The sequence below is a fragment of the Oncorhynchus clarkii genome, chromosome 2 (genome assembly GCF_045791955.1).
Source record: "Oncorhynchus clarkii lewisi isolate Uvic-CL-2024 chromosome 2, UVic_Ocla_1.0, whole genome shotgun sequence".
NCBI lineage: Eukaryota > Metazoa > Chordata > Actinopteri > Salmoniformes > Salmonidae > Oncorhynchus > Oncorhynchus clarkii.
Genome location: NC_092148.1, coordinates 20,617,283 through 20,761,152, shown reverse-complemented (window position 1 = coordinate 20,761,152; position 143,870 = coordinate 20,617,283). Strand labels below are relative to the sequence as shown.

Here is a 143,870-nt window from a genome sequence, read left to right as displayed (position 1 = left end):
GCTAGGAAGATGCTAGTTCACATGTATGTGTACATTTATTTTGCAACGCTCGCGCATGCAACATGGCCGTTGTGGTTTGGCTGAACTTCTGTTTTTATATTTGAGCTTCTGTATTTCTCTGTATTTCTGTATTCTTCTGTTTCTTCTGTGTTTGTAGCATTTGAAAATGATTCGGTTGGTGTCATATGTGACTGTCACTGACACAATATTCCTGCTTTATTCATTTTCCAATGTGTCTGTTGACTTGTGTGTCTGATGCTCACGTTAATACCTGCTTGCATTGCTTATGACTGTGTGTGTGGGTGCGTGTGCACATGGTGTGGCGTGTGTTTTTCTGTCTTTCCGTCTAGGCCCAAGACTGTCCTCCTGTCTGGGGAGAAGTTGTTTATCTTACAAGTTTAGAACAGCAGACAATGACATTCCTCCATGTTGTTTTGAATTGTTTCCTTCTTCTGTCCTATGAAGTCACCTGACTGAGCCAGTCTCATGACAGCACCATGATCCACCATTATACAACTCAGAGTCACTGTCAGCAGCACACACACACACACACACACACACACACACACACACTGTCTGTTCTGTTCTCCTGCCTCTCCCACGAGCCCCCTCTCCCACAAACTAGGAGTTCTTGACATCCCTGTCATCGTTAGTTGGTAGGCAGAACCCCACAGGACTTGTGAGTTATTTACCAGCTCAGACACATATCTCTGTAGTGCAGTTATATAGCTACCAGAAGAATCTGGCTAATGCACTTTAAAGGACACAGCTGGCTACAGGAAGTAGATCGAATAGTTGCCAGTCTGCCTCAATGTCAACCCACACAGGCTGTTATATCTGTGACACTCGGTCTGCATCCTCTAAAAGACATTGAAATAGCACACATACAGTACTGTACAAGCTGTAGGCCTATAGTATAATGTATGTAAATTACGTCCTGTGTCCCCCTTTACTAAGTGTGTTTATCCACTGGGCCAAATATACTAAGATGTCAATCAAACTGGATGATGATTGAATGTGAGCGTCAGGAGTTTGCCTGGTGGGTTGGTATCATGCGAGTAAGGTCAAATGGTAAAACAAGGCTCATATTGACATTCATGTAAACATATGCTCTTCCTTACCTCCAGTTAGTGTAGTCAGTGGTGCTATTTAATGAACATCCACCATCTCCAGTCCAGTACACTACTACACTACACCAAGCCAGTCTGAATAGACTACTGAACTACACCAAGCCAGTCTGAATACACTACTACACACAAAGTCCATGTTCATCTCTGAGAGAAGATAATACAGCAGAGTTTCTCTCCTTCTCCTGTGGGACTCAGTCTAACCCAGGAGGACCAGCCAGCACAGTACAATAGTTTTGATATTCTGTGCTTCTCTTCTGTTTTGTGGTCCTCCAGGTGGAGACGCGGGACACACTGAACAACATAGCGCTCAAGTTTGACACCACACCCAACGAGCTGGTTCAGCTCAACAAGCTGTTCTCCAGAGCCATCTGTCCTGGCCAGGTGTGAACACAATCTACTGTACACCCATCACTGGTTCCCAGTCCCTTCCTTTCAGAGATCCCCTGGGCAGCACCTTTTTGTTCCAGCCTCACACTAGCACGCCTTATTCAAATAGTCAACTACGGTAGTCACAAACCCCTTGATTAGGTTGAACCAGGTGTGCTAATACTGGGCTGTAACACAAAAGTACAGTCCTGGAGGAGTTCCCTGAGGAATGGATTGGGAAACACCAATCTACTACACTCATGCTTGGTGTGTCTCTCTCACTGCATCTATCCTCCATGCCACAACCACTAACACTCACCCACTCCTCATCCCTGCTCTCTCTTCCCACTGATTCTGTCAATGGCATATAATGGTGTCACTACTAACCACTCACAAGAGTTAAAACAATCTGTGTGTTTATTCCACTAAGACATCTGTGTCAAGGGAAACAGAGTGTTGAAATCCCTCCAGTCCTCAGGCAATACCATTCAAAAGGTACAACTTCATGGGTCCTGTTCATTAGGATTAAAACGTTTGATAAAAGAAAGAAAAAAACAAGCATGTCTTATTGGACAAAGATCAGATAGTACCTCCCACTTTTACTTAGTTTTGGATTGTTTCGTTCTGTAGCTACAGAGCAGAACCCTGATAAAGCTATTTCGCTGGGCTCAATGTCTCCTCTTTTGGTTGTGTCCTATTGAACTGTCTGAGGCTCCAAGTAGCACCCCAAAACATGACAAACAGCCAAAATTGGTATTTTCCTGGCATCAGAACCAGAGCCACTCGAATCTACTTAAATGGAGAGTCAAGCCAGGGAGTCTGCAATCACATTGACAGTCAGAGTCAGTAGCAGCACTCAGCAACATGATGCACAATGCAGGGTTGTTGATGTTGTTTCCAACCAGCCAGCCAGCTCTGGAGGGCTCTCAACATCTCTCTACTGGGTTCCATGACCAAACACTGCCCTAGCTCCACCAGTATTATCATACACACACACACTGGAACTAGAAAAACTACACTCCAGTTTTGTCCCTGGCCACACTTGTTAGCATTAGCCTGCCATGGCGTCATACTGGGCCTATTCAGTCAGAACACACTCACCACCACTTAACTGTCTGGCCCTGCTTGCATGGGGACAAGGAGACTTAAGTAGAGCCTCTCAAGATCCTTAACGCCAACAACACATGCTAATCTAGTGCTTGAACAACAGACACACTCACAGGACAATAACTATATTCAACCTAACCTATGATGACTTAGTCATATCATTATGAACTCTTTAAAACATCAGACACAGTGTGAGATATATTATATCGGATGGTTTTAGGACACGAAATGTGTGCTTTCACTTTTTGTTGTTGTCCATCTTGGGATGTCATAAATCATGCTGAAAACATATTTTCATAGTCTCTTCTGTCTTTGCATGTACAGTTGAAGTCAGAAGTTTACATACACTTAGGTTGGAGTCAATAAAACTCGTTTTTCAACCACGCCAAATAGTAGTTTTGGCAAGTCGGTTAGGACATCTACTTTGTGCATGACACAAGTCATTTTTCCAACAATTGTTTACAGACAGATTATTTAATTTATTAATCACTGTATCATAATCCCAGTGGGTCAGAAGTTTACATACACTAAGTTGACTGTGCCTTTAAACAGCTTGGGAAATTCCAGAAATTTATGTAATGGCTCTAGAAGCTTCTGATAGGCTAGTTGACATCATTTGAGTCAATTTGAGGTGTACCTGTGGATGTATTTCAAGGCCTACCTTCAAACTCAGTGCCTCTTTGCTTGACATCATGGGAAAATCTAAAGAAATCAGCCAAGACCTCAGAAAAACAATTGTAGATCTCCACAAGTCATCCTTGGGAGCAATTTCCAAACACCTGAAGGTAACACGTTAATCTGTACAAACAATAGTACGCAAGTATAAACACCATGGGACCATGCAGCTGTCATACCGCTCAGGAAGGAGACTCGTTCTGTCTCCTAGAGATGAACGCACCTTATTTCTCTTTGAATTTTACCCCCTATTCTCCCCAATTCCGTGGTATCCAATTGTTAGTAGTTACTATCTTGTCTCATCGCTACAACTCCCGTACGAAGGTCGAAAGCCATGCGTCCTCCGAAATACAACCCAACCAAGCCGCACTGCTTCTTAACACAGCGTGCATCCAACCCGGGAGCCAGCCGCACCAATGTGTCGGAGGAAACACCGTGCACCTGGCGACCTGGTTAGCGTGCACTGCACCCGGCCCGCCACAGGAGTCACTAGTGCGCGATGAGACAAGGATATCCCTACCGGCCAAGCCCTCCCTAACCCGGACGACGCTAGGCCAATTGTGCGACGCCCCATGGACCTCCCGGAGTCTCTGGTGGCACAGATAGCACTGTGATGCATTGCCTTAGACCATTGCACCACCCGGGAGGTCACTTTGGTGTAAAAAGTGCAAATCAATCCCAGAACAACAGCAAAGGGCCTTGTGAAGATGCTGTAGGAAACAGGTACAAAAGTTTCTATATCCACAGTAAAACGAGTCCTATATCGACATAACCTGAAAGGCCGCTCAGCAAGGAAGAAGCCACTGCTCCAAAACTGCCATAAAAAAAGCCAGACTACGGTTGGCAACTGCACATGGGGACAAAGATCATACTTTGTTTTGAGAAATGTCTGATGAAACAAAAATAGAACTGTTTGGCCATATGTTTGGAGGAAAAAGGGGGAGGCTTGCAGGGGGAGGCTTGCAAGCCGAAAAACACCATCCGTGAAGCACGGGGGTGGCAGTATGATGTTGTGGGGGTGCTTTGCTGCAGGAGGGACCGGTGCACTTCACAAAATAGATGACATCATGAGAAAGGAAAATTATGTGGATATATTGAAGCAACATCTCAAGACATCAGTCAGGAAGTTAAAGCTTGGTCGCAAATGGGTCTTTCAAATGGACAATGACCCCAAGCATACTTCCAAAGTTGTGGCAAAATGGCTTAAGGACAACCAAGTCATGGTATTGGAGTGGCCATCACAAAGCCCTGACCTTAATCCTATAGAAAATTTGTGGGCAGAACTGAAAAAACGTCTGCCAGCAAAGAAGCCTACAAACCTGACTCCGATACACCAGCTCTGTCAGGAGGAATGGACCAAAATTCACCCAATTTATTGTGGGAAGCTTGTGGAAGGCTACCTGAAACCTTTGACCCAAGTTAAACAATTTAAAGGCAATGCTACCAAATACTAATTGAGTGTATGTAAACTTCTGACCCACTGGGAATGTGATGAAAGAAGTAAAAGCTGAAATAAATAATTCTCTCTACTATTATTCTGACATTTCACATTCTTAAAATAACGTGGTGATCCTAGCTGACCTAAGACAGGGAATCTTTACTAGGATTAAATGTCAGGAATTGTGAAAAACTGAGTTTAAATGTACTTGGCTAAGGTGTATGTAAACTTCCGACTTCAACTGTATGTTCATTTCTCTGTGTGTCAGCCTGTTTAAATCCAGACATGGATTGTGTTTGCAGGTTCTGTACGTTCCTGATCCTGAACACATATCCAGTGTGGGGAGCTCCCCTTCCCTAAGTCCCATCAGCCCTCTGTCTCCCACTTCCTCAGACGCTGACTTAGAGAAGGTGACGGTATGTCGGCATTCAGACACGCACTCGCAATGAACGCGTTGGCATTATCCCTTCACCATGCGTCTGCTCACAAGAACACACACACATACAGCGAAAGTATTCGGCCCCCTTGAACTTTGCGACCTTTTGCCACATTTCAGGCTTCAAACATAAAGATATAAAACTGTATTTTTTTGTGAAGAATCAACAACAAGTGGGACAGAATCATGAAGTGGAACGACATTTATTGGATATTTCAAACTTTTTTAACAATTCAAAAACTGAAAAATTGGGCGTGCAAAATTATTCAGCCCCCTTAAGTTAATACTTTGTAGCGCCACCTTTTGCTGCGATTACAGCTGTAAGTCGCTTGGGGTATGTCTCTATCAGTTTTGCACATCGAGAGACTGACATTTTTTCCCATTCCTCCTTGCAAAACAGCTCAAGCTCAGTGAGGTTGGATGGAGAGCATTTGTGAACAGCAGTTTTCAGTTCTTTCCACAGATTCTCAATTGGATTCAGGTCTGGACTTTGACTTGGCCATTCTAACACCTGGATATGTTTATTTTTGAACCATTCCATTGTAGATTTTGCTTTATGTTTTGGATCATTGTCTTGTTGGAAGACAAATCTCCGTCCCAGTCTCAGGTCTTTTGCAGACTCCATCAGGTTTTGTTCCAGAATGGTCCTGTATTTGGCTCCATCCATCTTCCCATCAATTTTAACCATCTTCCCTGTCCCTGCTGAAGAAAAGCAGGCCCAAACCATGATGCTGCCACCACCATGTTTGACAGTGGGGATGGTGTGTTCAGAGTGATGAGCTGTGTTGCTTTTACGCCAAACATAACATTTTGCATTGTTGCCAAAAAGTTCAATTTTGGTTTCATCTGATCAGAGCACCTTCTTCCACATGTTTGGTGTGTCTCCCAGGTGGCTTGTGGCAAACTTTAAACGACACTTTTTATGGATATCTTTAAGAAATGGCTTTCTTGCCACTCTTCCATAAAGGCCAGATTTGTGCAATATACGACTGATTGTTGTCCTATGGACAGAGTCTCCCACCTCAGCTGTAGATCTCTGCAGTTCATCCAGAGTGATCATGGGCCTCTTGGCTGCATCTCTGATCAGTCTTCTCCTTGTATGAGCTGAAAGTTTAGAGGGACGGCCAGGTCTTGGTAGATTTGCAGTGGTCTGATACTCCTTCCATTTCAATATTATCGCTTGCACAGTGCTCCTTGGGATGTTTAAAGCTTGGGAAATCTTTTTGTATCCAAATCCGGCTTTAAACTTCTTCACAACAGTATCTCGGACCTGCCTGGTGTGTTCCTTGTTCTTCATGATGCTCTCTGCGCTTTTAACGGACCTCTGAGACTATCACAGTGCAAGTGCATTTATACGGAGACTTGATTACACACAGGTGGATTGTATTTATCATCATTAGTCATTTAGGTCAACATTGGATCATTCAGAGATCCTCACTGAACTTCTGGAGAGAGTTTGCTGCACTGAAAGTAAAGGGGCTGAATAATTTTGCACGCCCAATTTTTCAGTTTTTGATTTGTTAAAAAAGTTTGAAATATCCAATAAATGTCGTTCCACTTCATGATTGTGTCCCACTTGTTGTTGATCCTTCACAAAAAAATACAGTTTTATATGTTTATGTTTGAAGCCTGAAATGTGGCAAAAGGTCGCAAAGTTCAAGGGGGCCGAATACTTTCGCAAGGCACTATACGTACAACACCTATCATAGAGTGAGGTAGAAGGCTTTATCAGAAATCCTGCATAAATATCTATCACAAATCCGATTTAAAATGTGAAGGGCCAACTCTCATACTGTCCAGACAATCCGGGACAGGCCAGACAATAAGTGATGCATTATGTTTTATGAGCAGAATAAGTCTGTAATGTACTAATTCTCCATTGTTTGCTGACCTACAGTATACAGACTTGATGTATGGCTCTGGCTCCAGGTAATAGAATGGCTCTTTGTTCTGCCCATTAAGCAATAGTTACATTGATGTTAGGTTAACTTCCCTCACACAATTCTGCTCTGGTGCGATGATAGCTGAAATGCCACTGCTTTTACTGTACCATTTAGTCTCCATTTATAGAAGCATGCAGCCAATAAAGACACAGTTAGTTTGTTGTTTACTGAACGGTCGTGTTGACAACCTCAGTATATAAGAGGGAATAATGTGTTAGTTGAGTGCTGACCAGGGGAGGGACAGGGGATCAAATATCTGCAGGTTTTCACTGTTCCAGCAACTATGGTGGATCTGTAACCATGTCAGTGCAGTATAGCTTGGGAAAATGCCCTTAAGTGTGGTTGGTTCTAGCAGGTCTGGAATCAGGCCTATCTAGTCCTCTGTAATGGAATACTGGAAGCTGACATGTTCCATTGTTCTCAGATCAGGTCAGGAGTGTCACCCTTCTGCTCCATAGATTGCCCTTTCCACGGGGCACCAAACGAGCCAATCATTAAACACACAGGAACCTTCTGACCCCCAAAGAAATATGACTGTTTGTCCCAGGTGGTCTCCATGGCGACAAGGCACTGTTTTGTCAGAATGTTATCAGAAAATGGGTTCCTCTGCTACTGCTGCCTTTCCAAACTAGCTGCATAAATTCAACACTACTCAGGCTGGAAGAAGGATCCCGTCGTTAGTTTATTTAGTGCTTATCTATTTAGGTCATGCCTGTAAGAACAGGAGCCTATTTCTTGGCTCTCAGCGGAGGACGAGGATCTGAGGGAGAAGGGCTGTGTGTGTCTGTGGAGAAATTAAGCTTTTTAGTGTGATGCTCTGTCTGATATTTAGAGAAACTAATGAACGGAGCTTGTTCTCTCAGATGACCAGCGAGATAGCCTGCATGTCCCAAATGGCACCATTATGCTTTTGACCAGAGCTCTATGGGCCCTGGTCAAAAGTAGTGCACTACATAGGGAACAGGGTCCCATTTGGAATGAATACAGCAGTTATTCCAGAGAGAGGAAGCATGATGTGTTTCTAAGACAGACAGGGGAGGGTAAATCACCTCAACAGGACGTGGAGTAAAGATCCAGCATGGTTTACAAGGTAGAGGAGGAAGGACCTTAATAACCTGCACAATGCTTTTTCTAAACCTCAATGATCTTTTAATTATAAAACCCTTTTTGTGGCCACACACACAGGAGGTCGGTGGCACCTTAATTGGGAAGAACGGGCTCGTGGTAATGGCTGGAGTGGAATGGTATCAAAGACACGGTTTGATGTCAATCCATTCGCGACGTTGCAGACATTACTATGAGCCGTCCTCCCCTTAGCATGCTCCACTGGCCGCACAGAACAGGCTGTAATGTCTGGCAGACATGAGATGTCATGGCTGGCTAGCCATTGTGCTGGCATTCGATTCTCATGCTGTGACCGTAGCCAGCCTAGCTCACTGTCCTCCTGACCTCTCTCCCTCTCCCTGTCCTATCCTGTTCTGTTGTGTCCTGGCACCCTCACTTCCTTCCTTCTGTTGCACAGAACAGAAGAGGCCACTATTTTTAGGGCCAGGGAATGTAGGACTAGTGTAAATTACCTGCCTAGCCCGCTGCAGGATGGCTGGTGCCAAACTACAGCTGCTCAGGTAACCCAGCCCGGACCTCGGGGTTTCACCCCTACTCTGCCACCTTGCCAACATCCTCCTATCTCTATAGGAGAATCAGGATAAAAGATTCAAAAGATGCATCCCATGAATTTACAGTATATGTTTGTTCTGCTCATGGTTGCAGAACATGTACATGTCCACATGGGGGAGCTGTGGTTAAATTTTCCACAGTATTCCACTTCTAGCCTTCTACTCTCTCTGTTTAGTCGACATTGCAGCCTGTCTGCAAGGCCATACAGTACAGGACGGAAGCTCAGGCAGGCAGGTGGTTTGTCCTGAAGGAGGCTGAGAAGGAATTCATTCCTTGTCTTAGTCACTAGTCATTCTATTCTGTTATGTTTTATTGTAGTATAAATAGCACTGGATGTTGTGGAGTGTTAATATATGGGGTCAAACATTTGGCTAAAAGAGTCCCTCGGTCTTCCTAAAAATCTTCATGAATCATTATAGCAGGGTTCCCCAACTAGCAGGTAGTTTTGTCCCGCAGGGGGGGGGGGGGGGGGGTATACAGTCCCAGTCTAAATTTTGGACACACCTACTTTAGAAGGGTTTTTCTTTATTTTTTTTACTATTTTCTACATTGTAAAATAATAGTGAAGACATCAAAACTTTGAAATAACACATATGGAATCATGTAGTAACCAAAAAAGTGTTAAACAAATCAATGTTTGTGCTTAGTGGGACTATCATTTGTTTTTCAACAGGACAATGACCCAAAACACACCTCCAGGCTGTGTAAGGGCTATTTGACCAAGAAGGAAAATGATGGAGTGCTGCATCAGATGACCTGGCCTCCACAATCACCCAACCTCCACCAAATTGAGATAGTTTGGGCACCCAACCCCAACCAAATTGAGATAGTTTGGGAAGAGTTGAATCGCAGAGTGAAGGAAAAGCAGCCAACAAGTGCTCAGCATATGTGGGAACTCCTTCAAGACTGTTGGAAAAGCATTCCAGGTGAAGCTGGTTGAGAGAATGCCAAGAGTGTGCAAAGCTGTCATCAAGGCAAAGGGTGGATACTTTGAAGAATCTCACTTTTTTTGTTACTACATGATTTCATATGTGTTATTTCATAGTTTTAATGTCTTCACTATTATTCTACAATGTAGAAAGTATCTGGTGTGAGCACCATTTGCCTCATGCAGTGTGACACATCTCCTTCTAAAAGAGTTGACCAGGCTGTTGATAGTGGCCTGTGGAATGTTGTCCCACTCCTCTTTCATGCGAAGTTGCTGGATATTGGCGGGAACTGGAACACGCTGTCATACATGTAAATCCAGAGCATCCCAAACATGCTCAACTGATGACATGTCTGGTGAGTATGCAGGCCAATGAAGAACTGGGACATTTACAGCTTCCATTAATTGCATTATCATGCTGAAACATGAGGTGATGGAGGTGGATGAATGGCACGACAATGGGCCTCAGGATCTCATCACAGTATCTCTGTGCATTCAAAGTCCAGGTTGGGAATTTAGCCATGACACCGGGTGAACACCCCATCTCTTGCAATAAGTTCCATGCGATTTTGAATGACCACAGAGAGTCAGGATACCTGTTTTAACTTGCTATTCGAAAGACGGCACCCTATGTAGGGCAATGTCCCCAAATCTAATCAAGGTTTGAAATTATTATGTTTTTGTCAAAAGTCAATTTGAAATCTAAAAATACTAGTTTTATTATGTTCCTGCTCCCCGACCATCCGATCAATACATTTTTTTGATGATCCCTGCAATATAGGTTTACTGAAAGAAAAAAGCCATCAAATATATATATATTATTAGAGGGATTGTGCTACTATGGGCACGTCCCAAGTGGCACCCTATTCCTGTTATAGTGCACTAATTTTGACTAAGGCCCTGGTCAAAAGTAGTGCACTTTAAATGGAATAGGGTGCCATTTGCGATGCAACCTTGGCAAAGCAAACAGCAGCAACTCAATGGATGGATGCAATATCCATAGCATTATATCAGGGTCAGCTTTCTTCCTTCCACCTGGCAAGCAGGTCTAGACTGGATTGATTTCCCATAGCCTCTGGGATCAAAGCACCATGTGATAACACCATCCCATCCCTCCCTCTCTCCATTCCTCCATCTTTAGCCTCTCTCCCACTCTCCGGTCGGCCAGTGTACACCTCCTCTCACAGAGACACACACACGTTGATATCTTTGACAGACTCTGATGTGTTATGGGGTGCCCATTCCCCCAACCCCTAGCCCTGAATTAGAACCCTGATCAGGCTAACACATGAAACATACAATCCTCAGTGCATATGACCGCTGTCCAAGTACCTGAGGGAAACAGTATATTATGCATACTTGGCCTAGTGCTGGTTTATGGTATGAATAACACCATGATGACAGATAGACACTGGAACACTGTTAAAGAGTATCTCTCATACGAATGATAGGGCAGAGTGGGAGGGTTAGCTCACAGTGTTGCGTTAGACCACCACACACACTCACACACCACCCCTTCCTTCCTGTGATCTGCCTCCTCTCCTGTGATGATAGGGGGATGGAGGAAGTTGTCTAAGAGGAAGGAGGACATGTTAGGACTGTTTATTTTAAACCAGGCCAGTGTTCGGATTTCTGTTGTCAGCTATGTGCTGCTGGGGAAGGGGACAGTTGGATTGTGTCCCAAATGGCACCCTAATTCCCTACATTGTGTACTACTTTTAATCAGAGCCCTATGAGCCCTGGTCGAAACTAGCGTACCATATAGGGAATATGGTACCATTTGGGATTCGACCTAGAGCTGTGTGTTATTGGAGGCTGTGAATACCTCTTGTCATGTTGCTGTAGTATTACTGCAGCAGAACAGAAAGGACTGGCGCATGAGTCACTAGGAAGTGAATGTGCCAGTGAAGAGAGGAGGGGTGAAGCACTGTAGAAATCCACCTGAAGTGGATGACAGTGACCGACCAAGGAGAGCACCACTCAAGTGTCATGTTCTCTTTCCTACTGATGTGTAATGTTCCTGTAACGGTGGTGGTTCAGTGAAGGCCTAGGTTTTAGCTCAAAGGGCTAACACAGTCTTGTTGTGTGCCAGAGTGCCCAGGTTGGAATCCCAGCCAGTAGTTTTTTTGTCTAGCATGTTGAGCTGCCCCCTCAGCCACATGAGCTCCCAGTGTGTGTGTGCGTGTGTGTTGCTAGTAGTGTGCCGGTGGGTCAGTAGTCGTGGGCTGGTGCTCCCAGGGAGACAGAGACAGGAGAGGTGTGGGAGGGTGTCAAGAGGCCAGCAGACAGCTGTGGGTTTGGTGTCTCACACACAGCAGACCTGCACGCCTACTCTTCATCTCTCTGTCTGCGCCATGTTCCCACACCCTCCCTGTCCCTCCATCCTTCATTCTTCCAACCTTCTATCCCACCATATTCTTGTTCCCACACCCTCACTATCCCTCCATCCATCCCTCCGCCTGGCTCCTGTTCCCACACCCTCCCTATCCCTCCATCTCTCCTTCCCTCCGTCTGGCTCTGCAGCCAGTCACACAGCCTGGCACGGTAGCAGGCCATGTGGCCTCGCTCACAAAGACCAGCCCCACCATGTATGGTGTTTGCAGGCAGCAGATGCCCCATCTGTGGATAAATCATTATCATTGTTTACAACGGAGGAGCTGGAGTACATCTGACAGACAGTGCCTAGAAATTACTGTAGTAGGGTTGGCACAAACGTTTATGGATAAACACCATCATAAATAAAATGACCTGCATTTTTTCCCCTCCTTTTTTTTGAACAGCTGACTGAAGCTGACTGCCGATGGCCAGGCGTTCATGCGGTTGAATTCAGTTTCTGTGATAACATGGGCTCTTAACAATGTGATGGAACTTTGTTGCCCACTGCTGAAACAAGCAAGGTGTTGTAGCAAACGATGAATAGAATGGGCTTGGAACCTCTAACCCTGGCAATTTGACTGGTAAACTCATGGGTACACTCGCAATGGCTGCCTGGTAATGGCTGCCTGGTATTATCATTTTTGTGGTAATGTAGAATGTTCATTCAAATAATGTTAACTGATGTGGCTCATGCATTGGAATGTATTTTTTGCAATGTACGTTGAGTTGAATCAACAAATCATAGCACATATTGATGGGTACACTTCCTGCTTTTACTTCCTGCTTTACTCCTATGGGGTACACTCAAAATGGGCACCAGTTCACCCATTATGCCATCATTGACTTGAATGGGGAATCCCGTTCTATTCATTCTATTTCTATGGCAGCACATGCAGTCAGGAGCGGAAGAAAGGAGAAACAGTGTGTCTGAAAAGCAAAACAAATATTTCCATGACCGTCACAGCCCAGAGTCCTCCACGTGAGATGCAGCAGATACTACTGTAGAAACTGGATCTGTACATAATAACACATCGTAAAACTTAAATCTCTACCTCTACTTGTCATAAGAACAGTAACACTGTCTGTTTGTTGAGTGAACAGGGTTAAATAGGGTCTTTGCTGTTGTGGTCAGGGATTGGTTGGGTCAGGAGCATGGGTTTACCCTGAGTCTATTACTGGGTTACATGAAGCTGATATGATCAATAACACAGACAGACTGCTGACACACACACACACATCTGTAGTTAGGTAATGTCTGCCTGATATTTCAGTTTCATGTTCCATGAGACTGAGTGAGAGTTAATTTCTCAGTGTACATCGGCAGTGCTGGAGTTCAGTTAACATTTCAGTACAGGAAGAATAGTCAGTCTACTGATCTACACACACTTGCATGACGAAGTGTATGATGTATGTAGATGGAGGAATAACTGAGCTGTATTTAAATAGTCTTCATGTGCACTTCTCATTCTGTTTCTATTAAACTAATCAAGCATCAACTAGCAAGCCACCATAAAGGTGAATGCTTCAGCCTCATATAGATACAGTATGTTTTTCTATCTAATTGCCATTATGAACTTCAGACTACAGGAAGTGCATTCGTTTACTAATGTATCTGATTAGACATACATGTCTCTCTCTGTCTCTGTGTGTTTGTTGACCTGATTGGCTAGCAGTGCAGAAATATTGCTACATTGCTACAAATGAACACTCACTAGCTATACTGCATATTTAGATAGTCTGGCTGATTGGTTTGATGTAGGGAGACATACACTATATATACAAAAGTATGTGGACACTCCTTCAAATTAGTGGATTCGGCTATTTCAGCCACAACCGTTGCTGACAGCTGTAAAAAAAAATCTCAATCAATTTCCGTAGACAAACATTGACAGTAGAATGGCCTTACTGAAGAGCTCAGTGACTTTCAACGTGGCACTGTCACTGTCCAACAAGTCCGTTTGTAAAATTTCTGCCCTGCTATAGCTGCCCTGGTCAACTGTAAGTGCTGTTATTGTGAAGTGGAAACATCTAGGAGCAACAACGACTCAGCCGCACACAAGCCTAGATCACCATTCGCAATGCCAAGCATCGGCTGTAGTGGTGTAAAGCTCTGGAGTGATGAATCACACTTCACCATCTGGCAGTCCAACAGATTTATCTGGGTTTGGAACGCTACCTGCCCCAATACATAGTGCAAACTGTAAAGTTTGGTGGAGGAGGAATAATGGTCTGGGGCTGTTTTTCATGGTTTGGGCTAGGCCCCTTAGTTCCGGTGAAAGGAAATCTTAACGCTACAGAATACAATTACATTCTAGATGATTCTGGGCTTTCAACTTTGTGGCAACAGTTTGGGGAAGCTCCTTTCCTGTTTCAGCACAACAATGCCCCTGTGCACAAAGCGAGGTCCATACAGAAATTGTTTGTCGAGATCGATTTGGAAGAACTTGACTGGCCTGCACCTCAACCCCATCTAACACCTTTGGGATGAATAGGAACACCGACTGCGAGCCAGGCCTAATCGCTCAACATCACTGCAAATCCCCGTAGCAATGTTCCAACGTCTAGTGGGAAGTCTTCTCAGAAGAGTGGAGGCTGTTATAGCAGCAACGGGTGGACCAACTCCATATTAATGCCCATGATTTTGGAATGAGATGTTCGACGAGCAGGTGTACACATACTTTGGTCATGTAGTGTACATGTGTTTCTCTGTCTCTGTCTGTTTGTTAAGCTGATTGGCTAGCAGTGCAGAAAACATTGCTACATGTAGACTAACTATACTCCACTGTATATTTAGATACCCTGGCTGATTGGTTTGATGTAGGGAGACAAACTTAGTTCTGATTTTGCCAACTCCTTCTTCATTATTATCACTTGTTATATAATCAGGTTACATGCAATGTAACATGTCGCTTGAGTATGTGACATAGAAATAGAATGAATAGAACGGCTTGAAAGCTCTAACCCTGGACATTTGACTGGTAAACTCATGGGTACGTACATTCACAATGGCTGCCAGATATTGTGAAGCAATAATCTTCATGGTATTTTAAAATTTTCTATAAACAGATGCTAGATTGCCACAGTAATGTAGAATGTTCATTCAAATGATGCTAACTGCAATGGAATGTATTTTTTGTAATGTCAGTTGAGTTGAAATCACAGCACATATTGAAGGGTATACTTCCTGCCATGGGTACACTCAAAATGGCTCCCACTCAAAATGGCTGCCACTCAAAATGGCTGCCAGTCCACCCATTATGCCATCATTGACTTGAATGAGATTACCTTTCTATTCATTCTATTTCTATGGTATGTGATGTGTGCAAGAAGTTTGTTAATGAAATCTAAGATTGCTTATATTGATTACATTCAACTCAATGTTGTTTGAGTGTTGAGTGTTGTTGAATTGATACGCTGCTGTTGATGCTGTTCTATTGACTTGATCTATTCTATATGATTTGGAGGATAATCTAAAGCTATAACTAACTGTTTTTTAACATATCACTAAATGATAAATGTGTTCATTCTTGTCCACCCTTTACTTCTCCCTCCTCTCCTGTTATTAAAAATGGCCACCCCGGTAGGAATCCGATGGCACTCCCAGGCCAGAGGCTCACCATCATCACCATGCTCCGGTGTTCTCAGCACTCCGCCAGGCTCGTGTAGTGTCGTCCACCTCCGAGGAGGAAGAGGCCCTGACAGAGAAGTTCCTCAAAATCAACTGCAAGTACATCACAGACGGCAAGGTACATATCACGTATATTCATATATATATTACAGTACTATACAATATATATAGTATTTTCTATATATAAAATATGTACAGTATTATAAGGTAAGCTCATGGAGAAATTCAGAGGACTTTCAGGAATGCTGGCCCTCCGCCAGCCAACATCCACCTCTAGTAGCTCAGATCCATGCTATTGAAGAAAATGAAACCAATATTGATCCATTCAGTCTAAATCAAAGCTTTGCAGCTTTCACCCCCACAGGGAGGTCAGTATTGGAGCTTCCTGTTCATAGTCAATATCCTTCAGTTTCTTTTGGATACCTGCAGTACAGTACAGCCATTTTGTTTATTTATGCTGGCAAGGTAATATATCTCCTCCAGTAAATGGCTGACACATTTCTTTCACTGCCAGCTTTTTTCATGTTCTAGCTATATTACTCCGTCTAACCCTTTCGTTCTTTCTTTCTTTCTTTCTTTCTTTCTTTCTTTCTCTCTCTTTCTCTCGCTCTTCTCGTGCTCTCTCTCTCTCTCTCTCTCTCTCTCTCTCTCTCTGTCTGTCTCTCTCTCCCCTCAGGGTGCGGTGAGCGGGGTGTTGCTGGTGACGCCCAACAACATCATGTTTGACCCCCACAGGATGGACCCTCTGGTGCAGGAGCATGGCTGTGAGGAGTACGGCTACATGTGTCCCCTGGAGGAGGTCATGTCTGCAGCCATCTACAAGGAGATCACTGACAGCAAGATCCGAGAGGCCGTGCCTGCGTAAGAGCCCTGTCGTCTGTCTGTCGGTCTGTCTGTCTGACAGTCACACACAGGGGTCCCGTTCATTAGAGCACACCGCAGCATCCGTTTTGTGCCTACTGAACCACAGTAACAGGAATGTAGTGGAGAGGAGTAGCGTTTCCGCACCTATTACACAAAATTAATGTTGTTTGCGTTTGCGTTTACGTTACACATCACTCGTTTACCCACTTATTTTTCTACCACTCCATCCCTGGTTACACATCACAGCCCCTACGTAATCACTTCATCAGCCCGGCACTGCAGGCGCACACTGATTACATCAGAAACCATCCAACAGATTCATTATATCCCCCATGCCAAAAAGGAAAAGGAAATGGCAATTATAGCAAGGTTAATGAACTATGCATGCACCCACCTACGTCTGGATTGCTCACCCATTTGCTTGATGTAATAATATATCCACTTCAGCAGCCAGCTTAGTTTATCTCCATGGCATGCCACCCACATACAGATCTCCTACCGTCTCTGTTTTTATTAATAATAAACGTGGATTGTTTGATCAGGTCAAGATAATTGTGTTATATTAATACTATGATGAAATCTTACCAAAGCATTAGCTATTTGTAGCTGTGTTCCCCTGTGGCTCGGTTTTTAAGAACGCGGCGGCAGCGATGCCAAGGTCGTGGGTTCACGTCCCGCTCAGATCACATACACATGCTAATTATGTATGCACTTACTGAACTGTAAGTTGGACGAAAGTGTCTGCTAGGAAACATTTATTATTATTGTAACTATAGAGCTATGCTTAGCCCTTCCACTCTAGTGCCCATCCAGTATGTCTGTGAAAATGTTCAGTGGTGGATTTGGGCTGTGTTAGGTGTTCAGATCTCATGGAGCATCTTTTGTGACGTCTAATGGTTATTGGCTGCAGTCCAAACACGGTATTTATACCCCCTCACCCCTTGCCCTAGCCACTTTCCCTCAGGGCAATCCCCATCGAAACCGGATGCAGTTTGATTGCCATCTTAAGTGGAAGTCCAATTCACTAACGTTACCCCCTCTGCCCTCGATTTAGCCCAAAGGAGCGAGTAAACCACTTTGGTCACTTGCGGGGTTGATACGACCCACAATTCAATGCAAACTGTAGTCACATCATGTCAAACTCTGGTGGCCGCGAAGTGTCAAATTTTATCAACAAGGCTGCATTTCCGGCATGTCAGAAAAAAGTATTGAAGCTAGCTTGCTAGAAAATACAGTGCCTTGCGAAAGTATTCGGCCCCCTTGAACTTTGCGACCTTTTGCCACATTTCAGGCTTCAAACATAAAGATATAAAACTGTATTTTTTTGTGAAGAATCAACAACAAGTGGGACACAATCATGAAGTGGAACGACATTTATTGGATATTTCAAACTTTTTTAACAAATCAAAAACTGAACAATTGGGCGTGCAAAATTATTCAGCCCCTTTACTTTCAGTGCAGCAAACTCTCTCCAGAAGTTCAGTGAGGATCTCTGAATGATCCAATGTTGACCTAAATGACTAATGATGATAAATACAATCCACCTGTGTGTAATCAAGTCTCCGTATAAATGCACCTGCACTGTGATAGTCTCAGAGGTCCGTTAAAAGCGCAGAGAGCATCATGAAGAACAAGGAACACACCAGGCAGGTCCGAGATACTGTTGTGAAGAAGTTTAAAGCCGGATTTGGATACAAAAATATTTCCCAAGCTTTAAACATCCCAAGGAGCACTGTGCAAGCGATAATATTGACATGGAAGGAGTATCAGACCACTGCAAATCTACCAAGACCTGGCCGTCCCTCTAAACTCTCAGCTCATACAAGGAGAAGACTGATCAGAGATGCAGCCAAGAGGCCCATGATCACTCTGGATGAACTGCAGAGATCTACAGCTGAGGTGGGAGACTCTGTCCATAGGACAACAATCAGTCGTATATTGCACAAATCTGGCCTTTATGGAAGAGTGGCTAGAAGAAAGCCATTTCTTAAAGATATCCATAAAAAGTGTCGTTTAAAGTTTGCCACAAGCTACCTGGGAGACACACCAAACATGTGGAAGAAGGTGCTCTGGTCAGATGAAACCAAAATTGAACTTTTTGGCAACAATGCAAAACGTTATGTTTGGCGTAAAAGCAACACAGCTCATCCCCCTGAACACACCATCCCCACTGTCAAACATGGTGGTGGCAGCATCATGGTTTGGGCCTGCTTTTCTTCAGCAGGGACAGGGAAGATGGTTAAAATTGATGGGAAGATGGATGGAGCCAAATACAGGACCATTCTGGAAGAAAACCTGATGGAGTCTGCACAAGACCTGAGACTGGGACGGAGATTTGTCTTCCAACAAGACAATGATCCAAAACATAAAGCAAAATCTACAATGGATTGGTTCAAAAATAAACATATCCAGGTGTTAGAATGGCCAAGTCAAAGTCCAGACCTGAATCCAATCGAGAATCTGTGGAAAGAACTGAAAACTGCTGTTCACAAATGCTCTCCATCCAACCTCACTGAGCTCGAGCTGTTTTGCAAGGAGGAATGGGAAAAAATGTCAGTCTCTCGATGTGCAAAACTGATAGAGACATACCCCAAGCGACTTACAGCTGTAATCGCAGCAAAAGGTGGCGCTACAAAGTATTCACTGAAGGGGGCTGAATAATTTTGCACGCCCAATTTTTCAGTTTTTGATTTGTTAAAAAAGTTTGAAATATCCAATAAATGTCGTTCCACTTCATGATTGTGTCCCACTTGTTGTTGATTCTTCACAAAAAAAAACTGTTTTATATCTTTATGTTTGAAGCCTGAAATGTGGCAAAAGGTCGCAAAGTTCAAGGGGGCCGAATACTTTCGCAAGGCACTGTATATATAGACAATGATTTTAGCGTTGGCAAATTAGCTTAGTCTCGTAGTGAGGAGCCTATAAAATGGAGCTAGATTCATAAACATATTTTGGGGAATTCTGAAATGTATAAGAATAAATGACCAAACAATAAAACTAGCTAGCCAGCTACGGGTAACTGTAGCCAGCTACCTGACAGGAGTGCTAGCTAGATATGTTAGCTTACTAGGTACATTAATAGCTTTAGCTAGATACGTTAGCTTACTAGGTACATTAATAGCTTTAGGTTGATTGTTTTTAAGCTCAACTTCCAGATTTCCACCAAGGACGTTGCCTCTCCGATCATCACTCTCCCTTGCTTGGGCAAGGGACATTTAAGGTACACACTGTCTCTGTGTGTGAGGACAGCTGTTTTCTCAAATATGATGCAAGCAGACTCTGTCTCTCTCTGTCTCAAAGAGCACACAATAACAAATGCCAGTGTTTTATCATAGACACCGGTGGACCTAGGAACAAACTATTTTAGTCCCACAAGGTCTTTGGAGAACATGTGGAGTCTAGTGCGCTGTTACAGTATGTAGAGGAATCCTGTTAGTTGGCTGGCTGGCTGCACAGTGTTTTTGTTACACTGTGTCCCTGTTAATTTACTGTACAAAACCTCTTCAGATTATTATGCAGAGCCGTTCACTTATGCGCCAAACAAACATGATTCATATTAATTCCATATTGAGAGGATGACATGTTTCACCTGGTCTCTCCACATTATACTGTAATAAGCAAAATAAAATGGTTCCATTCTGCTGCATTCAAATTCAGACCTCTCTAACTTGTATTTTCTTCTTTACTGTTTTCTTCCCTATCTAGACATCTGGAGCCTTTGACGTCAGAGCGCGGGCCCTCCACCTCCTCTCAGCCGGACCCGGAGCAACGTCTGAGAGTCCCGGGCAACGGCAGCGGCAGCGCGGCCCCCCGCAGCACGGAGGGCTCCTTCTCCGAGGACGTCTTTACAGAGTCAGAGCTTTCCCCAATTCGGGAGGAGGCCACTTCCTCCGAAGACCCCCGGCTGGACATGTCCTCCTCAGCCACAGCCTCCACAGAGTCCATCCAAACTGTTGCCCAGGTGGAGGCCTTCATCCCCCCAGGAGAAGCCCCAGGGGCCGCAAGCTGCGCCTACAACTCAGTCAGCCAGCCGCCAGTGGAGGGCCAGGGGAAACAACCCACCACAGCAGTAGACAATCCAGACAGCCACACGGCCCGGAGCCAGTCTCCCATGGGCTCCAAGCAGCACAGTGTGGATGTGGAGAAGGCAGCACCAAGCACACTCACCACCAGCCAGGGACTAGGCCAGGGACCATCCTCACGCCCTGCCTCACAGAGCTCTACCACCGGGCCTGGGGAGCCCTCCGGCCAGGAGGGGAGTCCAGGGGACAGGCCAAAACTGAGCAGAGAAGGGTCCCGGGACTCCGAGACGGACGTGGAGGAACTGAGGAAGATGTGGAAGAGTCACACTATGCAACAAGCCACAGAGCAAATGGAGAATGTAACAAAAAAGGTGGAGGGACAAGACTCTGCAGAAGGTAGTGAGATAACGTGTCTCTGTTGTAATATGAAAATATGAAATACATAGCCTTACAATATGCACTTACATTGTTTTTCAGTAGGTGCGAAAATATGTTCAGCTTCCACCCTACTTGAGTTCTCAACATGAAGGCAAATCTATAGACAGTTATTGCAGATTATTACACATCCTCACTGCCAGGTATGCTGCTGCCATTTGCCATCTCTGCAATTATCATCATCATGTTTATTCTAATGAAGCTCCCAGTGCTATCACAGGAAGGTTGGCTTCGGCTGCTTCCGTACACCTCGGCTGCAGGGTGCTCCTGATAACCTCCTGTCACACCTTTGTGCCTCCCCAGTTGTAACTGGACTAAAAAAGGGAGAGAGAACTGTGGGAATGTGTGGTGTGCTGTTATCACTTACAGGAATGAGCAGGAATGAGGCATTATACTCCGCTTTGATCTAACTCTGCTGTTAGCCGGTCTGCTGCCACGTGCACTCAACTCCAAGATAGGCTAAAACGTGAAAAATCAAACACAGAGAGACAACACAAACACCCACACCTAACATCTGAGGGGAAACACAGTAGTGTTTAGACGGCCTGCATTTAAAACTCTCAGAGACACGAGCAGCATTTAAAGTGACTTAACTATTTACATTTTATAGCTGCCTTCTCTTTTTGGTTTGATGTCTTTTTCAGTAAACATGGAATATTTCTTACCTTAGAATATAGACTACCACAGTAGTGTGCAGGCTCAAACCACTACTGTGTTCTGTGTCATGCCTGCTATAGGTGCTATGTATGTTATTCTTCCACTGTTCTACAGTTCTATGTGAGCTCTAGTGCCTCACTTAGTTGTGTTCAGACCTGGGTTCTAATAGTATTTGTTTTCTTTTGAACACTTTTGCTGCACCTCATTGAGTTTGCCTGGTGCATTGGAACCAATGGAATAGTCCCAAAAGTGCAAACTACGCCCATCTGCCACTCCAGACAGGCTCAATCAAACTCTCAAAGTATTTTTTGAAAGGAAACTAATACTGGTTGAACCCAGGTCTGGTTGTGTTCAAATAATTTATATCACCATAATTCTCACCCCACAGAGAGTTCCTAGAATGTTTGCTCTTATTGGCTGGGATCACAGCAGGATTCTGCTTTACTCCACACCACATTACCATGGCAGACGCTAGCCGAGGCCCCACTTCAAAACAAGCCCAATTACTGCGTTTTCAAATATCATTTTTCCCACTGAGCTGTGTTTTCTAAGTAGATGAACCATTTCTCTGGCTCTGTTTGTGACTATGGGTCCCAGTCTGTGTTATGTCACAAAGTGTCTCTTTTCTTTGTAGAATTCCCACTGATTTGACCTTCTAATGGGTCGTTAATATAAGCAGGTATATGTTTTGGTGTCACGATCCGTTATGATCTATGTTTATTGGGATCATCTTCCTATTATTCTGGCACAGAATTACTGTCTGTTGAGATACCTGGTAAACAGAGGAGGAGATCTAGGTCACATGGCCAGGTCGCAGTTGTAAATGAGAACTTGGCCTACCTGGTTAAATAAAGGTGAAATAAAAAAAATCTAAATAAAGACCCTGTTATGAAATAGATCTGAAATGTTTTCTTAATTACAGATGGATTAGGTCCAGTGGTGTGGTGAGGGACTACTAGATAATAAGAGGATATGTTTTAAACCAGGAGTAGGCCTACATTTGGTCACTAAATTGAAACATATTCTGAAAGATTGAAATCGGATTGGTATCTGCTTTGGCCATGTAACTGTTAAGATGGATAAGATAGCAATTCATTATCATGTGATCATTTCCTGTTTGTCATGTGGGTCTACAGTGTCCATGGAGCGGCGGAGGTACCGGTCCCACAAGTTCCTGTGTCTGCGGGTGGGCCAGCCCATGAAGAAGACGTTTGTGTCCAACGCCAGCGCCTCCATGCAGCAGTACGCCCAGAGGGACAGGAAACATGAGTACTGGTTCGCTGTGCCGCAGGAGAGGTGAGTGTGTGTGTGCGTGTGTGTGTGTGTGTGTGCACCACACTGCAGCGCCAAGGTTTGCAGAATCACTGTAGTGCAGCCCCATTGTCTGCCCAGTGCCAAGCCCATCTCACTATGCTGCCACTATTTATTTATTCACCCACTCTGCAGACACACACTGTCACACACACAGACATACACAAATATCTATAGAATAGAATACATGTATTTTTCACAGAGGGAACACAACTAACCACTTTTTCCCCTGTGTGAAAAGTGGACCAGGCTGTGAAAAGCAATTCAGTTACATACATTTTGTGCAGTATCTCAGTGTGCTTTGGATGACATTTCTGTCCACAACAGCACAAATTAACTGTTTTTGCTATTTTATGTAAATAGGTATTGATCGTAAGGAGATCTGTCAATTTTGACTCCGCTGGGATGTTGCACAGCAATGTCAGCAGTATTCATAATGAATGTATCGTTTAGGCCTTTCAAAGAACACCCAGTACAAGGAAATATGTATCTTCATCAAAAGCTGTAAAATATGTTTTTCTAGTGAATTATTCCAAATTGCTTCAACAGCTTAATTCAATTAGTTAATGCTGAAAAGTCACTTTGTTGCAATGAATTTGCCACAACCTCATTATCAATGTTGGGTCCAAGCACAGTGCTGCCTTTGTCTCCAGTCCTGGAGAGCGAGAGGGCAGAAAGTTATGAATCTGATAAGATGTTTGACCAGCCATTCTTTGGCTTTGGAAACTCTGCCCTTCAGCTGTTTTCATTCCCAGTAGCCAGTAGGCGTGTGTTGACCAGCACAGCACACTCCTCTCAGTCTCACATGTTAATCTCATTTGAAGCAGGCAGACAGGCCACCAATCTTGTCTCTGGTCACAGACACAGTCACACCACCATCACCATGGCCATGTGCCATTGTAGGGTGGTTGGAATGTGTTTATCTGAGAATGTCTCCTGTAATGCTGCCCTGTTACATTGCTGGCTCTGTTCCCATGGATAGCACTGTGCCTTTATACACACACACACACATCCGTGCACAAATGCGCACATTTACACATACTCACGTACACAAACACTTTCGTACACACAAACACACGTGCATGCACACACACACACTGGCAGACTGACTATGCCTGCTGGATGACCTAGTTGAGTGGCGACCCAGAAGATGTGTGTAAAGTATCCTGACAATGGTGGGAGAGTTCCAGACAGTGGGGAAAAAGACCATATACAGCCTGATACATAGAGACACAAGACAGCAGAGTGGCATAACAGCCTCATGCCATTTAGAGACGGCCACGGGAGACAGGAAACAGGAGACAAAGGGCTGTGAGACATGGGTTTAATTCTAGTCACAGAAAAGGTAGGAAGTATACGGAGGGTACGGTGCAACAGAGGACGAACAGCAGAGGGGCTAAGGATCTTGGAGCAGGGGGGAAAGGTCTCGGCTTCTGGGGGTGTAGCCACGGGGCTATAGCGGCGTGCCAGCGCATCTGGCTTGACCTTCTTGGATACCGGTCGGGACTGCGGAAGCGAAGTGGCCTGGGCCTTACTGAACCCCTCCCAGAGGTCCAAGGACTCCGCAGGAAGACGTCCCGGGGCAGGCAGAGCTGACTTCAGGCAATGAGTGTGGCAGAACGGACTCCAGCCCACGATGGCACCAGTAGACCAGTCAATAGAGGGATTGTGTCGCTGGAGACAAGAGAATCCCAATACCACGGAAACCTGCGGAGACTCAATTAGCAGGAATTGGATCATCTCGCTGTGGTTCCCTGACACTCGTAGGTTGACGGGGGTGGTCTGGTGGGTGACCCCGGGGACTTCCGGAGTTCATTAGATGCAAGGTGGGATCCTTGAGCGAGGGATTGGGATCACAATTGGACCACTTCTCCCTCATACGTTCACACAGCCGACAATCGATCTGGATGGTTAAAGCGATGAGTGAGTCGAGATCCGTCTGTAGTTCTCGTGCTGCAAGCTCATCCTTTACCTCCTCCGATAATCTGTGCAGGAACATGTCGAACAGCGCTTCCGGGTTCCTGGTACCCTCCGCTGCTAGCGCGCGGAACTCCACCGCATAGTCTGCCGCACTGAGAGAGTAACTTCCAGGCAGCCTCTCTCCCGGACCACGGAGCCTCAAACTTTTTTCACCTCTGCCACGAATCCGTCCAGACTGAAGCATACGGCCGACGGTTGTTCCCAAATGGCCGTAGCCCAAGCTAGGGCCATCCCGGACATCAGCGTAAAGAGGTACGGTATCTTAGAGCAGTCAGAGGGAAAGGAGGAAGGCTGCAGCTCCATGACGAGGGAACACTGAGTGAGAAACGCCCGACAGGTGCCCGACTCTCCATCAAAGCACTCCGGGGGAGGTAAGCGGGGTTCCCGGGAAACTGAAGTGACGGCGCTGCTACCAGCCAGGTTACTAAGGGGCTGGGAGGATACTGTTGTGATAGGCTGCTTGGTAGACAACCCACGGACTTGCTCCCTTAATGTGTCCAATGACTGGTCGTGACGTTCGGCCACGGCCTGGAACCCTTCAATCAGACCACGAAGCAACTCCTCGTGCCTTCCAATGACAGCTCATTGGCCGGCGATGGCTTTGTGCGGCTGGTCCGAGTCTGCCGGGTCAGTCATGGCCAGTTCGTACTATCACGTTTGAAGGTAAGACCCAGGTGCAGACAGTGTCAAAGGAACAAAAGTGTATTAATTCGAACACGGAAGGCAAATGTACAGGACGGCAGGCAGAGGTCGGTAATCCAGAATAGTGGAGCAAAGGTACAGGATGGCAGGCAGGCAGGCTGAAGGTCAGGGCAGGCAGAGGGTGGTAATCCAGAGTAGAGGGCAAAGGTACAGGACAGCAGGCAGGCAGGCTCAGGGTCAGGGCAAGCAGAAGGACAAAACCGGGAAAACTAGAGAACAAGAATATAGACAAGACAGGACCAAGGGGAGAATGCTGGTAGGTTTGAGGAACAAAACGAACTGGCAACAGACAAACACAGAACACAGGTATAAATACACAGGGGATAATGGGGAAGATGGGCGACACCTCGAGGAGGATTGAGACAATCACAAAGACTGGTGAAACAGATCAGGGCATGACAGTCTGACTGTGTTTCTACCTCTCTACCCTCCCCAGGTCCGAGCACCTGTATGTGTTCTTCATCCAGTGGACCCCAGACATGTATGGGGAGGGGGTGAAGGGCATCGGCCACGAGCCAGGGTTCATGGTGGTCAAGAAGCCTTCGGGGTTTGAGACAAGAGAAGACGAACCCCTCACGGATATCAACAACAAAGAGTGGGAGGTAAGGACTAGAGAACTGAGGTGTTCCACACTACATTCTACATTCTGTGTTGTTTCTTACATGGCTGAATGTTGCTGTACAGTAGTATGTGTAGTAGTTACAATACAATGAGTGTACAAAACAATAGGAACACCTTCCTAATATTGAGTGGCACCCCCTTTTGCCCTCAGAACAGATTCAATTCGTTGGGGGTATGGACTTTACAAGGTGTTGAAAGCGTTGCACAGGGATGCTGGCCCATGTTGACTCCAATGCTTCCCACAGTTGTGTCAAGTTGACTAGACGTCCTTTGGGTGGTGGACAATTATTGATACACACGGAAAACTGTTGAGTGTGAAAAAACCATCAGCATTGCAGTTCTTGACACTCAAACTGGTGCGCCTGACACCTTCTACCGTACCCCATTCAAAGACTCTTAAATCTTTTGTCTTTCCCATTCACCCTCTGAAAGGCACACATACACAATCCATGTCGCAATTGTCTCAAGGCTTAAAAGTCCTTCTTTAACCTGTCTCTTCCCCTTCATCTACACTGATTGAAGTGACATCAATAAGGGATCATAGCTTTCACCTGGATTCACCTTGTCAGTCTATGTCATGGAAAGACCAGGTGTTCCTAATGTTTGGTACACTCTGTATATTTACCTTCTCATCCAGCCTGTGTTGTAGTCCATAAATGTCCTATTTGTTATATGCTTTTATTCAGTCAAGTGATTTATTTTGTGGTGATATGACTGTGTGTAGTGTTAAATGGAATGTATTTGCATTGTTATTCTGCCGTCATCCTTATCTATGCTCCTTAAGGTTATTTGTGTGTTCAAATTATTACACTGTCATTTATGATTACATTGTTTTGATCAATCTGTCCAAGTGTTTGCTTGATGTGTTATAGTTATGTTTATTATGTAATTTGTGTGAATACTATTTCCTTTGGTCGGAAATGCGCAATTTTCACTCAGATTACAACAACCACAATGTTTTGCATGATTGTGAAATCATTTTGTTCCAAGTCAGTTGTCCACGTTATTAATGCAGTATATATGGCATGCATTAATATCTCTGTTGTCGTCGGTCATCCCAAACTATAGTTGTGCTGGATGACCTGACTGACTGGGGTGTTTCGCAGTTGTAGACAGATGGATGGAATGGTTCCCGTTGTGAAAAGCTGGTTGGTTCAATGCCGGGAAGGCACATAGTGAATTCTTTAAAACGTGTGGGCATTCTTGTGTCTGTAATATACATAGTTGTGTTCAGTTCGCTCATCCTTAATAGTGGCTTTATGGGATTTTAATTTCCCCTCAAATGTGGATGTAGGGTTTTAGGATTTAAGAAGCAAGATTTTGATAGATCAAATTAAGGACTGTTAATGCATTATTCTGGTGTGAATATATTATTCTGGTGGGAATGTAGAGGAATGGGAAAAAGTCCAGTGTGTGGACATGGCTGCTCAAAGTCTGTCCAATAGGTTGGCTGGCTGCACTTGCGTGAGGTATAATGGTGAGAGGATATATTCATTGCATACAGAAATTGATACGCAAGCTGTGGCTGGGATTTAAATTTTAATGTAAGTGAATGCTGTAGGAAACAAAGTGGGCTGATTTGTTTTGGCCTGGTCCTGAAGAGGCTACATGATCCAGTGATTTGAATAAGTAAATAGTTGCCTCTCTTTTACGTTGACCCTTTAAGGTAAACATGGATTTTAAACAATACTTATATTATTTGTCTGTAATAACTATAATGCTGTTCGTCTTTTATTATACTTTATTTGGTCATTGATCATTAGGTCTACTGTGCTGTATGTGTATTGTATGTCATGCAATATGGCAAGTATGACAATTCAAGCCACTTCATTGATTAACGTTTGATGTGTGCCCAAACTACTCAAAGGTGATCCACCAAGCTTTTTATTGTTACAGTGATGTTAGACGAGAAGTGCATTTGATCTCCCGACAGTACCTCATGAAACATTTTTTTTTATTAATGTACTGGTATTGTATCTTTAAATTGCTCTAGTGAAGTATGCAAATAGGAAGTGCCCTCTGCCTTTGAGCAAATAAGGAGCTGGCTTTGCTCCTGTCCTTCATTGCCACTGGCTCTTGCGGGTGTCAAACAAACATCGAAGACCCTTCTAAAATGTTTCTATTTTAGTTAGCTAGTAGATTCCCCGCCCGTCCGGTGTCTGGTTCAACATCGACTTGTGGAGATTGGAATTACTTCAGGAATGTGACTGTCGAGCTCAACCTCGCCCCGAAAGAAAGAAATGTTCTCTAGAAGGGTGAAGGAAGAAACGCCGCTGACCCCTAAGTACACTTATGTATGTATCTATAACAGTCCGTGTTTTAGCTGCGCGTGTTTTGTTGTTGTTAGCCTGCTAGCTACATTACTGGATGGCTAGCTTGCTAAAAAAAATGCAAACGGCTTGCCCAGTGACTGACTGAAATCAAAATAGTCACTGACATATCTGATGAGTCTAAAAAGGCAGCACTTGATGTTGTCGCTTTGTATCACTCCTTATCTTTGGTTCTCGTTTTGGAAAGTTTTGAGGTTCCGTTTTTTTCAGTGAACAGAACAGTTTGTGAACATCGTGCTATATTGTATATAACGTTAGTAACTAATGACATCGTAGCTTATTTGCGACATTGTATCAATACACTGTGTATAGCTTACAGTTAGTTCTACAATTTCCATTGCATTGACAGTGATCGGCTTCTCTGTAATGGTGAGATATTATATCTATAACGTAAGTTGGATGGGCTGATGCAATGTCTGTTTTGGAAAGAATGACCTTAATGTAAGTTGTTATTTGGGAGGAAGGGGAGCAGAGAATAGCTTGAATATTGTAGCCTGGTCTCAGATCTTTGTGCTCTTGCAAACTCCATTTCTCATTGTCAAGCACAAACAGACTGGCACCAGGCTATGGTCGTTGGCCAGCCTGAGACCTCCCCCCTGAACACAGAAGATGGGGATTGCAGCAAACTGGCCTGACTTGGCTTTTCTCAATAGACTGCACTTTAGTGTCAGCTAAAGTTAGACTCCAAATAAATATTTAATGAACACTGTAGTTGACCCTTTTCTTTGCATTATTGAGAACTGTAATGTGGCAGCTTGTTTGGGAAAACGTTATTTACACCATGATTTAAGGTGACTAAAGAGGTGTTTCTGGGTAACTTATTTCCGCTTGACCCAAGTTTGCCCAATCCAACTTGACTCAACTAACTTTTTTAACTAGTTTATGGCAGCAATTCATGTATAGCCTAATTCTATAATAGATTCAGACAATTTCATAATTGTTCTAGTTTTTTACATGCAGTATCATAACATATTTATGGATAGGCTTCATTTGCAGGGGTACACAGCTCCGGTCCCTGAGGGCCACCCACAGCACTGCCCATGTCCATAGAAACCCATTAAGTAGGCCTACTGTACTGTATCTGGAGTTGTGCACCCCTTGAATGGCTTTGTTATGCTATTTTATATGACCCCATGATCGCACTTTGTGCTGATTCATGGTCACATCCCCTTGAAGAGCTGGGCCTCAAGGGGCTTAGCTACCTTCTGAAGTAGAAGTCTGGCTTTAAGATGTTATTGTGGAGGTAGAACTTGTAGCTATTGTTAGACTCAGCCAGAACTGCTGATAGGCTGTTTTGAAGGGGGATTCCCGTGTGTGCTAGCTTCAATGAGCTCTGTCTGGCAGAGAAGTTTGCTTCAGCGCATTATTATTAATGATGATTATTAATGATGATGAAAAGCAGCACTAGCGCTGGGAATTGCCCGGGACTTCACGATACGATATTATCACCATACTTAGGATATGTATTGCGATTCTCACAATTCTGCATATTGCTCACTGTATGTCAGCTGCAGAGAGAGGAGAGCATTAGAAAAGGAGTTTTGATCAGTCATGGAAATAGAATTGCTGAAAATATGTTGGCTCACAATTTAAAAAGGTGCAGAACAAGCTATAGGATGAAAAATATTGGGAGTTTTGGCACAGGTACAGCCAACTAGCAATAGCTAAAGCTACTTAGACCCCCCCTGCCCCCTGATACTTGGAGTCAAAGTACCAATATTGCCCAAAATAATATTGCGATATGTAACTATTGGGGGGGGTCGGTCATCTCTGATCAGCAGGCTAAGCGAGGCTGTCTGGGACTTGTTCTCTGTGGCTTAGTACACATACTGACAGGATGATTTTTGATATGCTTTCTGGGCGTGGCTAATTAAATCGTTACATCAGAATTCTTGGAGTTCCTCTGTGCTCTTGTCCGGCTATACCAAATGGGTGATTCAATTTGATTTGCACAGTATTGTGCAACAGATTAACATGTTTGTACACTAACAGGCTGGCAAGTGCTTGACGGTGCACTGGTGTCGTATCACCTACAGTCCAACGGATCCTCTCAATTGATTAAGTTTATCAGAAGAATGTCCTTGTGTGGCTTCTCTGGTTTAAGTTGTATTTGTTCTGCCTGTGTCAGAATGGCTTGTCTGCCTCTCGTCCCTCTGGCTCGTCCTAACATCCACTAGTGGTGTTGATTTAGATTACACAACCATGCAAAACACTTCTATTGGTTCATATCAACCACCTCTTGTTCAAATATTAGACTTTAAACCAAGCCTATTTAATGGAGACCTGAATATCACATACCGGTAGATGAAAAAAAATACACAGTGATGTCAGGTCTCTCCACCTTCAAATGTACTCTCTCCCCTCCCTCTGCTGTGCTCATCCTTTTTCCTCCATCGCCAGCAGCTGAGTTACACTTCCTCTTCCTGTCTCCGCCCCCCAGGTAGTGTCACTGACTGAGTACCACCGCCGGATCGATGCGCTAAACAGTGAAGATCTGAAATCTCTCTGCAAGCGGCTTCAGGTGCCCCACTCAGAAAAGCTCCAGCTCTCCCTTCCCTTTTTCTAGACTACTTCCCAAATGGTACCCTATTCCTTATGTAGTGCACTACGTTTGGCCACTATTATGTAGGGAATAAGGTGCCATTTTTAGATTAGCCCCTGCCAGGCTCTGTTAGCTCCTCAGTGTGTTTCTGACCTCTCGCCTCTCACCCAGTTGTCCTAGCTGGGCTGACCTGGGCCTACCTGGACTAACTTTGACCTGGGCTAACCTTGACCAGGGCTCTGGGATGGGCCAGCACTATGATGCTGCAGCCTCGTGTAGCAACTGTCCAAAACCGCTATGAGATAATTTGAAGAGTTTTGTGCAACCAGCAACTAATACCTGGTAGAGAAATGGAGGAGGGTAATTTATGCCTTCATAAAGTTCCCATAATGCCCTGCATCCACTTCTCACAGCTCCTCACTGACCACTGCTGTGGTTAGTTTCAAGAATGCCTCATTACTGTTTATTATTAGCCATAGCTAATTAGATAGCCTAGTCCCAAGGCTGTCATAGAGACAAAGAATGTGAATCATAATACAATATGTTGTAGCCCATCTCTGTTGAGGGATGGGGATTTTCCTGAGGTTTCTCGACTCTGTCAATCAAATGTAGAATTTGTGTTCCTCCACTTCTGAGTGACTCCTCACAAACTGTGTTCATCCATCCACATCTGGGTAGTGAGGAACTGCTGCTTCCCCATCCGCCTCTGCTTTCTATTGGAGGGAGAGGAGAGGGGAAGGGAGGGAGGTAGACGGGGATGGTGGGTGGAAGTGGGATTCGATTCAATCCATTAAGTGGGTGCAGGATTGTTTGCGCAGGACAATGCAGGTAATTCAACAGGACTGTAATGTGATCACAGTCAGGCCACCAGTGGCTAGGCTGTCTACAATCAGGCCTGTTATGGAGGAAGATAAACAACCTCCGCTGGAACTCAAACAGTCCAACACCGTGTGTCCAGCTCAATCACAAATAGGCCTTCAGGGCCACTCATTATTTACTGTGTTTTGCATTTTCTCCAGCCAACTTTCCTATTGTGCTAAGTATAGAAATATCCAACCTCGGACATTGTACAATTTAGCCTCCTGATTTACCCTCTGTATATGGATATAATGCACATTTCCAAGTGTTATTACAATTCTGGAGAAGCCCACATGTTTTTATGAGCCATTTAGGCTCTCATAAGCCAAGGTTGGCTCCTTACCTTTTAATGTGTTACTGACATAAAGGAGTCTAGTCTATGTTCTCCCTAAACCCATTGCTCCCAAATTTATGATTTTCAAAGCTGAGTTAATTTTTTATATTAAGTAGGCCTATCTTGTATATTTGTGTTTCCTGGGGCTCATGTTAGCCTGTAAAGAATCCTGCCTCTGCTGATATGAGACTTTATTCATATCTTTAAAACCACCTTCTTAGAAATCATATGACACACCCACAATCCTAGTAAGTAATGTGGTATCGGTTTATTAGCCTATAGAAAACATCTAGCACAGTGTTCGGTTTATTAGCCTATAGAAAACATTGAGCACAGTGTTCGGTTTATTAGCCTATAGAAAACATTGAGCACAGTGTTCGGTTTATTAGCCTATAGAAAACATCTAGCACAGTGTTCGGTTTATTAGCCTATAGAAAACATTGAGCACAGTGTTCGGTTTATTAGCCTATAGAAAACATCTAGCACAGTGTTCGGTTTATTAGCCTATAGAAAACATTGAGCACAGTGTTCGGTTTATTAGCCTATAGAAAACATCTAGCACAGTGTTCGGTTTATTAGCCTATGGAAAACATCTAGCACAGTGTTCATCCCAGTCTAGCTCTGTCCCAAATGGCACCTTATTAACTGTAAAGTGCACCACTTTTGACCTGGGCAGAGTAGTGCACTATGTAGGGGATATGATGCCATTTGGGACATATCCTAAAGCGATAGACACCCCATTACCTTTACTAGTTAGACAACCACCCACTCCTCCTGAGTGCCTGTCTGACTGTTGTCTGTGTGTATCCAGATCACCACCAAGGAGGAGGTGAACTCTAAGCATGCCACCTCTATCAAGACGGAGCTGGAGCCTGAGACCTTCAGACCCAACCTCAGTGAGCCTAGCGAGCTGCTGGAGGCACAGCAAATAGAGAAGGTAATACCTCCCACTGCTAACGGGCACAATGGCTTGATCCATGCCCATTGATTGTCAATGGACTATTTCCTAAAGCAACGTCATGGTTGACCTTCAACCACAGGCCTTCAGCCAGAGCAGTGCTGGCCCTCCCTGAGGAGCTATCTGTTTAGTGACAGCAGGGTCTTGAGCCTCATCATTACAAGGCTGATGGTATAGTAGCCGAGTCAGATAATCTCTATGAATTACAATACTGGGATGGTTGGGATTTTCAGATAAGGTCTGTTAGGGTTTTAACATGGGTGGGGTTAGTCTTCAGGAAAAAGGCATATTTTCATGTAGGCCAATAGCTGTTGGGGAAAATGGATTCTTGTTAGGACATGCAACAAAGGAAGGAGCCTTAAGAATGTATGTGACTAGCCTGCTGCGCTCTTATTGTAGGTCTCTCTGTGGTCGACACTTAAAGCCTGTTCTCCTGAGACTGTTGTGTTCTGGGTGTGTGGAGCTCAGTTACTCTCTAACAACCAACTGTGGGAAAAGGTCACTGCAGCTGTAATGGACCATTGATGTCTGTGGCCTTTTCTCTCTTTCATTTCTGTTTACCCCCCCCCCCCCCCCCCCCCGCGTCTCTCTTTTCTCCAGCTGGCGAAGAACCTCCCTCCCCGTACCATTGGGTACCCCTGGACCTTGGCCTATGGCACCACCAAGCATGGCATGAGCATCAAGAGCCTTTACCGGGCCATGCAGGGGCAGGACACCCCCATGCTGTTGGTTATCAGGGACAGTGATGGTGGGGTGAGTGGGACAACAACACTTCTCTATTAGACCTGAATCCTAAGTCCAGATCTGTGCACGTAACTCAAATGTATATACACTGCTCAAAAAAATAAAGGGAACACTAAAATAGCACATCCTACATCTGAATGAATGAAATATTCTTATTATATACTTTTTTCTTTACATAGTTGAATGTGCTGACAACAAAATCACACAAATTATCAATGGAAATCAAATTTATCAACCCATGGAGGTCTGGATTTGGAGTCACACTCAAAATTAAAGTGGAAAACCACACTACAGGCTGATCCAACTTTGATGTAATGTCCTTAAAACAAGTCAAAATGAGGCTCAGTTGTGTGTGTGGCCTCCACGTGCCTGTATGACCTCCCTACAACGCCTGGGCATGCTCCTGATGAGATGGCGGATGGTCTCCTGAGGGATCTCCTCCCAGACCTGGACTAAAGCATCCGCCAACTCCTGGACAGTCTGTGTTGCAACGTGGCGTTGGTGGATGGAGCGAGACATGATGTCCCAGATGTGCTCAATTGGATTCAGGTCAGGGGAACGGGCAGGCCAGTCCATAGCATCAATGCCTTCCTCTTGCAGGAACTGCTGACACACTCTAGCCACATGAGGCAAACCTTCTTGACACAGCTCGCGTTGATGTGCCATCCTGGATGAGCTGCACTACCTGAGCCACTTGTGTGGGTTGTAGACTCCGCCTCATGCTACCACTAGAGTGAAAGCACCGCCAGCATTCAAAAGTGACCAAAACATCAGCCAGGAAGCATAGGAACTGAGAAGTGGTCTGTGGTCACCACCTGTAGAACCACTCCTTTATTGTGGGTGTCTTGCTAATTGCCTATAATTTCCACCTGTTGTCTATTCCATTTGCACAACAGCATGTGAAATTACATTGTTAGTTACATTGTGTTGTTTAAGTGTTCCCTTTATTTTTTTGAGCAGTGTATATCCTCCATTAACTTCAATGTGTAGTTTATGCAAAAGTGTGAGACAAGCATGCTCATCTAAAGTTAGGATTGGGCCTTTGAGCTGTAGTACATTACCATGGTTCCGTACTGTCTGTTTCCTGACCTGGTGTGTTCTGGTTGGTTGTGTTGCTGCAGGTGTTTGGTGCGTTGGCGTCCGAACCCTTCAAAATCAGCGAGGGATTCTACGGCACGGGAGAGACCTTCCTCTTCACCTTCTGTCCAGAGTTTGAGGTAGGCTGACCTCTAACCTCTCTGATTGGTGACCCTTATTCTGAACTGGCCAGTGTGGTCCAGTCACTTTTACTCCACCTAATGTCCGTTGTAAACTCATCCAACCCTGCTCTGGTCTTAGCAATTAACATGCACATCGATAAGCATTTTCCTGAGAGGAGTACTAATCAGTTGTTTTCTTTATTAAATTAACCAGGCATCATATTGTTATTAGTATGCCTCATTCTCTTGACAATGAGGAGCTTATGTAAGATGGCATGAGGGTTTGTAATGATATATTTACACAGATGGTGACGTGCTCTGCTCTGTGTTGACAGGTGTACAAATGGACAGGTGACAACATGTTCTTCATGAAAGGAGATATGGACTCCTTAGCTTTTGGTGGTGGAAGGTACGCCATTTTATTTTTATGTAAAAGTTTTATCTAGCAATAAACTTTGAAACTGGGTTGTCAGTTAACCTGTCTAGGACTGGCACGCTATTCATCCAAAAGTGAAAATGTTTCCCCCTATCCCAAACAAGTTAAGATGTTATGGTTAGCTTACATTGCACAGTCACTGCTAGGTGTGTACAGAAGAGTAAAATGGCGCCCATCGTCTTAAGTTTGTCAAAACAGACTCACAGCATGTATGTGATGTTCTTGCTGTCTGGATTGAGTCTCTGAAGATGCTGTGATGTGTTTCAGTGGTGAGTTTGGCCTGTGGTTGGATGGAGACCTGTACCACGGCAGGAGTCACTCCTGTAAAACCTTTGGCAACCCCATGCTCTCCAAGAAGGAGGATTTCTATATACAGGACATTGAGATCTGGGCTTTTGAATAACAAAACCCACCACGAGAAAAAGAGAAGGACTAAACATCCCTACAATGGCATTGTTGTCTCAAACCTAACTGCACATCACCACCCTGCTCCAACCCACTGTCTGGGGCTCCCAGGACGGAGCCAGCTGAAGGATGCGTGTTGTGCGTTCATACGTTACTACTGCAGTTATAACAGAGCTTTTCTTTGTGAATGACCTTGTGTGTATCTTGTTACAGCTGTGTGCAGCGTCTTTGAGGAGGTGTACTGTCCTGTACTATACTGTGAGGCATCAGGGGATGTGTGGGTTTGTTAGAGACCGTAGAGACGTCTTGTTGCAGAACCGAGGAGGAGCAATCAGATCGCTCTCTCTGGCCTCAGCAGGAGATGATGTCGACTCAGGTTTGGGATTGAGAGAGAAACTGCCGTAGTCCAGATTATCTGAATTTTGAGACACTCAAGGAACCCCGCCCCTCAGAACCTGGTTGAAGTCAGTCAGTAGGATGTTACTATATGTGGTGTTACAGGCCTTTAGTGGAGAGATCCAGTAATAAAATTAACAACATGCGTTCCTTTGTTCTCAGAGGAGACGGTTGAACCTAACATAGTTCTGGTTGGTGTTCAAACACCTGAAGGAATAATCTCAGCAGGATGTGAGGATGATGACACTATTATGGGGAGGGGGGGGGGGGGGGGGGGGGTATTTTACATCTTTGGTTTACTTCTGAGGCAAGAACTACGTATAGTGTTGTGTATTGTAGTCCTATTGTTCACCATCACAGCACATAGCTAGAATCAGAATATTACCCATCGTTGTACTAATAATGTTCTGTTCAGTGGGTGTACTACGTGTGAGTTCAGCTACCACCGGCGCCCCTCAGGAGTCGTGTGTACTGTTCGTAGACAGTAATGTGTTGCAATAGATTTGTGGAATATGCAAATTACTGTCATGTGACCTCAAATAATCCAGGTTGGCGCTTTTCCTCGCCTGTCCGTGGCTCTTTATCAGAGAGGACTTGTAAAGCTTTCATGTCTTGATCCACAATTGCTTTTCTGGGTATAATTTGAAAAGCCTGAGACGTGGTTAACTGTTTTACATGCATATGACAATTGTATATTATTTATATATGATTATATATAAATATATTATATAATTAATTATATGTTGCTGTTGTGTGACAGTGATCTTTTTGTGCTGATGTTTCAGCTGTTACAAATATAATGTATATTACCCTGTAAATGAATGTTAAAATAGTAGATGTGTTCCTATATAGAAACACATATATGATTGGTGGGTTGCTTCTAGCACTTGAATCCGGTCTAAAAGCGTTATAAACCAGGTTCTTAGACTTCTAGTAGCAGTAGCTGTACAGTACTTTTTGTTTAGAATCATAAACATGTTAACTGTTAGTAGAACGCTTGCTGCTATAATATTAAGGGTAAAGCTAAACTAATGCTCTGTGTAACTAAAGGGGAGTGAGGAGGCTGAATGTCAAAGAAGATTTGAACTCTCCTCACAAGTTCTGCTGAGTGGTGAGTCTTCATTAGTTGGTAGACTGACTGTTAAGACTGTGGACTAAGAGAAAATATGTACAATTAAACTTCACAGCAGCTTTCCTTCCCCTTTCTGGTCTTCCACACCAGTATTTGTCTGTGGAGTCACAAATAATAACATGGATAAATCCTCCTAATTATTTTACAGGAACACAATGTATTATTGATGTATAAATTAATAAATAACAATAAAATTGTTGTAACCTGGGACTTGTCTGAGTTTGTATTGCTTTCAATCCCCTCCTTCCAGCATTTGCGTAAACTTTTTGATTGTATATTGAGTGCCACCTAGTGGACATTTGTATTAGTGCTTTTCAGGACTATTGGTCATCACCTTAGTAACATTAATCTAGTTTAATTTTTTTAAAGTGGGTCGATTGTAAAGATAAAACATGTCTCCAAAGGAAGATATTTAACTCCATAATGGCTCATTTATTAAACCAAATACAATTCAGAGTAAATATTCTCACCAACACAGTGCAAAATTCTGTCATGAATTCCTCCCTAAATGCTGAAGAGATGGATGGGGCAGTGGACCATTGGTCAGGGACTTGTTTTGTGGCTGGGTTACATTCAACTATCTCATTGTGCTCTTTGTTTGTGTTGCAACCCTCCCCTCCTCCAGGCACACAGGACGGTGAATGTGTGTCACTTGTGGTTTCTAGACACTCCAATCCTCAGACAGGCATTAAGTCACACTTTTATTCCAGCAGGTGTTCACAACTGAAGAATCACTTTTTAAACAAGTACCAGAGATGTGTTGGGGTGGATCCCTTGTCACAATGTGTAAAACCCCATTTAAGGCGAGAAAACTATAACTTGGCAAAAGTTAAGGACAGGTGATCTGACTTGAACCAATCAAACAGTTTAATACATAATCATTTGGTTGTACATGTACAGTTAAAATAATGCACAAGGAACATGCTTTTTCAGAACAAAATAAGGATACCGTTTGGAATAAGGGTAGACAAAGAGCCAACTGTGTTTTTTGAGCCATTGGCATGGAGAGAAGATAGAACACAAGCAGGAAGGACATATTTTGTCCTCATGCTCAATTAGCAGCAAAGTGGTTAAACAGACACCTGTAGTCAGTCCTGCTGGTTATTTGCAATTAAGAGTTGCTAACGCAAACCTCTTACGCATTGTCTGTTACACTACGTAAATGCATGGTTGTGATGTACATTCTGAATATACAAGGCATTACTAAATAATTGTCACCGTCAATTTAGACCTCGTCCTCAGAAGACGTCTTATCATTGGGCAGACCTTTAGGCAGAGATAAAGACATATGATCAAGGTCAAAGGCTTCAGCACTGAATAATGGTCACTTTAGAGACCTGTACAAGATCCCTGTTGACAGTGATGATAGGATGGTGTAATATTAAAGAGGCTATACAGAACTTTTGCCTCTGGGGGTGTGCTTGAGACAAAAGGGATCCCTGGCGTAAATGGACAGAAACATTGTCCAGAAATTACATCATTGGACAGAAAGTGGCATGCCTCCCCACACCCAACAAAAAAGCATAATTGTTGGCCTAAAACTAAGTGGTTTCATATAAATCATACATACAGCCAAATTGACTTGACAGTTAACTACACTTTCTTAGTGTATCTTTAGGTCACTGTACTGTTTGTATGTCATCATAAGGCTTGTGTGTGTGTGTGTGTGTGTGTGTGTGTGTGTGTGTGTGTGTGTGTGTGTGTGTGTGTGTGTGTGTGTGTGTGTGTGTGTGTGTGTGTGTTCGTTCTCCACCAGGGGTCAGTGATGGCACCCTCTCTGTATCTGAACCGCCCAATCAGGAACAGCACATCGGCACTGCTCAGTAAATGTATTCACAAGAAACTAATTGGAAGAAAACAGGCAGAAAGAGGGTAGGGGCAAACCTGAACATCTTCAAATTCCATTGTGAAATGTTTTGCTACGTTTGTGCACTAATGAATACGACCCTGTTGTCTAAGGCTGGTGTGCGTTCCACTGGGTTAGGGCTCAGATTAGAGCACTTCTCAGTACACCAGGTACTTGAACTCAGAGTAGATGAGGGGAAACATGACTGTACAGGCGCGGTACAGGATAGCTCCACTCGTGAATAAGGCTCGGGGTTTGGTGAACCACGACTCAGACTTGAAGTTGTAGTAGATGGCGTACAAGGCCACGGCAAAGAAGTGTCCAATCAGAGTCATCGGATGGGGCGTCAACCTGGGAATAGAATGGATTGAAATCTAATTAAGACCATAGACGATTGATTGATTGAATTTGATCATTAATAGTAGTAGGCGGCCCAAGCCGGAGACAACATTACATACATAACATATTATTGAGGATAAAAACACAATAAGGGCTGAAGGCTTATTTCCAATGTGGTCCTCTAATGTCAATACAGGTGCACATACAGTATACATTTACATACACAGTGTACAAAACATTAGGAACACCTGCTCTTTCCATGACATAGACTGACTGGGTGAATCCAGGTGAAAGCTATGATCCCCTTATTCATGTCACTTGTTAAATCTACTTCAACCAGTGTAGATGAAGGGGAGGAGACAGGTTAAATAAGGGTTTTTAAGCCTTGAGACAATTTAGATATGGATTGTGTATGTGTGCCATTCAGAGGGTGAATGGGCAAGACAAACAATTTAAGTGCCTTTGAACGTGTATGGTAGTAGGTGTCAGGGGCACCAGTTTGAGTGTGTCAAGAACTGCAACGCTGCTGGGTTTTTCACACTCATCAGTTTCCCGTGTGTAACAATAATTGTCCACCACCCAAAGGACACCTAGTCAACTTGACACAACTGTGGGAAGCATTGGAGTCAACATGGGCCAGCATAGCTGTGGAACGCTTTCAACACCTTGTAAAGTCCATACCCCCAACGAATTGAATCTGTTCTGAGGGCAAAAGGGGTTGCAACTCAATATTAGGAAGGTGTTCCTATTGTTTTGTACACGCTATGAATATTTTACACACATATTTTGGGCTATTTTTTGAATGGGGAATATTGCATTGACATACACAGTCAAGGATCAACTGTAACAGTTTTGAAGTGTGTCGAACACATTAGTGAGACTCACACTGAGAGAAGACCAATGGGACCGTTGACACACTCCCCACCCAGCTTGAAGTAAAGGAAGCATGCCTTTCTCAGCTGGTGGAGAGAATCTGAAAGACACAAACACCAAACAGCTCATATGAATATGCATGTCAGCCATGAAGGAGATTATGCTAAATGGTACAGTATATCTCAGTGTAGTACCCTGCTGGTAAAATCCACAGCTTAACACTAAAAATTATTTCAGCACAAATCATTTCTTCTGAATATCTCCTAAATGTGCCTCTCTGTTTGCTATAATCGCCCTAGCTAAGTGTTTAGTGTCAGTAATTTGAGGTATACGACATGTACTGAGAAGAAGTAGTGGACCGTTAGAAAACAAATGATTGAAGTAGAGACATTGGTAACAATTTAATTCAATCCTACAGGTATAGTGCATTATAATGTCGTTATAATGCACCAAAAGACTTGGCATAACCATGTATGACCTTATTCTATCCATCATGTGTTGGCAGGGGATAGTAAAAAGGACAGAGAAGGAGACTCACTGTCTGTTGCAGCAAACAACTCGTACAGGGCTTGAGCCAACACATTCACCACAAAGGAATGTGATGACTTGCGTTCCCAGTGGAATTTTTTCTTTGCCTATTATGAAAAAAAAATGAAAGTGTTTTATATTTCAGCCTTTTGCAGTAAAACCTAACATTGCTCTGTAACTATTCCTTTGACTGCTACAACACTGTGGATTACAGAAACAATATGCCCTGTGGCGCACATAAAATAACTCCCTAACGTTCTGTGGTAGCAGGTGATTGCAATGCGATATGGACTCACATTCCACAAAACAACAACACACATTCCAACCAAGGCCATTCAGACAGTGATAATGTGTGTGGCGGAGTCTGGTCTGGTGGAAGCTGACTCCGGACCACATATCCCCCTGGTCGGCCATTCTGTCTGAACCCCTCTACTGTCTATCCCTTCTCTGTAATACCCACTGTCCAATCATTAACATAATACTGACTGTAAGTCACTCTGGATAAGATGACCAAAACGTCATGGAAATGTAATAATCATAAGAAAGGGGGATGAGATTAGGGATGTGAGTTTACCTGGAGCATGGCTGTGTTGTCGTACAGGTCAGGGATGTTCTTCATCAGGCTCCTCCAGATCAGGACGTCGTTGAGGGCCACACTCATCCCTCCTCCGGTCAGAGGGTGTCTCATGTTGTAGGCGTCACCCAGCAGGAGCACACCTGGAACAGGACAAAGGCCCATGTTAGCCCCAGTCCACACCTCACTAACATTACACATTTACACTGCTAGAGGGACTATCTTTTTCAGCAACATATCTGATCTGATCAGGCTTTTAAGCTACTTAGCTAAAGATAAAATAGTTTATCGACCATGCATTGAACTCTCCAAGGTTGCATTCCAAATGGGACCCTATTCCATTTGCCCTTTGGGACACAGCCCAACACTGTGGTCAGTACTTGTGTCCTACCTGGCTTGTTGACTGGGGACGGAGGCAGGAAGCTTGCTGGCATAGACCTCAGCCGGTCGTTCTGCAGAGCCACCATGAACGGCTCCTTTAGGTGTTCTAGAGAAGACACAACAGTCAGGTCTGAGGTCACACATTCATCACCATAAAGATGGGTGGATAAAGAACTGAAATCAACCCATAATGCCGTCATTTACGCTTTGTGTGTTGCAGCTCTCAAGCACATATTCATGTGGGTTCTTTACATTGGTGGTGGATATAGTTAGCTTGCCCTTAAGTCTCACGAGGCCCGAGGCCATCATTCCATCCCTCCATACAGCAGGGTAGCCTAGTGGTTAGAGCGTTGGACTAGTAACTGAAAGGTTGTAAGAACGAATCCCTGAGCTGACAAGGTCAAATCTGTTGTTCTGTCCCTGAACAAGGCAGTTAACCCACTGTTCCTAGGCCGTCATTGTAAATAAGAATTTGTTCTTAACTGACTTACCTAGTAAAATAAAGGTAAAAAATATATAAATAAATAAAATACAATGTAAGGGATGTTGAACACATGGGAAAGCTATGCTGTTTAAATATCTATACTGTATACCCTAAATTCCTTACCTGGTAGTTGTGGGTGTATTTTCTCAGCCATGTACTCGGTGAGGTTCCTGGGCATCTCTCCCCTGATGTCCACCAGCACCCTGGTGTCTGAGGAGGAGATCTGGTAGATGAGGACAGGGCTGGGGTTAGCCAGGACCAGCTCAGCATGGTGGGGTTTGAACTGGGGAGAGTTCTGACCAGGAGAGGACAGAAAGGAAATACATTAGTCTGACTGCATTTTATTAATTGTTTGTTTGGTTGGTTGGTAAAATGACACGTTAGTTGTTTGGTTGGTCGGTCGATTCATTGATTCGCTCGTTCATTCATTCATTCATTCATTCAATATAATACTTGAACAAACCTTCATGATACATCCAACAAAGTGAGAGGAGGTCTGGGCCTTCCCAGCTACCAGGCTCTTCCTGAACTTTGAGAAACAGCCGTCAGCTACTACAGTTACTGCTGCATGGACCTCCTATGGGACAGGTTAACACAATTACAACAGTTAAAAACACATCTGTTACACTGCTTGTCTTATCAATGAATCCTGGTGAATTGCTAATCAATAGGTGTAAATATTGTCAAGGGTAATTGTAAGTATCAGCATGGGGCTATTTTACACAGCAAAGGTTATCTGGAGAGTAACAGAGTATAAGCTGCATCGCAAGCTTAGAGGTGACCTTTGTGTCTCCTGTCTCCTTGTCCCTGTACTGCACTCCTGTCACACAGCCATCCTCTTCCTCCAGGCTGGACACGGTGCCTTCTATGAGCGTAACACTAGGGGAGAGCAAAGTACCAGTTATTAAGAAACAGTAGTTATAGTGACGGTATTAATAGAGACAGGTTCTTCTGATCACATGACCTGACAAGGAAAAGGATAATCAGCCTATAAGAACTAAACCCTGGAGTTGGTCCTGGTCATGTGGTCAGGAAAAATCGTGTGGTCTTAGTGATAGTAATGACATGTCCAACAGGTATAGTGAAGGTTCTCTCCCAGCCTTACTTTGGCTCAGCGAGGGCGGCTCTGCGCAGGCCCATGATAAAGCGTCCGTGGTGAAAGGCCCTGCCACACTGGATACTGCTGTCTGCCTGAGGATATGGGATCTCCACCTCTGTGCTGCTCTCGATGTCATGAATCACATAGCCGTTCACCACGTGGGCATCCAGCCCCTCCACTGAACCTGAGAGGAGAGCCCAGGGTTAGGCAAGGGTGATGAAACACTTTTCATTATTCATTTAACTCTTTAGTGGCAAAAAGGAATGTCTTTACATTAAATAGGGACTTGGGTGTCTTTGCTACAGTTTGTTTGGTCCCACTTTAAACAAACAGCTTTTAAAGCCTTTATAGGGCCTGTATTAAGTTGTCATAAGCCCTATATAGGTCCTGCCTTGCTCGTTGAACACAGCCCCCATTTAATGAAAGGGCTTATTGCGAGTCATCCCATTGGTTGTTTCCCCACGCTATCACCTTTTTACACGTAGACCCCACACTAAAAGATCTGTAGTCCATGCTCCAGAGACCACTCACCCTCCATTCCCAGTTCTCGCAGTGCCCTGTATCCACCAGGCTGCAGTAGCTCTCCCACTATCCTGTCAGGCTCCTTCAGGTCCCTCTCTATCACAGTGACCCTCCGGCCGTCCCGGGCCAGCACTACAGCCATGGCCGACCCCAGGACTCCCGCCCCTACTATGATCACATCCGGCTCCTGAGATGCAGGAGAGTCCCCTGTTGCTGGGGGGCTCTCCATGGCTGAGGAACACACTCTTTTCCTCCTGCCACCTCCCTGTTTAGAGAGAAAGCTAGGTTGTTGTTTTTTTACCATAGAAGGTAAAAAAAAAAAAAGAATAGTCTTTGGACTATAATTGGACACTATTTTATTGTGTATAGTGTATAATGAAGTAGGCCAATATTCTAGTTTATTTCTTGTTTTTGGTCTTCAACAGATGGTACAGTTATCATTACTCACCTTCTTTGACGCGCTCTCTCCACTCCTGTGCCTGACAGCTGAGGGTTTCGGTATAAATGTCTTGATGACCGGTAGGGATAATAAAAGTTCCAGCGGTAATTGTAGAATTTGGGGTACTTTGCATGTATGTCCGTGGTACCTGACATAGGATAGCAGCATCCCCACTGCCAAGAACACTACAGCCGCCAGGATTATCTCTTTGTGAGCATACTCCAAAACTGCGTCGCATTTCTTATAAATGTAGGTGAAACTTGCAATTCCAAGAAAAGTCCACATATTTATTATATTATTAAACTAGGCTACTTGAAATGAATAGGCTAACTCATTCAATAAATTACCACTGCTCAGAATGTTTCCTAACCTATAACCTGAAACTAAATTGCAAAAACAAAAAGTAGCCGAGATCATGGAATAGAATAAAGTACGCAATAAAATATTATCACAGTTCAACAGTTATTTCAGTTGCTTTAGCAGATCGTAGGCCTAGTAATATTTCAAATATATCCGTTAATCAAAAAGAAAAGTATTCAAAACCATTACAATTATTCCACCAGACATTTCAGATGGTTTCAGAGGATGCTAAATATTATATGATAATGAGATAGGTAGGAACTTCGGGTTCGCAGGTTTGGTGTCCCGCCCTCTCTGTATCTGAACCGTCCAATCAGGAACAGCACATCGGTGAGCAGAGCTCACGCTATCTGGCCATTGGCCAATCCTCGGCTGCTGGTTGGAGCGCTGGCTGAGAGAGGATAGTATGATATGATGTCACTGGAAAGGTGTCCATGGACAGGTTTCTGTGTTTGCAAACATTGCCTCGCTTTGGCGATACGCGAAAGTTATCGGCAGAACAAGGGGAAGTTCTTATAGGACATGGGGGGGAAAAGCCTATATTTACATGTTGCTTATGAGTGCATTTAATACTACTTTTGGATTATAATTGGATTTTAAACCTTGTATGAATGTCCTGCTTAATAATAATGCTTGTGTCATCATCGCAAATCAACTGCATTATACTTTTAAAAAAACACTTCACCTTCAACCAGTAAAATGGCTTTTGCTATAGCCAATATCAATGAGCGTTAGCATTCTAGCTAACAACTGCTGCATCCAAAATAGCTATTTTGCAACTATCACAACCAAATAATCTTAGCGACTGTTCAAGCAAGAATCAAAACATAATTGTAAGCTTATGAGAGCCCCAAAAAGTTATTTTAAGAAGTAATACAAACGTAAATGTAGGCTATGTTGAATGCGCGCAGATGGCGATGGCTTTCTTACTGTCAGTGTGTCGTATACTGGAAAGGTGTCTATCGGTCTACAATTGTACACTATGGAGGAAGTTACCAAACCGGTTCAAAGTCAGTACTCTTTGCCAGACATAGGAAATAACTCTTATGGATTGGGTTACATGCCGGTATTTTGCCTTGGGGTGATTATGTAGGATTGTGAGGATATCAATACAAACATGTATTTTATTTCTGAGGGCATCCGGGTGTATCGTCGGACAGGGCCACAGTGTCTCCCGACAGCTCCAGGCTAAGCCTCCAGTTTTTATGCTGCCGTCTCACCTGCTGTCTCTAACTCTGAATTATCGGCTATGAAAAGCCAACTGACATTTACTCCTGGGGTGCTGTCCTGTTACACCCTCTACAACCACTGTGATTATTATTACCCGACCCTGCTGGTCATCTATGAACGTTTGAACATCTTGGCCATGTTCGGTTATAATCTCCACCCAGGACAGCCAGAAGAGGACTGGCCACCCCTCAGAGCCTGGTTCCTCTGGGTTACTTCCTAGGTTCTGGCCTTTCTAGGGAGTTTACCCTAGCCACTGTGCTTCTACATCTGCATTGCTTGCTGTTTGGGGTTTTAGGCTGGGTTTCTGTACAGCACTTAGTGACATTGGCAAAGGGCTTTATAACTTTGATTGATTGATTGATTTATGTTGGGCAGCCTTATTAAATATTGTATGTTTTTTTGAAAGTCTTTTTGCCAAGACAGCCTTTTTAATGTTACTCTAACATTAGAAGCTAAAAAGCAATAACTATAATAGTAATGCAAAGCACTGACACAATAGGGTTTGCTTCTTTTTATTCAACTCCAGTATGAAAAACTGATCAATTAGTTAATTCCTTAATTCAGTATTTGAAATGCCATGTAATTTATACTAAATTAAATTCATATTTCTGGTCTTTACCACTGATGGCCTCATAATCTAATCATATGTCAACATTACAGGAGTGTGCATTAAAATAGTCCACATTCACAAGACTCCTCCACTGATTAATTCTTTATACTATAACTGTAATAATAGTTAGTCATGTGAAACTATATCACTCTCTAAGCATACTATTATGAAACGTCTGGATGGACACTATACCACTCAGGACAAGGGGTTTCATGGTCAAACAAGACTTCACCACATGTCTTCAAAGGTAGTGGTTAAAGACTGTTTCATATTTCTCCTGTTTGCCTGATGTGACTTTGGGCTCCCCATTTTGCTTGACAAAGTCCTGAGAATAAACAACAAAAACTGCCATTAACATTATACTGATTTGGTAGCATTGAATCAACAGTGTTGTTACAAACACATGAGTGCTGTAGAGATGGTACTATGTTGTTATTCCACTATTGACCTCACCTCCAGCTCCTCCAATGATGTGCTGCCATCCTCTACTTTCTGACCAATCCCATGGCTGAAGCTCATGTAGCGCTCCTGTCAGAAGACAGCGATGTTGTGTGGTAAAGCTTATATAGCTTGAGCATAGCTAGCTAATACATAAGCATTCTTTAGCACATATACTACATTTTGTCTCCTTGCAATGCCAACATACCTGGTAAAATAAGGTTAAGTGCATGAACGAATGAATATATACATTTATATATCGTCTTAGTACCTTGACCATCCCAGTGATTAAGTGAATACGTGAACGAATTAAAATTATGCCTCATTACCTTGACCATGCTGGTGATAACTCCTTCCTCTATGATCCTGACTGCGTTCCTCAGGCCGCGTGCGAAGGCGTCCATGGCTCCGACGTGGGCTATGAACAGGTCCTCCAAGTCCGTGGACTCCCTACGCACCTTAGCATCGAAGTTCAGACCCCCCGGCTGCAGACCACCCTGCTCTATCACAGTCTGGGGAGGATAAAACAATACATTGTCTTACGTTCTTTCTGCTGACGTTCTGATAGGTATCATCATGAAATAACTGTTTATTAGTAATTGTGTGTGTGTGTGTCCATTATCTCCTATGTCACCTTCATTATCATGGTGGTGTTCCTGATGTCCATGGGGAACTGGTCTGTGTCCCAGCCCAGGTCAGGAGAACCCGTGTTGGAGTCCACAGAGCCCAGCATGCCAAACCTACACACCAGAACAACAGGCTTATTAGGTTAACTGGACTGGAACATCCAGATTACCAGGAATGACATCAACTACCCTGTCCAAAAAAATACCACTAGCCCCTACCCACTTTTGAAAGGTGTAAGAAATATGGTGAAAATTATACCTCCCCTATCATTACATCTACCCTATCAGAGGGCAAGGTGGAGCATTAACATATTGATTCGACCTATCCAATCTCTCCAGACCTACACAAGTCCATCGAGGTAGAGAGCAGGTGATAGGGGGTCGGTTTGGGAAACGTGAAAGTCAACATGGCGACTTACACAGAGGCCATGACGACGTCGTGTTCATAGGAATGCCCAGCCAGAGTGGTGTGGTTGGGTTCGATGTTCAGTTTGAAATGGCTGTCTAGGTCATAATGCTTCAGGAAGCCTATGACACTCATTGCATCTATAAAAGGTGAAACAGCAACATGTTCAAAGTGATGTAACATGGAAATTAAAGGCATCAGAGATTTTCTAGCATCTAATTTTTAGATGTGGTTAGTAATGCAGATAAACTGACTCTTGAGGGCCTCCATAGTTCAACAGTAACCACATTGTAAGGATGTGTACATTATGTTAATGTTGTGTTATACACCTAAAAGCCTTACCATAGTCGTATTGATGTTTGCATGGCTCTTTGGGCTTGGGTTCAATGAGGAACTGGCACTTCAACCCTATCTTCTCCTTGTACTCTGATATACAAAAACACAATCAGATTATCATCTGAAAATGGTATTTGACAGTTAAAAGTTGGTACAGTATTATGGTAACAATGTATTACACACACAGCAATGCTAGCTACTTACTGACAGTCATTTTGAAAAAGTTTGCCATATGTTTCAGTTCAGCGCCAACATCAGTGTTGTGTATCGAATAAAAACCCTCCCTGCCGCCCCAGAAGACTGCACAAGGAGACAAAAAGACATGCACCAGGTTAGGTGATGGCAAAGAAAGGGTCAGTGAAATCATGGTGGTAAATTATGAGATATTATTTATTCTCTCATCTCACCAAAGTTCTCTGCTCCCAGCTTCTTGGCTACATCCAGTCCTTTCTTCACCTGGGCCCCAGCATAGGCCAAAACATGGCAGTCAGGGTTGGTTGCTGCTCCATTCATGTACCTATGGTATTAGCAATAAATACAACATTAATTAAAAGAAATGTAGGCTCCAAGTCGAATGGCAAAGAGATGGCTTCATCGTGAAAGATGGACAATTGGACTTAAATATTGTGAAAAACAATGCATATAGCCAATAATATACAATATATCCTCTATTATACAGCCTACAACAGATTATCATCTCTTCTACTTTGAAGTGTAAAAATAACCTTTGGAGTGTAATAATGACTAAGGTTGATGAGGAAAGCAGACCTTGAGTGAGCAAACAGGTTGCAGGTGACCCACAGCACCTTGACCCCAGTCCTATTCTGCAGCTGCAGGGCCAGGTCTGTCATCTCATCCAGGTTGCTGTTGGACTCCTCCAGAGTGCTTCCCTCAGGGGACATGTCCCTATACAACAGGATGGATAGGAGGGTAACATAGATCAGTTAGTATACAGTTAGACCAAGCATCTTGGACGGTGCAACTTCTTCAAAGCATAAATGGCCACTCTATCCATGTCTCTACTGACTACCAAGAAGATGATTGATTTGATACTATAGGAACAATGTGACAATACCTGTCATGAAAGGTGTAGTACTTCACCTGAAAATAACATACACATGAATCTATATGGGTTACATTTTTTTTTTTAATTAAAGCTGTACATTCTTAAAGACAAAATGTTAAAAGGTACAGTATTTGGGTGGAAGTTCACTCACACCAAGTTTGGTGAAGAACTCAAAGGCTGCATGGAGTCTCATCTTGGCACATTCCATGGGGGTAGCACCCTCATTCCAGGGTCTGTGTTGTGTCTGGAACCCAAAAGGGTCGGCACCTGGTGGTGGGTCGAATGGAGGAAAACAAAATGCATCACATGAAGTTATCGTGACAGACTCATGATGAGAGATCGGGGTTGTTTTTAAATGAAAGAGACAGTGCTTTATTGAATTAAATGTACAAATGTTTCTGTAGTCTATGTACAGTATAAATGAGAGTGACCTGAAGCAATCAATGTGAACATTCATTACCAGTCCCACAGAAGGAGTGCCAGTAACAGACTGAGAATCTCAGCCAGTCCTCCATACGTCTGCCCAGCAGCACCTGCACAGGTAAACAGTTACATGAAGCCTGCTGGGAAAACCTCAGTTGGGATCATTCAGCTGTGTAAAGGAGGTAGAGTCTCACTGTGCAACAGGAAGACAACAGACACTTCCATGACACACACAGCTCTTCTTTCATGTTTGCCACACCTACTTCTTCTGCATTGTAATGTTGGAAACACAAGACGTTTCGAGCTCCAGCGTTGGGTATATAAGGAATCTTCGGAATACCTGTGTGATACATTAATCTCGGTTAACCCAGAACTAAAATCTCGCACAGTGCTTGATTTGGGAAGGAGCTCACGGGAATTGAGTACCGGCACCTCAAATGTTCTACTGCTTGATATCCTGTTCCTCTTATAGAATATTGGCTCAAAAGTATTGTGGCGCTGCTGCACCTAAATATAAACACTACCGGCACCCAAAATGAGTACCTGTGTTGTGCCGAAAATCTCCCCCCTGACAGAATTCTCTCCCCCCTTCGAGTGAACGTGCACACACTAAATTCTTCATTGCTGCGACTTGTTTGCTAGTTGAGATTTCTGCTCTTCACCCCGTTGTTTGGCATACATTTCACTGCTCTTAATAGCAGAAAGCATGTTTTATTTGTGTCCTTCAAGGCAGCTGTCAATGATTAAGATAGACTGCGTTTCATTTGATATTTTTTATGGCGGTTTGATCACGGGGGAGGCACTAGTAATGTCTGCAGTTTTCGGGATGGCTATTTGTTTCAAATGTATTAGTCTATAAATAAATCTCTTTGCCAAAATTCGTCATCTCTCCCATGTCTTATTCGACTAGTAGTTGTTCTGAAATGTGGATTTCGGCAGGCAAGAAAATGGCCTTGCCGAAACCCTCCCCCCTTCAAATTTCCTTAATTTTGTGGCTAGAGTCAAATACTTTCTGTGGCACACATCAGAGTCAAATACTTTATATAGAACAAACTTCACGTAACCGAAATTAATAATTAATGTATGTGTGTTATATTAAACATATAGGGAGTTAAATGTAGGCAAGCAATACACATTTCAGAACAACTACTAGTCGAATGAGACATGGGAGAGATCACGAATTTTAGCAAAGAGATTTATTTATAGACTAATACACTTGAAACAAATAGCCAAACCGAAAACCGCAGACATTACTAGTGCCTCCCCCGCCTTAAAAAAGATCTAATGAAACGCAGCCTAACGTGATCATTGACAGCTGCCTTGAAGGACACAAATAAAACATGCTTTCTGCTACTAAGATTAGTGAAATGTAGGCTAAACTGACAACGGAGTGAAGAGCAGAATCAAGCAAAAAATAAAACATTGCCTTGGAAAATCGGGTTTCTCTGCAAATATTGCAGAAACTTCACATTTATAAAGCATCTAACTGCCATGCACGACGAAAAACAATTTCAGTTATATTTTGGTGAATGCATGAAACTTCCAATCTCAGCTTTTGTTTGCATGGTCAATTGCCACTGACTTAAAGCCTATATAAAACCGATATTGAGGAAGAAGTGTGCTATAATTGAAGCAAAGAATGATTACCAGCAAAGAATTCTGTTTCCATAGCGATGTCAAATACTTTTAAGAACTTCAGATCATCTCTGAGTTTTCCCCTCGAAGTTCCACTTCGTCTTGAATGAAAATAAGAAACGCAATCTTCACATCTACCACAAGGTGTCTCTGGAAACCAGCAGAACAATAACCGTTTAAGATTTTTGTCAAAATAGTATTTTTTGGTCCCGTTTGACAGCATCAAACCGCCTTTTAAAACCCACAAACTAGTCAGCTCTATCACCGTCTTCTTTGGTCAACGCTAACTGTCATTCCCAAACTCCGTGGTAGACTTTGGATCTGACAGGCTAATCAATACATTGCAACATTATTGCAGTCATTCACATTGTAAGACTTCTTTAGGGCTCCATTTACTATAGTTCTAATCTTCAGTAGCAAGATTATGAAGACAAACAGGACTATGACTGGGTGAATCTCGAAAGGTCATGTTATAAATTCAGGGTAAACAAGATTATATAACAATGTGCAAACAAACATTTAAGACATAATATTATGCAGCCAGGGCATGTTCAATATCTGTTGTTTATTTCAATTACAATTGATCTTTTACAAAATATCTGATGCAGAAACATCAACGAAAAAAAGTAGAAACAAGACAGAACACCATAGACACTATTCCATAAATACATATTTACATACATTATAGTAGTAGTAGTATATAGAATCCAACAGAAATTTGGTCTGGAATCCCAGGTGGAATCTGTCAGCAGCAGAAAATATTTCTATGTGCACCTTTGAAGCCCTATATCATTGGTTACTTTCAAAATGGCACCCCAGGGACTGGTCAAAAGTTGTATACTATGTAGGGAATAGGGTGCCATTTGGGATGTACACATTTTTCTCCCTGTACCCAATACAGTGCACAATGCAGTTTCCACAGCACATTATGAAACCATGTTTTGCATTGGTTAAGGATGTTACTTACAGTCGTTATGTTACTTATGTTACTTACAGTCATTCTTTTCATAAACAACACACACTTTTGCATAATATAATGGAAGGCAAAACAAATACCACCAAATACCAGGCACTGTAGGATGGAGGCACTTGTGCACCTACTGTAACAAGACTGGTTTGGCATCGTGACGTTTGGCACATGAGGGTGGTAGACAGTGGTCCTGTACTGTATGTGTGTGTGAGATGGTGGGAATCAGGGTACTAGTCAGTTTTCAATTCTGTCAATTCAATACATTATTTAAAATTCAATGAGTTGAAAATTACCCCATTCTTTTCAATAAAGATGTTTCCATTCATGAATTAAAAACAGTGCCTGAACTGACTGAATGGATCCATTCCCAGACCGTGGTAAGAAGAAGGAGCAGTCTCTTTATGACTTGGTGGGACTGAGTTCTGGCTGTATGTCTGTCTGTGTGAGCTCTTTCTTCTTCCTCCTCTTCTTTTTGCCTCGGCAGGGCTTGCACAGGCAGCACAGGACGCAGGGTGAAGCCAGCAGGAGGAGAGGAGAGGCCAACAGCACGATGACACTGACGCCAACCAGGATGCCCACCACCTGCCAAGAGGACAAGGTTTACACACACACACAAACGCACACACAGGGTGTTTAGCAGGAGGCCAATAAATGTGAACGTCACATACAAAATGGCAGGCCAATGACTGTTGATTCAGGCATACAAGAAAACTTGATATAGCAAAACACAGATTTCCTGGTTTACTGGAGTGTAAAATGAGAAGAGTCACCTCACCTGTGTTCTGTTCCACATGACGGAGGCTCGGGAGTGGCCCAGCTTGTTTCTGCATGGCCCCTTATCATAGTGCCTCAGAAATATATCACCCTAAACATATAACAACAGTTATCATAGTGCCTCAGAAATATATCACCTTAACATATAACAACAGTTATCATAGTACCTCAGAAATATATCACCTTAACATATAACAACAGTTATCATAGTGCCTCAGAAATATATCACCCTAAACATATAACAACAGTTATCATAGTACCTCAGAAATATATCACCTTAACATATAACAAGAGTTATCATAGTACCTCAGAAATATATCACCTTAACATATAACAACAGTTATCATAGTGCCTCAGAAATATATCACCTTAACATATAACAACAGTTATCATAGTACCTCAGAAATATATCACCTTAACATATAACAACAGTTATCATAGTACCTCAGAAATATATCACCTTAACATATAACAACAGTTATCATAGTACCTCCGAAATATATCACCTTAACATATAACAACAGTTATCATAGTGCCTCAGAAATATATCACCTTAACATATAACAACAGTTATCATAGTACCTCAGAAATATATCACCTTAACATATAACAACAGTTATCATAGTACCTCAGAAATATATCACCTTAACATATAACAACAGTTATCATAGTACCTCAGAAATATATCACCTTAACATATAACAACAGTTATCATAGTGCCTCAGAAATATATCACCTTAACATATAACAACAGTTATCATAGTATCTCAGAAATATATCACCTTAACATATAACAACAGTTATCATAGTACCTCAGAAATATATCACCTTAACATATAACAACAGTTATCATAGTACCTCAGAAATATATCACCTTAACATATAACAACAGTTATCATAGTAGCTCAGAAATATATCACCTTAACATATAACAACAGTTATCATAGTACCTCAGAAATATATCACCTTAACATATAACAACAGTTATCATAGTACCTCAGAAATATATCACCTTAACATATAACAACAGTTATCATAGTAGCTCAGAAATATATCACCTTAACATATAACAACAGTTATCATAGTAGCTCAGAAATATATCACCTTAACATATAACAACAGTTATCATAGTACCTCAGAAATATATCACCTTAACATATAACAACAGTTATCATAGTGCCTCAGAAATATATCACCTTAACATATAACAACAGTTATCATAGTGCCTCAGAAATATATCACCTTAACATATAACAACAGTTATCATAGTACCTCAGAAATATATCACCTTAACATATAACAACAGTTATCATAGTGCCTCAGAAATATATCACCTTAACATATAACAACAGTTATCATAGTGCCTCAGAAATATATCACCTTAACATATAACAACAGTTATCATAGTACCTCAGAAATATATCACCTTAACATATAACAACAGTTATCATAGCACCTCAGAAATATATCACCTTAACATATAACAACAGTTATCATAGTACCTCAGAAATATCACCTTAACATATAACAACAGTTATCATAGTACCTCAGAAATATATCACCCTAAACATATAACAACAGTTATCATAGTACCTCAGAAATATATCACCCTAAACATATAACAACAGTTATCATAGTACCTCAGAAATATATCACCTTAACATATAACAACAGTTATCATAGTGCCTCAGAAATATATCACCTTAACATATAACAACAGTTATCATAGTGCCTCAGAAATATATCACCTTAACATATAACAACAGTTATCATAGTACCTCAGAAATATATCACCTTAACATATAACAACAGTTATCATAGTGCCTCAGAAATATATCACCTTAACATATAACAACAGTTATCATAGTGCCTCAGAAATATATCACCTTAACATATAACAACAGTTATCATAGTACCTCAGAAATATATCACCTTAACATATAACAACAGTTATCATAGCACCTCAGAAATATATCACCTTAACATATAACAACAGTTATCATAGTACCTCAGAAATATCACCTTAACATATAACAACAGTTATCATAGTACCTCAGAAATATATCACCCTAAACATATAACAACAGTTATCATAGTACCTCAGAAATATATCACCCTAAACATATAACAACAGTTATCATAGTACCTCAGAAATATATCACCTTAACATATAACAACAGTTATCATAGTGCCTCAGAAATATATCACCCTAAACATATAACAACAGTTATCATAGTACCTCAGAAATATATCACCTTAACATATAACAACAGTTATCATAGTACCTCAGAAATATATCACCTTAACATATAACAACAGTTATCATAGTACCTCCGAAATATATCACCTTAACATATAACAACAGTTATCATAGTAGCTCAGAAATATATCACCTTAACATATAACAACAGTTATCATAGTGCCTCAGAAATATATCACCTTAACATATAACAACAGTTATCATAGTACCTCATAAATATATCACCTTAACATATAACAACAGTTATCATAGTACCTCAGAAATATCACCTTAACATATAACAACAGTTATCATAGTACCTCAGAAATATATCACCTTAACATATAACAACAGTTATCATAGTACCTCAGAAATATATCACCTTAACATATAACAACAGTTATCATAGTATCTCAGAAATATATCACCTTAACATATAACAACAGTTATCATAGTACCTCAGAAATATATCACCTTAACATATAACAACAGTTATCATAGTGCCTCAGAAATATATCACCTTAACATATAACAACAGTTATCATAGTACCTCAGAAATATATCACCTTAACATATAACAACAGTTATCATAGTACCTCAGAAATATATCACCTTAACATATAACAACAGTTATCATAGTACCTCAGAAATATATCACCTTAACATATAACAACAGTTATCATAGTGCCTCAGAAATATATCACCTTAACATATAACAACAGTTATCATAGTATCTCAGAAATATATCACCTTAACATATAACAACAGTTATCATAGTACCTCAGAAATATATCACCTTAACATATAACAACAGTTATCATAGTACCTCAGAAATATCACCTTAACATATAACAACAGTTATCATAGTACCTCAGAAATATATCACCTTAACATATAACAACAGTTATCATAGTGCCTCAGAAATATATCACCTTAACATATAACAACAGTTATCATAGTATCTCAGAAATATATCACCTTAACATATAACAACAGTTATCATAGTACCTCAGAAATATATCACCTTAACATATAACAACAGTTATCATAGTACCTCAGAAATATATCACCTTAACATATAACAACAGTTATCATAGTAGCTCAGAAATATATCACCTTAACATATAACAACAGTTATCATAGTACCTCAGAAATATATCACCTTAACATATAACAACAGTTATCATAGTACCTCAGAAATATATCACCTTAACATATAACAACAGTTATCATAGTGCCTCAGAAATATATCACCTTAACATATAACAACAGTTATCATAGTACCTCAGAAATATATCACCTTAACATATAACAACAGTTATCATAGTACCTCAGAAATATATCACCTTAACATATAACAACAGTTATCATAGTACCTCAGAAATATATCACCTTAACATATAACAACAGTTATCATAGTAGCTCAGAAATATATCACCTTAACATATAACAACAGTTATCATAGTAGCTCAGAAATATATCACCTTAACATATAACAACAGTTATCATAGTACCTCAGAAATATATCACCTTAACATATAACAACAGTTATCATAGTGCCTCAGAAATATATCACCTTAACATATAACAACAGTTATCATAGTGCCTCATAAATATATCACCTTAACATATAACAACAGTTATCATAGTACCTCAGAAATATATCACCTTAACATATAACAACAGTTATCATAGTGCCTCAGAAATATATCACCTTAACATATAACAACAGTTATCATAGTGCCTCAGAAATATATCACCTTAACATATAACAACAGTTATCATAGTACCTCAGAAATATATCACCTTAACATATAACAACAGTTATCATAGTACCTCAGAAATATATCACCTTAACATATAACAACAGTTATCATAGTGCCTCAGAAATATATCACCTTAACATATAACAACAGTTATCATAGTACCTCAGAAATATATCACCTTAACATATAACAACAGTTATCATAGTGCCTCAGAAATATATCACCTTAACATATAACAACAGTTATCATAGTGCCTCAGAAATATATCACCTTAACATATAACAACAGTTATCATAGTACCTCAGAAATATATCACCTTAACATATAACAACAGTTATCATAGTACCTCAGAAATATATCACCTTAACATATAACAACAGTTATCATAGTACCTCATAAATATATCACCTTAACATATAACAACAGTTATCATAGTGCCTCAGAAATATATCACCTTAACATATAACAACAGTTATCATAGTACCTCAGAAATATATCACCTTAACATATAACAACAGTTATCATAGTACCTCAGAAATATATCACCTTAACATATAACAACAGTTATCATAGTGCCTCAGAAATATATCACCTTAACATATAACAACAGTTATCATAGTACCTCATAAATATATCACCTTAACATATAACAACAGTTATCATAGTACCTCAGAAATATATCACCTTAACATATAACAACAGTTATCATAGTACCTCATAAATATATCACCTTAACATATAACAACAGTTATCATAGTACCTCAGAAATATATCACCTTAACATAGAGGAATACAGTATCACCATTAACATACAACATGTAGGTTCAGACTTATTGAAGCATTTATAACTGTATGTGGACTTACATCCAGGTTCTGCAGACAGTACCAACAGAAGGTGTGTTTGCAGCTCTTACACAGCATCTGGGCACAGCCTTGGTTCCTCTCGATGTACACACCACACATGGGGCACTGCTTGATGGGCAGATCAGAGTCACTGCATGACCGGCCCCATGGGACAGGTGGATGAGGGGTGGAGAGGTGGGGGAAATGGGGGGAGAGGTAGGGGGAGAGGTGGTAGGGGAGGTGAGGGAGATTGGGTTTAGACAGAATTAGAATAAGAATGTTAATAATATCTATACATTATAGTGTAAATATAATTATATGGTGGGTTAAACCATGGGAGCTGAGGCACAGACTGGCATCTTTATTTAGCACTAATGTTAATTGGCGGCTTAACTTTATTTATTTGGGGAGAAGAAACTACGAGGGAACCAGTTGACTGATTACCATGGTACGAAGGGATTGAATTAACTGCATTGTATTACTAAATGGACCAATAGTGTTAATCCCCCACAACAACATCAAACTGGCATTTTGTCTCTCATACTTTGGGGCTCAAATCTAAGATTTTAGAACACTTTCTGGTCTTGTCTGATGCTGTTATACTTTAGTACATTAAATCCATCGATTCAAGGACATTTCGTCCAGTACATGAGGCACTTCGTGTTACCAAAGCAAAGGAAATGGATTCACTGACTGACTCCCCTCTATGGCAGGGATACAATGGCATTCCATTAAGCTTTCCTCCACACCTTCCAATACCACACACGCACGCACGCACGCACGCACGCACGCACACACGCACACACACACACACACACACACACACACACACACACACACACACACACACACACACACACACACACACAAACACATTGAAGGGTGGAAGGGGTGGAATACTGTATAGAGAGAGGGACACTGACAGAATATCTGAGGAACACACTGAGCACACTGTCTGTGCCACACCAGAAATGGCACTGGGTGTAGCTAGCTTGTCCAAAAGGCCAAGACACTCTTACCAAATTGTTAATTTGACTTATTTCCAAAATGACTAGCAACAGTACTGCCAACTACTACTTCAATCAGCAATATTTTTTTTCACCAAGGTGCCCTGACTGTGACTGACTGACCTGCTCTCTGAGGCAGGCGATGATGATGTCATAGGCTGGTGATCGGGGCAGGCGTGCCCGCCCTGCCAGGGCCCTCTACAGCCAGAGCAGAAGACGGTGTGACAGGCTGGACAGGGCACGGATGTAGGCTGGCCCTCTGAGCTGGGCCCAACGCTGCAGACAGCCTGGCACTCCAGCACTGGGCACCATGCTCTACTAGGGTCCAGCTGCACCCCTGAAACATAACAAACCAATGATGTATATAAGCACATGTATGTCCATGTATGTACAGTGGGGCAAAAAAGTATTTAGTCCGCCACCAATTGTGCAAGTTCTCCCACTTAAAAAGATGAGAAAGGCCTGTAATTTCTATCATAGGTACACTTCAACTATGACAGACAAAATGAGAAAAAAAATCCAGAAAATCACAATGTAGGATTTTTTATGAATTTATTTGCAAATTATGGTGGAAAATAAGTATTTGGTCACCTACAAACAAGCTAGATTTCTGGCTCTCATAGACCTGTAACTTCTTCTTTAAGAGGCTCCTCTGTCCTCCACTCGTTACCTGTATTAATGGCACCCGTTTGAACTTGTTATCAGTATAAAAGACACCTGTCCACAACCTCAAACAGTCACAATCCAAACTCCACTATGGCCAAGACCAAAGAGCTGTCAAAGGACACCAGAAACAAAATTGTAGACCTGCACCAGGCTGGGAAGACTAAATCTGCAATAGGTAAGCAGCTTGGTTTGAAGAAATCAACTGTGGGAGCAATTATTAGGAAATGGAAGACATACAAGACCACTGATAATCTCCCTCGATCTGGGGCTCCACGCAAGATCTCACCCCGGGGGGTCAAAATGATCACAAGAACGGTGAGCAAAAATCCCAGAACCACACGGGGGGACCTAGTGAATGACCTGCAGAGAGCTGGGACCAAAGTAACAAAACCTACCATCAGTAACACACTACGCCGCCAGGGACTCAAATCCTGCAGTGCCAGACGTGTCCCCCTGCTTAAGCCAGTACATGTCCAGGCCCATCTGAAGTTTGCTAGAGAGCATTTGGATGATCCAGAAGAAGATTGGGAGAATGTCATATGGTCAGATGAAACCAAAATATTACTTTTTGGTAAAAACTCAACTCGTCGTGTTTGGAGGACAAAGAATGCTGAGTTGCATCCAAAGAACACCATACCTACTGTGAAGCATGGGGGTGGAAACATCATGCTTTGGGGCTGTTTTTCTGCAAAGGGACCAGGACGACTGATCCGTGTAAAGGAAAGAATGAATGGGGCCATGTATTGTGAGATTTTGTGTGAAAACCTCCTTCCATCAGCAAGGGCATTGAAGATGAAACGTGGCTGGGTCTTTCAGCATGACAATGATCCCAAACACACTGCCCGGGCAACGAAGGAGTGGCTTCGTAAGAAGCATTTCAAGGTCCTGGAGTGGCCTAGCCAGTCTCAAGATCTTAACCCCATAGAAAATCTTTGGAGGGAGTTGAAAGTCCGTGTTGCCCAGCAACAGCCCCAAAACATCACTGCTCTAGAGGAGATCTGCATGGAGGAATGGGCCAAAATATAAGGTATATAACAAAGTATTGAGATAAACTTTTGTTATTGACCAAATACTTATATTCCACCATAATTTGCAAATAAATTCATTAAAAATCCTACAATGTGATTTTCTGGATTGTGTTTTCTCATTTGTCTGTCATAGTTGAAGTGTACCTATGATGAAAATTAAAGGCCTCTCTCATATTTTTAAGTGGGAGAACTTGCACAATTGGTGGCTGACTAAATACTTTTTTGCCCCACTGTACATACACAGGTAACTGCCAAAATAAAGGAAACACTAGTAAATGAGGGATATAAAGTATATTGAAAGCAGGTGCTTCCACACAAGTGTGGTTCCTGAATTAATTAAGCACTTAACATTCCATCATGCTCAGTTCACCATTATTTTGGCTACCATGGCTCAAAGAGATCTCAGTGACTTTGAAAGAGGGGTCTCAAATGAGCATTGGGGGTTTGTGTGTATGTGTCTGTGTGTGTGTGTTGTGTGTGTGTCTCAGTTACCAGATCTCAACCCAATTGAACACTTATGAGAGATTTTGGATAGGCGCCTGAGACAGCGTTTTCCTCTACCATCAACAAAACACAAAATTATGGAATTTCTTGTGGAAGAATGGTGTCGCATCCCTCCAATAGTTAAAGACACTTGTAGAATCTATGCCATGTTCTGGCAGCTCGTGGTGGCCCAACGTCCTATTTAGATGCTTTATTTGATTTTGACAGTTACCTGTATGTATGTCTATATAATGATACCCAAAGCAAGGTATTAGATCTAGAGGGTAGAGGATCCTAGATACATACGGGTGCCTTCAGAAAGTATTCACACCTCTTGACTTTTTCTACATGTTGTTGTGTTACTGCCTGCATTTTAAATTGGTTAAATTGAGATTTTGTGTCACTGGCCTCCATACCCCAAAGTATAATTATATTTTTGGGAAGTTTGTACAAATTAAAATTTAAAATTAAAAGCTGAAATGTCTTGCGTCAATAAGTATTCAACCCATTTGTTTTGGCAAGCCTAAATGAGTTCAGGAGTAAAAATTTGATTAACAAGTCATATAATAAGTTGCATGGACTCACTCTGTGTGCAATAATAGTGTTTAACATGATATTTGAATGAATACCTTATTGCTGTACCCTACACATACAATTATCTGTAAGATCCCTCAGTCGAGCAGTGAAAAAAAAAAAAAAATCTGACATTGAATATTACACTTGGTGTATCAATACACCCAGATCTACAAAGATACAGGCACCTTCCTAACTCAGTTGCTGGAGGAAGGAAACCGCTCAGGTATTTCATGGTGACTTTAAAACAGTTACGGTTTAATGGCTGTGATAGGAGAAAACTGAAGATGGATCAACAACATTGTAGCCTGTACAGAATACAAATATCCCAATACATGCATCCTGTTCCCAATTAGGCAATAAATGTGGCAAATAAATTAACTTTATGTCCTAAATACAAAGCATTATGTTAAGGGAAAATCCAACACAAGACATCACTGAATACCACTCTTCATATTTTCAAGCATGGTGGTGGCTGCATCATGTTATGGGTATGCTTGTCATCGGCAAGGACTAGGGAGTTTTTTAGGATACAATTAAACGGAATAGAGCTAAGCACATGAACATTTTAGAGGAAAACCTGGTTCAGTCTGCTTTCCAACAGACACTGGGAGACAAATTAATCTTTCAGCGGGACAATAACCAAAAACAGGCCAAATATACAAATATACACAACATTGGATGTTCCTGAATGGCCTATTTACAGTTTTGACTTAAATCGGCATGACAATCTATGGCACGACTTGGAAATGGCTGTCTAGCAATGATCAACAACCAACTTGACAGAGCTTGAAGAATTAAAATAATAATGTGCAAATATTGTACAATCCAGGTGTGCAAAGCTTGTAGAGACTTACCCAGAAAGTCTCACAGCTGTAATTGCTGCCAAAGGTTACTCTAACATGTATTGACTCAGGGGGTTAAATACTTATGTAATCAGGATATATTAGTCTCTTTTATTACATTTTTTTTTTTACAAATGTTACAATACTTCCACTTTGACATTACAGAGTATTTTGTGTAGATCGTTGAAAAAAAAGACAATTAAATCCATTTGAATCCCACCTTGTAAAAAGTCAAGGGGTGTGAATACTTTCTGAAGGCACTGTAGGCCTGCTTATCCTATATGTGCCAGGGCAGGGATTTCAGTGGGGTTTATAACTGCTTTCGTAACAAAGGCACATGTTGTCCTTATCAGGGGAGCACCATAACAACATATTTTGTGCACTTTGTTAGACTTTTCCTAGATCCAATTTTTTAAGGTATTTGATTTATGACTGAACGGTGACTAATATTGGTTTCAGTGTGTTGTTGCTTCAAGGCAAACCAACCAAATGTCAAACCAGCTGGGACTTTTTCTACACTGTTTTCTTCTCTTCACGCTCTCAGAAATGACTTTTGTCTCTAAACTAAAGCCAACAACAACCAACCATATTTCTTCACCAACAAAAACAGCAGACAGACAGAACAATAACAACTTCATAATATATAGTAATTATTCAACAGCTATTTATAAATCGCCTTATGCTAATCTGGTATCTTGACGAACCGTCTAGTAGCTACTAAAGTTACAAGAACCTTTCAGCTGGACTGGAACGGGGTGGGAGGGAGTCAAGATAAGGACTAGAGGGAGTCTCTCTCGGTACTATAACCCCACAATATGCCAGGCATGTCGATAATAGAGGCAGGCTCAGATCAGCTCAGCTCACTGCCACCAGATGGCCCAGACCTGAAATAGCCTGGTTGCCGTGACAGCCGTCACCAGTCACCTCACCAGCATGCTAATGCTAATGAACGGTACCGTACCTCGTTCAAACTCCAGCCGCTGGTACAGGTCAACCTGATCCGCAGGGGCAAAACAGACTATCTGCAAAACAACACAAAAAATAACAGAATGGATCACGTTTGTGATTATGTCTCAAAATCTACCTTATGTATGTATATACTGTACTCGATACCATCTACTGCATCTTGCTTGTGCCGTTCTGTACCATCACTCATTCATATATCTTTATGTACATATTCTTTATCCCTTTACACTTGTGTGTATAAGGTAGTAGTTGTGGAATTGTTAGGTTAGATTACTCGTTGGTTATTACTGCATTGTCGGAACTAGAAGCACAAGCATTACGCTACACTCGCATTAACATCTGCTAACCATGTGTATGTGACAAATAACATTTGATTTGATTTGAAATCAAAGGAGGACCAGCCTGGTCCCAGATCAGTTTATGCTGTATTGCCAACTTCTATGGTTATTGTCACAAACAGATCTGAGAACAGGCTTTAATGTAATGCATTCCACATAAATGAAATGTATTGCATTCTATAGAAATGCAGAATTTAACCAGGGATAATCATTTCAAGAGAAGAGCGGTTGATTACCAAACTCTCTGACCTGATCGCAACACTACATTGGCTTGTGCTGTGGAGTATTTACCATTTACACCTGACAATAACATTTGCAAGTTCAAGGTGTGGTGGCATGATGTAAGATGTAGAAAGGTTTGTCAAATTAATCTTACCCAACGGTACCCAACCCTACTAGTGGTAACAGGCAAATACATATGAGTGTAATAGCAAAGTAGCAGTGTAATAGTCAAATGGTCTAAACATTGATGTGTACCAGTGGTTCTTTGAATGTGTCCAAAATGGCACCCTATTCCCTATATAATTCCCTATGTGCCCTGGTCAAAAGTAGTGCACTATAAAGGGAATATGGTGTCATTTGAGTCGCAGGCACAGTAGAACAGCACAGTAGAACATCCAGTATAAGCCTAGTACCTCTGAGTGGAGTAGGACTCCTGTCCTCTGACAAGCCATGTCTGGACATGTGACCGGGCTGCCCCCACCTTCCCGGATGGCCAGCTGAACATACTGCTGCAGACACTGAGGGGACAGACAACCAATGACGTAAACACAGATGTGAATAATATGTATGTCTATGGACAGAACCAGAGAGCAGGGCCATGTTCAGCAACGCACAATGTTGTGAAATGTTCAGAAACATGCCTCTCTGTAGCCATGTAGAGTAAGGAACCATGTCAGCTCTGATCATTCTATTTTTTATCTACAACGTTCCACAATGTTCACCAACTAAAAGTGGCCCTGGATTGATGTTGATGTTGACAGTATCTGAGATATACAGTAACTAGCACTTGAACTAGACTCTTCTCTAACAAACGATTTGATGCTAAAGACAAGGCAGACAAAAAATGCAGTCCTGCGAGTCTGTTCATGCAAAAACCTGCCGTTTTGTTTGTCAGAAGAGTCACACCAAGCCTCACCCAGCTACTGTAGCAACAGCAGAATGCAGAAGGCATGGGGTTTATTGTCAATCAGTGCATAGTACTGTAAGTGGTAACCAGTGTTGTGTTGACAGTATCTCTCTATGGCTGTGTTCCAAATGGCATCGTATTCCCTATATAGTGCACGACTTTCCAGGCCCCATAGGGATGCACGCTATGTTTGACCTTGGCCTAGCAACTCAGACTGCTGCTACGAGCGACGCCAGCAGCCAGGCAGAGATTAGCACCTGCCAGCCAACCCCACGCCAGGATATCTCACTCTCCGTGTCAAGGCACGTCACCTCCACCTCAGTGCGGATGGATACAGGCTGACTGAACACCAATCAATAGAAAGTCAGCTACAGTACTGCCTGCCAGAGATAAAAGTGAAAGAGAAACTAAATGCTTTCAGGAAAGCAGTGATTAAATAAATATTTTTGATTCGGCAGATAGATATGTCCTGTTGTTTGAATGCTGAGTCTTGTTGAATGAAAACAGAGGGAGAATAGAAAATACAGGCATTGTCCTGCCCAGTATCAGATATGAGAAGTTATGGCAGGTTTGTGTTGTCTACCTACCGGGGTGCAGAAGACACAGTCACAGGTGTGCAGCGTGCTGGTTGCTGCTGAGGGGTGCTCACTAAGGCACAGCTTGCAGTAGACCACCACATCAGGCTGGGTGGAGGAGGCCACTACAGCCCCGGCCTGGCCCAGAGGCTGGGATGGACTGCTGTTGGCTATGGGGCCCTGACCCTGCCTCTGGCCCTGGTCTGGACTGCTGTTGTTGGCCATGGGGGGAGCAGAGCGGTCAGTCAGCGCTGCCTGGAAGCTTCTCTTAGCCCTTCTGCTGGAGGAAGTGTGAAGGGCTGTGCTCCATGATCTGGAGGATGGTGGAGAACAGAAGACAAGCAGTCAGCCGATAACCTCCCCAGTCCCCACATCATGTAGTTGTGTTTAAAACAGCTGATAGCCTTGCCAGTCCCCACATCATCTAGTTGTGTTTAAAACAGCTGATAGCCTTGCCAGTCCCCACATCATCTAGTTGTGTTTAAAACAGCTGATAACCTTGCCAGTCCCCACATCATCTAGTTGTGTTTAAAACAGCTGATAAGCTTGCCAGTCCCCACATCATCTAGTTGTGTTTAAAACAGCTGATAACCTCCCCAGTCCCCACATCATCTAGTGGTGTTTAAAACAGCTGATAGCCTTGCCAGTCCCCACATCATCTAGTTGTGTTTAAAACAGCCGATAACCTCCCCAGTCCCCACATCATCTAGTTGTGTTTAAAACAGCTGATAACCTTGCCAGTCCCCACATCATCTAGTTGTGTTTAAAACAGCTGATAACCTTGCCAGTCCCCACATCATCTAGTTGTGTTTAAAACAGCTGATAACCTTGCCAGTCCCCACATCATCTAGTTGTGTTTAAAACAACTGATAGCCTTGCCAGTCCCCACATCATCTAGTTGTGTTTAAAACAGCTGATAGCCTCCCCAGTCCCCACATCATCTAGTTGTGTTTAAAACAGCTGATAGCCTTGCCAGTCCCCACATCATCTAGTTGTGTTTAAAACAGCTGATAGCCTCCCCAGTCCCCACATCATCTAGTTGTGTTTAAAACAGCTGATAGCCTCCCCAGTCCCCACATCATGTAGTTGTGTTTAAAACAACTGATAGCCTTGCCAGTCCCCACATCATCTAGTTGTGTTTAAAACAGCTGATAGCCTTGCCAGTCCCCACATCATGTAATTGTGTTTAAAACAGCTGATAACCTCCCCAGTCCCCACATCATCTAGTTGTGTTTAAAACAGCTGAGAGCCTTGCCAGTCCCCACATCATCTAGTTGTGTTTAAAACAGCTGATAACCTCCCCAGTCCCCACATCATCTAGTTGTGTTTAAAACAGCTGATAGCCTTGCCAGTCCCCACATCATCTAGTTGTGTTTAAAACAGCTGATAACCTTGCCAGTCCCCACATCATCTAGTTGTGTTTAAAACTGCTGATAGCCTCCCCAGTCCCCACATCATCTAGTTGTGTTTAAAACAGCTGATAACCTTGCCAGTCCCCACATCATCTATTTGTGTTTAAAACAGCTGATAGCCTTGCCAGTCCCCACATCATCTAGTTGTGTTTAAAACAGCTGATAACCTTGCCAGTCCCCACATCATCTAGTTGTGTTTAAAACAGCTGATAGCCTTGCCAGTCCCCACATCATCTAGTGGTGTTTAAAACAGCTGATAGCCTTGCCAGTCCCCACATCATCTAGTTGTGTTTAAAACAGCTGATAACCTTGCCAGTCCCCACATCATCTAGTGGTGTTTAAAACAGCTGATAGCCTTGCCAGTCCCCACATCATCTAGTTGTGTTTAAAACAGCTGATAGCCTTGCCAGTCCCCACATCATCTAGTTGTGTTTAAAACAGCTGATAACCTTGCCAGTCCCCACATCATCTAGTTGTGTTTAAAACAGCTGATAGCCTTGCCAGTCCCCACATCATCTAGTGGTGTTTAAAACAGCTGATAGCCTTGCCAGTCCCCACATCATCTAGTTGTGTTTAAAACAGCTGATAGCCTTGCCAGTCCCCACATCATCTAGTTGTGTTTAAAACAGCTGATAGCCTTGCCAGTCCCCACATCATCTAGTTGTGTTTAAAACAGCTGATAACCTTGCCAGTCCCCACATCATCTAGTTGTGTTTAAAACAGCTGATAGCCTTGCCAGTCCCCACATCATCTAGTTGTGTTTAAAACAGCTGATAACCTCCCCAGTCCCCACATCATCTAGTTGTGTTTAAAACAGCTGATAGCCTTGCCAGTCCCCACATCATCTAGTTGTGTTTAAAACAGCTGATAAACTCCCCAGTCCCCACATCATCTAGTGGTGTTTAAAACAGCTGATAGCCTTGCCAGTCCCCACATCATCTAGTTGTGTTTAAAACAGCTGATAGCCTTGCCAGTCCCCACATCATCTAGTTGTGTTTAAAACAGCTGATAACCTTGCCAGTCCCCACATCATTTAGTTGTGTTTAAAACAGCTGATAACCTTGCCAGTCCCCACATCATCTAGTTGTGTTTAAAACAGCTGATAACCTTGCCAGTCCCCACATCATCTAGTTGTGTTTAAAACAGCTGATAGCCTTGCCAGTCCCCACATCATCTAGTTGTGTTTAAAACAGCTGATAGCCTTGCCAGTCCCCACATCATCTAGTGGTGTTTAAAACAGCTGATAGCCTTGCCAGTCCCAACATCATCTAGTTGTGTTTAAAACAGCTGATAGCCTTGCCAGTCCCCACATCATCTAGTTGTGTTTAAAACAGCTGAGAGGATAAGAGACTAGTTCCAGGTTGCTTCCCAAATAGTGCACTAATTTTAACCAGAGCCCTATTTTGGATGTGGCCCCAGACATATAATTATCACTTCCTGTTAATGAACAGAAGAGCCATTACTCCCCCCTCCTTTCAGCAGTATTAGTGTGTGTAGCCGTTGGTAACATGGCTGTTTTACATTGGTATCTACGGTGCAACACTTCTACAGGGCAACACAAAATCATGGGTAATATCTTTGCGTCTTTGCAATAGACGAACAAGAGAAGAGGTGTTATCCCTTTTACCAATAAAATGTATCTTTCGGGTTTCGCCAGAAGGAAAATATTAATTTCAGAATTCATTAAAGAGCAGGAAACTCGTGGTGCTGTTGCCATTTGACCCATTTCACATGTTCTGGACTAATCCAAGCTAGAGAACAGGACAAAGTCTACCTAAGAGGTCTAACTGTAGCTCAGGTCATCTGGTGTTGGGCCCTGTGAAAGAGTACAAACCCAGAGCCAATTTCTCTGCCCTAAAATCCAATGAGTAAAAATAAAGAATTAAGTATTAAAATAGATTTAGCATGACAGAATGAGTGGCTAAAAAGCTGTTGATTGTGCATGTGTCTATCTACAGTTTCTCATTCTCCACACAAAATGCAGTCACTGTTTAAATTGGCAGGCAAATTTATACCAGCCAAATCAATAGAGCCAACATCACTGTCCTAAATTTACTGTGCTCCTCTATCTAACATTGATTTATGGCACATGTGCAAAACACTGATACTTGCACTTGAATGTGCACATTTTATTTCTGCACAGTCATTCTTTCTCTCTGTCCCATAGGAGTGAAGCCCTTCTGCATTGTGGTGGAGAATGGAGAGCAGGGTGAAGACATCCGACAATGCTACTTACTTCTGTCTGACTGTCTGTTCGTCAGAGTCAGTCTGTCAGCCTATCAGTTTGTAAGACTGCCCGCCTGTCTGTCTGTCAGTCTGTCTGTCAGTCTGTCTGTCCTGCACAACCATAACAGGAAGGTAGCAGTAACAAACAGACCTGTTATTACCAGTAATAAAAACTCTTGTTATTTTGTATTACGACACAATGGTGCTTTATCAGTTTCCTCTATCTCTCCGCCTGGAAAGTTCCTCACCCTTTTGTTATCTTGATGAAATATTGCAACCTGCAAAATGACACAAATGGAGGAAAGGATTGCCAATGTCACTGGAGTGTTTGGATCCAGCCATTGACACAGCAATCAGGAGTATGGGGGTCAGCTGGAGTGAACCGCTAGCTTGTAGCATACAACAACAACAAACATGTTTATACCGTCATCATGATGTAGACAAGCTTTTATTAACTAACCATAAGGCCTTTGCTTTGACTAATAACAGATTTCACATTACAGTGAGTTCTGTTTCTAACCATAATGTAGGCATTCTCCATGGATCAAAGTCTAGGTTGAATGCCTGCCAGGGATCAAAGCCTCATTGTCCAGCTCACAAGCAGAAACAGAAAACCAGCTCAGCTCAGTGAATAGTTGCCATACATACAGAGTGACTGGCTGTGTTCTGTTGGAAGGAGGCAGCTGGGCCTGGCCCTATGCTACCGGACTTACAATCCTGTGTGTGTGTGTGTGTGTGTGTGTGTGTGTGTATGTGTGTGTGTGTGTGTGTGTGTGTGAGAGAGAGAGAGCAAGCGAGAGAGAGTGAGAGAAAGAAAGACATTCATCTTGCTGCAGTTAATGCGTGTCTAAATGTCAAATTGTTTCTACTCCAATTTCTATGAAAATGCTGTTTTAATGAATCAATGAATCAAATAAACAAACCAACCATAATTTGTTTATTACGGTGTTATTACCAAATACTGTATTTATGTTGTAGTACATGTTAAACTACAGTAAATGGGAGTGACGACCTCTTTATATGAGGGTATCCCCCTAATAAAGTATATTCTTCATCCAGAATTCATAGAGGAATGATCTGAAATATACTCATTGTTCGCATGTAGCAGACAACAGAAGAATAGAAGATGAGCTTGACTGGCACAATTTCACCTTCCAAGGTTGTAGCTATACTTAGGTCCACGTTGAAATTCTGCAACATACGCACATTAAACCATTCCTTACACAGAAAATGACATTTAAATGCCACACAATAAATAAATGTCACAATAAATAAGGAAACACTAGGGGGAAAAGAACGAGAGGGGGGAAGAGAGAGAGACCTACCTCCTCGGTCAGGTCCCCTACTTCGTGTAGCCTACGAGCTGCTTCTGTCCAGATTAAAAGCCGCAGTGCTTTTACTAGGACACATGCACATCTGTTGATACACAGTCACCTACAAAACACCTCCGCTCGGTCGCCACGATATTCACACAAGCACCACCCATTTACCTCTTTCTTCCAACTGCACTAGACACACCTCCCTGGCCTACAGTCACCAACGCAATCAGTGTTGGTATGCACAGTCCGTCCCGTGTTTCCAGATGGACGGGGGTGTGTGTATAGTATTGTACCGCCAACGATGTTCTTGCTGCCCTGCCTGCTGCTTACTTGACCAGGAAGCGGTAGGCTATTGGTGGAATGTCCTCTAGCCTGCCCCTGGCGGCTTGCATAGAAAAAAAAGCAAAAACCTAAAAGCATCATCTCTCACCTCAGGAGTTCGTCCTTTTTGACTACATAATGAATCTTATTGTTACAAATCCACAGAAGCTTCTCTTGTGATATATCCTGGTTGGGTAGAATATCGCAGTAAATGTGTTTTTACTTTCGATATTCGGCGTTTGCTCGTTAATAGCTTTCTGACGGAAGGTGCTAGGATGATGGGAGTGATATATATATATTGAATTGGATGACCGTAGAGAGCAAGGTACACACTATGTTTTTACCGATAGTCAAATTCTTCGCTTCAGAGAGCCGAGAGTAATGCAATATACTGTTTCCTGGCGCTCTGATGGTTTAGGGACCATCGTAAAAGTGCAATACCGGTGATAAAAATATATATGTTTTTGCATTCCAAATTAGGAGGGGTAAGCCCTATATGACGATTACACACACTGCATAGGGCCTCCAGTCACTAAAGGGCCAAGCATTTTTATTAGTTACCTCTAACTACTAAGGGTACTATATTTTACCCATTTACAAGGATACTTTTCAAAAGCCTCTTTTCTATGTGAAATGGAAATGTAAAACCAGATAATGTGAAGTTGTCACGAATCCCGTTTCCTGAGTCTGTTATTTGCCTGTGTTCTGTCCTGGAGTGTTTTTTCCGGCGTCCTGGAACGCACCCTGTCTTGTTGCCGGGCAATGTAGCCAGTTGGGAGTTCTGATTACCCGCACCTGTATCCCATCAGCTATCTGCACACCTGGTCCTGATCATCATCTCTCCTCTTCATAAGCCCGGACCTGACATCCATTCCCTGCCGGATCTTTAGCCATGAACAGTATGTTGTGCCATAGTATCAGCCTCAAGTTGGATAGAATTTGTTTTGTTGTTTTTTATGTATTGCTTGCCTTAAACTTACCTCCGTTTGTTCTGTCTTCAGTTACTCACCCGGATCATTTACCCCATTCCCGCCTGGTCGTCAGAGGATTCCGCTTCCCCATTGGATCCACCGATTTACTCCCATCAACTCACCACCGCTGCCCGCTACGCCACCTGGATATATCTACCCATTCACATTCACTTGTAAATAAATACTCACCTTCTTCCTACTCTCCTTGTCCTGGTCTGCTTCTGGGTTCGATTTTGAAGAAACGTGACAGAAGTAACTGACCCCACTCATCCATGCTACATTCATTAGAATTCCAGTTCAGTACTTCCCTGATTTTATAGGCATATTTCTTGTGATAGGTCTAACTTTCAATACCTTCCTATCCATATGAGCTACAGATCTACAGACAATGGTAGTGGGTTCCTTCACCTCTCTTATACATTTTTAATTCCTCCCCTTCGATTCTCTATAAATATTTTTCTTATTACAGCGTTAATTTAATAGCTTCCTATCTACATTATAAGGGCACAAGGCGAGACCCAAATGCAGACACAGGAGGGAGATGGTTGAGCTCTGAGATTTATTATAACATAGGGAGTAGGCAAAGGCAGGGCGGGGGACAGGCAAGAGTTCATAAACCAGGTCAGAGTCCAAACATTACCAGGCAGGGGTCAGAAACCAGATCCGAGACCAAAACAGTTCAAGGGGATAGGCAGGCTTGTATTCAGAACAGGCAGAATGGTCAGGCAGGTGGGTTCGGAGTCAGGAAAGGCAAGGGTTGAAACCAGGAGGACTAGAAATAAATGGAGACTGGGAAACTAGGAGCAAGAAAAACCGCTGGTTGACTTGGCAAACAAGATGAACTGGCACAGAGAGACAGGAAACACAGGGATAAATACACCGGGGATAATACGCGAAACCTGGAGTGGCTGGAGACAATCACAAGGACAGGTGAACCAGATAAGGGTGTGACATACATGACATTTACATCTAAAACCATTTGAGGTTACCACTTGAGGTCTCTGACCGCGCTCGTCCATAGTAGTCTACACACATTAGAATTGCATTTTTTTTTATTGATATTACATAAATATCTCCTGTGATAGGTCTAATTTTCAATAGCTCACTGTCCATATGAGTTACAGATCAACAGACAAGTGTGTTGGTTTCATTGACCTCTCTTATCAAAGATACACCATCATATTTTTTCCAAAATGGCTCACCTTTGATTTTCTAAAAATATATCACCAAGTACAGCTGTGGTTATTAATTCATGTACAGATCTAATTTGTGGCAAATCCAACATATCACTGAGTATGTTACGTTGGATTTGCCTCAAACACAACGTTTTGTATTCAGGACATGAAGTGAATTTCTTTGCCACTTTTTGCAGTTTACTTTAGTGCCTTATTGCAAACATGATGCATGTTTTGGAATATTTTTATTCTGCACAGGCTTCCTTCTTTTCACTCTTTAATTTAGGTTAGTATCGGGGAGTAACTAAAATATTGTTTTTCCATCCTCAGTTTTCTCCTATCACAGCCATTAAACTCTGGCAACTGAGTTAGGAAGGGTGCCTGTTTCTTTGTAGTGAATGGGTGTATTGATACACCATAGAAAGTGTAATTAATAACTTCACCTGCTCAAAGGGATATTCAATGTCTGCTTTTTTTTACCCATCTTCCAGTAGATGCCCTTCTTTGCGATGTTAGCTCACTGTAGTTTGGGGAGAGGAATGAAGTGGGCGGCTTTGGAAAACCTGTCGACCACAGTCAGGATGGCAGTGTTGCCCTCAGACGGAAGGAGACCCGTGACGAAATCCAGGGATATATGGGACCAGGGACGGTGAAGGACAGGCAGTGGTTGGGGAAGACCAGCTGGAGCTTGCCAAGGAGTTTTGTTCTGTGTGCAGACCATGCAGGCGGCAACAAATGTGGCAACACCCAGAACCATAGTAGGCCGCCAAAAGCGTTGTCACACGAAGGCCAGGGTTCGACGAGGGCCCGGGTGACAGGCATGCCTGGAGGAATGGACCCACTCCAGGACTGTGGAGCGGACAACATCAGACACAAACATCCAGTTATCTAAGCCCCTCCCAGGGTTTGACGAGGGCCCGGGTGACAGGCATGCCTGGAGGAATGGTTCCACTCCAGGACTGTGGAGCAGACAACATCAGACACAAACATCCGGTTATCTGGGCTCCCCCCAGGGTTTGGCTGGGACCACTGCACCTCCCAGACCTGTTTTCCTATACCCCAGCTGAGTGCCATCACTAGGCGGGAAGGGTGGTCTCGGGCTCCGGGGTGGTAACCGTGGGGTTATAGCGGTGAGACAGGGCATTTGGCTTGACGTTCTTGGACCCTGGCTGGTAGGAGAGGGATAAATTGAACCGGGTAAACAGCAGGGCCCATCTCGTTTGCCTGAAGTTGAGACGCTTGGCAGTGTGGAGATACTCCAGGTTTTTGTGGTCGGTCCACACAATGAATGGATGTTCCACCCCTTCTAGCCAGTGCCTCCATTCCTCCAATGCCATCTTCACCGCAAGAAGCTCCCGATTCCCCACATCGTAGTTCCTCTCAGTGGCGCTGAGGCGGTGGGAGAAGAAGGTGCAGGGATGCAGCTTAAGGTCCATGGCAGAACGTTTGGACAGAACAGCCCCCACTCCGACATCCGAAGCATCGGCCTCCACCATAAACTGACTGGAAGGGTCAGGATGAACCAGCCATTAAAGTGTTCCAGGGGAGGTAAACGGGGCTCCGGGGAAGGTGGAGTGGCTGGTGGGGCGGCGCTGCTAACCGACCGAGTTACTGAGGGGTGGTGGGGTTACCACCGTGGCAGGCTGCCCCCCAGACAACCCGCGGAATAGATCCAGCAGCATGTCCAATGCCCGGTCATGGCGCTCCGCCAACATTTGGACCCCCTCCATAAGAACACAAAGCAATTCCTTGTGCCTACCAATGGAGGCTCCTTGGGAGGAGACAGCGTTGCGCAGCTGGCCCGGGTCTGCTGGGTCAGTCATGGCCAGTTTGTACTATCAGGTATGAAGGTAAGACCCAGATGCATACCACGTCGAATTAACAATAGTTGAATAATCCAACAGGGGCAGGCAATAGACAGGTCAATGTAAGCAGAGGTCAATAATCCAGAGGTGGGGAAAAGGTACAGGTCGGCAGGCAGGGTCAGACTGAGTGGTCAGGCAGGTGGGCTCAGAGTCAGGACAGGCAATGGTCAAAAGCAGGAGGGCGAGAAAAAGAGAGTCTGGGAAAAGCAAGAGCTGAGACACAAAAACACTGGATGACTTGACAATCAAGACGAACTGGCAACAGACCAACAGAGAACACAGGTATAAATACACAGGGGGTAATGGGGAAGATGGGTGACAACTGGAGGGGGTTGGAGACAATCACAAAGACAGGTGAAACAGATCAGGGTGTGACAGCTATCTTCTGTATACCACCCCTACCTTGTCACAACACAACTGATTGGCTCAAACGGATTAAGAAGGAAAGAAATTCCACAAATTAACTTTTAACAAGGCACACCTGTTAATTGAAAGGCATTCCAGGTGAATACCTCATGAAGCTGGTTGAGAGAATGCCAAGTGTGTGCAAAGCTGTCATCAAGACAAAGAGTGGCTACTTTGAAGAATCTCAAATATAAAATATATTTTGATTTGTGTAAGACCTTTTTGGTTATTACATGATTCCATGTGTGTTATTTTATATTTTTGATGTCCACTATTATTCTACGACGTAAAAATAAAGAATAACACTGTAATGAGTAGGTGTGTCCAAAATGTTGACTAGTACTATACATCTAAAACCCTCCTCCCTATTACACCAATTAGGTTTATTTAAACCTTTTTTTAAACTTTTTTTTTTTACAAATGTTAGAATTTTTTTTCCACTTTGACATTACATAGTATTTTGTGTATATGGTTGACAAAAAAACACAATTAAATCCATTTTAATCCCACTTTGTAACACAACTAAATGTGGTAAAAGTCAATGGGTGTGAATATGCACTGTGTATGTAATTTGGACTGGAAGCAATTGAAAATTAGATCTGTAAAAATAAGATAAATATTTGTAGAAAATCAAAGGTTGAGGAATTTTGAAACAATAAAAGGTGTACCTTTGATAAGAGTGGACCAGGAACCCATCACACTTGCCTGTATATCTATAGCTAATTTCGACAGTGAGCTATTGAAAATTAGACTTATCACATTACATATTCGTATGAATATCAATGCAATATAAAATTGCAATTATAATGGGTGTACTATGGACAAGGGAGGTCAACGATATAAACTGATGTATATGTCATTTGGACTGGAAGCTATTGGATTAATAACCACAGCTGTAAAAAGTCATTCACTTTGATAATAGAGGTCAGGGAACACACCGCACTTGTCTGTACATGTAGAGCGGAAGCCATTAAAAAGGATAATTATGAAATATTAATTTATAAATCAGGGATCTTTAAAATGGGAATTCTAATGGGTGCATCATGGGTTAGAGGCAATAGTGACTTTGCCACAAGTGATTTTAGCTCTCTAGGTCATACAAGTAGGCTACAGTAGGTTGCATACGAGTGAGAAAGATCATAGGCCTATTTATGTTTTTTGAGCTCATATTTCTACATAAAATCCATTAAAAATAAACAAGATACAATTTTAAAATGTAATTATTGAGGGATAAACAGTTGGTTTAAGATCTATAGATTATTTAATTTAAAAAAAAGTTTCTGTAAACACCAGCTACAGCTGATTGCACTTTTAAGACGGTCCCTCGGCAGCGATTGCATAATATTCCCCTACTGAAATCAACATAGAGTAACTTTTTTTCCAAAGGAAATTAATGGGGGGGGGGGGGGGGGACCTGTACATTGGTCCTTACCCTCATCTGATAGATATATCACCGAATCATCCTAGGACCTTCTGTCTAAGAGGTATTGACGAGAAAACGGAATGTCAAATCAATATACAAACTGAAACCAAATGTACTGTGGTGATAAACCTGCAGTGTTCCACAAATGGCTATTGCAATTATTGGTTTAAGCATAGGCTACTCTAGCTATCCTATGAAATTAGAATTATTAAAATGCATTTATAACGTCAACAAAACTTTATATCATGGCCAATTATCTGCAATTCTTGCCATTTTTTTCTGTTCTTCTTGACAATACAAGCGCGGTTGGGGAATTTATTATGAGGGGGGAAGCAAGTGGAAACTCCCAAAACAGTCTGAGCATACCGCCAGCATTAGGGACTTTTATTTCAGAAATGTTGCTACCGCAGCCTATAAAAATTACCGACAACCGATTGAACAGCCCATTTCCCAGTCGTAAAGATACACACAGAGTGGTGCAATGTTGTAATGTAGCCTATATCGTTCTGTCAAATTAACAATTATGTTACAATGTAACGAAAAAGGCGAGATTTTACCTGGTAAGAAATCACTTTCCTCTAATCTTTCGTGGATTGACAGTTTACAATTTTAGGTATGCGTGAACCGAGATTACAATGGTTCAATCTAAACAAAAAGGGATAGGCCTATGATATGTATGGAAGCAATTGATGAAATACAAGAATACTCTGTATTTAGGCCTACACTATAAACTATACAGTTAGGTGTTAATGTTAAGATCTAACATGTAATGGAAATGCGTTTGTTAGGAATGTAGGGCAGGCAGGCTGATGTTATGTTTACAGTCAGAAAGTGGTTTAGATGGGGAATAACCAGTGAGAATAACAGGGTCGATGTGAAAGTGATATTTTTTGCATTAGCCTACACTACACTTCTTTCATCTTTCCATCACACTTTCTTTTGAATTAATTAAGCAAATGGCATATTATTATCATGTTATAACAACACTTAAATATTTGTTTCTGTTATTTTTGCATGCTCTCTCATCCAAGAAAGGAGCTTACAACTTCAGTTACACGCTCTTAGCAAATCTATGTCATGCTGTGCAGTGGAAAGGCTGTGCGTGTACTTGTTGAGCTCCAGGACCATCACAGAGTATGAGAGCCAGGTGATCTGGTCCCAGAGAACAGACATGGAGAAGGCTGCCAAACTGCTCCAGGTGGTGCTGAAGAAGGGTCGCAATGCCTGTCTGCTCTTTTTCGACTCACTAGAAAAGTGTTGCCAGTGCCCCCCACAGTTCGAAAGAGTCACCGGCCTCCCAGGTAAGTCTCTTCAAAAGTGTACATTTTTTCATTTGATTAATTGCAAATAAATTACTTTGACCTACATGTCTATAGTTTTCATGTAGTTTTCATCAACATTTAAATATGGTTATGAATAGTCTAGGCTTACGGTGATTTTGTGATTCTAATTCAAATAAAGGTTATAAAAAATAAAAATAAAATAGTAATGTTACGTGGTATTTAGAGAGGTAGGCTAACTTGGCCTAGATTGCAGCACGTTTTCTCTGTAGTATATGGTATATGTTATGTATATGGTAAGCCGAATTCTACCTCACTTTACCTTTTGGAAGCACTGGAAACCCAGCACCATTTGGTGTCCGATGCAGGTGAGGCCCAAGAATGTTCCAGAGCCTCAAGAATGTTCCATTCCTCATATAAAATCATTTTTTAAGATAAAGTGTAGGCTTTATGGTGGTGGTTTCTCCACGTGTCCAAAACTAAAGCTCATGGAAGGTTTTTACAGTATGTCATCATCATGACGCAACGGGAATCGCCGGGATACTATTGTCAACAACAGACTATTTCCCATTTTTCAACCTCTTCCCTTTTTTCTCACATCCCAAACAACAGAGAGGAGGAGGACCAACACTGCCCCAACTTACGTCATCAACATCAGCCATTCCAATTTGAGTAACTGCATCATTGGAGATGGCAACTTTCAAGGAGTGACAACGTGTATACAACAACCTCAGAGCATGGGTTCAGAGGATGCTAGGCATGGTAAGTTACAGTCAAATTCTCATCAATTCATATATTTAAAATAGTGTGATACATGATTCAAGCACATTCACAGATACAAGCACATATAGTTGAATTCGGAAGTTTACATAGTTAGGTTGAAGTCATTAAAACAAATTTTTCAACCACTCTACAAATTTCTTATTAACAAACTATAGTTTTGGCAAGTCGGTCAGGACATCTACTTTGTGCATAACACAAGTCATTTTTCCAACAATTGTTTACAGACAGAGTAATTCACTTATAATTCACTGTATCACTATTCCAGTGGGTCAGAAGTTTACTAAGTTGACTGTGCCTTTAAACAGCTCAGAAAATTCCCGAAAATTATGTCATGGCTTTAGAAGCTTCTGATAGGCAAAATGACATCATTTGAGTCAATTGGAGGTGTACCTGTGGATGTATTTCAAGGCCTACCTTCAAACTCAGTGCCTCTTTACTTGACATCATGGGAAAGTCAAAAGAAATCATCCAAGACCTCCAGAAGTCTGGTTCATCCTTGGGAGCAATAATAGCCCCCTTGGGAGCAAACGCCTGAAGGTACCATGTTCATCTGTACAAACAATAGTACGCAAGTATAAACACCATGGGACCACGCAGCCGTCATACTGCTCAGGAAGGAGACTCGTTCTGTCTCCTAGAGATGAACATACTTCAGTGAAAAAGTGCAAATCAATCCCAGAACAACAGCAAAGGACCATGTGAAGATGCTGGAGGAATACAGGGAGGGTACAAAAGTATCTATATCCACAGTAAAACGAGTCCTATATCGACATAACCTGAAAGACTGCTCAGCAAAGAAGAAGCCACTGCTCCAAAACCGCCCAAAAAAAGCCAGACTACAGTTTGCAACTGCACATGGGTACAAAGATCGTACTTTTTGCAAAAATGTACTCTGGTCTGAAACAAAAATACTCTGGTCTGAAACAAAAATAGAACTGTTTGGCCATAATGACCATTGTTATGTTTGGCGGAAAAAGGGGGAGGCTTGCAAGCCAAAGAATCCCATCCCAACCGTGAAGCACGGAGGTGGCAGCATCATGTTGTGGGTGTGCTTTGCTGCAGGAGGGACTGGTGCACTTCACAAAATAGATGGCATCACGAGGAAGTAAAATTATGTGGATATATTGAAGCAACATCTCAAGACATCAGTCAGGAAGTTAAAGTTTGGTCGCAAATGGGTCTTCCAAATGGACAATGACCCCAAGAATACTTCCAAAGTTGTGGCAAAATGGCTTAAGGACAACAAAGTCAAGGTATTGGAGTGGCCATCACAAAGCCCTGACCTCAATCCTATAGAAAATGTGTGGGTAGAACTGAAAAAGCGTGCGCGAGCAAGGAGGCCTACAAACCTGACTCAGTTACACCAGCTCAGTCAGGAGGAATGGGCCAAAATTCACCCAACTTGTTGTGGGAAGCTTGTGGAAGGCTACCCAAAATGTTTGACCCAAGTTAATCAACTTAAAGGCAATGCTACCAAATACTAATTGAGTGTATGTAAACTTCTGACCCACTGGGAATGTGATGAAAGAAATAAAAGCTGAAATAAATCATTCTCTCAACTTATTCTGACATTTCACATTCTTGAAATAAGGTGGTGATCCTAACTGACATTAGACAGGGAACTTTTACTAGGATTAAATGTTAGGAATTGTGAACAATTGAGTTTAAATGCATTTGGCTAAGGTGTATGTAAACTTCCGACTTCAACTGTATGTACTATTATAATTATTCACTTCTCTTTTTGACCTGCACCGTTGGAGCTCGGAGATTAAGAATTTTATTTTACCCTTCACTTTACCTTTCGTTAATGACTTCAAAGAAGCCATTAGATTCATAACTTTCATATACTGTACTGCATTCCATTGATGACTATTACAGAGACAATGGGAGGCAACATCACCAGTGATCACCAGAGAGCAGTACAGGCCTGTCCACATCCAGAGCTCCAGAGGAGTGTCCAGGTCTACGGGTCCCAACTGCAGTATGTCATCATCGGGGACAACAACAACCTGCAGGCTGAAGACACACCGGGAGAGGAAGAAGGGGAAGAAGAAAAACTCATTAATGAAAGTAACTGATTAGATTTGTGTAGTGCTTTTCCAGATGCTCAAAGTGGTTTACATTGTATTGGGGAAACTCCCCTCATACACCACCAACTAGTTTCAATTTAAGTAATTTAGCAGACTCTTTTATCCAGAGTGACTTACAGGAGCAATTAGGGCACATCGACAGATTTTTCACCTAGTCGCGTCAGCAATTCAAACCAGTGACCTTTCAGTTACTGGCCCAACACTCTTAACCGCTAGGTTACCTGCCTCTGGTGCCAAAGGTTTCATCTTCGAATCCAGTGATAGAAAGTTGTACTTGAGATTTTTGTTTTAAGCCTATCCCTAACCTTAACCCTCACCTTAACCATTCAGAGTTAATGCCTGAACTTAACCCTTACCTTAACCATTCAGAGTTCATGCCTAACCTTAACCCTTACCTTCACCATTCAGAGTTAATGCCTAACCTTAACCCTTACCTTCACCATTCAGAGTTCATGCCTAAACTTAACCCTTACCTTAACCATTCAGAGTTAATGCCTAACCTTAACCCTTACCTTAACCATTCAGAGTTAATGCCTAAACTTAACCCTTACCTTCACCATTCAGAGTTCATGCCTAAACTTTAATGTCTAAACTAGTTGTTGTGTGGCACTGCATCCTATCAGAGCCATACATATCATATATGCATTTAAACTCTTCTATCCTAGATGCCATCTCCTGCTGTTGTGCGCTTGAGCAAGTGACTGCACCACAGGCGACCGTGGCTCTCAATCTCAATAAGTGATATGGGGACAAAATGTATGGCCATTGGCTACATTGTAATGTTCCTTGCTGTGTCGATGAACTTGATTTCTGGGGAATGTATATGTACTGTAAATTGTAGTGTATTGTTTGGATAGTATAACTTAACCCTACATAATCAAAGAATGAACCATATTTTTGGTCCGTAGACTTATGGAATACATGGAATACATGGAATACATGGAATAAGTATTGAATCATACAGTACCTAGATTAGAATATTTGATTTGATTTGATTTGATTTATGTTCTGTGAACCCAATTTATAATGACCGCACTGACCGCTGACCACTGACCACTGACCGCTGACCACTGACCACTGACCACTGACCACTGCTGCAGATAAAGTGCATTTCATTTATTTGAAGTATTTACTTGCTGGTGCTGCTGCAAAAAGGTGCTGTTTTACTTTGAATGTATTCTTAATGTATTCATGTGAATAAATGTGTTAGGACATACTGATTTATCTTTACTGAAAATTATACTGTACATATTTACTGTTCTACTAAGTTGTCAACATTTGTTGAAAAAGGTTATTTCTATAGAAAGAAAACGTTTATTTATAAAAGGTACATAAATTATTATTGTTTTATACGTCAATAAAAACAAACATCTCAATCTATTGCTTTCTCTATATACTTTTTTCTTCTTGAAAAGCCGGCATGTCACTTAATGAAATATTACAACATTGTAAAGGTATTGCATTACATTTTTATTATTCTTTGTCATCATTTCTTGAACTCTCTGGGAGGGAGTTACATCTGGAAGGTTTGAACAGATTAAAGATACAAGCTACACAGTAGTACATGCATGTTGCTGTCACATATGGGCCTTTCTTTTATGTAGCACACAGTAGATCACTTCTACTTACTGTAGTCCATATTCTGTCCTGCAATGACTTGTTTTGTGAGATACAATCTCTAAACTAGTTAATAGTAGCCTGGATCCTACCTGAATAGTTCTGTTTCACTTTACCAAACAGAGCAATTTAGTTTGGATCTAGGCTAAATTAATAGCCCCAAGTCTAAATGATTTTAGTTGTGATGTAAAGTGTCAAGGAAACACAGACCTGCTCTATGGACGGACATTACTATAAATAATATTTACATACAGTATGCTGACTCGCTATGGATTCAATCTGTCACAACAATAATATGTTAATGATAAGAGAAGAAGGCAGTGTATTTAAGGCAGAAATATAAGGAACAAGACTGGATTTGTAATAGTCACTTTAATATACATACATCCTGATTCCTGGCTCCCGAAATATGCTTCTGCTTCGAGTTTAGAGACAAACTGTATGGTTAAGACACACCACAGTCACACACAACTGATATACAAATTCATGAAGGCATCATTTTGAGGCTTTGAGTTGAACAGTAGAGTAGCGTGTAATACCATTCTTTGCTGCCTATACAATAAAACAGAGAGTGGTTTTAAGCATGTTAAATCATACCATAACTATTGTAAAGCAAAGAAAGACCATTTGAGATCATTTCATATATGAATATATTTCTGGGGGCGCATGCTTGTTACTGGGACAGACTAGATGATTTTTGGGGGCACAGGCTATATAAAATATTGACAAAAAGTGATTCCTACTGTTTGTGTCTGCTTTTGTCATGATTATCTAGCATAATTACTGTACCTGCTCAATGATATCGCTCGTGTTAAACTACCAGTGACAAAAACTGTGTCAATACTGTTCCTTCAACATGTCATAGCATTAGTATCATAGAAATAGAATGAATAGAACAGGCTTGGAAGCGCTAACTGTACATTTGACTGGTAAACTCGTCTGTACACTCACAATGGCTCCATGGTATTGCGATGCGATAATTTCCATGGTTATTCCATGGTTATAATTTCCATGGAATGTTCTATCAACTGATGCTGGATTGCCATGGTAATGAAGACTGTTCATTCAAATGATGCTAACTGATGTGACTCAAGCAATGGAATACATTTTTTGTAATGTCAGTTGAGTTGACTCAACAAAACAGCACAGCACAGTATGAAGGGTACACATCCTGATTTTACTTCCTGGCATGGGTCTAGGTTGAAGATGACAAAGGTTAAGACAACAGGATTCTAATATCCCATAATAATATACAACAATGGTAGTTGGCAACAGCGCTGGCAGTTAGCAACGGCACTGTTCCCAGATTTATGACGACGTTGTCTTAACCTATATATTTGTGACCTAGGCATGTGTAGACTCAAAATGGCTGCCAGTCCACCCATTATGCCATCATTGACTTGAATGGGGACGCCCGTTCTATTCATTCTATTTCTATAGTCAGTATATTCAGCAGTCTGACGTCTTTTGGAGAAGCATGCTCTAATCGGGGGCTGCGATGGCTATCTATAGCAAGGTCAATGAGTATTTACACCAAATACTTATGTGGGTTTTATATTATGATTTAGACAGAAGGGAATCGTTTTGGCACTAAAGCTGACACCTGACAGTCCTGTAGACCCTAACGCCTACGGAGAGACAGGTGAGAGGTTTGGGCTACCTTCATGGGTATGATCCAACTTTGAGCAAAGTGACACGCTGTTTGTTTACCTGTTATTCTTTATGGTAAAATTATGCTTCATCAAGACCGCTCAGAACCCAGAGAACATCAATGAGCATAATTCATTATTGTACCGTCAGCTAAAAATAACCTGAACATGTCAAGAAGAGTAAAAAGGGGAGACAACTTTTCACCACAAACCACCTAAGCCGAACCATATGTACACATGTATACCATACCATAGAAAATGATAACTTGTCAAAAAAAATCTACAGTTCCATATCCTTTCAAGTCATCATCCAATCGTTTGTTGCTTTTGTCTCATATTGTCTCCACTTTAAGGTGTTCACAGCTCTCAGTATGGGACTTGTGTTGTTAGCATCACACCTACTCTCTTACAATAGAATACCACAGCCTGAGGAATTCAAATATGGAGCATTATTTTGCCTTGTGCTCATTGATTTTTCTGTGGGCGAGTAGCTCCTACCACATTCCACCAATTGTGCCAGTATAGGGGGTGATTGAGGCCATGCCGCTTTGAATCTTTACACTACCTCATACTTTACATTTGATCATTCAGTGTCCTTAACCACCTCTCTATGGCAAAACATTATGGGAGAAATTACATTACTGAGCAAAATATTGTATAAAAATGGACTAGTATCCTTTTGTCTGAAAGTACTCGTACTGTATGTGACGATCAGAGGACATGGCAACAAGCACTCACTACACAGTCCACATATCTCCAAGGAAAAGTAAAGATCCACAGCCCGCTCTGACAGCATCGACAGACAGACTAAACTAGACACTGGTATAGGCCGGATCGCAGCACGGTCATCCAGATCAAAACCCAGTCAGTCAGAGTTCTGTATTGTGCCATAAGTTCTGGGAGCAGCTAGAAGACCATGGAGAAGGTAGACAAGGACGGGGGGAGAGTCTAGACCTCATTGATTGTTCTTTCCGAGGGTCGGTAATCAGCTCCCTTGGGGGACGACATGTAGAAGGACTGGGTCTTGCGTTTTAAGCGCGCCCGCTTGGTGGCCAGGGAGAGGCTGTGCTTGCTGGAGGAGATGATGTCGTGGATGAACTTCTTGCAGTCTACACACACTTCCATGGTGCTCCAGTCCTCCGTCAGCTCCGCTGGGAGCTCCACCTCGTCACGGGACTGGGACTTCTCCAGACTACCGTGCTTAGACAACCTGAGAGAGGGAGGAGAGGAGAGGTTAACACTAAGTTGTGTAACAGAGTAGGTTCTGTCCCTGTCCCTCACTGGGCTCAGTCGGCTACAGTTGCTCTTAAAATAGAACGACACTTCATCTGAGAATAAGTCTTGTAAATCTAAACAGGGAGTGTTATAATCTAGAGAAGAAGTAGAGGGGTGTCTACTTGGACATGGTCTTCTGAAGGCTGAGGCGGTGGTGGCTGGTAGAGGACTTCTCAGGCTTGGAGGCTGCTGCTGCTCTGCTTGGTCCTGCTGCTGCTGAGGCTGCTGCTGCTTTTCCTTTTCCTTTTGAAACTGCTGCTGCTGGACCAGCTAAACTGGCAGCTTTCCCCAGAGCTGCTACCCGGTCCCTGGGTAGAGTGGTGGTAGAGCCCAGGGAATAGATGGGCAGGTTGGCATAGGGCTTGGAGGGCAGCCTCATCTAACAGAGAGACAGACATAGAGCAGAGTATGAACACACTCGTAAAGACACTGGAGGTACAGTATAGGACTGTCACTATTATGGGCTGACTTTCTATCAGTGTGGGAGAATAGATATGACATACTTTTTGACAGCACTGTGAACACACAGGCCTTTTGCAGAACTGGCAGGTGTAGGACCAGGTGAACAAGGAAAACCTTTTGGATCGGCAACAGAAGCAAAGCTGTAACAAAGAAGGAATTCAGAACAGGTGCATCAAAAGTTGCACAAAAGCAATCAAATCATTCAAAAAGCAGTGTGTGATCAAATCCAGTGACTACAAATATTTCGAAAGGAACATGTAAGATGATTTTCCCCAACAATAGGTACTGTGATGTTTAGTCCGAGAAACTTGTACTTCAGCTGGGTGTAAATGACCAGCGGTAAACGGACCTTTCCCTTCTTCATAGCGTTGTACACGTCCTTGTACTGTTGGAACTTCTCCAGGTCTGCTTTGACCAGCACCTGTCTGATGTGCATCACCTCTTCCACCGTCAGGGACAAGCACTCTACTGGGAAACAGAACTCCTCCTAAAAACACACACACACAGCACCGGCCGGGTTACTACGACAACCGCACTCACTGCCCTTGTTACCATTCCGTCCACACACACCAGCACCTCTCGATGCACTCTGTCCGGGTTCAGACTCGTTTGGCCAAAGAAAGTCTCCATTGTTCATTTGGCAAAATGAGGGGGCAAACAAAGGGCAAGGAACGAGTAAACAACTTGAGTGATGACAGATAATGTCAATATTTGTGAAAATTCCAGAAATCCTCTACTTAGTTCTGCTTCACTTAAAAGTCTAGACAACCTAAAAACAGACAAGGCCCCTCTGCTCTGTAGCTGGGGTTGCGGTTGGTTTTCTGCTTCTTTCTGCCCGTTTCTTACTTCAATAAATAAGCGTGCGGTGAGACTACGGAGATGTTACATTCAACAGTACACCAGGTCTATTGCTGCTGTAATTACTGGTCATCCTGGTGTTGTTCCAATTATGTGTCTCAATAATGTGTCTCAATAGTGTGTCTCCATTCAAAGTTTTTGTTGTTGTTGCACCCAGCTAATGTTTCTCAGGCTCAGAAGAACCATTAATATACTGTAACTCTGTAATGTTGCTGTGGCTCCTGCTGCTGATCTTATGACTCAGAAACAGTGGGCTGCATTGTCTCTGGCCCAGAGACAGGGAGGGAGGGGGAGATCCCAGGGAGTATCAACAATAACAAAAAAACAGGGAGTTTATACTTGCTACTGAACAACAGTACGTTATATACAGTATACACAAAATGAAGGACTTCATCTATCTAGAGCATTGTTTTAATTGGCAGTGGCTCGCTAGGCTACATGATGCTTGCAATCACAATGACTACAACTACGGTTAAATAGAGGAAAGTTGAGTATGATGGAATGATTGGGGCTCCAGTGACGGATGCATCTGCTGTTGACTGTCAAAATGCAATATGACAATCACACCTAAACTGAAGGGCTTTCTATGAAAACAGCAACAGTCCTGGGCTGAGGGATGGGTCTCTAGGAAAGCAGGAAGCATTAGAAGAGATGATGATGAACTACGATGCGCCAGCAGGGACATAAGGGGCGACTGGCAAACCTTGATAGGCTTTCTTCCCCTGCAGAGAGCAGACAGGGCAGACCACACCATGCCCAAGACAAACACCTCGACAGGGTAGGAGCTCCGTAAGGGGTGGAGGGTGTAGGGAGGGGAGTGGAGGAGGAGGGGGGTCCAGGGGAACAGATGGTGGGCTATCCTCCCGACCTGAGAAGGACAGGGGTTATAGAGGTGGATGGAAGAGGGGGAGGACAGGGGATAAAGAGGTGTATGGAAGAGGGTGAGGACAGGGGTTATAGAGGTGTATGGAAGAGGGTGAGGACAGGGGTTATAGAGCTGGATGGAAGAGGGGGAGGACAGGGGTTATAGAGGTGGATGGAAGAGGGGGAGGACAGGGGTTATAGAGGTGTATGGAGGAGGGGGAGGACAGGGGTTATAGAGGTGTATGGAAGAGGGTGAGGACAGGGGTTATAGAGGTGTATGGAAGAGGGTGAGGACAGGGGTTATAGAGGTATATGGAAGAGGGTGAGGACAGGGGTTATAGAGGTGTATGGAGGAGGGGGAGGACAGGGGTTATAGAGGTGTATGGAGGAGGGTGAGGACAGGGGTTATAGAGGTGTATGGAAGAGGGGAACGCCAGGGGTTATAGAGGTGGATGGAAGAGGGGGAGGCCAGGGGTTATAGAGGTGGATGGAAGAGGGGGAGGCCAGGGGTTATAGAGGTGTATAGAAGAGGGTGAGGACAGGGGTTATAGAGGTGTATGGAAGAGGGGGAGGCCTGGGGTTATAGAGGTGTATGGAAGAGGGTGAGGACAGGGGTTAAAGGGGTTAGTGTGGAGAAGAGGTGGGGGGATTGGAGGTGGGGTGTTAGGAGCATCACCTAACAGAAAGAAGATGGAGGCTGATGAACACAAGACAAACTGACACACTATTCAGGAACCAAAATCTTCAATGTGCTCATTTTCCTACTTCTCTTCTGTTACTCACCAGAGACTTGGAGCTCTGTCTGGATGGGGGTATGAACTGCCGTATGTTGGTGGGCGTCTCCTTCTCAATGGAGTGTCTCCTCTGGGGGGCCTGCCGTCTCTCAGGCTGGGGGGTTGAGGAGATGGGCAGGAACATGGGTGGAGCTGGGGGTGGGGGGACGGACATGTGTGATATACTTTAATGTAGTTCTCAAACCCTTATATTACCAGTTAAGTTGACTGAGAACACTCCCTCTTTGACAGCATTATTCTTAGCATAGAAGAGCTGTCGGGTGAACAGCTGAGAGCTGTGAAAGCACATTATAGGATCTCTATGATAACCTTAACCATAGCTTCATGTCCACACCCTGGCTGAACCCGAACCCTAACCCTAGCTGAACCCTAACCCTAACCATAGCTGAACCCTAACCCCAACCCTAGCTGAACCCTAACCCCAACCCTAGCTGAACCCTAACCCCAACCCTAGCTTAATGTCCACACCCTAGCTGAACCCTAACCCTAACCCTAGCTGAACCCTAACCCCAACCCTAGCTGAACCCTAACCCCAACCCTAGCTGAACCCTAACCCCAACCCTAGCTTAATGTCCACACCCTGGCTGAACCCTAACCCTAACCCTAGCTGAACCCTAACCCTAACCCTAGCTGAACCCTAACCCTAACCCTAGCTGAACCCTAACCCCAACCCTAGCTTAATGTCCACACCCTGGCTGAACCCTAACCCTAACCCTAGCTGAACCCTAACCCTAACCCTAGCTGAACCCTAACCCTAACCCTAGCTGAACCCTAACCCAACCCTAGCTGAACCCTAACCCCAACCCTAGCTGAACCCTAACCCCAACCCTAGCTTAATGTCCACACCCTAGCTGAACCCTAACCCTAACCCTAGCTGAACCCTAACCCCAACCCTAGCTGAACCCTAACCCCAACCCTAGCTGAACCCTAACCCCAACCCTAGCTTAATGTCCACACCCTGGCTGAACCCTAACCCCAACCCTAGCTGAACCCTAACCCCAACCCTAGCTGAACCCTAACCCCAACCCTAGCTGAACCCTAACCCCAACCCTAGCTGAACCCTAACCCCAACCCTAGCTGAACCCTAACCCCAACCCTAGCTTAATGTCCACACCCTGGCTGAACCCTAACCCCAACCCTAGCTGAACCCTAACCCCAACCCTAGCTTAATGTCCACACCCTGGCTGAACCCTAACCCCAACCCTAGCTGAACCCTAACCCCAACCCTAGCTGAACCCTAACCCCAACCCTAGCTGAACCCTAACCCCAACCCTAGCTGAACCCTAACCCCAACCCTAGCTTAATGTCCACACCCTGGCTGAACCCTAACCCCAACCCTAGCTTAATGTCCACACCCTGGCTGAACCCGAACCCGAACCCTAACCCTAGCTGAACCCTAACCCCAACCCTAGCTGAACCCTAACCCCAACCCTAGCTTAATGTCCACACCCTGGCTGAACCCTAACCCCAACCCTAGCTTAATGTCCACACCCTGGCTGAACCCTAACCCCAACCCTAGCTTAATGTCCACACCCTGGCTGAACCCTAACCCCAACCCTAGCTTCATGTGCACACCCTGGCCGAACCCTAACCCTAACACTGGCCTTCTGGTCCACAAGTCAACTCACTCTTCCTGCCCAGTACAGACTCTGGAGAGGTGTCGTCCACCACCGATGTAGAGACACTGGAGCTACTAGCTGACTTTTGACCCCCAATGGTGATGTCATCCTGTAAGGGGAACAACAGTGCTGTAACAACAGTGCTGTAGGATGTATACTGATGTCAACTACCAGAAGAAGACACACCCACACACACAAATGCACGTGCGAGCACACACACACATATACACACAGACACACACACACTTACGTCAGAGTCGGAGCTGTCCAGTTCTGACAGGGTGGGTGCTTTCAGCCTCTTCCTCTGACATAGGGCCTGGGCTCCACCCCCTGGTACCCCTGGCCCCCCATTGGACAGACTGCTGAGGGTCATGGTGCTGGAAGTCTTCCTGCGGCCGTCAGGGCTGGACACATCTGGACAGAGAGGTTGTCACAAGAAGACTGATCAGACAGAGGACAACTCAAATACCCAGGGGTGATTTAAGCAGGATGCAAAGTAGCTAACTATACTGAACACCGCAGATAGAAATATCATGAATAGAGTTGGGAACAGAATTCCCAGCTCCACATGACAGCCAAACATATCTGTTCTACGTGATACATTTCTATCTGAGTGTTCGGTAACGTTGCACAGTCCTGAACAGACCCGAGGGGAAGACACCAGCGGTAGGGAGGAGGGAGTGTGAGTTGAGGAGAGATGGAGAAGCAGCCTGGTGTTACACACACAACATGGATTCTACTTTCTCTACCCTTTAAGACCTGGACTGAGCAGGATTCTAATGAAACCCTAACCCTGGCTGACTCCCTCCCTGCTAGCCTCATTGACAACTTCTCCCCCTAAGAGAGAGAGAGATAAAATAGGGAGGGAGGGATGACAGAGGAAGGGATGGAGAAGCAGCCTGGTGTTACACACACAACATGGATTCTACTTTCTCTACCCTTTAAGACCTGGACTGAGCAGGATTCTAATGAAACCCTAACCCTGGCTGACTCCCTCCCTCCTAGCCTCATTGACAACTTCTCCCCCTAAGAGAGAGAGAGATAAAATAGGGAGGGAGGGGGTGACGGAGGAAGGGATGGAGAAGAGAGTGCTGGAAACAGCAGATAATCAGTAGCAGAGGCCGATCTGATCTGTGGATGCATTGAGGCCTTGCCAGGCGCTCTCTCTCTCTCAGTCTCCCTCTTTCTCTCTTTATCACCCTCTCTTTATCTCCCTCTCTGTGAAAAGGACCACGCAGTGAGCATGTGAATACCTATTCTGGAAAAAGGCTAAAATATGAGCTCATCACCTCAGTGGGAGGCCAAGGCCCTCCTCCTCTACTGCTGTCCTGGAGCTTCTAAACCTGCCTGCCTGGGAGAAGACTGACTGGTCCTAGGATCCAGGTTTAAACTAGAGCAGATCAAACATCCACCATTTCTGGCACTATGCTCAGTGTCAGTCAAAAGCAAAAACATTGTAAAGCACTGGTTTCTGTAAACTATATTTGTCGATATAGTATAATTCAGTCTATTTTAGTCGAGGCATAAGCAGTAGTGTTAGGATACAGCCAAATAGGCAGACAAACAAAACAGTGCTAACATTATGTGTTGCAGCACACAAGTTGCTAGTCACATAAACAGAGCCAAACCACTCCACATACTTTACCTTGACGTGTAAGGATCAACTGTGGAGTGCTGTAGTATATGCCTCCACCTAAAAGGGAACACTTCCTTAAATATGATAGGACAGATTGTACTAATGGTTTATCCCTATCCCCAAACATAGAGTTCTGTAGTCAAATGACAGGCTCTCTCTCTCGGTGAGTATTGGTATTGGAGAATCTGGCCACAAAGTAAGGGGATAAGTACCCAGCTGCAATGAAGTTCAGATAGCCAACCATCACATACACACTCACGTACGCACGCACACATACACATAACACACACACATTAAAGCTGCACAACAATAAATTGAACCGACTAGTAGCCGTGGATGAGCAAAGGGTCAAAGAGCCTCCGGTGTGATGAAAGACGCTGGGATCAGTGGGAGAAATGTCAAGCACAGCCAATCAGACTTGTCAAAGCTCAGATACCCCGCCCACAACAGGAAGTGTTGACACATAAAAGAGTAAGAGAGTGTAGATTATTAGAAATGATTTTCAGTGTCACCAATGTAACCACTGCAGTACAACCTTATAAAACAGAAGGCATCCTCTTCTTATCTGTTTTAAAAACGGCCATATACTGTAAGTTAATCAGAAGTGCTAAGTGACCAATGCAGGCGATGTTGGAGATACAGTGTGATGTTTTTGTGAGAATGTGCTTTTTTTGTGTTGAACAGAGCCGACAGGTGTGTGTTCTGCGTGTGTGTGTGTGTGTGTGTGCCGACAGCTCCTGTCTACGCAGCTCACTGATCCCACCTCTGATTAAATTCTGCAGACTCACTCTCCAAGATGAACAACTGCTTTGTGTGAGGAGGACCGCCATTTTCTAGGAAACCGAGGAAGGTAGTTATGCACGTCTTGGTTGTTTGTAATGAGAATTTCTGAGTAATGGTGTTCTTTAGCTAAGGCAACTCTTTCCCTGATTTATGTTAGTATGGAAAAGAAAAGAGCAGAGAAGCAGAATTCCATGAATAGATTCTTCAGTGGGAGGCAGGAGTTCTGTTGTCTCTACTGGCTATAGGCTACGGACTTTTATTAATATCAAATATGTTTTTAACATACTGTAGGTTTCAACCCAAGCGCAACAATAGACTAGAGAAAAATTTAGGAAGATCAAATTAGTTTAGACTAATCCCAGAAAAAAAATGGAATTTGAAGTGAGCATTATTCAAGCAAGGAAAATACTGTTTTACAATTCCTCCTGAGGGACTGAGAACAATATGCACCAGCTGTGTGGAGATGCAGAAAAACAACTGCTTTTGACGTCAGCAAGTGTGCCTTCGAGAAATAGTTCATTATCAGAAATGTACTGTAGTGACAGGCAGCGAATAAAACCATTGGCCTGTTTGAGTCACATCTACCTCAGTCTTTTTCACAACTGCCTATGGTATGTAAGGCTACATCTAACTTAACATTATCCCTGGGCTAAGTCTGAGTAGATCATTAAGCCCTTTCACATTCCATGTGGAGATTCAAAAACAAGTGTCATAAGAATTGAACTGAGGTTCAGAATGATTGAAAGATATGCTGAAGTTGTCTATGAGTGAGTTGCTGATGTGAAGGTAGCCATCAACCTCCCTTCTGCGCTTGAGAGTTCTCATCCTGACCAGTGTCTGACATCCTGACATCACAACCAGAGAGCACACTGCTGCGGTGCAGAGCCAACCAAGCCAACCATCAACACCACCACGGAAGCATGAAGAAGCATGAGATGAGAGCATTAATGTGCGTGCTCTTTCTTGGGCAGATGGACAACAACCACGATAGATAGAGACGTAAAGAAACAGCCAGGTAACCGGACAGATCTTTACCTGACAAGTCAAAACTTTGAGACATGCTAAGAGGCCGAATTACTGCAAGAGAAACAATGATGGCATTACAGAGTTATTAAGCTATCCATAGGAGGAATACGGGCAGAATATATATATTAAGTTAGCAAGAAGAAAGACATCATCTGCCGACAGGTCTGGCAGCTGTCCATAGTGCAGTACAGTACTGTATGTTAGGAAATGTACAATGATGAACGTAGTCAGTAGAAAGTGCATAGCCAATGGTGAGAAATCATTAACATAATAATTAAATTAAATTAATTCTCTCTTCAGATTCTAAGGATTGGTTAGGTTATAGTCAATACAGGCACTTGGCATAACACCAGACAAGATTATTGTTTAAGTTGTACTACAAACAGAGCTGTAATGCCGAACAGCACAGGCATCCACTTGGCTGGGGGGAAGCATCGTTCAAACCAATGAAAGAAAGTATGATTCACCTTGTGTCTTTCATTCATGCCAATGCCCAGCACCCGTGAAAGTGCATAATCACAACATACTTCAACTTCTCACAAAATGAGTGTGAGTGTGTGTGTTTGTGTGTGTGTGTGAGAGAGAGGGAGAGTAAGAAAGAATGAAAGAAAGAAAGAAAGAAAGAAAAAGAGAGAGAAAATAAATAAAGACAGAGGTGTCACTCACCCAGCCTGCTCCTGCGGATCACATCAGGAGAGACAGGTCTCAGTTTCCTCTCAGATTTGATCTCATCCAGGATCCTCTCGTGCAAGGTGGGAGGAACCTGGGGCTGGGGCTTCAGCTTCCTGGCTGCTGCCTACACACACAAACGCACATGCGCACACACACATGTGCACACGCACACACGCAGATACATACATGCACTCACACTGAGTTATGACATCAGAGTAATGGACATCAGGCCTTTCACCGCTACCTCCTAAACCTTAAAGACACCGTAACTGTACTGTTAATATCACTGTCAATGTACTGTTAATATCACTGTACTGTTAATATCACTGTCACTGTACTGTTAATATCACTGTCACTGTACCGTTAATATCACTGTACTGTTAATATCACTGTCAATGTACTGTTAATATCACTGTACTGTTAATATCACTGTACTGTCAATATCACTGTCACTGTACCGTTAATATCACTGTCACTGTACTGTTGATATCACTGTACTGTTAATATCACTGTCACTGTACTGTTAATATCACTGTACTGTTAATATCACTGTCACTGTACTGTTAATATCACTGTACTGTTAATATCACTGTACTGTTAATATCACTGTCAATGTACTGTTAATATCACTTTACTGTTAATATCACTGTCACTGTACTGTTAATATCACTGTACTGTTAATATCACTGTCAATGTACTGTTAATATCACTGTCAATGTACTGTTAATATCACTGTACTGTTAATATCACTGTACTGTTAATATCACTGTCACTGTACCGTTAATATCACTGTCACTGTACTGTTAATATCACTGTTCCGTTAATATCCCTGCCACTGTACCGTTAATTTCACTGTCACTGTACTGTTAATTTCACTGTACTGTTAATATCACTGTCACTGTACTGTTAATTTCACTGTACTGTTAATATCACTGTCACTGTACTGTTAATATCACTGTACTGTTAATATCACTGTACTGTTAATATCACTGTAACTGTACTGTTAATTTCACTGTACTGTTAATATCACTGTCACTGTACTGATCATTTCACTGTACTGTTAATATCACTGTCACTGTACTGTTAATATCACTGTACTGTTAATATCACTGTCACTGTACTGTTAATATCACTGCCACTGTACTGTTAATATAACTGCCACTGTACTGTTAATATCACTGCCACTGTACTGTTAATATCACTGTACTGTTAATATCACTGGCACTGTACGGTTAATATCACTGTCACTGTACTGTTAATATCACTGTCACTGTACTGTTAATATCACTGTACTGTTAATATCACTGGCACTGTACTGTTAATTTCACTGTACTGTTAATATCACTGTCACTGTCACTGTTAATATCACTGTCACTGTACTGTTAATATCACTGTCACTGTACTGTTAATATCACTGTCACTGTACTGTTAATATCACTGTCCTGTTAATGTCACTGTCACTGTACCGTTAATATCACTGTCACTGTACTATTAATATCACTGTCACTGTACTGTTAATATCACTGTCACTGTACTGTTAATATCACTGTCACTGTACTGTTAATATCACTGTCACTGTACTGTTAATATCACTGTACTGTTAATATCACTGGCACTGTACTGTTAATTTCACTGTACTGTTAATATCACTGTCACTGTCACTGTTAATATCACTGTCACTGTACTGTTAATATCACTGTCACTGTACTGTTAATATCACTGTCACTGTACTGTTAATATCGCTGTCCTGTTAATATCACTGTCACTGTACTGTTAATATCACTGTCACTGTACTGTTAATATCACTGTCATTGTACTGTTAATATCACTGTACTGTTAATATCACTGTCACTGTACTGTTAATTTCACTGTACTGTTAATATCACTGTCACTGTACTGTTAATATCACTGTACTGTTAATATCACTGTACTGTTAATATCACTGTCACTGTACTGTTAATTTCACTGTACTGTTAATATCACTGTCACTGTACTGTTAATATCACTGTAACTGTACTGTTAATTTCACTGTACTGTTAATATCACTGTCACTGTACTGATCATTTCACTGTACTGTTAATATCACTGTCACTGTACTGTTAATATCACTGTACTGTTAATATCACTGTCACTGTACTGTTAATATCACTGCCACTGTACTGTTAATATCACTGCCACTGTACTGTTAATATCACTGCCACTGTACTGTTAATATCACTGTACTGTTAATATCACTGGCACTGTACGGTTAATATCACTGTCACTGTATTGTTAATATCACTGTCACTGTACTGTTAATATCACTGTACTGTTAATATCACTGGCACTGTACTGTTAATTTCACTGTACTGTTAATATCACTGTCACTGTCACTGTTAATATCACTGTCACTGTACTGTTAATATCACTGTCACTGTACTGTTAATATCACTGTCCTGTTAATGTCACTGTCACTGTACTGTTAATATCACTGTCACTGTACTGTTAATATCACTGTCACTGTACTGTTAATATCACTGTCACTGTACTGTTAATATCACTGTCCTGTTAATATCACTGTCACTGTACTGTTAATATCACTGTCACTGTACTGTTAATATCACTGTCATTGTACTGTTAATATCACTGTACTGTTAATATCACTGTCACTGTACTGTTAATTTCACTGTACTGTTAATATCACTGTCACTGTACTGTTAATATCACTGTACTGTTAATATCACTGTACTGTTAATATCACTGTCACTGTACTGTTAATTTCACTGTACTGTTAATATCACTGTCACTGTACTGTTAATATCACTGTAACTGTACTGTTAATTTCACTGTACTGTTAATATCACTGTCACTGTACTGATCATTTCACTGTACTGTTAATATCACTGTCACTGTACTGTTAATATCACTGTACTGTTAATATCACTGTCACTGTACTGTTAATATCACTGCCACTGTACTGTTAATATCACTGCCACTGTACTGTTAATATCACTGTACTGTTAATATCACTGGCACTGTACGGTTAATATCACTGTCACTGTATTGTTAATATCACTGTCACTGTACTGTTAATATCACTGTACTGTTAATATCACTGGCACTGTACTGTTAATTTCACTGTACTGTTAATATCACTGTCACTGTCACTGTTAATATCACTGTCACTGTACTGTTAATATCACTGTCACTGTACTGTTAATATCACTGTCCTGTTAATGTCACTGTCACTGTACTGTTAATATCACTGTCACTGTACTGTTAATATCACTGTCACTGTACTGTTAATATCACTGTCACTGTACTGTTAATATCACTGTCCTGTTAATGTCACTGTCACTGTACTGTTAATATCACTGTCACTGTACTGTTAATATCACTGTACTGTTAATATCACTGGCACTGTACTGTTAATTTCAATGTACTGTTAATATCACTGTCACTGTCACTGTTAATATCACTGTCACTGTACTGTTAATATCACTGTCACTGTACTGTTAATATCACTGTCACTGTACTGTTAATATCACTGTCCTGTTAATGTCACTGTCACTGTACTGTTAATATCACTGTCACTGTACTGTTAATATCACTGTCACTGTACTGTTAATATCACTGTCACTGTACTGTTAATATCACTGTCCTGTTAATGTCACTGTCACTGTACTGTTAATATCACTGTCACTGTACTGTTAATATCACTGTACTGTTAATATCACTGGCACTGTACTGTTAATTTCACTGTACTGTTAATATCACTGTCCTGTTAATATCACTGTCACTGTACCGTTAATATCACTGTACTGTTAATATCACTGTCACTGTCACTGTTAATATCACTGTCACTGTACTGTTAATATCACTGTCACTGTACTGTTAATATCACTGTCCTGTTAATGTCACTGTACTGTTAATATCACTGTCACTGTACTGTTAATATCACTGTACTGTTAATATCACTGGCACTGTACTGTTAATTTCACTGTACTGTTAATATCACTGTCACTGTCACTGTTAATATCACTGTCACTGTACTGTTAATATCACTGTCACTGTACTGTTAATATCACTGTCACTGTACTGTTAATATCACTGTCCTGTTAATGTCACTGTACTGTTAATATCACTGTACTGTTAATATCACTGTACTGTTAATATCACTGTCCTGTTAATATCACTGTCACTGTACCGTTAATATCACTGTACCGTTAATATCACTGTCACTTTGTAACAATAACTCTTGACTGTCAGTGCTGCTCCTCTCATTACTGAGGCAGGCACTTCAGTGAGGCTGGGGCAGAGAGGCTGGGATAGTGATGCGGGGGCAGAGAGGCTGGGGCAGAGAGTCTGGGGCAGTGAGGCTGGGGCAGAGAGGCTGGGGCAGTGAGCATTGATAATCAGATCATCAACTGGAGCTGTACATCTATCAATCACCCCTCATTCCAATCAGAATAATCATATCCCAGAACCCCAAATTCTGAACTACCTGTATTTTTGGGGGGATATAAAAAACTCTTTCTTTGACTAAAGATGGGTTCAGTGGCTTGTGGTTTAAATGGAAAGGGGACACCCCTAGCACCAATTCCCAGGCTTCCTCAAGTTCCAGTGATGAAGGAGACTTGGAAGGACGGCATGGCAAGACTAGAAGACACCAGAATGAGAGGAAAGTGGGACAGGTACCATAGAATGTACTATCGTATAGTATATAGTACATTCATTATACAGTACTGTACACTAACAGGATTAGAAGGAGAGAAAATGCCCCATGTTCTCCTCTCTAAACCCTACAACTGTACAGCCCATATAGATAAGAGATATACTTTACATACATAGCTAATAGTTGTCTTCTTATTTCATTCTATGGTACTCTGTTCAGCCCAAAGAGACAGAACAGAGTTGTATCTCTATGGTTCAGCCCACCACCATGCCAACACCAAAGAGGTTGCTAGTTGATGTAAAGTATATCTGTTGTTTCTATAGGCTGTGCACTCACAGGGTTGAGAGGAGGTCTGGACCGGATGAAGTCTAGGATGACCTCATGGGCGCTCTTCTTCAACCTTGGTGGGATGTTGTTGTTTACCTGGAAGTGCAAGGACACACACACACACACACACACACACACACACACACACAGACACAGATATTAAGAGAGAGCATAACTACCTTAAAAAACAAACCATGCTTTTAAGACACCTGACAGTCTTACCATGACCTTGCGTAGTTTGTAGCGTTTGGAGCGGATGTCATCCATGAGCATCTCGTAGGGCGTGAGCTGGAACTCGATGGCCAGAGGGTTGTACTGGCGCTCCTGGACCTTCTTCAGCTTCACCCCGTTCCGCAGGTCTCCCATCACCTGCATCCAGAACTTAGCCTGTGTGATGCAGGGGGACAGAAATCATATAGCAACACAGTACTCATCCAATGATTTAACACTTATAGGGCCAATTTCCAGACCCAGATGAAGCCTAGATACTCCTGTGTTAAGTTCCCCAGTTTCTGTGTTGTGGTTTTGTTTGTATGTGTGTTTCAGGATGGCTTCCTGAAATTCCCCCAAGCAGCTGATTGGTCGGCCCCATTGCTAATTAGAGCTGACCCCACCCCCTCGTCAGGATACAGCTGTATCTCATTACAGACTCCTTCTCCAGCTATATAAGCTCAGAAAATAGATTATTAGTATGTCCTGTGTTGGTTGTTGCTGAGAGAATAGAGCTGATTGGTATGTCCTGTGTTGGTTGTTGCTGAGAGAATAGAGCTGATTGGTATGTCCTGTGTTGGTTGTTGCTGAGAGAATAGAGCTGATTGGTATGTCCTGTGTTGGTTGTTGCTGAGAGAATAGAGCTGATTGGTATGCCCTGTGTTGGTTGTTGCTGATTAGTATGTCCTGTGTTGGTTGTTGCTGAGAGAATAGAGCTGATTGGTATGTCCTGTGTTGGTTGTTGCTGACTAGTACGTCCTGTGTTGGTTGTTGCTGAGAGCTGACTAGTATGTCCTGTGTTGGTTGTTGCTGAGAGCTGACTAGTATGTCCTGTGTTGGTTGTTGCTGAGAGCTGACTAGTATGTCCTGTGTTGGTTGTTGCTGAGAGCTGACTAGTATGTCCTGTGTTGGTTGTTGCTGAGAGCTGACTAGTATGTCCTGTGTTGATTGTTGCTGAGAGCTGACTAGTATGTCCTGTGTTGATTGTTGCTGAGAGCTGGCTAGTATGTCCTGTGTTGGTTGTTTCTGAGAGCTGGCTAGTATGTCCTGTTTGTTCCCGGGGGGGGGGGAGGTCCCTAGGGAGTGCTTAGGCAAGAGTCTTGCGGGCATAACCCGTATTTACTGTCTATACACACTAGGTAAGACCTGGGCGGACCACCCACTATATTTTGGTTAGCGCACCACCCCCTCAATTTGTTAGCGCACCAGGTGGTGCTAAGTTAGTGGGACGGTAGGAACGGGGGCTTTGACATTTACTTTGGTTCCGTTCAGCCCCTTTTCCCCAAATTTACTGTGATAAGGAAGCAGTAAATTATTTGCCTTTGTCATCTTTACTCGCACCTACAATCCCATACCTCTTTTACTCCACAGGGAGTTGAGTTGTAGCATGGTGTTGCGATCCCTCTCTAGGAGGCATACGTAACACCTGGGCTACAAACATGCTAGTCCAAGAGTAGGTTTTAATGAGTCTAGGGAAACCTGTCCTAAGGGTGTTGCCAGGTAATAAGGAGCTGGTCACCTACCCAGTCCGCATTCTGGAGCTCATTTAGGCCTCTGCTGGGATCCTCAGACGGCTCGCCACCCATCTTCCGAAGATTCTACGAGAGAGGTGGGGGCGATCAGAGTGAGAGAGATGAGCGCTTAAAGGCCCAGTGCAGTCAAACATTGCGATTTTTCCTGTGTTTTATATATATTTCCACACTGAGGTTGGAATAATACTGTAATTGTGAAAATGATAATGCCCTTTCAGTGTTTGAAATTTCAGTATTTTTGTGCAATAGTTAATCAAGTTCATTGACTACCACAGCATTAGGACGGGCAGCTAGCCCTGCTATCAGTCACACCCACAAATCAATATCTTTTCGATTATCAATCACAACCTGCCAAGTCACCAACTAGCATGATGGTACATTCCCACCACACACATTCCCAGTCCATTTTCATCAGTGACTGAAAATCATCATTTAAGCCATAGGGAATAAAGCCTGGTCCTGCCAGTGTATGCATAGCAGAGATTATAGCTTTAAGCCATGGTCAAGATGAGTGTATGAAATAGTGTGAGAACTCCCTTAGCTAGCCCATGCTAAAACCAATCCACTGCTTTTAAATGTGTGGGAAGGAGTGAGCAAGAGAACTTTGAGAGCATTGGGATGCAACCAAAGAAGCAGTGAACAACCTGCATCCCTTCACTTCCTGATTCAGGAGTTCATTAGAGGACAAGACACTGAGGGATCTGTACTGCAGCAGACTGGAAAGCCTCTCTCTCCCTGTTATTTGTGGCGTCACCCTGCATCCCACCGGTGTTTGATGGAGCAATCACAGGAGATTTACTATAGGGCCTCGCCTCTCACTGGAAATAGAGCCATAACTCACAGTACACTGGAAGGGCATTTTGCTAAGGTGTCGGCCTTCTCTACCATTAACAGTTTGGTACATATTCCCTTTTCATGACATAGCATAAAACAGAAAGCTTTACCATGGTCCGTGAATAACATGATTGTTGACAAACATTTAAAAAAAAGGACATTTCTGAGCAGAGGAGCCCAGGGTGAGATGATGTTGGACTTAACACCCAGTGCTCATTTGTACGACCAATACCATCCCTTTCCTAACTTATAGTATTTAACCCCAAGCAAATAGGAACTGCAGTGGCTTTGGTGATTCAGCTACAACTATGTTTTTAATAGTGTCCTTCTGTCCTGTTATAGAGCTCTTTGTTATGAAAGAAAGGGTCTCTCTCTCTGCCTGCTGTCCTGTAGCTAGCTAGCTAAATCCCTGTGGGACAACACGTCTCTGCCTCGCTGGCAGACAGAGGAGGACAAGTGGGGGAGGGGAATGATGCAGGGGCAAAAGCTCATCTTATTTCTCCTGGTATCACACACACAGAGATGTACACACGCACAGACAGAGAAGCACACAAACGTAATCTTGATCCCACATTGAACAGCCAAGCATCTTGACCAGAGATTGCACTGTCCAGCAGATCCTTAGTCCCATCTACTGCTATAGTTCTAGGTGTCTCTGCCTCCACATACAGTAGACTAGACTACATCCTGGCCTATTCACATCTGGTTGCATACACCAGATAGGCTAACTAAACTGGATGCACTGTCTGTAGCCCCCTGAACCATAGAGCTTGACACTTGTCTCCCCTTCTTCATAGCTAAGCTCTTACCGTCTCCTCATAATAAGACTCTCCACTCTCTTTTGTAATAGTGAATTATATAACTGTCCAATTCCTTCGCTCCTTTCAGACGTACTACTGTGGAGGGGGAGTGCTGGATGGGTCCCTGGGGAGTAGCATCCAGTATGTGGTTCATGGGGACAATTCCAAAATCTGAGCACAGATTTGTCCTATAGCAAACCCTGCATTCATTCTCTGTAACACACACACACACAGAGTAACTGGAATTCCTTCTCTGTAACAAGCACGCACGGACGCACGCACACACAGTAACCTGCATACCTTCTCTGTAACACACACACACAGAGAGTAACCTGAATTCCTTCTCTGTAACACACACACACACACACAGAGTAATCTATATTCCTTCTCTGTGACACACACACACACAGAGTAACTGGAATTCCTTCTCTGTAACAAGCATGCACGGACACACAGTAACCTGCATTCCTTCTCCTCTGTAACACACAGACCCGACTCAAGGCTGATATACATGTTGATCAGTTCTCTGAAGCATGTGAAACACCTTAATGTCATGCTGCTTAATCTCCTGAATGAATGTCTCTCCAGTCACATGACCTCTGAACATATGTCCCGGGTCTACATGTATGTCTGATTTACAGTACAAGGTTGTCTAGTGGTGAATGCCGATGACCATTCAGATTCACCTTTTAGTGGTCCTATGTGCACTGGAGCCTGAGAATGAGATGTCAATCAGGTCCCAGAAACAGACCGGAGCTGTTCCAATATCCACACTGATTAGCATACCACATAGGGTAAAGCAATGTATTGGGAATACATGCTAAGTAGTATGCTTGTATAGACAATGGAACAGAACCACTATGTAAGCAAGCTGAGGGCCTATGCAGTCAGGTACTGCGTAGTGTGTTGTGAGCATTGGTAAATGGAGGTGGTTTGGTGAACCATCCTCACATGATGAGTAACCTTTCCTGAGACCTGAAGACTTTCTTTACCTGCCCAAGCTAAATCCTAGCCTTTAGCTCAGTGGACTAACACAGTCTTGTTGCACACTGGAGACAGGGGGTTTGAACCCAGTTGGTCACGCATTGATGTGTAGGTAGCCTCACCTCTTTGGCACTCTTGATCTTCTCCAGGAAGGAGCGTAGCTCCCTGGTCTCAGCGTAGAGAGCACGGCACACAGCCTGGTAGTGGCTGGGGGCATCGCCAGGGCTGGGGAGGTGAGACACACACATCTACAGACACACAGACAGACAGGGATAAAGAAGTAGTACTGTAAGTAAAACATTGTAGATACTGTAAATATGGTAATTCAGCAGATGACAGAATGTATCCTTGTGACAGTAGATTACAAAATACTGTATGTCCTTGTTTCTCTGAGATGAACAGAAGGTGCTCTTGGCATGATCTTGGCACCAGTAGTCCACTGCATTTCCCATCCCATATAGCGCCTCAAATTCTAACAGAAAATGGTTGGCCGTCTCATCTGCAATCTTGCCCACCAAGTAAATTCCCTGAACCGACAATATTTCCATTAGATAAATGGTGCTGCTGTGTAGAGGAGGAAGCCTGGAGCAGAAATGGAGAATTAGGTATTAGCGAGTCTTTCCCCAGTAGCATCATAATCTCAATATTCCCTGACCCATTCATCTTTAATAGAGTCATGCTGATATAGGAGAAAAGCCCTGATTATAAATCACACAGTAACATACATCTGAAATGTTGTGAAACATCTAGCAGGCAGTTCCTTTAGGGTAAGGCTCTGTAGTTAACATCAGACAGAGAGAAAGACGAGGGTGGACTGGAGGATAGAGAGGATGACAGCTATTAGAGGAGACATCTAGCCACCAGGCAGTAGGGCTGGCAAGACAACAGCGACACTGTCACCCAGGCAGCTCAGATGTCCACAGCCTCAGATAACCTTGCTAGCAGTCGCTATGGAGACCTGGTTCCATCCCCTGGGCCCTGTCTCTAGAATCATTATTTCACCACTGTCATGTCTGTCCTCCTCGGGCCGGGTCGGATGGAAGGCTGAAGACTACAGTTCAGTCGAGGCTCCTCAGAGGAGGAATGGGAGGACCATCCTCAGTGAATTTCATAAAAACAGAGATTTTTTGCATTTAAAAAAATATCATTTTTTAGATAAAACTATACGAAATGTATTCACATGTCACAAAATAATTGATTAAAACATACTATTTTGCAATGAAGGTCTATGGTAGCCTCAGCAGCACTCTGTAGGGTAGCACCATGTGTAGCCGGAGGACAGCTAGCTTCCGTCCTCCTCTGGGTACAGTGACTTCAATACAAAACCTAGGTGGCTCATGGTCCTCACCCCCATCCATAGACTTACACAGTAATTATGAAAACTTTCGGAGGACGTCATTCAACCTATCAAAGCTCTTGCAGCATGAACTGACATGTTATCCACACAATCAAAGGATCAGAAAATGAATCTAGTACCGCAAGCATACGCTAAAAATGAAGGAGAAGCAAGAGTAATTTCTTCATTTTTTTTCACTATCAGTTTCACTTACACTTACTACAATTTCACTGGAGCTAGAAAATGCAGCTAGTTAGATTAGCCTACTCAAACACCCTGCTCAAACAGAGGGATCTATGCTAGCTAGCTGGCTTTGACTATCCAACACAACACTGGAACTCTTTCAAGTCAAGGTAAGCTTTTGGTTACACTGATTTATTGTCACCGGGGCCCACTGGTGTAACTGCTAAACTGCTTACTGACTGACTGTACACTGTAACAATTACTGCATGACTGTAGCGGGTTTACTAATGCGTTAGTTCTATTAGCTATGTTGACTATGATGTTACTTTAGCTAATATGGTGACAACGATGTAGGCTGTGGTTATAATATGGTTTGGCTTGGAATGCTTTTTTTTAACCTGGTCTCCTACAGTTGATGTGTTGTGCATTGAAGTCCACAAGCGAAGGAAAAAGGTGAGAAGAGGAAAACGCATAGATGTGAGAAGAAATACAAAGTGGCTGCTATGAAAGTGAACTGTGTTTACGCTTGATCAGGGGTGTATTCATTCCGCAGATTCTGTTGAAAAACGTTTCTTAAATGGAATGAAACCGGGATAATCAGACATTAATTTGTCCAATAGAAACTTTCGTTTGAAACTGTTGGACTAATGATTACACCCTAGATCAGCTAGATGCGGACAAGAGTGTGCAAGGTGGTATTGAATGTGTCACTTTCTGTCACCTCAGATTTTTCTCTACGCTGCAAACTTTCATTCATAGGCTAGGTTGTAGCAACCTCATGGTGGGAATAGGGAATATTTGAGTATCATGTAGTAGTCTGAACCTATCGATGCTACATTGAAATGGGTGAATGGAATATGAATGACAGTCATCCAATATTCTCTAATAGAAATAATGCTAATTAAAAAAAACATTGTCCTCCCACCACTGCTATGGTTATTTAAACATCATTGGGGCATCTAAGGACTCACTGGGTGGATCTAGTATAGATTATAGTCTCCACTACTGTACATGCTGGGTGGATCTAGTATAGATAATAATCTCAACACTACTGAACATGCTGGGTGGATCTAGTATAGATTATAGTTTCAACACTACTGAACATGCTGGGTGGATCTAGTATAGATAATCGTCTCAACACTACTGGAGGAAAGACCCATACACAACAATTGCAGGCTCCAGTACCATGACCCTGACCTGATCACCACAATGTTGTAGTTGACTGCACTTGATGGATTGACAGCAGAAAATGTACTATTTCCTTATTAACCCTGTCATTCACCCATGTAGTGACATTTTGGCTTTTAATCATCAACCACCATCCTCCCCCAATCAACAGCTGCCTACCCTCAGGATGTCCCTGTAGCCACGAACATTACAGATGTTGATGGGGTCGTCTTCGGCCTCCTCCTCTTCCTCGGTGGCCTCGTAACCTTCGTCAGGGCAGGCGTCTCTCTCGGCCTCGCCCATGTTGGTCATGAGGTCTATGAGCTGCTCCAGGGGTGGGCTCAGCTCCCGCTCCTCGCTCTCCTTCAGTCCGTAGTCCAATGCCTTGTAGATCATGATGCCCAGAGACTCAATCACCTAAAGGACAGGACACAAGCAACAACACACACTGGGTATCATTATATTGCCATCCATATACAGTGCCTTCGGAAAGTATTCAGACCCCTTGACATTTTCCACATTTTGTTACGTTACAGCCTTATTCTAAAATTGATTAACCTGTTGAGTGTAGGGGGCAGTATTTTGATGAAAAACGTACCCAAATGAAACTGCCTATTTCTCAGGCCCAGAATCTAGAATATGCATATAATTGTCAGATTAGTATAGAAAACACTCTAAAGTTTCTAAAACTGTCAAAATATTGTCTAACAGAGCTGATATTGCAGGCAAAAACCTGAGGAAAATCCAACCAGGAAGTGCCTAAGAGAAACAAATCTCCCTGTTCCATTTAAAGGGATATCAACCAGATTCCTTTCGCTATGGCTTCAACATGGTGTGAACAGTCTTTAGACATAGTTTCAGGCTTTTATTCTGAAAAAATGAGCGAGAACAATCACATCGTGTCAGTGGATGGCTGGGTGCCAGCAGAGTTTTGCATGCGCAACAGCTTGGAGCAGACATTTTCTCTCTCTCTCCTATTGAAAAAGCTACGGTCCGGTTGAAATATTATCGATTATTTATTGTAAAAACAACCTGAGGATTGATTATAAAAAACGTTTAACATTTTCTATGAACTTTACGGATACTATTTGGAATTTTCGTCTGCCTGTCATGACCTGCACGAGCCTGTGGATTTCTGAACAAAATGTGCCAACCAAATGGCGGTTTATTGATATAAAAATTATCTTTATCGAAAAAAAGGAACATTTATTGTGTACCTGGGAGTCTCGTGAGAGCAAACATCTAAAGATCATCAAAGGTAAGCAATTTATTTTATTGCTTTTCTGACTTTCGTGACCAATCTACTTTGCTGCTAGCCGTTTGTAATGTTTTGTCTGCTCAGAGAGATGTCCTAACATAAACGCTTGGATAACTTTTGCTGTAAAGCGTTTTTGAAATCTGACACGCCAGGTAAGCTGTGTTTTGCTATATTGCACTTGTGATTTCATGAAAAGTAAATATTTTTAGTAATTTGAATTTGGCGCTCTGCAATTCAGCAGATGTTGATGAAAATGATCCCGCTAACGGGATGGGTGCACCAAGAAGTTAAATAAATACAAATCCTCAGCAATCTACACACAATACCCCACAATGACAACGCAAAAAGTGTTTATTTTTGCAAATGTATAAAAAACAAAAACAGAAATACCTTATTTACATAAGTACTCAGACCCTTAGCTCAATTTCGAGTCTCATAGCAGAGGTGCATCCTGTTTCCATTGATCATCCTTGAGATGCTTCTACAACTTGATTGGAGTCCACCTGGGGTAAATTCAATTGATTGGACATGATTTGGAAAGGCACACACCTGTCTATATAAGGTCCCACAGTTGACAATGCATGTCGATGCTCTAAGGAATTGTCCTTAGAGCATCGAGAGGATTGTGTCGAGGCACAGATCTGGGGAAGGGTACCAAAGAATGTCTGCATCATTGAAGGTCCCCAAGAACACAATGGCCTCCATCATTCTTAAATGGAAGAAGTTTGGAACCCCCAAGACTCTTCCTAGAGTTGGCTGCCCAGCCAAACTAAGTAATCGGGGGAGAAAGGCCTTGGTCAGGGAGGTGACCAAGAACCCGATGGTCACACGGGAGAAACTTCAAGGACAACCATCTCTGCAGCACTCCACCAATCAGGCCTTTATGGTAGAGTGGCCAGACAGAAGCCACTCCTCAGTAAAATGCACATGACAGCCCGCTTGGAGTTTGCCAAAAGGCACCTAAAGACCATAAGAAACAAGATTCTCTGTTCTGATGAAACCAAGATTGAACTCTTTGCCTGAATGCCAAGCGTCGCGTCTGGAAGAAACCTGGCACCATCCTTACGGTGAAGCATGGTGGTGGCAGCATCATGCTGTGGGGACGTTTTTCAGTGACAGGGACTGGGAGACTAGTTGGGATCGAGGGAAAGATGAACAGAGAGATCCTTGATTAAAACCTGCTCCAGAGCGCTCAGGACCTCAGACTGGGGGAGAAGGTTCACCTTCAACAGGACAACGACCCTAAGGACACAGCCAAGATAACACAGGAGTGGCTTCGGGACAAGTCTCTGAATGTCCTTGAGTGGCCCAGCCAGAGCCGGGACTTGAACCCGATTTGAACATCTCTGGAGAGACCAGAAAATAGCTGTGCAGCGACGCATTGTCATTATGGGGTATTGTGTGTAGATTGATGAGGGGTTTCATACATTTTAGAATAAGGCTGTAACGTAACAAAATGTGGAAAAAGTCAAGGGGTCTGAATACTTTCCAAAGGCACTGTATGTTCCTCATAGACATCCAAGAATCATGCCAAAACGACAATGTCTTCATGTTTTGAATAAATGGATTTTGAATAATTTGCCTTGATTTGTGTTATTCAGCTGTTAATCTCCTGGAAAACAACAGTAAATATAAGTTTGTGTCTTCGTTCCCTGTTATGTAATATATATATATATATATATATATATATATAATCTCCTTTCATTATCCTGCACAAGACTGTCCCATGCTTTCAGCTGTAGCATGTGCTACACAAACACATGAGCCTTTCATTCAAGTGAACAACCCAACCTTTAAAAGCAAGGCAGACTTTAACAGATTAGTCAGTAATAACGTGACTTGACTGAGCCAGCAGAGATTACTGGCCATTATAAACTGGGTGGTTCAAGCCCTGAATGCTGATTGGCTGACAACCGTGGTATGTCAGATGACGAAACACTTATTGTTACTGCTCTAATTACATTTGTAAACAGTTTATAATAGCAATAAGGCACCTCGGTGGTTTGTGATATATGGCCAATGTACCACAAGTATATATACTATATACCACACCCCCTCGGGCCTTATTGCTTAATAATAATGACACAATGACACAAATACTGTTAGGTTCTAATTCTGAGAGTAAAAAACTCTACGGACACTATGAAAGCTTAACCAGGTTTATTCTCCCAGAGGATCAATACAGCTGCATCAGACGAAACATGTTTCCACCAACACAAGTATATATACTCCAATTTAGATGCACTCCACCTTCTCTCCAATCCTTACATCTATTATGGCTCGGCAGGAAGACGAAGTAAGACAAAGTAATAGGGTAATAAACCATAATTTCTCCCTTAAGGAGATCTGACCTGGCCTCAACCCATCATTTGCCTAATCTACAGATGTCCATCTGCCTCCCCTATAGCAATCCTGTGACTTCCTCCCGTCCACCCAGCACATTCCAAAGCCATCTGGCTCCTACAGATAACCATTAACTTCTGATGTAAAAACCAGTCTCTAGGATAGCAATGTTCCAAGTTTAACCCAGAATCCAACAATATTTAAGATGATAAAACCAACAAATATTCAAGAGCTTCAGAGGAATGATTTAAATCTTATGCATACATTTATTAAATCAAGAATATCTGTATTGTTTTAATGTATTTCTTTATAGAATCGCAGCAGCGCAAATGGTTCTGGAGGAGCTGCAGCAAGCCTGATAAATTGACATAAATGTGCCAAAGTTATAGTTACTCCTGTCTGTTCAGAAAGAATTGAAATAATTTCAAATAGCCTACTTCACCATGACAAAGCCCAAAATATTGCCACAGAGGATAAATAGCTTATTTTAAAAATAGCCTAGCTGTGGAGTGTAGCTCAATAACAAGGCCTAGCCTACAGTTGGGAACAAGCTGCAAATCTGTCAGTAAACAGCATGCAGGCAAAACTGGCCTTTCGCAATATTTCAAATAGCCTACAATCACGGGAAAACACAGGTTGGAAAGCAAATGTCTCCTGCTGAACAGAGAAGACTCTAATCTGTCAGCTATAGGCCATCAATATACAGTGCACTCTGAAAATATTCAGACCCCTTGACTTTTTTCATGTTTTGTTACTGTACAGCCTTATTCTAAAATGGATTAAATTGTCCCCCCTCCCCCCCCTCATCAATATACACACAACACCCCATAATGACAAAGCAAAAACGTTTTGCAAATTCATTAATTAATTCCCCAAAAAAGTATTCAGATCCTTTATTCAGTACTTTGAAGCAGCGATTACAGCCTCAAGTCTTCTTGGGTATGATGCTACAAGCTTGGCACACCGGTATTTGGGGAGTTTCTCCCATTCTTGTCTGCAGATCCTCTCAAGCTCTGTTAGGTTGGATGGAGAACATCGCTGCACAGCTATTTTCAGGTCTATTTTTTGGTAACCTTCCCCATTTTAATTTTAATTTGACCTTTAGGCAAGTCAGTTAAGAACAAATTCTTATTTTCAATGACAGCCTAGGAACAGCGGCTTAACTGCCTGTTCAGGGGCAGAACGACAGATTTGTACCTTGTCAGCTCGGGGACTTGAACTTGCAACCTTCCGGTTCCTAGTCCAACACTCTAACCACTAGGCTACCCTGTGGGACCTTATATAGATAGGTGTGTGACTTTCCAAATCATATCCAATCAATTGAATTTATCACAGGTCAAGTTGTAGAATCAAGTTGTAGAAACATATCAGAGACTGTAACGTTCTTTGCTTCACGGAAACATGGCTCACTCGAGAGACGCTAACGGAATCGGTGCAGCCAGCTGGTTTCTTCACGCATCGCGCCGACAGAAACAAACATCTTTCTGGTAAGAGGGGCGGGGGTGTATGCCTTATGGTTAACGAGACGTGGTGTGGTCACAACAACATACAGGAACTCAAGTCCTTCTGTTCACCTGATTTAGAATTCCTCACAGTCAAATGTCGACCGCATTATCTACCAAGGGAATTCTCTTCGATTATAATCACAGCCATATATATTCCCCCCCCCAAGCAGTCACATCGATGGCTCTGAACGAACTTTATTTGACTCTTTGCAAACTGGAAACCACATATCCTGAGGCTGCATTCATTGTAGCTGGGGATTTTAACAAGGCTAATCTGAAAACAAGACTCCCTAAATTGTATCAGCATATCGATTGCGCAACCAGGGCTGGTAAAATCTTGGATCATTGCTCTTCTAACTTCCGCGGCGCATATAAGGCCCTCCCCCGCCCTCCTTTCAGAAAAGCTGACCACGACTCCATTTTGTTGCTCCCTGCCTACAGACAGAAGCTAAAACAAGAAGCTCCCACGCTCAGGTCTGTTCAACGCTAGTCCGACCAATCTGATTCCACGCTCCAAGACTGCTTCCATCACGTGGACTGGGATATGTTCCGCATTGCATCCAACAACAACATTGACGAATACGCTGATTCGGTGCGCGAGTTGAATTGAGTGCATTGAAGATGTCGTTCCCATAGCAACGATTAAAACATTCCCAAACCAGAAACCGTGGATTGATGGCAGCATTCGCGTGAAATTGAAAGCACGAACCACTGCTTTTAACCAGGGCAAGGTGACCGGAAACATGACTGAATACAAACAATGTAGCTATTCCCTCTGTAAGGCAATTAAACAAGCTAAGCGTCAGTATAGAGACAAAGTTGAGTCGCAATTCAACGGCTCAGACACGAGGTATGTGGCAGGGTCTACAGTCAATCACAGATTACAAAAAGAAAACCAGCCCCGTCACGGACCAGGATGTCTTGCTCCCAGGCAGACTAAATAACTTTTTTGCCCGCTTTGAGGACAATACAGTGCCACTGACACGGCCCGCAACCAAAACATGCGGACTCTCCTTCACTGCAGCCGAGGTGAGTAAAACATTTAAACGTGTTAACCCTCGCAAGGCTGCAGGCCCAGACGGCATCCCCAGCCGCGCCCTCAGAGCATGCGCAGACCAGCTGGCTGGTGTGTTTACGGACATATTCAATCAATCCTTATCCCAGTCTGCTGTTCCCACATGCTTCAAGAGGGCAACCATTGTTCCTGTTCCCAAGAAAGCTAAGGTAACTGAGCTAAACGACTACCGCCCCGTAGCACTCACTTCCGTCATCATGAAGTGCTTTGAGAGACTAGTCAAGGACCATATCACCTCCACCCTACCTGACACCCTAGACCCACTCCAATTTGCTTACCGCCCAAATAGGTCCACAGACGATGCAATCTCAACCTCACTGCACACTGCCCTAATCCATCTGGACAAGAGGAATATCTACGTGAGAATGCTGTTCATCGACTACAGCTCAGCATTTAACACCATAGTACCCTCCAAACTTGTCATCAAGCCCTGGGTCTCGAACCCGCCCTGTGCAACTGGGTACTGGACTTCCTGACAGGCCGCCCCCAGGTGGTGAGGGTAGGTAACAACATCTCCAACCCGCTGAACCTCAACACTGGGGCTCCACAAGGGTGCGTTCTGAGCCGTCTCCTGTACTCCCTGTTCATCCACGACTGCGTGGCCATGCACGCCTCCAACTCAATAATCAAGTTTGCGGATGACACTACAGTGTTAGGCTTGATTACCAACCACGACGAGACGGCCTACAGGGAGGAGGTGAGGGCCCTCGTAGTGTAGTGTGGTGTCAGGAAAATAACCTCACACTCAACGTCAACAAAACAAAGGAGATGATTGTGGACTTCAGGAAACAGCAGAGGGAGCACCCCCCTGTCCACATCGATAGGACAGTAGTGGAGAGGGTAGTAAGTTAAGTTCCTCGGCGTACACATCACAGACAAACTGAATTGGTCCACTCACACAGACAGCATCGTGAAGAAGGCGCAGCAGCGCCTCTTCAACCTCAGGAGGCTGAAGAAATTTGGCTTGTCACCAAAAGCACTCACAAACTTCTACAGATGCACAATCGAGAGCATCCTGTCGGGCTGTTTCACCGCCTGGTATGGCAACTGCTCCGCCCACAACCGTAAGGCTCTCCAGAGGGTAGTGAGGTCTGCACAACGCATCACCGGGGGCAAACTACCTGCCCTCAAGGACACCTACACCACCCGATGTCACAGGAAGGCCATAAAGATCATCACCCCGCTATCATCCAGAAGGCGAGGTCAGTACAGGTGCATCAAAGCAGGGACCGAGAGACTGAAAAACAGCTTTTATTTCAAGGCCATCAGACTGTTAAACAGCCACCACTAACATTGAGTGGCTGCTGCCAACACACTGACTCAACTCCAACCACTTTAATAATGAGAATTGATGGGAATTGATGTAAATATATCACTAGCCACTTTAAACAATGCTACTTAATATAATGTTTACATACCCTACATTATTCATCTCATATGTATATGTATATACTGTACTCTATATCATCTACTGCATCTTTATGTAATACATGTATCACTAGCCACTTTAAACTATGCCACTTTGTTTACATACCCTACATTACTCATCTCATATGGATATACTGTACTCGATACCATCTACTGCATCTTTCCTATGCCGTTCTGTACCATCATTCATTCATATCTTTATGTACATATTCTTTATCCCTTTACACTTGTGTGTATAAGGTAGTAGTTTTGGAATTGTTAGGTTAGATTACTCGTTGGTTATTACTGCATTGTCGGAACTAGAAGCACAAGCATTTCGCTACACTCCCATTAACATCTGCTAACCATGTGTATGTGACAAATAAATTTGATTTGATCTGATCAAGGATGATCAATGGAAACAGGTTGCATATGAGCTAAATTTTGAGTTTCATAGCAAACGGTCTGAATACTTATGTAAATAAGTTATTTCTGTACTTTATTTTAATACATTTGCAAAAATGTCAAACCTGTTTTCACTTTGTCATTATGGGGTATTGTGTGTAGATTGATGAAGAATTTTTTTATTTAATCAATTTTAGAATAACGCTGTAACGTAACGTAATGTGGAAAAAGTCAAGGGGTCTGAATCCTTTCCAAATGCAAAGTAAAACAAGAGAGGCTTTTGGCACGAACACATAGGCCATCACCAGCAAGTGAACTGAGCATCATTGGCTAAGTCAGTGAAACTGGAAAGCATGTTTAGGACTATAATTTCTTCCTCATAATACAATATGTGTCTGCACAAATCTAGGCCTAGGCTATTGATGGATCTCAAATTCTCAGTTTGTCAGTGTCAAAGTAGCCTGTCATTTCAATCGTTTGTTCGATATTAGGGTGCTTTCTGACAAATGGGACTCGGGGGATGGGGGGGGGGGGGGGGGGGAGATTGAATCATGACGTCAGTGATCTTCAGGTCGGAAACTCGGAGTCCTAGCAAGAGGCCAGAGTTCCCCACTTGGAATTCTGAGTAGGATGACCATTCAAAACAAATTTTCCCAGTGGAGCTCGTTTTTTCCCAGATTTCCCAAATGTCTTGAACGCACTGAAGTCTGACCCAGTTCCGAGTTCCCAGTTGTTTTGAACGTGCCATTAAAAAAAAAGTCTCCAGTCATGTAAAATGACATAGAATTGCATGAAATGCGTTTATAAAAGGCCACAAAAAAATTTCCCCCATGGCTGCAACTTCTGTAAGTGCCTCTACTCTACTGCTCTATGTCACTATGCAAATGTGATGATATGCATGCAATGCTTTATTATAAAGGTGATTTTCTTTTCTCATGCTTTCCTCAGAGCTCCCCATGTCATCGCTCTCTCACACTCACTTTTTGTTCCTGGACCCCCTGATTTACAAATGAAGCACTGCTTAAGTCCAAATCTAGTAGGTGTGTGAGAAAGATGTTAGCAGTCCCAGTCAATGCAGTGAAGCGGCTTCCCTTTGTTAATCAGGTGAATCTGGCCTCTGAATGGCAGATCATGGAGAATGAGGCCAGAGCTGGCCTAGCGTGCCAAGCCAGAGACAAAAGACTGACGGAGAAATCACACCGGATTACACTGCAAACCTGAATGCTGCTGATGAACAGTGAGAAGGGAGAGAGAGAAAAGGAGAAAGAGGGGGAGAGAGAAAAGGAGAAAGAGGGGGAGAGAGAGAAAAGGAGAAAGAGGGGGAGAGAGAGAAAAGGAGAAAGAGGGGGAGAGAGAAAAAGCGATGGAGGGACAGGGAATAAAGATAGATAGAAATAGGGAGGGAGAGAAGGAAAGAAAATTAAGTGAGAGAAAGGAAGAGAGAAAAAGAGCAAGAAAGTAAGAGAAAAGAGGGAGGGGTTTGGTGTGTTTTTGTAGATCAGACTTCATGGGCAAGGTCACAGGACCCTGTTCAGATCAATAATCATCCAGAAGGATTGTTGTGAGTGGATCTGTCCTGACCTCCTCTAGAACACAGAACACTACCCTGGCTCAGTGGGAACCTGGGGACCTCTGCACCCTGACGAGGATAGGCCCTCGTTGTCTGGCTACACCCCACCCCACCCTGCCCTGCTCTTCCCTACCTCCCCTCTGATGTTACACCCCACCTCACTCTCCACTCTCTGCTGTTACACGCCCCGCCACACAACAACACCATCTCTCCCCTGTGCTATGAGACCAGTCACTCTCAAATCCAAAATACTAAAGTCCGCCTATAAACTCTAAGCAGCTTTCATCCAGACTGCATTGTAGAACAACCCAAAGTGAACCTAGCTGTGATAGGCCCGACAGACACTAGGCAAGCCAAGTTAAGTCAAGAGGAACCTCAAGCCTCTATTGTTGAGGTGTGTTTGACATTGTTCCTTGCTAGTCAAAGGTCAAAGTATGAACCATGCATAGCATCCAGTCTGAAGAGCGAAGACAGAACAAAGGAATCAGAACACTGAGAAGAATTCCTCAGAAGAATGATGCACCTAATAAACATGTAGGGAAACTTCTAGAGCATGGACAATAATGACTCAGTTAAATCCTTACGGTTCTCAGAAAAATACGTATGCGTGGGAGGTAGCCTAAACTGTAGGTAGATGCCTAAACATTGACTGTGCAGATTTGATTGATTCCAGCTCTACATAAGACAACCCCAGGATCTGAGCAGCCTGTTAATTGGTAGCTATAGCATGGTTTAAGTAGGTAGAAGACAGGGTGGTTTTAACAGCAATAACTAGTATTTATTCCCTCAGTCAGGAGGAGAGCAAACACACACATGACTGTTCTAATGATTCATCACACTCTCCTTTCTTCGCGGACTTGTGACTAAACTAAGTGAAGGAATAGGGAGGAGGGAGGAAGGAGTGGGTGTCAAGAGATTGTGGATTTTAACTGTGCAGTGAAGCGCAGGTAAAGAAGAGCAGGTAAAAGAACATCAAACAGACTGTGTTCCTCACATGGCTGTCACAAAGATGACGAGAAAGAGAGCCAGAGCGAAAGAGAGAGAGAGTGAGCTGATCACGGGGCAGGGAATGGTTCTGCCACACGCATACATGTTTTCTTCACACGCAATCCAACCTTTCCCTGTAAATACCATACCAGTACCACACCCTCCTGAGGTCAACATGAATATCTTAACATACCACACCCTACCAAGGTTAGAGGTTTTAAATAGTCCAGATAGATCAAACTACTGTGTGTTAGGATGCCTCTGTGCAGCTTTCTGTCATTAAAGCCCACATGCAGTCTTTGTCATTTATTTTCAAATCATCACTGTATGTCATTTATATCACTCTGTGTATTTATTTAATGAAAATAACTCCAAAATATATATTTTGTATCATTTATTTCCCTGACCCTCTTTTGGCCCTTGAAATGCTCCAACACAAAAGGACATTATAATATCTGTTCACAATTTCAGCGTTATTTCAACCTAGTGTGGAAAGAACAAAAAACAAACAGGAAATCCTGTTTATAACTGCACTGCCCCTTTAACACCTTCTTTGACCATGGAGACTTCTCCCTCAAGCCTCTGCCTAGACCTCTGCAATGGGCTCAACCTGTTTCCTTTCCACAATCAGAAGGTGAATGAATACCACTGATTGTGACTAGAATTGAATAGATACTTAGTAAATTTTAAACAGCAACCTGCTCGGCCTGTATGAAATCTGTACCTTTTCAGTAGCTATGTGACTGTGTGAGGCTAGCAGTTATGTCAACATGGCCACTCTTGTGCATCAACAACCACAAATACAAATCTTCCATCTTCCATAGTCAAAAGTCTGCTGGCACAGCATCATTCAGCCTCACACAAAGACACTAATATGGTTTACATTCAGGGCCAAATCCCATTCCATCTCTTACTTTTGATTCCTGAGGAGGGCTACAATGATTTCTGTGGGATAATGGATTTTTATTTTACATAACCCACTGCCATAACGCCCTGGCTTCAGTTTACCCGTGTAAACTAGCATATTGTGTCTGTAATGAACATGATGGGAGATAGAGACCTGGTTTCAAGCGCGGGGCGCAGCAGGTGTTTATTGTAAAGGATCACAGGTCCTTTACAGGTAGCTAGGTCCAGGGGCAGGCAGAAGGTCATACACATGGGTCCAAAAAGGCAACAGTACAGGCAGGGAATAGGCGTCGTTAGTGAGGCAGGCTAAAACTATCATACACAGGAGGATTAAATTACAGGAAACCAAGCACTCCGAATAGAAGTGTGTCACAAAACAAACAATACCTCACAATGATGGGGTGCAAAGAATTGAACTAAATAGTCTGTGATAATGACATACAGGTGTGTGATCAGAATTCAGGTGATTGGGATCTGGAGAGTGAGCTGCATTCAGGGGATCTATGTGTTTGAGAGTGTGAGCTGGAAAGTGGGCTGGAAAGTGAGCTGTGTTCAGGGGCTCTACATGTTTGAGAGTGTGACTTGGAAACAGACGTTACAGTGTCAAGGTGTCATGTTGTCTTCAAATTCAGAGTGTTTAATAGTCACAGGGTTGCAGGTGTGATTGCAGGGTATAGTGAAAATCTTACATGCTGACCAGACTGGACACGTCGAGCGCGCGAGCGTTGCAAAATAAATGTAGAAATCCATGTTATTCAATTATTGCACCCACACTGCTCGCGCGCGCCAACGAGCGTCTGCGATGCCAAGGGCTAAAATAGAAGTCGTTCCTATTTCTGCCACAGATCGCGCTAAAAGTCCTGCCTCTCCCATCTCCTCATTGGTTATACCCACGTGGGTGATTGAAAGACAAACTTTTTTGCGGGTTGTCGTGGTAATACTATGAACGTTTAGATGCGATCACCATATAAGTTCAAAGATGAAAAAGCCTGGAAGGAGGAGAGATGACTAGAAACGATTTGGTTGGCCGTTTTATGTGTGGATTAATTGTTGGAGTAGAGGTCCTTGTGCATTTCAGGTAAAATAACAACTTAATGTTTATATCCCAGGACAAATTAGCTAGCAAAAGCAAGCTAGCTAAATAGGACAAATTAACGTTAGCTAGAAAGTGCAAGCTAACTAGCTACATTGCCATACATGTTTAATGCTTTTCGACCTGTTCCCAGATTAATGTCATTGGTTCAGAGTTTGTCTTGATATTTTAACCTGCGTGTCGTGATCGCGTTTGGTGTGGGGGGGCAAAATAAATGTATGCACGATAGCACACGCGCACAGCCGGTTTGGGTTCCGTGTTAGGCTTCAAGCTCCAACAAGCAGGACTAAGTGAAATAAAATAATGAAAATGGTCATTTCAAAACAACAATATAAATCATTAAACCATGGAGTGGTTATGGTCAGTGGGACTTAATACATTCAAGATCACATTTCATAGTACAAAACCTCAGGTATAAACAATGAATAACTGAAGACATGTGGTAATGACTGGAGCGGAATAGGTGGAATGGTATCAAATACATCAAACATATGGTTTCCATGGTTTCCAGGTGTTTGATGCCATTCCATTTGCTCTGTTCCGGCCATTATTATGAGCCGTTCTCCCCTCACCAGCCTTCACTGGAGGTTATATTACTGGAAACTTTCAAAGTTTACCAGAAAATACCAGAATATTGGTAACTTTCAAGGATTTTATGTAATCTATCACAAGACATCTAGTGACCATTTTGGGTATCACCGGCGTCTGTAATTATATCAAATCAAATTGTATTTGTCATATGAGCCGAATACAACAGTGAAATGTTTACTTACAAGCCCTTAACCAACAAGGCAGTTTTAAGAAAATACCTAAATAAATAAATAAAGATAACAAATAATTAAAGAGCAGCAGTAAAATAACAATTGCGAGGCTATATACAGGGAGTACCGGTACAGAGTCAATGTGCGGGGGCACCAGTTAATCAAGGTAATTGAGGTAATATGTACATGTAGGTAGAGTTTTTAAAGTGACTATGCTTGGACCTAGACTTGGCGCTCCAGTACCGGTAGCCGTGCGGTAGCAGAGAGAACAGTCTATGACTAGGGTGGCTGGAGTCTTTGACACTGTCAAAGGCCCTCTATGTGGCCTTATAAAATCAAATGACATTTTATTTGTCACATGCGCCGAATAGAACAGGTGTAGGTAGATCTTACCGTAAAATGCTTACTTACAACCCCATAACCAAAAATGCACCGTTTTTTATTTAACGTAAGAAAATATTTGGTAAAAAAAGATATAAAATAAAAAACATTTAACACTTATTTATTTTACTATGTCAATATATCTTTGTTATAAATATTTTTGGTGTCAAGCTGGTAACTTTGGTCCCAAAGATAAAGCAAAGACAAGATACTGAAGATTCCAGTAACTTTGGTAAATTACCAGTAGCTTACTAGCTTTGTAACCCTAGTCCAACACTACAAGGGTGTGTGTAGATATGTGTGACCTAGTGCATATTTGAAATGGCACCTTACTTCCAATCCCTACGCTCTTGCACTACTTTTTTCCAGAGAGTGGTAGAGAGTAGTGCACTATAGGGTGCTATTTCAGACGTTGACCACGTGTAGTAGCCTACATGGTACTCCGGTGCAGGGCCAGATCTTTGCTATTAGTGTGTTAATCAATTATTTGAATCGGCGCTAAAAGATTTTAGATAATTAAACTATTGGAGAAAATAATAATTTGAGAAATGAAGGGTTTGCAATTATACCTCCTCATTAGTCCTATCACAGGAAATAAATCAGACTGCACAGCAGCCCCAGTAAACATGAAGTCCTTTAGCTGGCAGAAACCTAACAGGAAGCCACTGTCAGACCATGTATTTCTGGTCTAAGTGGTTTTTACATACCATCAACAGTAGTCTCTCCTAATAGAATGTTACAAAAAATCTAACATAGTACCTAGCCAGAGCACATAATATTGGGTTCTGGGTTCCAAGAGATACACTAAATGGCCCAAAGAATGTGGACACCTGCTTGTCGAACATCTCATTCCAAAATCATGGGCATTAATACGGAGCTTGGCATTGTGCATGGTGATCTTAGACTTGTGTGTAGCCATGGGGAACCCATTTCATGAAGCTCCCCAAGAACAGTTCTTGTGCTGACGTTGCTTCCAGAGGCAGTTTGGAACTCAGTAGTGAGTGTTGCAACCGAGGACAGGTGATTTTTACGTGCTACGCGCTTCAGCACTCAGCGGTCCCGTTCTGTGAAGTTTCCTCTTCACAATAACATCACTTACAGTTGAACGTGGAAGCTCTAGCAGGGCAGACATTTTATGAACTGACTTGTTGGAAAGGTGGCATCTTATGACAGTGCCACATTGAAAGTCACTGAGCTGGTGGAAAAATAGTGGAAAAGGTGGAAAAATATGCCATTCTTCCCTTGAACAAGGCAGTTAACCCCCAAACAACAACTGCTCCCCGGGCGCCGATGACGTGGACGTTGATTAGGGCAGCCCCCCGCACCTCTCTGATTCAGAGAGGGGAAGACACATTTCGGTTGAATGCATTCAGTTGTGCAACTGAGTACGTATCTCCTTTGCAAGAAATCAATCTATACAATACATAATTGATGAATTACTTCACCCCTAATGTCTGAACTTGGTTTGAGGCAGTCAACAACGGATTGATGTTGCTTTTATTGTTTTGTTTATTTTTAAAGATCTGATTTGCCTCCATTATGTGTGGCTGGCCTGGCCCTGCTGAGAATCTGTGACCATACCTGTCTACATACCGTTCAGCTGTGTTTCTAGGTTCTGGGCCTGGAGCCATCAAGCCTCTCACTGGGAGTGGGTGTATAGGGGGCGGGTAATGGGAATGTGCACCACTTTGTGTCCCCGGGACCAGGAATGAGAAGCACTGCCTTCGAACAATGTCAAAATGTCCATGACCTTGAATGTACCTGACCCTATCTAAATGTATGTTCATGTAACTGTATGAAGCAATCTGAAATTGTAAATCCTGAAATGTCTAATAACTTGAAATATTAAATATGAAAACTGGGGAAAAAAACGTAATGACTAAATATATCAACAACGAAAAAGAGAAGGGATTGATAGCAGAGGAGGGAAGGCAGGAAACCCTTCGATGTTCTTTAACATCACCAGATAAGAGTTTTAGAATAGTTTTCACGATCATTTCATAACAGAGTTTATAGGTAAAGTAGAGGGCCTTGCTCTAGAGTCAAAGTGGTGATTTGAGAGAAGGCAAGAGGAGAGACGTTGTGCTCAACCCCATGACCTCTGAATCATATGACTGACGTTCAACTCCGCCTGAGGGTTCAGCCGACACCCCCCCTGATCCCCCGGCGTGTAACCACACACCCACTTTAACACACATTAAACTAAACCCATCAAACTATTTTCAAGATGGAATGAATGGGAATGTTCGTAATTTCTCGGACACAATATTCAATGTAATTGAATTATCAGCAGCTGATCAGAGAAGACAGTTTTTTCTTTGATTGTGTAGTTAATCAGTCCATTCATACTATTTCCAATAGAGTGGTCATTACTATGACTAGTCATTACTATGTTAACTGCCATAATCGTCCTCCAAACTTCAAAGGCTAACTCTTAAAAATCCCCCTCCCTGAACAGTTGAACTACAACAGAGAGGAGGACCAGCCTGCCTGGGACATAATGAAAGTATGAAACATAACCCAGCAGTAAGAAGCAGTAAGAAGCAGTAAGAGTAGCAAGATCACGAGACCAGAAAGGTTTACCAACGCTGGAGGCATCAACAGTAGTGTTACCAAGAAGACTAGCATTCTTCAGGAGTCACACAGGGGTTGTTTCCCCTTTATGTGACGTGTTCTACCCCTGTACTGAATACCAGGGAAGTGAACCCATGACTAACACTAATCTACACACAAAGCAACGTGCTATCTGCTAGCTAGCCAAAATCCTGATTTTGGGTTGGCCTGTGAGCAACATTATTTTAGTTCTCATGGAGGGTGACGTCACTGCACTGTGGGATACCTAGTTATCATCTGCTACATGTATGTGGTTCTACTGTACCTCCATTGCACTCTCAGTGTCTGGACCAAGGGATAGTGGCTCAGCTGTCTCTGTCTGTCTTCATGTAGTACATTGTGCCACAACAACACAGGTTTCATATAGTTCAGTGTCATACAGCAGCATAGAAGAGATTGAATCACGTCAGTGACAGTGTTGGGGAAGTGGTGTGATCCAATCACGACCAATGTTTCTGAACTAAATTGCCCACACACACACACACGAGCTGTAATGCAATAAGACTGCTGGATCTGCAGTGATGTGGTGACAGTCAGAAGAGGGTGTTGGAATGAGGATAGACTTTCCAGTATTTTCTTTTCCTCAGCCAGGCTCTCACACATCACATCAGACACGGACTGACTGCACTAGGAGAACACATGAAGCAGCTTGGCAGGGATTTTGTTGACGCAGTTTCATTGCACATTCTCAGAGAGAGAGCGAGAGAGAGAGACTCTGTGTGTGTGTGTGTGTGTGTGTGTGTGTTCTATTCTCTCTCCACCTGCTCCCAGAGATCCATTACCAGGCAATCCCACACTACTCCAGGACTCCCAAAGTTCCACCCCACTGAAGACAGATTATTGGTGTTCAACAATACATTTAGCCCACCCTGAATACATGCAAGACACAGAGTAAACTGTAGTCATGTAGGATATTGATGGGAAATAGTTTCCTCATATCATATGCTCTAATACTACTAGCCTCGTGGTAGTGATGATGACGTACTAACACACAAATATGCTAGCTAGACACGTCACCTGATACACTGAGAACAATAGCTATTGCTCCTCTTGAGCAGTAACCTCCTCCCCAGGCTGTGTGAGACTACTTGAACAGCACTGCTGTTTGCCCCTGAGAGGATAAATACAATTGTATTGAATGGAATTGAACTATTCCCATCACCATATCAGCTGGAGGAAGAGGCTGAGAAGAGGTTGCTGGGAAGGTAAATTACAATATAGCGCTCTAACTAGCCCTTTAGGTGTCACCCAGAGCCAACATCAAAGGGGAGAGCTCGCACGGTGAAATTCATTTCGCTAGCCCAGTCAGTCAGACCAGCTGAGAACCTAGAGAGTCTGTAGTGAAGGTCTATCTATCACTGATCTCCAAATAGACTCCATCATCGCTCCTGTTAGGACTTTGTTCTAGGTGTTATGATATAGATTTTTTTCAGATGTTCTTGTTTTAGTGGATGTTTGCGTCTGTATTTGAAATTGCCTCACTGTCAATGACAGTCCCATGTTACACATAGCGTAGGTGTGGTCATATCCATTCTCTCTAGTCTGACCTCTGAGCTAGATGCTGTGAATGAGGTGTGCACTGCACAGACAGTAGGGTAAAGCACTAATGAAACCACCACCACAATGCCCCTGGCAGCAGGTTGAGTGTCAGGCATGTCATCAAGCAGGATTAACACGCCCTATGTTTGTACAGATAGTATCCACCCACCACTGTTGCCGGCCCGGTTTTGCCAGGTAGAATTCCATTGGAACACGGTCGGCCCTCCTGCTCAACATCTCTCATTCGTATTATTACAGACATCTTCCCAGAAACAAGGAAGTCAGAAACATGCCACTCACCTCTGTTGATGTAGCTGGGATGGATTTACCTGTGGAGACACAGAGGAAAGTTGTGGTCAACAGGGAATTTATGCCTAAAGCAAAGCATCTTAAAATACATTGGCTTGGTTATGACCTGGATGTGAAACTATCTGTGACTGAGAAGGGCTACAATAAGACGTTAACAACTGGCCCAACCAACACAGCCTTTCAGGTCAAAAGAGAGCATGTATTGTTTTATACTAAACCTTTACTGTACCTAAAACAGAGGCCACAATTCAATCATTTGCAGGTCAATTAAAATGTGAAAATCATGCCGCTGGTTCACTCAGAATGTTTCCGTACACCGTATCTGCAGGACAGATGTATGTGTCGATAATTCAATATGACAGTGTCTGCAGAGGAACCAGCATGTGAGGCGTCAGTTTGAACATGGTTAACAGGTCAACACCTCAGATTCAGCCTGAACATTCTCATTGAACCTGCAGTGTGTTTTCCCCCTTAATCTGTTTTATTGCTTTCATCTGGGCCTGATATGTCATGAGATACTGTATGCAGTTAGGTCTCGCACATGAACCACCCCTGGGCGGCTGGCTGCAGTTGCCATGGCAACTCAAACGCCGATCAGCCCGAGTCAGAAGGCCGACGAACAACAAAGGCTCCGGTGACTCCATGATGGAGTCACTAAGTGGCCATCAGCCATGAAGATAATCTGCTCAGTCAAACAAGGTTATTATTATCAGAAAACGTCAGAAAACAAAAGCTGTTTAATCAAGTGAGGCGGAACCCCCATCTTGAGCAAAATAGGTCAAGTACAACACACGTGCATTATACCACAGACTACCATGGGTCTAACCTTGCCTATATGCTGTAGCACAGTAGTTAATAGGGCCAGGATAATTTATATGACCGTAAACCTGACCAGGAAAAACAGGGACCATGGAAAGAGAAGAAGGAAGAAGATTGAGGAATGTGTCGTGAAGACAACATCATTTACTGGGTCACAGTCAATGAAAGCAGCAGTTCATTCTCACCACTTGGTTGGTGGCATGTGACTACTGATGACGCCCTGTCTCTGCCTCTCTCGCTGCATCTGCCTCTGCCTCTGCCAGTCAGCCTCTGTCACTGCCTCTGCCAGTCAGCCTCTGCCAGTCAGCCTCGGTCACTTCCTCTGCCAGTCAGCCTCGGTCACTGCCTCTGCCAGTCAGCCTCGGTCACTGCCTCTGCCAGTCAGCCTCGGTCACTGCCTCTGCCAGTCAGCCTCGGTCACTGCCTCTGCCTGTCAGCCTCAGTCACTGCCTCTGCCTGTCAGCCTCAGTCACTGCCTATACCTCTACCAGTCAGTCTCTGTCACTGCCTCTGCCTGTCAGCCTCGGTCACTGCCTCTGCCTGTCAGCCTCGGTCACTGCCTCTGCCTGTCAGCCTCTGTTACTGCCTATACCTCTACCAGTCAGCCTCGGTCACTGCCTCTGCCTGTCAGCCTCTGTTACTGCCTATACCTCTACCAGTCAGTCTCTGTCACTGCCTCTGCCTGTCAGCCTCGGTCACTGCCTCTGCCTGTCAGCCTCGGTCACTGCCTCTGCCTGTCAGCCTCTGTTACTGCCTCTGCCTGTCAGCCTCTGTTACTGCCTCTGCCTGTCAGCCTCTGTTACTGCCTCTGCCTGTCAGCCTCTGTTACTGCCTCTGCCTGTCAGCCTCTGTTACTGCCTCTGCCTGTCAGCCTCTGTTACTGCCTATACCTCTGCCAGTCAGTCGCCTATACCTCTGCCAGTCAGTTTCTCTCACTGCCTCTGCTAGTCAGTCTGTCACTACCAGTCAGTCTCTGTCACTGCCTCTGCCAGTCAGCCTCTGTCACTGCCTCTGCCAGTCAGCCTCTGTCACTGCCTCTACCAGTCAGTCTCTGTCACTGCCTCTGCCTGTCAGCCTCGGTCACTGCCTCTGCCTGTCAGCTTCGGTCACTGCCTCTGCCTGTCAGCCTCTGTTACTGCCTCTGTCACTGCCTCTACCAGTCAGCCTTTGTCACTGCCTCTGCCAGTCAGCCTCTGTCACTGCCAGTCAGCCTCTGTCACTGCCTCTACAAGTCAGCCTCTGTCACTGCCTCTACCTCTACCAGTCAGCCTTTGTCACTGCCTCTGCCAGTCAACCTTTGTCACTGCCTCTGCCAGTCAGCCTCTGCCAGTCAGCCTCTGTCACTGCCAGTCAGCCTCTGCCAGTGCCTCTACCAGTCAGCCTCTGTCACTGCCTCTGCCAGTCAGCCTCTGTCACTGCCAGTCAGCCTCTGTCACTACCAGTCAGCCTCTGTCACTGCCTCTACCACTACCAGTCAGCCTCTGTCACTGCCTCTACCTCTACCAGTCAGCCTTTGTCACTGCCTCTGCCAGTCAGCCTTTGTCACTGCCTCTGCCAGTCAGCCTCTGTCACTGCCAGTCAGCCTCTGTCACTGCCTCTACCAGTCAGCCTCTGTCACTGCCTCTACCTCTACCAGTCAGCCTCTGTCACTGCCAGTCAGCCTTTGTCACTGCCTCTGCCAGTCAGCCTTTGTCACTGCCTCTGCCAGTCAGCCTCTGTCACTGCCAGTCAGCCTCTGCCAGTCAGCCTATGTCACTGCCAGTCAGCCTCTGTCACTGCCAGTCAGCCTCTGTCACTGCCTCTACCAGTCAGCCTCTGTCACTGCCTCTACCTCTACCAGTCAGCCTCTGTCACTGCCAGTCAGCCTCTGTCACTGCCTCTACCTCTGCATCTGCCCGCATACACATAGCTAAAATTAATCAATAGACTTTATTGAAGAAACTTCTTGGTTAGGCCTAGATGTTCCTCCAAGCCACCACGTCATCGTCATGAAATGTTCATTAACTTCAATAACGTGACCAAGCAGATTATATTTTGATGACCCTCTCCACATACACAATGACATGCTCTATTGTAATGTGACATCCTGCAAAACAACATGTTCAAATCATTTGCTTGTGACTGCTCCATTCATTGATGAGAAAAAACAAGATGGAAGCCTAATATTTCAGGACATCAACAGACCTACTCACAACCAATGTCCAATGGTCCTTATTTTCAAATCCAATTTATTTTAGAAAACCTGTTTTATAATCAGCAGTTGTCACAAAGTGCTGTACAGAAACCCAGCCTAAAACCCCAAACTGCAAGCAATGCAGATGTAGAAGTATGGTGGCTAGGAAAAACTCCCTAGAAAGGCAGGAACCTAGGAAGAAACCTAGAGAGGAACCAGGCTTATTTTGACACTCAAAGTAATACAAAACAACTTGCTTTTGTTACTGCCATGCAGGAAACAGACAACGGACAAATCCTGTTATTCTCACACAAACTGACTTCATCATTGAAGGAAAGAAATCTGATACAGAGACCTGGAAGACGCTCAATACAAGTCCTCAGACACAGAGAGAAAAGAAAATCACTTTCCTTTTCCACCTTAACCTGTTCTCCCTCTCCCTCTATCCCCCTCTCTCTATCCCCCTCTCTCTCATGCAATGCATTATCCATCACAGAGCTACAACGTGACAATCTAAACATTATGACAAATGGTATCAATCTGGGTAAGATCAGGAAACTGGGGAAATGTAGTAAAATAGTAGCTACATTTTGTGGCACATCTATTTGGTCAGTTGGAATAGTGACATGGTTGGTGGGTCTGTGACAAATTGGTTAGAAGAATGCTCTCTCTCAGTTTTTCTTTCTGCATGTGTCTGTCTGTCTCTCTGAACACAGCTGGGATGGCTGATATGCCTTGGGGGAGACCCCTTGCTCTGTAGCCCAGTTAACCAGACATCAGAGTGGTCAGTCCTTCAGAGAATCCATCAAATATGGATAGGATGTAACAAATCAGTGTTTTAAGATATTATAATGGATTTAAGGCACCAGAAAAAGAAAGGCGTCGTAAGAATAAAGTTAGTTTATCTACATTAACTCATATGATTAGATTTAGTCATATGAATGTAATAATCACAGATGAATAAAGTGTAATAACACACATGATGATACCACATTTAATAACAGCATTGCCTGTAGAGTAGCCATCCTCAGACCAGTAGCAAACCATGCAAAACCTCCCATCCCCAATTACTATTACTGAGTTACTAACACACTACCAGGCACGTCAAATAAAATACAGTACACCACATATTCCACCCTTACTATGCACAGTCCGTTCATTAATGCCAAAAAGGTCCCGTGTGTCTCAGCTGGCAGAGGAGGGTGCTCGCAACGCCAGGGATATGGGTTTGATTCCCACTGGGGACCAGTACAAAAAAAAGTATGAAAATGTACGCACACACAACTGTAAGTCACTCTGGATAAGAGTGTCTTCTAAATGACTCAAATGTGAATGTAAAAAAGCTGATTGAGCATGGAGTACATTGAGTCTAAAGCAAATAAGCCATCAAATCGACTCAGCACACATTGACTCAAGGTGTGTAACTGAGTAAGAGCTAGGGTACAGCTTCCCTGTGACACCATGGGTAAATAAATAAAGATAAATTGAGTCTGCTATCTGAGAATCTGATTACAGGATACTAGCGAGGAGGAAGATCGACAGGAACTCTCCACAAGCAAGACAAGACACATTACTTGTAATTCATAGTCACTTTCACAGGTAGCCTGATGACTCACAGTAAATTATTTCACTGCTCTGTTGTTTGCTACATACTTTAGTCTGAGACTGTCATCATTGAAATAGTTTGTGGTGACGAGGGGCGTTGAACAAAAAGTGATTAGCGATTGGATCATCTTTAACCGATTACATTTAACATTTTAGTCATTTAGCAGACGCTCTTATCCAGAGCGACTTACAGGAGCAATTAGGGTTACGTGCCTTGCTCAATAGCAGGTTGACATATTTTTAAGCTAGTCGGCTCAAACCAGTACCTTTCAGTTACTGGCCCAACAGTCTTAACCGCTAAGCTACCCGCTGCCCTATCAGAGTATGAAAGCCAATGCCAAATTTTCAAGCCACCGCTATACCCATGTTTGTTCTGGCTTTGGCCCAACCCATTGGTTTCTGGATCAATCAGACGGCCCTGAATGTGTTCGCATTCGCATAACCTAACGTAGCAGGTGTAAAATTAACGTCTGAAACTAGATCCCTTACATACTGGACCAGACGAGAAGGGGGAAAAAAACTGTCGGGGAGGTTATATTCTGCACTGTTCAACCAATCCAGTAAATGTGGAGGAGGAGTTAAGATGGTGTTGCCTTGTTAACGTCACAGGCTCTCTTTCCATTTCCCGAAAACCGGACAGAGGCTAGCATTTGGCCGGAGCAAGGAGTATAGGTAGCCAAGCAGTTTCAAAGGCACACCCAGACTACACACATCACTTGCTGTGTCATATCAGGTGTGACACAAGACAATGTCAACAGTTTAGCTAGGCCCTAGCTGTTAAGGCGTAAGTCCATCGATGACTACAGTGATGATTATTTGGCTTGGGGCCATCATGCAGTCATACCATTGGTTGAGGGTCTTTGTGGCAATGAAAGCACTCCATAAAAAAAGTCAAAAATAACAAAAAAGGCTGATAAGGGGCCACATCTTATCAGTCAAGGTAGCCTACTCCACCCACCACCCTCCATTGCACAGTGGATTCAGACCCCTTCAGGAAAGTATTCAGACCCCTTGACTTTTACCACATTTTGTTACGTTACAGCCTTATTCTAAAATGTTTGTTTTTTTGTAATCCCCGCGTATCACTCCACACACAATACCCATAATGACAAAGCAAAAACTGTTTTTTTAAACTTTTTTGGAAATGTATACAAAACAACTACTGAGTCTTCTCTGCAGATCCTCTCAAGCTCTGCCAGGTTGGATGGAGAGCTGCTCCCAAGTGGTGCAGCGGTCTAAGGCACTGCATCTCAGTGCAAGAGGTGTCACTATAGTCCCTGGTTCGAATCCAGGCTGTATCACATCTGGTCGTGATTGGGAGTCCCATTGGGAGTCCCATTGGGCGGCGCACAGGTTTGGCCGGGGCAGCCCGTATTTGTAAATAAGAATTTGTTCTTAACTGACTTGCCTAGGTTAAATGAAAAATAAATAAAAGAGTGTCACTGCACAGCTATTTCCTGGTCTCTCCAGAGATGTTTGATTGGGTTCAAGTCCGGGCTCTGGCTGGGCCACTCAAGGACATTCAGAGACTTGTCCCAAAGGTCCCCTTTGTCCCCTGCGTTGTCTTGGCTGTGTGCCGGTCATTGTCCTGTTGGAAGGTCAACCTTCACCCCAGTCTGAGGTCCTGAGCGCTCTGGAGCAGGTTTTCATCAAGGATCTCTCTGTACTTTGTTCTGTTCATCTTTCTCTCGATCCTGACTAGTCTCCCAGTCCCTGCCGCTGAAAACATCCCCACAGCATGATGCTTCTGCTGACTGCTTAGGGATGGTACCAGGTTTCCTCCAGATGTGACATTCAGTTTGGCATTCAGGCCAAATAGTTCAATCTTGGTTTCATCAGACCTGAGAATCTTGTTTCTCATGGTCTGAGAGTCCTTTAGGTGCCTTTTGGCAAACTTCAAGTGGGCTGTAATGTGCCTTTTACTGAGGAATGGCTTCCATCTGGCCACTCTACCATAAATACCTGATTGGTGGAGTGCTGCAGAGATGGCTGTCCTTCTGGAAGTTTCTCCCATCTCCACAGAGGAACTCTAGAGCCCTGTCAGAGTTACCATCGGGTTCTTGGTCACCTCCCCCGATTGCTTAGTTTGGCCGAGCGGCCAGCTCTAGGAAGAGTCTTGGTGGTTCCAAACTTCTTCCATTTAAGAATGATGGAGGCCACTGTCTTCTTGGGGACCTTCAATGCTACAGAAATTAGTTTGGTACCCTTCCCCAGACCTGTGCCTCGACACAATCCTGTCTCAAAGCTCTAGAGACAATTTCTTCAAGCTCATGGCCTGGTTTTTGCTCTGACAACTGTGGGACCTTATATAGTCATGAGTGTGCCTTTCCAAATCATGTCCAATCAATTGAATTTACCACAGGTGGACTCCAATCAACATATAGAAACATCTCAAGGATGATCAATGGAAACAGGATGCACCTGAGCTCAATTTCGAGTCTCATAGCAAAGGGTCTGAAAACTTTGTAATACATCTGCAGAAATGTCTAAAAACCTGTTTTCACTTTGTCATTATGGGGTATTGCGTGTCTTGATGAAAACATGTTTTTATTTAATACATTTTAGAATAAGGCTGTAGGATAACGAAATGTGGAAAAAGTTAAGGGTCTGAATACTTTCCCGAATGCACTGTATGTCAGTGCAGCAACAAACTGTGCCATGGAAATATGTTGATTTTTCATTTTCTCAGTAGGCTATTTTATAGTGTGAATGATGAACATGAACATGTGATGTGTGACAGGGGAAAACAACAACAGCTGAGCCAGCTGACTAAATGCAATGGCCAACAATTGGAAAGCATGACATATGAATCTATCAGTCGGTGTCCAGCTGCCTTGTTGACCTAATTTCTACATTTATTTATTTTTTTTTACAGATTTTCTCATTCTAGGAACTGGTAATATTACCAATGTGTTGGGGAAATCAAAAAAAGACAGAAAAAATAATCATGAACGCATTGCAAAACATCATCATTACATAATTATTGTACCTACCATCACAGCCTTCATATTGTAATTTGACAGCTCCGTCTTTCTGAATCCTCACATCCCGTGGTCCCTCAATCATTTTCGGAGTATCCACCACTGATGCACCGGCAGCTGGGCCAGAATTCCTCCTATGTCCCTGAGCCAGGTTTATGCAGCATTGGTAACACACTGCCCAAGCCTGCTCTTCGTTAATCGGTTGGCTGTAGAGCATTAAAATCTCCTCCAAAGACAGTTCACTTCCCCCTCTTTCCTCCATTCCGTCCATTTTTGCCATCCCGGGATACGGCGTCTTATCTCGCTGGACCGCAGCAGGGCCGATCAGCTCTCCACTCTCCTCGTCCGAATCTCGCCGCTTGGCCATCCTTTCATTCTATCGACCGAGAAAGGCCGGTGATGACACTAATAAACGGGGAGCCGCAGATAAACAAACGATCCGGGCAGCCTGAAGACATCGGAAAAGATGCGGTTCCCTTGCAACAGCAGCACCACCACGGACAGTGATTATTATTTCCCCCGCCTTGCTGTGTTTTCGTATGGGTACCAGTCATATGACGGACTGTTTGCATGGTCTAAACGCCTGTCAGGTTTCGGTCGACTTCAGAGGAATGCATACATAGGTGACATGCGCAGCTAGAGGACTTTATTTACCACTTTCCCTGTTATTTTGTGCCATCTGCTGTCCAATTTGATAGAGTACGGTGCATGTGAATACATCTAGGCAATGTGTAGGCTACTCTGGCAATGATGTTATGCTCTCAGACAAATACTATTTCTCAGTGATGGATTTGGGAGCACATTTCTATTCATATTGAATTCCTCATATTAATGTTTGAAGGCAGGGATTTCTTAAGGGTTATGTACATTCCTACTTCTCAATGGAGGAACTTCCTCTAACTACCCTGCCCTTAGTTCTGCAGAGGCCAAGCATGACTCACTCTCTTTCTCTCACACAACTGTAAACGTGGAAGATTCCTGCAGGGCCTGGCCGTTCATTGTAATATGTAATGTTTACAACCTTACCTGCAGATATAGCCTACCAACACAGACAACCTCTAACCCCAATCACAGACAAAATACAGACAATTTTCTTCATATTGACTGTTTTATCTATTCATAGCATACATAATGCTTACACATTCATATATCTCTTTTAACATCAAATATACACAACATGAGAAAACACACAAATATAGCATCTTTGTAACACTATTTGTTGCCAAGGTGAACCAATACCTCATGAACATGTACCAGATGTGCTTAGATGTGCAGGTAAAATAACAAATTGGTCACATACACAAGTATCTATGAATAGTAGCTATAATATGCACAACACAGACGTGGAATGATTGAAAATGCATAAACTACCAGAAATAAATATTTAGAGATCTTATTCGTTTCAGCACATAAAGGCCCAATGCAGCTGTTTTATCTCAACATCAAATCATTTCTGGGTAACAATTAAATACTGTGATTGTTTTCAATAAAAAATTTCAAAATGGTCAAAAAGTAACAAAAAATAGGATTTTAGCATGAGCAATTTCTCAAGCAAGAATTTGACTAGGACTGTTTTTGGATTGGGGATGGGAAAATGTAAACTAGCTGTTATTGGCAGAGGTTTGGAACACTTTCATATTGTTCTATTAATGAATTAAGTCACCAGTCAGCCGAAAACTCCATCCCACCAAAACAGGCTGAAATTTCTATCTTACACTAAAATGGCCTTATTCCACAATATCGTTCCGACCTCAGTGTGGAAATCTATATAAAAACACAGGAAAATCACATTTTTGACTGCACTGGGCGTTTAAATACAGTGTACTTTGATTATGCTGTTTAAAAAAAAATCTGTAAACAAAACCAACTAAATTTACATCAAGCCATTGTTTGTCCTCAGTTTGTACAGATGGAGGGGGTCACTAAGTGCTTTAAACCACAAGGAATGAGCATGCACATCTGAGGAGAGCAAGGATAAACAGCATCACCCAGACATGAGGAGAGGAGAGGACGATTAGAGAGGAGAGGGGATAGCAGGGCAGAGAAAGGAGAAAAGAGCAAGACTGGGAGAAAGATTTACAGGAAAACACAAGTTAGTGGGTACTCAGCATAAAGACAAGACAGAGCAGAGAGGTCAGGTACAGTGAAAATCTATTTAAAGTCCAGCAGGTTGCAGTCTATCTTGTAGTAAACATAAGGGTAGTACTCCTGCTGGCTCAGGTTCAGACCAGGGATATCCATGGCAGTCTACAAGGGAATAAAGAAACAGAAACCATTAGCTTACATGGTAAAGAACATTAACACGACAGGGATAATGTGGTTGTCTAACAGGTCTGCTGAACCAGACCATATCAATCTCATTTAGCTAATGTACCAGAATTTTTAATACACAACATTTGTTTGGCATCGCAATGCCCCATTACTACAATGATACAACAGGTGTTCATCTGGGCACAGAGATATATATATATATATACTACCGTTCAAAAGTTTGAGGTCACTTAGATGTTTTTTTGTCCATTAAAACAACATCAAATTAATCAGAAATACAGTGTAGCCATTATTAATGTTGTAAATGGCTATTGTAGCTTGAAACGGCTGATTTTTAATGTAATATCTACATAGGCCCATTATCAGCAATCATCACTTCTGTGTTCCAAATGGCACATTGTGTTAGCTAATCCAGGTTTATCATTTTAAAAGGCTAATTGATCATTAGAAAACACTTTTGCAATTATGTTAGATTTAGAAAACTGTTGTTCTGATTAAAGAAGCGATAAAACTGGCCTTCTTTAGACTAGTTGAGTATCTGGAGCATCAGCATTTGTGGGTTCGATTACAGGCTCAAAATGTCCAGAAACAAAGTACTTTCTTCTGAAACTCATCAGTCTATTCTTGTTCTGAGAAATTAAGGCTATTCCATGCGAGAAATTGCCAAGAAACTGAAGATCTCGTACAACACTGTGTACTACTCCCTTCACAGAACAGCTTAAACTGTCTCTAACCAGAATAGAAAGAGGAGTGGGTGACCCCGGTGCACAACTGAGCAAGAGGACAAGCACATTAGAGTGTCTAGTTTGAGAAACAGACGCCTCACAAGTCCTCAACTGGAAGCTTCATTAAATAGTGCCCGCAAAATACCAGTCTCAATGTCAACAGTGAAGAGGCGACTCCGGGATGCTGGCCAGTTTTATTCCTTCTTTAAAATCAGAACAACAGTTTTCAGCTGTGCTAACATAATTGCAAAAGGGTTTTCTAATGATCAATTAGCCTTTTAAAATGGTAAACTTGGATTAGCTAACACAACGTGCCATTGGAACACGGGAGTGATGATTGCTGATAATGGGCCTCTTTACGCCTATGTAGATATTCCATAGAAAATCTGTTGTTTCCAGTTACAATAGTCATTTACAACATTAACAATGTCAACACTGTATTTCTGATCAATTTGATGTTATTTTAATGGACAAAAAAAATTTGCTTTTCTTACAGAAACAAGGACATTTCTAAGTGACCCCAAACTTTTGAACGGTAGTGCATTTCAGGTCTAATTACTCACATCAATGACAGCTGCAGCGCTGCTGTCCAGGTGTTTGTATAGGTCATTGAGAACCTCCCTCAGTTTCTTCATGTTCTTCTTGTTGGGCTGGAGCAGCATGGCCTGGAAGTTCACAGGCAGCCCATATCTGTGGGAGCATGGGCAGAGCAGTTAAATCACTAACAGCAGGCACAGCCAGTTAAATATTTTATTTGTATTCAGGTTGACTTCTTGTCAATACAAGCATCTTGTCACTCACTACAAACATCTAACAATTGGACGACTGTTAGTACAGTGTGATCGTCATACCTTAAGACAGACTCCACAAAGACCCTCAGAGCCTTGATGTGAATCCATGCGATGAAGGCCTCACTGAAGTTCACTTTCAACCATCGCACCAGAGGCCCCTGACAGAGGGAAAATAATACTTAGGGTTAGATCCACCCTACTGTGTAGCTAGTACTGTCCAATAGTTTCACCCACCCAACCCATCCCAGAATGGTTGCAGGGATGTCCTAAACACTAAGTGTACTTGCAATTATTATTATTTTTTACAGTGTAACGTTTCGGTCACATATACCTTGGTCAGGCATCACATTTCTAGTCATATGACTTACAAACTGCTTCTTCTTGTCTGTGGAGAGACGTGTCATCTCCTCTTTGTCCGCATTCATCTCCTGCTCGTTGTACTGGAAGTCCCTGACTGTGTACCTGATAGGAACAGCAAGATAATTACATATGGAGAAGTGTGTGTGTGTGTGTGTGTGTGTGTGTGTGTGTCTTACTTGTTCTCTCTGGCCTTGTGTCTGAAGTCATCAATGGCCTTCCTGAATAGGGTGACGCTGAACAGACCACTGTCATGGTCCTCAAACAGCAGGCTGTAATAATGGGACAAACAGAACAGTCAGACAGGCATGATGGACTCACAATGAAATCACTTCCTGAAAATACTAAAAGAGATATGACAGATATGGATTAAAGTGACTACTGAAGTAGTTATTTTAACATGCATTCACTATGCACTCTGAATCTCCTATAAACTTACTTAGTGGATCGGGGTACCACCATTTCAGACAACGTTTCATAGGTCTTCTGCCAGTCAACATAACTCGTCCTAGAAGGATCCGGAATTGTTAGACAGCAAACTGGTGTTATAAAAAAAGTTGAAATATGACACTGTTGAAAACGAGGAAAAAGTTGTACTTACTTTGGTACAACCACCAACATAGTGATCAGATACTCAGAGTCAATCACAAAGTCCTCCTTCTTGACAATGTCAGCCAGACTCCTGGTCAGCAGGCTCCCCCTACAGACAACATGGTATTGCATGATATATTAATGATAATGTAAACAAATGTTGAAAGAAACAATTGAACAAAGCAAATATGCATTGGAAGACCTTTCCTCAACACTGGTTCAAATATATTTCTAGTTTAGCATTGATTAGCAGCAGTGGGAAATCTAGTTATGCCCTCGAGCAAAAAAAAATGACTCACGCATTCTTTCTCTCCAGATTCTGCAGGTTCCCTTTCAAGTTGTTGTAGGCAGACGCTCTGGCCTTCAGGTCGTTGTCAATCTGGCTTACTTGCTGTAGAGAGGAAGAGGTCAAGTACTCAGAATATGACCAACGTAAAAACTCTGCACACAGTGTTTTAACAACAGATTTACTCGACGTAGAGAAAATACAGTTGATTGATACTATTGAAATATAATTGACTTGTTGATATCTTTTTACCTTCATGCGCTATCGAAATCATGACAACATTTTTTTTTAAAGGGGTTCCGTCTAGCTAATTATCAAGAGAATCAGATGAGGAGGGTAGGAGAAAGACTTGCCTTGGATATGATATCAGAGATGTTCTTCAGTGACTGCTTGATGGGGTACTTGGCCATGTCCCACTGAAACCGTGTGATGTAGGTCACCAGATCCACTAGAGGGAATCAAAGCATTGTTATTGAGGGAAGGACTTGTTAGAATGACGTTTTTACATTATGATGCATGGCTTTATGGGTAATTGCAAAATAGTCTTATCAACCATTTCTAAAATGTGCTGGTAATTCCTTAGTATTTCGTATTAACAGGTTAAAAGGATAATTGCTTAGTCAATCAATGTGCACAGTAGAGGTAGCAGCACACTTCCTGGATTCATTGTTTTTCAGGAGTCCTTTGTATGTGATGATAACCAACTAGCTAATCTCTAATGTCCTCCATTGTTTTCATATGAGTAACTTGTATGTGATGATAATGATAGAAATAGAATGACCAACTTGAATGGGAATGGCCATTCTAGTAATTATATTTATGCGATAATAACTGCCTCCTCCTCCGTTTTCATACCAGTATCTTGTATGTGATAACTAGCTGCATTGTTTTCATATGAGTAACTTGTATGCGATGATAAGTACCTCCGTTGGCCAGCAGGTTCTCCTGGACTTTGTCTCGGCTGTCCTCCAACACATCAGCCATGTACTGAGACACCTTCTTCACCACACTGTGAACAGCCAGGAGACATTCACACAGTCAGGCCACAGTCAGCAAGCCCTCATCAAAAGGAGATTATAAACTGGATGATTCGAGCCAAGAATGCTGATTGGCTGACAGCCGTGGTATATCAGACCGTATACCACAGGTATGACAAAACAGTTATTTTTACTACTCTAATTACATTGGAAACCAGTTTATAATAGCAATAAGGCACCTCGGGGGTTTGTGATATATGGCCAATATATCACGGCTAAGGGCTGTATCCAGGCACTCCGCGCTGTGTCGTGCTTAAGAACAAATCAAATCAAACTTTATTTGCCACATGCGCAGAATACAACAAGTGTAGACTTTACCGTGAAATGCTTACTTACAAGCCCTTAACCAACAGTGCCATTCAAGAAGAAGAAAATATTAACCAAATATAAAATAAAAAGTAATAATAAAAAGTAACACAATAAGAATAACGAGGCAAGGCCTCCCGGGTGGCGCACTGGTCTAGGGCACTGCATCACAGTGCTAGCTGTGCCACCAGAGACTCGGTTCAGGCCCAGATGTAAATTGTCCGGTGGTGATTTTTATTAATTGTTCAGCAGTCTAATGGCTTGCAGGTAGCAGCTGTTGAGGAGCCTTTCGGTCCTAGACTTGGTGCTCCGGTATAGTTCGTTGGCGATGTGGACACCAAGGAACTTGAAACTCTCGATCAGCTCCTTTGTCTTGCTGATGTTGAGGTTGTTGTCCTGGCACCACACTGCCAGTTCTCTGACCTCCTCCCTATAGGCCGTCTCATCGTTGTCGGTGATCAGACCTACCACCGTTGTGTCGTCTGCAAACTTAATGATGGTGTTGGAGTCGTGTTTGGCCACACAGTCGTGAGTGAACAGGGAGTACAGGAGGGGACTAAGTACACACCCTTGAGGGGCCACAGTGTTAAGGATCAGCGTGGCATACGTGTTGTTTCCTACTCTTACCACCTGGGGGTGGCCCGTCAGGAAGTCCAGGATCAAGTTGCAGAGGGAGGTGTTAAGTCCCAGAGTCCTTAGCTAGTGATAAGCTTTGTGGGCACTATGGTGTTGAACGCTGAGCTGTAGTCGATGAGCAGCAGTCTCACCTGGTGTTCCTTTTGTCCAGGTGAGAAAGGGCAGTTTGGAGTGCGATTGAGATTGCATCATCTGTGGATCTGTTGGGGCAGTATGCGATTTGGAGTGGGTCTAGGGTGTCCGAGAGGATGCTGTTGATGTGAGCCACGACCAGCCTTTCGAAGCACTTCATGGCTACCGACATGAGTGCCATGGGGCGGTAATCATTTAGGCAGGTTACCTTCGCTTCCTTGGGCACAGGGACTATATGGTGGTCTGCTTGACACAAATAGGTATTACAGACTCGGTCAGGGAGAGGTTGAAAATTTCATTGAAGACACTTGGCAGTTGGTCCGCGCATGGTAATCCGTCTGGCTCAGCGGCTTTGTGAATGTTGACCTGTTTGAAGGTTTTGTTCACATCGGCTACCGAGAGCGTTATCACACAGTCATCCAGAACAGCTGGTGCTCTCGTGCATGCTTCGGTGTTGCTTGCCTCGAAGCGAGCATAAAAGGCATTTAGCTCATCTGGTAGGCTCGCGTCACTGGGCAGCTCGAGTCTGGGTTTCCCTTTGTAGACCGTAATAGTTTTCAAGCCCTGCCACATCCGACGAGCCGGTGTAGTAGGATTCAATCTTAATCCTGTATTGACGCTTTGCAGAATTTGATGGTTCGCCATAGCCCTTAGCCATGATATATTGGCTATATACCACACCTCCTCGGGCCTTATTGCTTAAATACACCGTGCTTTCATATAGCAAGACATAAAAGTCTAAGCAGACTGTTCATTGGGCAGGGTATGAGTGTTTATCCATCTATATTCTACAGCACCAGACCAACAACTGTGCACATTATACAGTATACATTTGAAATACCTTTTTAACAGAAAATGGACCTGTAGGCCTACTACTTATTATTCACAGAAATAGATTGTAATTTATTTTTTTTGCGCTGTAGTTGCCTTCACTGAACCAAAATGATGCGGATAATACTTGATATGATTACATTCCAATTGATGTGTGATCAGTGGATGACGGAGAAAAACTAAATTCCATGCAATGACAGAATGCTTGATGTCAATAAGCCTCAGGCATGTTTGTCTAGACAACTGACACCTAAAAACGCTGTCAGATTAAGCAAATCCAAAATCAGTCTGTAAAGGTGTTACTTTGGCTCTCATCTTCAAATTTCCTACAGACGAGTTCCAGAACAAGGCTGATATTGCCCTATGAGAGGTAACTGGGTTGCTAATGTTGGTATTTTTTTAGAGTAAATGTCTACAGAGGAAGCAGGGCTTGTTTAGTATGTGTGACATTTTGGACGTCAAGATTTTCCAAGGATTATAAATAACTTCAAACCAACAGTAGCACACAAGTCATGAGCGATAAATATGACTGAGTAAAGAGATGCTGGTGTGTCACCAAACTGTAAATTGCTAACTTTAGTCTGTGGGCCTGCTAGCCTCACATTGGTATGAAATTCCTTGCTGTAGCAAGGTTAGGGTCACAGAGGGATTACAGAATTGACTGGACTCTGAAGACATCAGACTCACACTGGTTTGTGAGGCACTTTGACAAAAATAATATGTCTATCACAACACATTTACAATGTACAAGGTGTATAAATAGTCATGAAAGCGATACTTAATGTTCAAAGGGGAAATTGCAGTGTAGTAAAAAACCTACCCTTCGATAAAGGAGTCCAGTTTGGCCAGGTCATCTGACAGCCCAACTAACACATCTAGTGTCCCCACCTGTTAATGTAAAAAGGAAAAAAGGCCAAACATGTCAAAGCTTTAATTCAAACAGTATTTCCCCTTCCATCATATACCCAGGGTGAGCCCATTTTATAGATGGGGTGAGCCCATTTTATAGATGGGGTGAGCCCATCGGTTCATTGGCTTAATGCCAGAGGCCTAAATGTTGCTTTGAGGGCCTTTGATCAAACTAGGGCCAACTCAAACTAGGGCAAAGACTGGATGAGAGTCCTGAGGTCAGGGGGTCTGGTTGTGCTGCCTGCCTTTGTGTTGTTTTCTCAGTGACATCTGTGAGTCATTCACCAGGCAGTGACATTCAGGGGCCCGTGTGCTTTGGATGGCGGCGCTTTTGTCGGGACCCCTTCATGTGTGTCAAAATGTTCCGTCGCGTGCCGTGTACCCCAAGTGGCAAAGGGGTCAGTAGGGTCACAGAGGATAACCATCAACCATCCTCTAGGGACTCTGGATACTTTCCCTGGAATATAATGGCCATTGAATCATTTTGGATGGGTGGCACTTCTGGAGTAATGAAAGGAGAAAGCTTTGACCCATAGCATTATTAACAGATCACTCATTGGGAGCAGTGAGCGGGGAATACTTATTTCTCTATAGTTGCTTTTGGAGTAATATTGGGAATATGATTTCATTTGCGAGTAAACTATGGCAATGTTTTGTGGAAGCCTTGACCCACATAGGAATGTAGAGGAGCTAGCAAGTATACTGAACAAAACTATAAACACAACATGCAACAATTTCAAAGATTTTACTATAGTTCATATAAGGAAATCAGTCAACTGAAATAAATTCATTAGGGCCTAATCTATGAATTTCACATGATTGGGCAGGGGTGCAGCCATGGGATGGGGAGTTAGGCCCAGCCAATCAGAATTTGTTTTTCTAAAGACAGAAATACTGCTCTGCATACCCCCTACCCTTCCTCAGATGATCCTGCAGGTGAAGAAGACGGATGTGGTGGTCCTGGGCTGGCTTCGTTACACATGGTCTGCAGTTGTGAGGACAGTTGGATGTACTGCCAAATTCTCTAAAACGGCAGCTTATGGTAGAGAAATTAACATTAAATTCTCTGGCAGCAGCTTTGTTGGACACTCCTGCAGTCAGCATGCCAATTGCACAACACAATGTGGCATTGTGTGTGTGACAAAACTGCACATTTTAGAGTGGTATTTTATTGTCCCCAGCACAAGGTGCACCTGTGTAATGATCCTGCTGTTTAATCAGCTTCTTGATATGCCATACCGGTTAGGTGGATGGATTAGCTTGGCAGAGGAGAAATTCTCAGTAACAGGGATGAGAGAAATAAGCTTTTTTTTTTTGCATATGGAACATTTCTGGGATCTTTTATTTCACCTCATGAAACATGGGACCAACACTTAACATGTTGCGTTTATATATTTGTTCAGTATAAGTTAGTTGGGTGATATGGCCATTTTCATTCAATAATTTTCTCAATTTTGATGGTATATTTGAGTAGTGCATGCAGGATAGCAACAAGTGAATTCTAAGTTTTAAAAAAAAATTCTCAACCAAACTAGGAGAACTGACAGTGAAGTAGTAAGTTTTTATTTATTTAGCACTGTCAACATATTGTTATAGACAGTATTGTAAAAATCCATACCGGTATTCACAATCTATTGCCCAGCCCTACAAGTTAGTATGGTAATGTAGTAGCTACTATTTATGGCTACTGCTGCATGCTAACCTTGAGGTCTGGGATGTTGAACTTGTTGTTGGTGGACAGGTTGTTGTTGCGGGTGGTAGCCACCATCATCTGGTCCCATGTCTGCTGGCAGGTCTTCTCTCCAGGAGCTGAGATCAACCAGAACTCTGTCATGGCTATACACTGATGACTGACTACAGGCTCAAAACGAAATGCACAGAGATGGGTGCTGTAAGACAAGAAAAAAACGGTTTTACTTTTTAAACAGGACTTCATTTGTAGTACAATATTATCAATCGCAACGTTATTCTCTATTTCATGTTGATACATCAGTAAATAAATGGTAGCAAGACAACATTGACTGCTATTTAATCAATATGTCTTCCCAAACCTGTCTTATCTACGTGTTGCTGATGTATCTGGTTAGCTAGCGAGCATGCAAGATAAAGGATATTTGTCTTCTTATGCTTTACATCAAAAGTTGCTAACGTTAGCTAAACCTCACTAACGTTGCTGCAAGTGACATTCTCAGTTTATTGAAACATGACCCATAGCTAGCTAGCTAGCATCACATGATATCAAGTAACGTTAGATTTACAGTAAAAAATAATAATTATAATACTGTTTTCACTTACCTGAGATCTAATGACAAAACTATTCGAACACTAATCAATTACTACCGTACAATTCCTATGGTTCAATATTCATAATTGCCAATCAAATCGTAAGACTAGAGGTCTTTCCAGCAGCATCACATTCATGTCAGCTGATCAGATGAGGAACAGAAAGGCCTATCGTGGGGGAGGGAAACTTTTTGACGTCACGATATTTGACAGACGACCCCAGCTGGTTTGGAGGAGGTACTACAGCCTCGACATTTCAAAACAGAGTAGGACGATTTTTTTCTGACAGAAATCGTTTACAAAAAGTAGCAGGGTTGGGGTCAGTTGATCCATTTAAATTTAGGAGTGCTATTTATTTACAATTAGTCATTTTAACCATTGAATTG

General features: G+C 42.8%; 7 protein-coding genes and 1 long non-coding RNA gene across 19 annotated transcripts in view; 3 read left to right on the top strand and 5 right to left on the bottom strand.

The window, feature by feature from the left end:
- Positions 1–36,765, top strand: part of LOC139424092 (oxidation resistance protein 1-like) — a 166,033-nt gene extending 129,268 nt beyond the window's left edge. For 2 of the 8 annotated variants that reach the window (XM_071175798.1, XM_071175813.1), the window contains 13 exons: positions 1,404–1,511; positions 5,019–5,126; positions 15,661–15,822; positions 16,381–16,565; positions 20,274–20,986; positions 22,819–22,978; positions 26,112–26,277; positions 31,067–31,147; positions 33,172–33,297; positions 33,919–34,071; positions 35,184–35,279; positions 35,597–35,670; positions 35,965–36,765. In XM_071175798.1, coding sequence (XP_071031899.1) covers positions 1,404–1,511; positions 5,019–5,126; positions 15,661–15,822; positions 16,381–16,565; positions 20,274–20,986; positions 22,819–22,978; positions 26,112–26,277; positions 31,067–31,147; positions 33,172–33,297; positions 33,919–34,071; positions 35,184–35,279; positions 35,597–35,670; positions 35,965–36,100 — 2,268 coding nt within the window. In that variant the 3' untranslated portion in view covers positions 36,101–36,765. Of the gene's footprint in view, positions 1–1,403; positions 1,512–5,018; positions 5,133–15,660; positions 15,823–16,380; positions 16,566–20,273; positions 20,987–22,818; positions 22,979–26,111; positions 26,278–31,066; positions 31,148–33,171; positions 33,298–33,918; positions 34,072–35,183; positions 35,280–35,596; positions 35,671–35,964 lie in introns of all 8 variants that reach the window. The other 6 variants (XM_071175790.1, XM_071175805.1, XM_071175820.1 and 3 more) reach the window with 3 other exon arrangements.
- A 1,553-nt stretch (positions 36,766–38,318) lies between these two features.
- LOC139424083 (squalene monooxygenase-like) lies at positions 38,319–45,319 on the bottom strand. Its single transcript, XM_071175781.1, has 11 exons — positions 44,725–45,319; positions 44,286–44,541; positions 43,761–43,938; positions 43,438–43,534; positions 43,119–43,232; positions 42,779–42,950; positions 42,182–42,277; positions 41,791–41,933; positions 41,227–41,323; positions 40,701–40,788; positions 38,319–39,827 (listed from the first exon to the last, which is right to left on the bottom strand). The coding sequence occupies exons 1-11, from the start codon at positions 44,998–45,000 to the stop codon at positions 39,635–39,637; spliced, it is 1,710 nt and encodes a 569-aa protein (XP_071031882.1). The 5' UTR covers positions 45,001–45,319; the 3' UTR covers positions 38,319–39,634.
- A 1,484-nt stretch (positions 45,320–46,803) lies between these two features.
- On the bottom strand, positions 46,804–52,140 carry LOC139380251 (xylose isomerase-like). The gene is made up of 14 exons (XM_071122793.1): positions 51,858–52,140; positions 50,474–50,550; positions 50,248–50,320; positions 49,939–50,054; positions 49,797–49,822; positions 49,490–49,627; positions 49,129–49,238; positions 48,926–49,021; positions 48,728–48,811; positions 48,399–48,525; positions 47,988–48,093; positions 47,683–47,865; positions 47,369–47,443; positions 46,804–47,240 (listed from the first exon to the last, which is right to left on the bottom strand). Exons 1-14 carry the CDS (start codon positions 52,066–52,068, stop codon positions 47,157–47,159), a joined length of 1,506 nt encoding a protein of 501 aa, XP_070978894.1. The 5' UTR covers positions 52,069–52,140; the 3' UTR covers positions 46,804–47,156.
- A 251-nt stretch (positions 52,141–52,391) lies between these two features.
- On the bottom strand, positions 52,392–71,347 carry LOC139424060 (E3 ubiquitin-protein ligase RNF144B-like). 3 transcript variants are annotated; one of them, XM_071175770.1, is made up of 9 exons: positions 71,011–71,331; positions 69,934–69,963; positions 66,060–66,360; positions 64,979–65,083; positions 64,001–64,061; positions 59,568–59,781; positions 58,459–58,588; positions 53,591–53,680; positions 52,392–53,397 (listed from the first exon to the last, which is right to left on the bottom strand). In XM_071175770.1, exons 3-9 carry the CDS (start codon positions 66,270–66,272, stop codon positions 53,215–53,217), a joined length of 996 nt encoding a protein of 331 aa, XP_071031871.1. In that variant the 5' UTR covers positions 66,273–66,360; positions 69,934–69,963; positions 71,011–71,331; the 3' UTR covers positions 52,392–53,214. The 3 variants fall into 3 exon arrangements, with proteins under 3 accessions (XP_071031871.1, XP_071031854.1, XP_071031863.1); XM_071175753.1 differs by lacking the exon at positions 69,934–69,963 and having other exon boundaries at positions 71,011–71,347; XM_071175762.1 differs by having other exon boundaries at positions 69,934–71,331.
- A 96-nt stretch (positions 71,348–71,443) lies between these two features.
- On the top strand, positions 71,444–72,469 carry LOC139424054 (uncharacterized). The gene is made up of 3 exons (XR_011635899.1): positions 71,444–71,650; positions 72,042–72,224; positions 72,327–72,469. It is a non-coding gene; the product is annotated as an uncharacterized lncRNA (long non-coding RNA).
- A 5,150-nt stretch (positions 72,470–77,619) lies between these two features.
- Positions 77,620–82,697, top strand: LOC139380241 (uncharacterized). The gene is made up of 4 exons (XM_071122781.1): positions 77,620–77,724; positions 78,196–78,465; positions 79,057–79,206; positions 81,106–82,697. Exons 1-4 carry the CDS (start codon positions 77,688–77,690, stop codon positions 81,303–81,305), a joined length of 657 nt encoding a protein of 218 aa, XP_070978882.1. The 5' UTR covers positions 77,620–77,687; the 3' UTR covers positions 81,306–82,697.
- A 592-nt stretch (positions 82,698–83,289) lies between these two features.
- LOC139424033 (protein spire homolog 1-like) lies at positions 83,290–132,831 on the bottom strand. 3 transcript variants are annotated; one of them, XM_071175722.1, is made up of 16 exons: positions 132,342–132,831; positions 124,743–124,771; positions 106,780–107,016; positions 104,036–104,161; positions 101,287–101,361; positions 99,776–99,940; positions 99,563–99,649; positions 94,567–94,696; positions 92,101–92,148; positions 90,706–90,869; positions 90,465–90,564; positions 88,826–88,968; positions 86,670–86,807; positions 86,362–86,460; positions 85,981–86,237; positions 83,290–85,793 (listed from the first exon to the last, which is right to left on the bottom strand). In XM_071175722.1, exons 1-16 carry the CDS (start codon positions 132,694–132,696, stop codon positions 85,532–85,534), a joined length of 2,415 nt encoding a protein of 804 aa, XP_071031823.1. In that variant the 5' UTR covers positions 132,697–132,831; the 3' UTR covers positions 83,290–85,531. The 3 variants fall into 3 exon arrangements, with proteins under 3 accessions (XP_071031823.1, XP_071031830.1, XP_071031836.1); XM_071175729.1 differs by lacking the exon at positions 92,101–92,148 and adding an exon at positions 93,910–93,951 and having other exon boundaries at positions 85,333–85,793; XM_071175735.1 differs by lacking the exon at positions 92,101–92,148 and having other exon boundaries at positions 85,333–85,793.
- Positions 132,832–133,418: 587 nt separating this feature from the next.
- LOC139424023 (V-type proton ATPase subunit C 1-A) lies at positions 133,419–143,654 on the bottom strand. Its single transcript, XM_071175711.1, has 13 exons — positions 143,497–143,654; positions 142,904–143,090; positions 141,113–141,180; positions 138,274–138,359; positions 137,704–137,798; positions 137,364–137,455; positions 137,075–137,173; positions 136,913–136,981; positions 136,653–136,745; positions 136,485–136,578; positions 136,177–136,274; positions 135,889–136,015; positions 133,419–134,576 (listed from the first exon to the last, which is right to left on the bottom strand). Exons 2-13 carry the CDS (start codon positions 143,033–143,035, stop codon positions 134,481–134,483), a joined length of 1,149 nt encoding a protein of 382 aa, XP_071031812.1. The 5' UTR covers positions 143,036–143,090; positions 143,497–143,654; the 3' UTR covers positions 133,419–134,480.
- Between the last annotated feature and the right edge of the window lie 216 nt (positions 143,655–143,870).

What these genes read in the sequence shown, in the direction of transcription:
- LOC139424083 (XM_071175781.1), bottom strand. Translation starts at nt 45,000, where the DNA reads ATGTGGACTTTTCTTGGAATTGCAAGTTTCACCTACATTTATAAGAAA. An exon ending in GAGAGAGCGCGTCAAAGAAG is followed by an intron (nt 44,542 to 44,724) that starts GTGAGTAATGAT and finishes CTCTCTAAACAG; the next exon opens with GGAGGTGGCAGGAGGAAAAG. An exon ending in CCCATTGGTCTTCTCTCAGT is followed by an intron (nt 39,828 to 40,700) that starts GTGAGTCTCACT and finishes TTCTATTCCCAG; the next exon opens with GTTGACGCCCCATCCGATGA.
- LOC139424060 (XM_071175753.1), bottom strand. Translation starts at nt 66,272, where the DNA reads ATGGCCAACAACAGCAGTCCAGACCAGGGCCAGAGGCAGGGTCAGGGC. An exon ending in ACTGTGTCTTCTGCACCCCG is followed by an intron (nt 65,084 to 66,059) that starts GTAGGTAGACAA and finishes CTGTCCCCTCAG; the next exon opens with TGTCTGCAGCAGTATGTTCA. An exon ending in TCATGTGGAACAGAACACAG is followed by an intron (nt 53,398 to 53,590) that starts GTGAGGTGACTC and finishes TCCTCTTGGCAG; the next exon opens with GTGGTGGGCATCCTGGTTGG.
- LOC139424023 (XM_071175711.1), bottom strand. Translation starts at nt 143,035, where the DNA reads ATGACAGAGTTCTGGTTGATCTCAGCTCCTGGAGAGAAGACCTGCCAG. An exon ending in TCTCTGATATCATATCCAAG is followed by an intron (nt 137,456 to 137,703) that starts GCAAGTCTTTCT and finishes TCCTCTCTACAG; the next exon opens with CAAGTAAGCCAGATTGACAA. An exon ending in CAGACAAGAAGAAGCAGTTT is followed by an intron (nt 136,275 to 136,484) that starts GTAAGTCATATG and finishes TCCCTCTGTCAG; the next exon opens with GGGCCTCTGGTGCGATGGTT.
- LOC139380251 (XM_071122793.1), bottom strand. Translation starts at nt 52,068, where the DNA reads ATGCTGTCAAACGGGACCAAAAAATACTATTTTGACAAAAATCTTAAA. An exon ending in AACCTGTTTGCTCACTCAAG is followed by an intron (nt 49,239 to 49,489) that starts GTCTGCTTTCCT and finishes CTAATACCATAG; the next exon opens with GTACATGAATGGAGCAGCAA. An exon ending in CTTTTTCAAAATGACTGTCA is followed by an intron (nt 48,812 to 48,925) that starts GTAAGTAGCTAG and finishes TTTGTATATCAG; the next exon opens with AGTACAAGGAGAAGATAGGG.
- LOC139380241 (XM_071122781.1), top strand. Translation starts at nt 77,688, where the DNA reads ATGTTACAATGTAACGAAAAAGGCGAGATTTTACCTG. An exon ending in AAAAGGCGAGATTTTACCTG is followed by an intron (nt 77,725 to 78,195) that starts GTAAGAAATCAC and finishes CTCTCATCCAAG; the next exon opens with AAAGGAGCTTACAACTTCAG. An exon ending in TTCAGAGGATGCTAGGCATG is followed by an intron (nt 79,207 to 81,105) that starts GTAAGTTACAGT and finishes TGACTATTACAG; the next exon opens with AGACAATGGGAGGCAACATC.
- LOC139424033 (XM_071175722.1), bottom strand. Translation starts at nt 132,696, where the DNA reads ATGGCCAAGCGGCGAGATTCGGACGAGGAGAGTGGAGAGCTGATCGGC. An exon ending in ACAAACTACGCAAGGTCATG is followed by an intron (nt 99,650 to 99,775) that starts GTAAGACTGTCA and finishes TTGCACTTCCAG; the next exon opens with GTAAACAACAACATCCCACC. An exon ending in GTTCACAGTGCTGTCAAAAA is followed by an intron (nt 86,238 to 86,361) that starts GTATGTCATATC and finishes TCTCTCTGTTAG; the next exon opens with ATGAGGCTGCCCTCCAAGCC.